Raw genomic sequence first — 144179 nt, 5'->3', positions numbered from 1 at the left:
GACATCTGCTGGTAGACAAATGAGCTGATCTCAACCCAGCTTTTTCTGGATACACAGATAAATTGGGACAGAGGAGAGATGAGGAGGAGAAGTGGCAAGGGAAGCACCAGGAAACGTACACAGCTAGAAAACTTCCAGCTCCTAGGAGAGAAGGCTAGAACTGCCCCATCTCTTGATCCTTAGTGGCCTGACAAGCAAAACACAAGAGGAATAACAGCAGCGCTTTACTGGGAATCTCAGTCTCCAAAACTATAAGCATTTTTACAAGCAACTCTATCTTTAAGAAAGGATTTTTAAAGTTACATAATAAATAACTTTCCTATATTAGAAGGGAAGCCAGAAAATTATTCTGTTTAAGTGCTCATGTTGCTTCACAACAAGACAGGCTTTCAGACACTTCATCAAGACTGTCATCACATATCATGGCACTGATTTACATTTAAAGGGGAAAAGGAAGGATTTTGCTCTCAAAATCTAGGCTCAACCATACACAGGCATGACTTAGTTGAGAGCCAGATTTCAACATTCATTGTTAGGCCAGTGAGCTACAAGCAAGAAAAAGGGCATGTGACATGGGGAAGAGGTACTCCTCAAGCAAGTTAGAATTAATAAGTGTTTCTTATAAGAGCCTTTTTCCTGGGAATGTGGATGAACACTTTCAGGCTTCACTGACAATGAAGTAATGCTCACACATACACAAGGATGCAGTAATACACAACTAACAGCAACAGATTTCACTGAGATCTAGTACCATGAACTATAAAATGAGAAAAGTCTATGGAGGAATGAGGTGGTCCATAGTATAAGCTCCTTTTCCTTTCTTTCACTTGTATTTCTATCAACCTTCATAAAATGATTACTAGGTTGCTAGACTATTTTTTAGTCTCAGAGAATAAAAAAAGAACACAATCTACAGTTAATATACAAATGCCTTTTCCCAGATAATAACATCCAGGTAGTCAAAGCCAGCCAACATGGCTGTAAAGTCCAGGCAGAGTGAAACTTATGAACAGCGAGAATAACAAAGACTTAACATCAGCCAATAACAACCATTATTCCATTTTAGGAATAATTATTTGAACTAAAAATTCAAGCAATTTCTAAAATGTAAAAAAAAAAAATCTGGTCAAGAACCTCAGTATAAATTAAGTCAACTCAATATATACAAAGAATTAATAAAATCACTCCACAAATAAGCCAAATACTCTATTGGTTACAAACATTTATTCAGTTCCATTCCAATTCTTATGCAAGGAAAACAGATCCAGAGCTTGGAAGAGAACTTATAAATATGTTTCAGGTCTCTTAAAAATACTGCTTTTACAGAGAGGATACAGGAACATTGGGATGAAAAGAATACAGGTAAGTAACATATAAACTAAATGAGATAATCAAAAGTTAAACAAAATAGATTTTTATTGCTGTATTCTTTGTCCCTCTGTTTTAATAAACTGCTGGTCATGTCCCACAGAGGTGCAGGGGTTCTCCAGGGATACAGCATAGGATACTTCTATTAAATAATGCCATCAACTTCTGGGGATATTTTTAAAGTAATAAAAAACCACCATTACTTCTATACCTGGAACAAGTTAGAAGAATGAACTATTTCTCCATTCCAGCATAAGGGAAAGCATTAGACATAATACATGTTGTGGTGGGTACTGTTATATTCTGTTACAAACTAAATCAAGTTTACAAACCACCGTTTAGACAATAGCTCAGTTGTCCCAGTATTAATAAGGCTCTTTCCTTTTAAACCAGATCTTATTCCATTTTCTGTTTGTTTGTTCCTTTGCTATGACAGTAAACACTCAAGTCTCAGTTCAGAGCACTCCTCTTAGTAATATTATGACCTATAACCGAAGTTGATGCTACACAAAACTTGTCAGATAGGAAGACTTGGTTGGTACGACAGGCTTTGCCTGCCATATGCTTTGTTTATTTGCATCAAAAGGAGCCAGTTCTTTTGGGTTCTTATTTTCCTTTTGCTGAACTGCAACATTCCTTGACACAGCACATTGCAAGATTTGGAAGGGTGAAACAGCACAGAATGGGGATTGAAGGGAAGACTGACTGCCCAATTCAAGTTCAATTTTCATTTCTTTCTTTAATCATCCTCAGCTGAAATGCACCCATCACTATTTTCAGCTGGTTTGGGCTGTTCTGTCAGCAGCTGATCTAGTAGAGAGGGAGCAGAATCTGAGAGTATGAGGACATCAGACTCACTGCCTGCTCCGCAGGAAAGCACTTGTAAAGAAAGCTCATTTCTGGCTTTTAACCTTTTACTGCTTTTTCTGCAGCTTTTTCTGCACAAACTCTAGTACATTCTCTTTCCCAAAGACATCTGCAGAGTATAGCCAAGAGGCCAGTTAGAGAGACCAGTACACCAGAGCAGTATGGGGAGCAGGTTTGGGAACAAGCATTCCCCAAAAGCAGCAGTGCCCTTCTCCTGCCCCTCTCCCTGCTGTCTGCATACACCCATTAGATCCCTTTAGGCCAGCACCAGTACTTGGGTGGGCCAGACCTGAGCTGGCAGAAGGAAAACTCCAGAGACCTATTATCAGTGTAGAAAGGCTGAAAACAAGAGCCAAAAAGCATGAAGGGGGAATGTAGGACCATGGCTTTCAGCAAGCACAGCCTTGATTCTGCCTTAAACCTCATCATTGGGTGGAATAGCCCAAGAATGTGTCTGGGATATAACCACAAGTAGGAGAGAGCACAGCCTTGGCCAGGATGCAGCAGTCATTTTGCTGTATGCCTCCATAAACAGGTCACAAAGACTGTGCCAGCTCCGGCTGCCAGATTCTATCAGCCCAGCCGGTCCCAGGGTGGGGAAGGTAAGCAGGCAGTGCCCAGTGAGCTGCAGATGCTTCCCGTGTTCCCCAGTATAAGTGGGCAGTTGAAGTGGCTAGGGTTTAAGCTATGAATCCCAACAGAGAGTTTGTCCCACCGATGCTGTGTTTCATAACCAGCTATGCCGCTTCTGCTGGCCAGTAACATCTCGCACAGCACAGGACAGGCGCTGCTCCCAAATAACTCGACTCCAGTTTCACATTCCTCACCTCCACGTTTGCGCTGCCCGGTGGTTTATTTTACAGATTCCCTGGCCTCAAGAGGCTGCTATCAAGTTCCTCCAGCCCAGCCACAGCCCTGCTTCCCTGTCCCCTCTTAATAGGGCCTTTGTTGGCTGCCACGTGGAGGTCAGCCATGACCCCTGGGAGCAGCTCTTGCCTGAAGACCTGCTGCCCACCTCCCCAAGCCCTCTCCGAGGGCCACCAGCCCTGATCTACTCCACACAGGGTCCTCAGCAATAGGAAAAACAAAACACCAGGCATTGCACAAGGCCAACAAAGCACAGCCCCAACTCCTCTCTTCACCTATGGTGTGTTTTCAACACAGCTTTGCACATTCCCAGGAGGAAATTAATCCTCCAGAACCATGCAGCATGTTCCTTCAGGGCAGTCTGGCTGGAGCAGAATTCCTGTTCTTCACTTTAATCCTAGACATCTCCCACTTCTGCTAAAAAAATAATACACAATTATTTTGGTTAATCTCACAAAACTGCAAACCCAAGATTACACTGAATTAATCCCATAAAATGGTTTACTGGGACCGAACTACATGACAGGCACAATGTGAAAGTGACAGTTATTTCTTAAGACCTTTCCTCGTTGTATCATAATTACAGGGCAGGTAACAGAAAGGCAGCTCTGCCAATAGGCGTTTCCAAAAGATGACACTTTCTATCCAGCAATTACTGTAACGAGGCCTTAATCCCCATTAGCATTACCACAGGCTCCCAGGATGTGAATCAATAACAGGAGCCCTGAGCTGATCCGAGGCCCAGTTCTGAGCTGTCCCCAGACCTAGGGACAACACACGGGATTTTGTCATTGCAGCACACACAACTTGCCATTGCCACCCTCCCAAAGTGCCTGGAGAACATTGTGTGGCCGCCTGGTTCAGTGATCACTGCTTGTGAATGCAGGTCACACGTCAGGACTCAGATCTGGGGAGGAGTGAATGTAACAGCAGAGTACAATAGCGTTGAACCCTTCATGAATAGAGACCTAATAGGTAAATATTTGTGTACCTGCACCTTTTTTTAAGGCTACATTCAGCTCACTCTTCAAAGAGCAGGTTGAAAGAGCACTGCCTACCCTCTATTTACTCCCATTAGAGGCTACTGTTACCCCTTTGGGCCAGAGTCTTTAGCTAATGTTCAGATTGTTTTTGTTGAGGAAACTGAAAATTGAATTGTGTATAAACACGGTAGCAACCCTCTTTATTTACTGAAAATGCATTTCTCTTAATACAATCATCAAACAGTAAGAAGGAATTTCTTTGCTCTTTATTCCAAGTCTTTCATTCACCAGCCAGCACTGCAGCCAAAAAAGCATGACCTTTTTTCTTGTTGTTTGTTTTCTCCTCTTAGGGCCCGATTACTGAAGCTCATTTGACCATTCTTGGCTTTCCCCAGTGGTCTCTGCCTCCTTTTGTGGTATCCCAGTTGCACAGCCTACACACAGCTTTACCCAGCCGCACCCAGACATACCCCATTCCTTGCATTTATCCCCTCTGAAACCCTTGCAGTGATACAGCTCATGTCCAAGATGACCTTTGATGTATTGTGGCCATCAGCCTCTATCATTTCAGGGGGTTTTTACATTTGTTCTAAGGCAAAGGTATCTTTTCCAACCATCAGTTTCCAGAGGACTTCAAACAGCTTCCATCCAAATGATACACCCATTTCTCCAAGGACTCTGGAGTACTCTGGGCACCCCAGGTCACTATAACAATCAGACTGAGTCAGTGTCCCTGCACACCGCAATTGGTAAGCCCCATGGTCCCACATGGAAAATGACAGTTTCCACCATTTTTTCACTGAATCCTAATTCCCAGAGGTTTAAATAAGGCACAGTAGTAGTGAAGGAAAAAGCTGTGTGTTTCCCTATTCCCTTCTGCCAGGTACCACATCACAGAGAGAAGCTGCTACACATGCTGTGTGACAGTCACTTAATACAAGGGGTGGCTTTGGCCAGCTGAAGCCAAGAACAGGCAGTAGAGCTCCTAGTTTCTGTGCACTGTTTGATCTTCCTTCCTGCTATAAGGGGGAATAAGAAGCTACAGCACTTGCAGAGCATGTTTCTGCCACTGCAACACCACGGAAGAAGGGGACTCTTGGGTGCTTCAGTCCCTCGGCTTCCCGAGGACCCCATAACTGTAATGGCCTTCCCATGGGATCCAAAATCAGCTATTAATATTAAACAACATTGATTTCTTACTTTAAAACTGCTCCAAGACTGTAAATAGTCTATTATAAACAAAATAAGGAATAAGAAACCAAATTTGGTTCAGAATAGCTAGACTATATTTCAAAGGGCTTCAATCATACCCAAATTTCATGCAGTTTAGTTGTAGATCTTTACTGTCAGTAAGAAAGCCTGAGAGGTGAAAAATATGCCAGTTTTCTTGCATCCTGAAGAGAGAGCTTCATTCAACTTCACCCCTCAGAAGCTACAGCAATAAATTATGCTTCTTATGAAGCCTGCAGAAAACCCTCCTCTCAGCAGAATCAAAATGACACATTTTTGTAGATGGAAGGGAAAGAAAAATGAAAGGATTTATCTAAACACAGCCAGATCTCTACTCCAGCTAGTTCATTATCCCCATGTAGTATCACAAATAAACACGTTAAGGATAAAAGATATGCAATCTGATGCTAAGATTCCATTGTAGTTATCCTAACCATGAAGAACAGCAAATTACTTCACAGCCTGAGGTTTTTTCAGCACTCATTACTACTATCTCTCAAGATACTGCTACATGGCAGCTGCCTACCTGAACTTTAACATCAATTGCTGAATCTTGCTATCCATTATTTTCTAAAACACACAACGGCAATGAGCTCAACTCTCTAATCACATGTTGTAAGAAGAAGTTGCTCCTTTGACTATCCATCCTGAACCTGGAAACTATATAGCTTATGATTAAAGGAGCTACAAGTATTCCTGCTCAGCCTCACTCAGCATATTGCTCTTTTAGGACAACATATAGGAAGAGTTCCATCAATTAAAGATATTCATTACAGCTACATTTCACTTCTGTATTTGTTTCCTTTTACACTTTGTCTTGTGATTTCTCAGGCTGCAGCACATCTGTTCAGACCCCAAACCACGCAGTGTGGAAAATACACCTAACAAAGGCAGAATTTCAGGGATTTTCCTGAGAAACAGTGAAACAAAGCACAGTACCTTGATAACCTCTATTATTGTTTGGACTTGATTTGAAAATCAAATTGGTAATCTTTTGATCATATACACTGTAAAATATTATTGTACAGCCATAAATACTATTTCCTGCCTTAAGAAAAAATCACGGGCTATTTTTTAGATGCATTGAAGCACAATGGGCACAGCATCAAAAGACAATATCTATGAGTACAGGAAAAAAACACCCATATATTATTCTTTTTTCTATTTTTTTTTATAAGTTATATCCCTTGACAAGTTTGAATAGGAATCCTACCACATCTAAGGTAAGGTTTTAATACAGAAGGAGTGGCCAGCACACTGCACAGGAATTTGTCCCTTTAACAGATGCACTATCAATCAAATACATGAAATACCTCAATTTTGTCAGAAAAGAATGGGCTAAATCCTCATCTCAGTTACTGACTGGCTTCAGTTCCCATGGGACGGAATTTGGTATGGTGAATTTAACAGGAAACAATAGCCCAAACAAACCCATTGCCTGTAAAAATTAAATGCCGTATTTTCATAACTTGGGAGTTATGTAAGGAATATCTCAGAGGCACACAGTTATAAGAGCTCCACATTCAGCAAGCACACTTTGAAGGATAAGGCCAAATGATAATTGCCTCCAGAACTTGGGAAGTAGAGAGAGATCTCAAATAATTACAGTCCCCAGAGCACGTTAGTCAGTTTAGAAGTTGTTTAATGCACTTTGGAGGGAAGATGTGGGGGAAGAAGGACCAGGGGAGGGAGGAGGCCTTCACGCAGCCAAGTTTAATCATTCTTGCTTTATGTGCACATCCTTGTCCTTAACTAGCTAAACACCTTGATCCACTGCAAGTCCCAAAGTGTATATGTAGGGAATATATATCTATACCATTCCCATGCACAAGGTTAAATACACCCCAGTGTCTTCAGGAGCAGAAACCAAGTCTCAACCACCTTCAACATCACTGGATTAGCTGCTTTTCCATCAGCAAAAATGTGTGCACTTCGGTCACGCAGGACAGTGAGAATCACATACACACCCTTCTGTGTGTATACTGGCTAACAGAGACCTCAGCACACAGTGCTGTACCCTATTTTTAACCTAGCTCCTTTTAAATTTAATAACATACACATATTTGAAAAACAAAATCATGAAAACATCCATCCAGCTGAAAGAGAGGATCTCAGGGCTGGTGGAGACTGGGAACGGGAGGGGGATAGAAAGTTCCTAAGAGCCCAGCCTCCATCTTTGTCTCACTTGTTAATTTTTCCCAGGCACAGCTACAGGTTGGGCAGAGAAGAGATTCAGAACAGCCCTGCGGGGAAGGACTTGGGGGTGCTGGTCAATGAGAAAATGAACATGAGCCGGCTTCAGTGTGCACTCGCAGCCCAGAAAGCCAACCGTATCCTGGGCTGCATCAAAAGGAGCGTGACCAGCAGGTCGAAGGAGGTGATCCTGCCCCTCTACTCTGCTCTCGTGAGACCTCACTTGGAGTATTGTGTGCAGTTCTTGTGTCCTCAACATAAAAAGGACATGGAACTGTTGGAACAAGTCCAGAGGAGGGCCATGAGAATGATCAGGGGACTGGAGCACCTCCCGTATGAAGACAGGCTGAGAAAGTTGGAACTGTTCAGCCTGGAGAAGAGAAGGCTGCATGGAGACCTCATAGCAGCCTTCCAGTATCTGAATGGGGCCTATAGGGATGCTGAGGATGGACTCTTCATTAGGGACTGTAGTGGTAGGACAAGGGGTAATGGGTTCAAACTTAAACAGGGGAAGTTTAGACTGGATGTAAGGAAGAAGTTCTTTCCTGTTAGGGTGGTGAGGCACTGGAATGGGTTGCTCAGGGAAGTTGTGAGTGCTCCATTCCTGGCAGTGTTCAAGGCCAGGTTGGACAGAGCCTGGGTGACATGGTTTAGTGTGAGGTGTTCCTGCCCATGGCAGGGGGGTTGGAACTTGATGATCTTAAGGTCCTTTCCAACCCTAACTATTCTATGATTCTAACTCATGCAGACCATGCAATCAATTGAGAAGAAACAGTTGTTTACTCTAATCAGCCATAGTACACAATTGAGACCAGGGGAAGAGTAGTTTTCTGGGTTCTCCTACCAACCAGAAGCAAAAGAACAACCCTGCCAGGCTATGTCCCACTATTAGTATTCAGTCCATCCTCTCACTGTTCCTATACACCATACTCTCTCAATGCAAGGGAACGTCTGGAGGTTACCATGGTTACAAACATGTTTTTGCTTTGGTCTCACAGAACCTTATATCACAGCTCTTTAAATGTACTTACAACCCAAATAAAGGTGCAAGTCTTCAGTGCAGGCACTAGATAACCCTCTAGGACTGAGTCTTCACACTGAACAGCTTTCCTGTACACTTCTGAGATTCATTGAGTACGCATAGTATAGTTGTCACATTTACCTATAAATACCCATTCAGGGAGGAGAAAAATCATGGAGCTGATTCTGTGTCTTGTCGATTAAAGTAATGCAAGAAGTCATTTGAGATATTACCCAGAGAAGTGTCCGTCCTCTTGTGCTGCACTCTGCAGGGCTGGCACTACAGTAAAAGCAAGTTTTGCTAGAATGTTTCACCCACCACTTTAAACACGGATTTTCTGACCCCTGATCTCAGAGGCAGAAGCCTGCTATTTGCAAGGTTTGCTCTAGAGCAGCCCTTTGCCATACACTGGGGAGAGGGCATCGTGATCCATCTCAACAACAGAGCACTATTGTTGGATTTCTGTAAGACCAAGGGCAACGGGGAATATCAGACAGTAAGGAGGGAGCTGCAAAATTAAGATAAGCCTTCTGCTTCCTCCCTGCATTCATCCTGTAATCAACATGGGACGTATGACATATAGCCTGTGTTTGGTAGCCACCATCAATGCCACACTCGTGGCCCACGTGTAGAGCAAAGCTCCAGCTCAGGAGCAGGCAGAGAGTACCTGATGGGACCTGCAGAACCCTCGTGTCTGCCAGGCTCAGAGTCAAGCACAGACAAATGCTCAAGAGAGACCAAAATGGCAGCAACTTATGTCCTCAAGGCCACTTTTGAAAAGCAATGTAGATATCTATGTAATAACTAATTAATATAATTGAGCTTTAAGAGTAAATTACTACATAATAATTCATTTCCTGAAAGAGATGTAGCCTCTGTTCTTCTTCCCCACTTAATTCATCTGTCTATCTGTTTTTCTGCCTAGGCTTAGCAACAATAGATTGCTGCTCAATTCCGCTGTATTAATGGGTATTTCCCAGTGGCTTTCAGGGAACTTGTGATCTCCCTGTCTTTATCAATGGAAATAAAATCCAAAGATGTAAGTAAGAGGTAAAGACATTAATTAGTCATAAAGCCAGGCTATTTACTAGTGTTAATAACTTGTGGTGCTGCAGATACAAATCCTTCCAGAATTATTCAGAGACGGTATCTGAGAACTCCCACCTCAGCAATGCCAATGGGCAGAGGTGCTGAAATTCAGCTCGTATTTGTGATCACAAATAAAGGAAGAAATACAACACAAGCTGCAACACGCAAACAGGCATGTCCAACACAGAGCATTGTATCAGAGCGCTCGTCCCACATGCATGGCAAAGTGACAGCCAGCTATCACCCTGCAGTGTCAAGCCTAAGGTGTGGCTCTTCCTGAATGAACATGAACAAAGCAGTGACCATATATAGTGGCAGGATCCTCCTTGGCTACCAAACACTGCTCTGTTCCCAAAAATATTCCACATTATTTCCTCCCCCTCCCCCCAAGCCTGCAGGCTCATTCATCACCATATTATTCGAGTTTCATGCTGTTATAACTCTGTTAACACCAGGTCCATAGAAACTCTGATTGCCTGCCGATACTACAAGAAAGCACACATCTTTCCAGTAACATAAAACCAAGGTTTGTTCTGCAGTTTCTTTCAAAACAAGCTGTTCCCCTTCATTCAAATGCATGACAGCTCTGTAAAGTAGGGGCTGCTTGGCAGCACAGATCTAGAAAAGTTAAACAAAATACATTATTAAAAGTTAAAACCTGCCTACATAAAGCAGCTTTTATTCCTTCCTTCTACATTATTTGACTCCTGAAGTTTTGACAGATGTGTGTTTGCTGTACATTTCTTTTGCAACCACCATAACAGGGAAAGAAGAAAAAAAGAAAGGTCAGTTTATTACACTATTTGTTTAACATTTTGATCCAGGATACTCTCTTACTACACTCAGGAAGAATGCACAGTAATACCCATCAATTTGAAAATCGGTAAAAGAAGAGTTGTCTTGTGGGCTTGCATTCAGTCATTGCAGCTGAAAGCAACAACCAAATAGCTAAGAACAGCTGAATCCAGTAGAATGTAAATAAGAGATTCTTGCCAAATCTTTCCTGGTTACAGAATGCCCTACCAGGTTTAAAGATCCCATTGCGATACCTTTGTACTTTATTTATAAGGCTTTGAGTAAGCCACTCCCTTTCCATATTTGTTTGAGTTTATGCCTGTATTCCCATGATTATTGCAGAACAAATCCAGGTAAAAGGTGGCTTTTGTTTCACACCAACATTTGTCTGAATTTTCCCCCCTTTCCTGATGATCTATTTTAAACCATCAGCTGAAATCTTAGAATTCAACCAAAATATTTGAAGTTCTGCTGCAGTTTTTTTTTTTCCTTCAGAAACAAGGCACCTTTCACAAAGCACTTTAACTGCACGGTGAGTCTCAAAGACCTCTATTCCAAGGAGCTTTTGTGAACTTTCCAAAGAAGGAAAACCTTTTCCTGCTTTTCTCATTTCTCCAGTGGACTGAGACCCCTTTGAATTGGAGCAAAGAGACCGTTTGGATATCTTTCACTTCATCAGTGGTGTCTGTGCAGTGCTGAACCCACTCCCAAGGTCCTGCCTGAACATATTCCAGGCTGAGCCGTGCAGGACTTAGGAGGGGTTCTCTGAACACCATCTCTCCTCTGCACCTTTGCTGGGAAAGCATTAACGCGTTCCCAGGGTGTTGCACAACTTCGCCGCAGGTAAAGCATGAGATACCGAGTGGGAATGGTAATGAGAAAAACCTGAAACCGAGTGACCTTCCCCCAGCGCTAACATGCCACATAGAACCAGCTTTGTCCTGACATGTGAAGCACTTCTGTATCTGATCCAGGAATCGCTTTGCGTTTCATGAACCTACACGCAGCGTGAGTCAGATATAAACAGAGTTGCCCAACCCTTTAAAAAATTCCATTACACTTACTCTTCCTGCCAATTCAAGTGAAAGTTTTAGGCAGAGCAGGTGGCCCACGACTCCCTAACTTTTTAACTCTGGCACCAAAGGCTGGCATGAGACAGTGGGTGACAGTGTAGATCACTACCTGCAAGCACACACCACCAGCCGTGTTTCATCAGCTCAGTCTCTGCCATACTCCATCTCTGCTTGGTATGGTCCTTTTCACGTGTCAGGCTCACTGAGCCTCACCAAGGATGCCTTCCAGGTGTCCTCTTCCACTCGTGGCACAGAGCTGACCATGCAGCTACAGCGCTCAGAGGCTTCCCTTGGTGGGTGACGCTACTCAACACAAATCCATGGTAGGGCTGCTTTCTCTTCACTAGTATGTTTTGTCTTTTTATCAAGTCTTGTGATATTTCCTGCTCCTCCCCTTCCCTCAGCACTCCTGAAACATAATCAAGTTATTTGATAGACATCTCCTCTTCTGCTACACAAAAGGGAAGTGTGGGGGATATCCACAGATGCAGCCTCGCAGGTACCTCACAGCCTCCCAGACAAAAAGCTGAGAGAAAACAAAAATGTTTTGGTTGCAAAAAATGGGAGAAAATGCATTGTTTTCAAGTTCTTGGTACTGAACTGCTAAAGTTACTTGCATTTGCTTACCCTTTGCTACACAAGAAGCCTGCACAAAGTGTAACTGTGGATTTCTACCCAGAACCTGAGAGAAGGCAGGCTGATATACCCCCGAGACATGAACTGAAAATGAAGGGAGTTCAGAAAAATTAAACTACAAAAAAAAATCTAAATTAAAATTAAAATGCATTTAGAAAAATAGGCTGAAGGGGTTAGAAAAATACCTCTTTGTTCTCCACCTAGTTCCTTCCTGAAACGCTGGCTGGCTGGCTGACTACTGCCCTCCTCCCCCAGTATAAAACAAAATAAGAAATCTTTATCTCCTACCTCACTCCAGTGACTCACACCAAAAACATACCCTTTTGCTTCCCTGAACTTCTAAGGAATTTAGAAGTGCAATCCTCAAAGCCCCAAGGGAAGTTTGGCATTTCATAATAGCCCAGAAGCCCCACCTGAGGTATGAAGAATGCTTTGAAACATGCCTGTGATTAATTAATTAACATATTGGCACCTAAGTAGCTCTTTAACGCTCCGCCTAATGTTTTAGTTTAGAGCTGCCTGTGCGTGTAACAGAGACTGTGTGGATTGATGCCATAATGATGTAAAGAATAATGCATTTTACATGTAAGTAAACATAACAATGTAACATAGATACAGAAACTTGAATTGAGGATTAATTACAATGATTCGTAGTGCTTAAAGAGCAGGCAGTTTACAAAAGGAGGAAGCAATTACTTTTAAAGATGGGGGGGTTTTGCTTCAACATTTCTGGGTAGTTGCATCATTCTCACTCCTGACAACAGAGTCAAAATCAACCCACTAAAAGAGCTCTACCCTTCCATCTGTTCTCCCAGGTGAAATGAAGGTTTGCTCTCCCCATGTAAGGCTGGAACCCTCTATGCTCAGAGCTCCATGGGTAGGCGGGTGCTAGTAGGTGCCCTAACTGTGGTCAGAGTGAACTCTGAAGTCCCCATTGGGCACCGATGGCAGGCAGCAGAGAGGTGATGGATCATTAATCCAGCAGACTCATTCACTGTGCTTCTTTGTGGATGACATAGTTCAGGTTAATCCTGAGATTTAGGCCCTGCACACAGCTTTCCTGTCAGCTGAGGAACTCAACTGCATCATTTAATTTGCAGAAAAAGATGGTTGTTCAAAAAAGGTGAGTTACATTAAACCTCCCTTGAAGCATCAACTAAATTACTTGATTAACCAGGGTATTTTGGAATATTTCTGGTTGTTTAGGTAAGCATAAACCCACACAACCATAATAACAAAGTACAAACAAAATACTTAAACAAACACAAATCCTCTTTCTCCCCTTCCAGCTACTGAATAAGTAACTTGTTTGTTGCATATAAGAGTCTTAGGCAAGCGCTAAATCAAAGGAAGGAGTTCTGCATTTAGCCCTTAGTGTAAGGGGGCTCATGGCCATCCATACATCTCATGGGATGTACATTCCACCACGCAGCTGTAACTGCAGGGAAAACTGTCTCCTGAGCTCGTGGCTTCCCTGTGTTGGTTAACAGCTTTATTGTTGTAGGAGGACTGACAACAGAAGAGTGCTTCATCAAAGGCGGTACTGGTACAACTGCTAGCAGTTATCCCAGGTGGGGTTTTTGTGTTGGTTTCTATCAGCGTGGAGGGGCAGGGTCAGCCTGCAAGTGGTGGCTCTAACCATCTCTATAAGGGTCTGTCACCCCCGGCCTGTTGAAGAGGAGCTCATGCAGAGTCAAGAGCAGTCACCCCTTTGCTTTCTTTCCTAATTTGCACACTGGTCTTCGCTTTGGTTTGACTAGACAGCAAACCTCTTGGAAGACCAACACTGCAAAGTTGTATACTGAATTTGGAGGTAGCTTGTGAATGTCCCACAGATCAGTGGAAAGCTCATTGGTATCTACTTTCCTACTTTAAAAACAGGGAAGAAAGTAGTAAGCAGAGCAGGATTTCACTTTTGAAATGATGCAAAATCAGGATCTTACAATTGTGTTCATCAAAGGAGGTTGCTTTTCCAGTGATGAGTGAGACACAAAACTAACATTAGAACCGGATCAGCGTTCACAAATAAAACCATGAAGTGAAAAATTCTGATGGAAAACAAGCAAGTGAGGTTCAGTTTAGAAGAAAAGGCATGTCGGAAATAATAACTTTAAGTCCTTTGAGAAAGAGCAGCCTTACTTAAAAAGAGTGAGTTGATACTGAGTGTCAAAATGTTTATAAGCCTAAAAATTTATAATTCAGTACTGCTGGTACAGAACTAGGGTATGCTGATCTTTTTGGTATGACTGTATACAGATCCGGATACCTCAATACCGGAATGACAGGCACAAATTGGAACACATTCAGCAAAGAGCAACAGTGGAGATAAAAGAGCTACAGAGACTAATGTGTGTTGAGAGTAAAGAGGTTAACACATAGCCTGAGGGTAAAAACAAAAAATGGTAACTCCTACAAAATATTGGAAAAGTGTGAACAACAAGGACTTAAACTGTTCAGTTTGCTACACTAAGAAGTAAGAACTGTGTAAGTAAGAATAGTAACTTACCCTACCCAGTGTGTTGCTAAAGACACACATTATGTACTGAGTAGTCTCATTTCTAGGTGAAAATTAGAACTTGTTTCAAACCTGTTGTTGCTACGTTTGGTTTCCACATTTTCACACGCTAGTGTATTTTTTTCCCCCAGAATAACATCACCAAAATATGCTGAATTGCTTCCCCAAAAGATTTTGCTCACTCTCTCTCTAAATATACATGTAACGTAGCCAAGAAACAAGAGTGGAGGTTTTGCTGGTTTACTGCTGATTGAGCATCTGTCATTTCCACTTTTCCCACATTTCCAAACTGTGTATTCTAGGAGTTATTGTGTTTCCTCTCAGCTACAAAAGCATTACAACCATTGCCAATGTCATGGGCGCTGAAGACTCAGGCATGTCCTACAGAGATGAGTCTAGACCCAGCACTTCATTATGGACCATGAGAACAACCCTTTGCCATTGCAGGTGGCCAAGTTTTGCTAATGATTACATGTCTGTTGCTAAGGGCTTGAAGGTACATTTGTAACCAGAACCCCACTGCCTTGACAGGGTTGTAATTCACAGGCTAATCAAAAATAGTTGATGACAGCATTTGTTATTCAAGGGAAGGAAACAGCCTTTGAAGGACATTTCCACCCATCGGATTTCGTTATGCAACACTGAAATACATCTTTCTGAGCATCTGGAGACTTCACATCCTGCACCTTTGTAAAGTGAAAACTCCACTCTTTCCCAAAGGGATGATGGGTGAGAAAAAGCTATCAGGTATAACTTCCAAAGCTTGCTTTTCTCTTCCTCCTTTAAAATCTTCACAGCCTGATGCAAACTCTCTAGTATGATCATATATTTATTCGACACCTTCACAACTTTTATTCTTACTACATGGTACAAAACACTGAATTCTCAATAAAAAACACCTGCATAAAATGTTACATTCATAATTTAGAATTATCAGTTCTGAAAAGGTTAGAGGCAGAATCTGAAGAAAAATTGTAATCACAGTTCTGTGAAATCTATAATACTCAAACCATGCTAATCACAAGCTGTATATACTGATTATATATTTCCACAACCATAAAGGATCATTGAAACACTATTCACACCGGATGCTACTGATTTCCTTCTTGGAAAAAAATACATTCTTACTTATCTAAAGAATAAGTTTTATTTTTGACAAAATTTGGATAACAAAGGCAGTGAAAAATTCCAGGCTCAATTACTCTTCTTCCAGACAGCTTCACTTTTCAAAAGTTAATCTAATACTATTATACTGCCTGTTATTGCTTAAATCCTGCATAAGCTTGGCTTTTTTATCAAGTTTTGTAGTTCTTAGTTGAGAAAAATGACTTTTGAAACCAAGAGGAATGTTGAAAATTCATAACTACAAGCTGCAATCGTGCAGTTCTAAGCTGCGCAGTTGTACGTTTGTGTATGAAAAGAGCAGCATAGATTAGTCCAAACACTAAATTAAGAGCCCTGATTCAGAAAGAGAATTTGTCTCAAAAGAGTCAAAGACTCAAGGACTTGTTTATTGTTTTAAATCTCTCAGATTCTTCTCTAAGTTCAGCTGTGGAACTGAGAAAAGCTGCTGTGTTTCCCCAGTGGTTTGGTGGCTGTAAGCAATGCAGGTCGGTGCTCTGAGCTGCACAGCCAGCCACAACCAGAAACTGACCCTGCAGCGGGCAGCAAGTTGTGCACGTCTTCAAATGCCACCTCTAAAGTGACTATGTCCTCCCCTGGGGCCTGGGCACACACTAGTGACCCTCCCATTGCCTCTGCCCAGGCTCACCTTCTCCCATGGTAACCTTGAGGATGCAAACCTGAATTCACAGAAGTCTGTGGCAAGTCTTGCCCTGATTTCTTACCCTGTGACTAAGTCATGCCCTTACTTCAGACACTAGAATTATCACCCTGATGTTTTCCACCACATCATCAGCAATTAAAAAGAGGAGACTGAAAAATGAAGTGCCATACGGAACAAAACATAAGGCAGAGTATGATGCTCTGTGAACACATCTTCCTTGGCATCCCATCCCTCTGGTGTTACAGGGACACCCGGCACTTTGCATCAGATAATACTTTGTCAGTATAAAAAGCGATTTGTCTGCAGCCAGAACTGACAGGACTGCCCTGTTGAGTTGTCCATGTCTTACCAGCAGGAGTATCAATCACTTCCTTGGGGATGTTAACCCCATAGCAAGGAAACTCATAGATGCCATTACTCTACAGACACCAAGGCAGGTGATAGGTTGCACGAGACTGTTTTGCCCAATAATCTGACCTTTGCAAAAGAGAAAGAGCCCATTAGAAATCAGTGTACTGCACATAGAAATGTCTGCTTGCATTCCTCTTTCACAGACATGTTTGGCGCCTGGGGTATTAACTTTCAGTCTTTGTTTCTTTTCATTGCATATTCGTCTGCAGTACTGCTGCCTGCAAATGGGGTGCAGTAGGAAAACAAGCTGTGTTGCCTTTGCCCTTTCCCAGTTCACTCAGATGAAAAGGTAGTTCACTCGTAAGACCAGAAGCAATCTTAATAATTTCTTAAGTGAGTGAGATGCCATAATCTGACGAGAGTTGATTTTCAATTTCAGTCAAAACTATAACCCATATTAAGTTTACATTTAGAAGTAAACTAAACTGTACTTAAAATTATGGAAGGGAGGTGAAGGGAGGTGTTCATGCTCCAGTTGCAATAAAATAAACAGCACTGTAATGAAGTGTCTCTGGAAAACAAGATGAAAACAGTAAATGCTTAGATGCAAAACTAAAAGCAAATAATTGTTGTTTAATAAACATAAAATTGCTTAAAGAAATATTACATCCTCATCTGGTTCAGAGCTACATTATGTGCTATTTTGATGAGGCTTCTTGCATAAGTAAAAAAACAGGAATGAAAAATATATTCAGCAGGATGTCACCCACAAACCATCCAAAAGATAGTTTTGCCCATAACACAAAGAAATCAGCCTGACATCAGTGAACTGTACAATTTACATTGTGAAAAATCCTTGTTCCATAAAACAAGAATTTGCTGAATTTCCTCAGAACTAATGTATTTCCCACTTTATATACAGGCATACAATTAAGCTCAATGCATTCAATTGTTTTTAATATAGCTGAAAATATGTTTTTATTAATATCTATCTTTGTGTTCTGCTGCATTTTTGGAAGGTCTGCTCCTGTGTCCTTATTTTCCAAGAATAACCACTCAGGTTTCTATTTTGACACTAGGAGGTTACAATGCTCAAGGAAGACATCAAGAGTTATATAACCTGATAAATCCTTGTTCATTTTTTGCTCGCTGTAAAACAGTAGCTCCCAACAAGCACTGGTACGTAGGTATAACCATTACCATATTAATGTGCCTAATGTATACTATACACATTCATTATTAAGCAAAAAATAACTTCAATAGCAGGATGAAACTGCTTATACATTATTAAATAAAGGAAATGGGAAAGAACATTTATGTAAATACACTCCAGGAAAGAGTAAATGGCAGGAGAATACTTGGGGCAGAAGTAATTTCACCATCTTCTAACATGACAACAACTGTGCGTTCACACACTCACAACTACCCAGTGCAGGAAAGCTGAGATTAAAGCCTCCTGGGCACGAAGACTTGTGGACAATGACGTTAACACTAGTCACTCAAAAAGGGATAAAGAGATAATGGGACAAAAAAAGGAAGTGATTTTTGTTAGCAGCATTATCCTCGTGGATTCATGGGCACCACCAGAGCTTTTAAGGCTTTGAGAGTAGAATTCGTTTTTCTGTATACATTGCCAAAAAAGGGTTCACACAGGCCATAATAAACAAGCATTTTCACACAGCGAACTTGTTACTGGAAATGATGTGCATTTGGAAAAACACTTATTTTCCCCTACTTGAAATACAAACAGGTTTTTATTACTAATGGGGTTTGCTCACTGTTTAGAGCTACCTCTAGGTATCTCTGGATTTCTAGCTTAAGATCCCCCATGGGGAATCCATTCTAGATGGAATTTCATGAGGATATTTCCAAAGGAGAAAATCTTTTCTTGGCATTTCCACAACTCTTTTTGGTGCTATAACATATCAGTAGCCATTGATCAACTGGTTGCTATGAAGCAGAGCAGCACCTGCTATTCTGCTCACAGATAGGTATGTTGATTTCAATATCATGCAATTAATTTAGTGATATTTTTATTTCATTTTTCAACATCAATTCTACTCATTTCAAACAGCCATACAGAACAGGGTGTTGCTATTATACAGGTAACAGTGCATGGTTACAGAAGAGTCTTTCTTCATTTGTAAAGAAAACCTCATCCAAACACTCTTATTTACAACTCATTATGTTTGCAAACTGAAATAGGCAAATTCAGAGACAAACTCTCATGTTCTTCCATTCTTAGTTTACCCAGTGAGAAATGAGCCTTTCTTCTGTGTCCCACCATGAATTAGCCCCTATTCCTTCGCATACACAGAAGGGGGAGCTCCCATGCGGGATTATACTCCTTGAACTGTCCCCTTGCCATCACCATGCCACTCTCACTCCTGATACCAAGAGGGCAGGGAAGAGACACACCTGTGAAGGGGCACAGCATACTGCTGCATTTCCTCAGAGAAATTAGCAACATCACATCAGTGTAATACACTTGATTACACAGATCTAGAAATGAGCTCCATCTGAAAGGTTTCCTTTGACAGCCACTACATGGGACCTCAGTGGGCAAGGGGACCAGCACCCATGCAGCTCCTGCTTCTGTCTTGACCTTCCCGAAGACCATCCTGTCCAGAAGTCAGTGTGACTTGCTCTGGCTGGAACAGCTCTGGATCATGAAACCACTAAATCACTAATCACATCAAACCATTATCCTCTTCTGAAGGAAATTAAGGTGAATTCTCTCTCCAACCCTTGCTGCGTTTACCTACAACAACAGGTGAGCAAAGTCTCAAATCAAGAAAACCCGACACATCCTTTCAGTAGTATCACTTCAGAACACTATTTTACCCTCACTAGTTCATTGTTACATTACAGGTACTTGTCCAGAAACTTGTCTTGCCTCACTAAGACATGAGTAGAAATTCCACAACAAACCCACAGCTGAATCTTCTGTTAACTGTGGGTATAAATCCCAACCTTAGTGTTCTGTTAATACACTTCTGAACTGATTATCTCTATTCCCGTTATTCCAGTTTTAATCATCTAGATTTTAAACCAGCTGTCCAGAAGTAAGGACGTGAAAGCTGACTGACTTCCTCTTCAAACAACAGACAGATAGCCTTTTGTGTTCACAAATGCTCAGAAGGAAAGACAAGTCACATAAAGTTATTCTCACTATGAAGCATCAATTCCTTCCTTTGTGTTCCTCACAAGGGATTTAGGTTTTTTTTTCACAGAATTAGAATAGAAAGCATAAGAATGGGGATCACAACTTCCCAAAAGATTTGAATAATTAAAAGAAAAAAAAGAAAAAATAAAAAGCTTTGGTGGCCAGTTATGATACTGGGATGCTCTACAATAGATCATAGCATCATAGAATCATAGAACAGTTTGGGCTGGAAAGGACCTTAAGATCATCTACTTCCAACTCCCCCTGCCACAGGCAGGGACACTTCACACTAGACCTGATTGCTCAAGGCCCTGTCAAAGACTTTCTGAGTGACCTTGGCTTAGGTAAGTCAAAATCCCTCTGGGCTCCAAGTCCACACATTAAGCAGGGATAACAGTAATACCATCTTTGTGAACCCAGTGAGATAGTTCCTCAGTGTAATAGCTGTTTCCCAGTAAGTCCACATCAGACACCTGGGGTATTATTGACCTCTTATCCAGGCTACCACTGCTGTATGATTTAGGCAACTATGATGATGCAATAGCTGCTCAATAACTTTCTGCACGATTTTTTAACACCTAACGCAGATCTACTTAACCTTGTGCATTTACTCAGTCCCAAATAAAATCCTATGATCCTATCTTTCCTGCTACCTAATCCTGTATGCACCTCTATTGTTATCAGCAGTTATTCAGTACACTACCTATTGTCAGCACATGACCCAAAGTCACCAACTGCTCTGTGACCTTCTGTCCTATGATATCTACAGTGCCGCTGTACACGCTTCCTACTGCTGCATGGCGCATGAGCACACTCCCTACACCTACAGGAGCAAGCACTGCTATTTCACTTAGAGGGAGGAAAGTCCTGTTACACAACAGCTTAGCAAGATAGAAGATAAGGAAAACCTGCTCCCAGATCCCGAGCAAGTGGAAACCCACCTCTGCCGTGTCTGAGATGTCCTGAAGCAGGAGGCAAGGCCATGCTGCAGTAAGGGTGCCCCTGAAGCAGCCACACTGCATGGCATAAGTGATGGTCCTATAATTTGAGTGTGAGAATGAGCCTGTGTGTGACTCTCCAGTCGAGGGGTCACATACTGGCCAGGAAGGCAGGACACCTGAGTTCCCAAACCTGCACCAGCTACAATGATATGTTAACAGCTTTGTGTCATCCATGGTAGAAGAGCAAGTGAAGCTAATCTCAAGTGTTCACATATACTCACTCACATGCATGCACATAAACGTGTCCTAAGAAAAATGAGTCACTACACATCATTTTTTAGGCTAATAGTGAAGGTACCTAACTCCAAGGAAGGCTCCATCTACAATCTGGAGTTAGCTCCAAAACTGAGTAAAGAAATGGGACTCAGAAGATACTTCAAAAGAAATAAAAAATAGAAAGGAACAAGGACAGGTGGTCAGAAGCCTGCAGTAGCTTTCACGTAAGGAAATCATCAAATAATTCAGGACTCTAGAGTCTTGAGAAGGAGATGACAGAGGTGTAAAATCACAAGTGTCATGGAGAGAGCAGTCTGGCACCAATTGTGTGCTGCATTTACCAGTTCCACAGTGAGTGATCTCAAATGAAGCACCACGTAAGAGTTCAAACTGAACTAAAAGGCGTAGTTCTCATGAATGGGTGGAATTCCTTGTAAGGAACATCAAAGATTCAGAAGTTGATAAAGGCTTAAGCAGCAATCAGATACCTTTTACCTATGTACTTTCCTAGGCATCCACTTAAGATTACTGACAGTTTGGAGGTAGGAATATGTTTTAATCCGAGAAAAAGAACAAAAGAGTCTCCCACATCATAAATTTCACAGTCAAGTCTGATCAGGGGACTGGAGCACCTCCTGTATGAAGATAGGCGAGAAAGTTTGGGCTGTTCAGCCTGGAGAAGGCTGCATGGAGACCTAGCAGCCTTCCAGTATCTGAAGGGGGCCTATAGGGATGCTGGGGATGGACTCGTCATTAGGGACTGTAGTGACAGGACAAGGGGTGATGGGTTAAAACTTCAACAAGGGAAGTTCAGATTGGATATAAGGAAGAAGTTCTTTACTGTTAGGGTGGTGAGGCACTGGAATGGGTTGCCCAGGGAACCTATGAATGCTCCATTTGTGGTGGTGTTCAAGGCCAGGTTGGACAGAGCCTTGGATGACATGGTTTAGTGTGAGGTGTCCCTGCCCATGGCAGGCGGATTGAAAATAGATGATCCTAAGGTCCTTTCTAACCCTAACTATTGTATGATTCTATGATTGCAAGTTCCCTGGATCTGGAGGGATTGCAGGAGCCAGCCTACCTGAAGTACCAGTGATGAGGCTCATTCTCAGAAGCTATCTTCATGATCAGATTGCCTCTCTGACAAATAAATGTCATAGTCGACCCCCTGGGCTAGGGGAATCTTTGCTTTCACCCAGCCCCACGTTCTTATGTTCACCCAGCCCCACAGTATCTCTCATCATTAACAGTCTACTGATATTGACTGTCAGTATCAACTCGTTTCAGTATCCAAATCCATGCACACCCCTGCTTCAGCATCTGCTTGATAGGTACTACTTACCTAGAAGATATATTGGCATCACAGGTTGGAGTGCTGAAAGGCTTTGCTTCTCTTTGGAGGTAACACTTAGAGCCAGCTTCACGTTGCTCCATAGGCAGTCCAGCATCTGAAAACTGGATGCTGTTAGCCTGTTAAGACACTAAGCTGTAAGCCTAGACATCATATAGGCTAGGGAACAGTGTTTCTGAGGAACAAGCTAAAAAGCCCTGCTGAGTGGGGAGCTACCAAGAGACAGCCAACAGAAAAAGGTTTTCTAAGGAATATACTAAGGGCTGTCATTTGTGGGGTTTAGATTCATTAAATACTTCCAGTGGGTCAAGATGCATAGGTGCTGAAATAAAAATTCATCATCGTACTCAACTGCTTATGGTCTTTGAAAGATACACAGGTTTTATAACTTCTCTCCATACCTAACTTCTATCTAGATTGCACAGGAAGTGGCAAAGGAGTATTTTGGATCTTGTTCTTAATACAAACATGTCTTGAGAGGAGAATATGTTAGTTAAATAGAAAGACTCTGATGAAAACTTAATTAAAGCAGATGGAAGTAACTCCATTGTACATCCTACTCTGGAATATATGAACCTTATGGAGTCTGAGTTTTTGTGAGCCCAAGGGACTTTTGAACTCTCCGAGGGCTTGCAAACTGAATTTAGTCTCTTTTTACTCTGTCATTTAAACTCATAGTTTGTTTTATTTCATATAAGAATAATTCAATTTTTTTAAAACCACAAAAAATGTTGTTCTAGCTACAGACAATCATGTGCAATGTATTAAGGACAGAACAGCCTCCAAGTCCAAGGTTTGGCACGGCCTCAGTCCTGAAAAGACATACTTACAAAAATGAGGATTTTTTTTCATTCCCTTTTCTCTGCTGTGTTCCCAGGGTGTCTCTTTCTTTTTCATACAGTTAGCTCTCTGCTCCTTTTCTCACCCTGTTTTTCACCAGATACACTTCTGTCTTCCTCCTTTTCCATAGTCACCCTTAAAGAGATAAGTAAGATGTGCTCCCATTAATGCGGCAGTTGACATCAAAACTTTTAATGAATAATATTTCAGCAGGTTTGAAAGCTGTCAGAATGTTTCAGCCCATGTCTAATGAGAACAGGATGTCCGTGGATAACTTCCAGCACTCTGCCTTGTAAGTTTACCACTTCTGATTCAGAAGCATTGCATTTTGAAGAGCACCAGGCTAAACCTTCAGAAAGTATTCACTCAAATCAAACTTGTTTGGGTGTCCTCACGGTCCCTTTTTTTCCTTCCCTCATCATGAATATGCCAATACACGAAATGATGACAGAACTGACCAGAGTAAGAAGTCAATTTTAACTAAATTCATTAAAAATTCAACAACCAGAGACCAGAAGGTATTTTTTTACAAATCTGAGATAACTGTAAACAGTTAATGGGGATTTCTTTAAGGAAAAAATAATCTTAAAATGTATATAGGTATGTATCCGTACAATACTCAGCACTAATATTGGACGTTCTCTTTATCAGAGACAGAGTTGAATTACTGGTTCATTCAGCTACTCCAAAGCAATAGCCCACCTCCAGGACCCCCAACCACCAGCACGAGGAGGAACTTTAAAACCTGCTTCTGTATTGTGGCACATCATTGTGTATCATCATCAGTAGTGGCACACACCTCAAACCTTACCTATCCTCCCACAGAAGCATCTTAAAGTCTAAGGGGTTTGATATGATTCATCCTGGGACACCGGAGTAACATCATAATATTTCTATGAGAAATGGAGCAAGAGCCACTGGTTTCTAACTAGCTTCCCACCTCACAGACAGATAATTGAATGTCCAACAGCATCTTCCAAGCTGAAGAAAGAAAACTGGAACATTCACAAAGCAAGGCAGCTTCCAAAGAACACTGAAAAACGTGGGCACTGAGGATGCAGTTTATTGGTTCTTTCTTGTGTCCCAAAATGAGGAGCAGTTCACAGGCTACAGTGCTTCAAATCTCCGTATTTTGAAAGACTGCAACTGCTTCTCCAGACTGCAAAATGAAATCCTCTTCTTGTGTTCCAGTGCAGAGCCTCATGCCTACCTGACTAGCAGAAGGTCAGAAGGACTGCAGTGCTGGCCACTCTGCACTGGCTTAAATATCCAGGTTAAAAAAAGAAAGGGAGGTGTGCATTGATTTGGGGCATACTTTATTTCACACACGTATACATTTAGAAACATTCATTGCATCAGAGCTAGTACCAGAAAACAAGTAGACTTTGGATCTGAATTTACCTTTTTCTTGCATTTTTAAGGAAAAATAGAGCAACACAGGTAAATCAGCCTACAGTCTTTTAAAGTACACTGATAAACCTGTTACTGACAGCAGCATTAGCATTAGCATTTGACTATTACTGCGTTGCCTGAAAGTCCTTGGCAGAAATCAGGGTTCTGCCTCTCTAGATGCTGCAAATGGAATGTTGTGAAGAAGGTTGGTATCAAGTGTGATTATTAAAGTTAGCTGTAACCTGAATCACCGCTTAAAGGAAAACTTTGGGAAGTCTTGGACTCTCATTCAAACTGGCTGCTCTGGCCACTCCTGTGGCAACTGCTTACTCTGCATTCTTGAAACCCTTAGTTGCTAATTCTGACAGGCTTTAAACTAGAGTCCCTTTTCCTGTCCAGATCCCAAGACACAGAATTAACAGAAACAATGGAGTACAAGAGGATGTTATTCTAATTCATGAAGTATTAAGTGAGCACAGAATAAGGATAGAGGCTGCACTGAAATGCAAGGAAGCTGCAGTTTCATATATCACAGGCAACAAACCGCCTGCAATATACAATTGAAAGGGTTTTTCTTTTTCTCTAGAAGCAAAGAGGAGGGTGTAAGTGCAAACAAATAGTAAAAATAATATGAACAAAACAGGAAGATCTAAAAAAAGACATCATGGAATAGCTAGGCTCTGTCTCTTCAATAGTTAATTACCATCTTGCACTGGTGTACTTGCATAATTTCAAAACACTAGGATTGAGAAATGAGCACAGATTAGTTCCTTTACAAGTAGGACAGCCAGAATATTTCTGTCTTACTTCATAGGAGGTTCCTTTCCCTTACAAAATGCCATGACTCCAGTCAGCAAACAATACAGTTTTGTTAACCAGTTACTCAGCCTCGCATACAAAGTAATAAACCTTGTGATAGGTTGTTCTCGCTCTATTAACTCTCCCAACAAATGTCTTTTGACAATAAAGAAATAATCGGTATCTACTGAGTGAATATTTATGTCTTAGTTTGCAGCTTTGTGTGCTACAATGAATCTACAGAAAAGACTTGAGGTAATGGCAAAGATTTCACAAAATATATGACAAAATGCTTCCATTGTAAGTTCCTCTGTACCCACAGTTACAAGGGACATGTAGCAGCTTGCTGCTTTACTGTAGGAAAACCTGCAATGCATATGCAAAATAGCAACAGAAACCAAACATTTTTACGGACCTGATCTTCCAAGCTGTTGAGTCACCACCAATGATTTCCATGGGAAAGTTTGTGCTTAAAGTTGAGAATGTGCTTACGAGCTTTGCAGGGTGAAAGCCAGAGAACTCAGCTTCTCACAGCATTTGTATTGTCCCCATTTGAAACTGCAAAGATGATCATGACACTTCCCTGAGCCGTTTTACTTAGATGTAAGAAAGTTAGAACAATATGCTATCCTTTTCACTTAAAACTGTGCATTTTTTTCCTGTGTGCATACTTTAAGAAAACTTCTCTGCCTAATCTGAAAAGAATTCATTCACACGTTACTATATTTCATGAGTAAAGTGAGTACTTTCAGTATGTTGTTTACTATGTACTTTATCTGATTGCATTTGTTCTCCTTGGCCTTCTAATCAAAGCGGGAAATAGATCTGTTTGTGGTGAAAACATGACACAATTACCACCTCTGCCTTACTTTCTCGAATTCATAAGAACTTTCTGTACCTAGATTCGACAACTGCATTGTGAGTCATCTTCCTAGCACAGAGATGTCATCACGTTTATGACACCATGTTTTCTTTTTCTTGCCCCAATTTCCGCTCTGGCTTTAACTGAACAGTTTAACCTTGAACTTTCCCCATTGCTTCCTGTGTTAAATCCATGCTACTGAGAACTCTTTGCTGATCTCTTCACCTCTTGCATTCATGTTTACCGTGTATTGCATAATCATTATTAAAATCAGTAACATTTTCTTGGAAACATTTTAAGGTCGTTGAAGTCTTGAGGACTGCTGCCTGGTTGTAATTTGCCTGCAAAGAATACCGTAAATCAGCGCTTGGCCAGTTGAACTATGATGATCGCTTGTGTTACTGGTGTTCTCAAACGTTCTCATCCTCAACTAGCTGTGACTCTATTGCAACAGGAGTTTCATAAACACAGCAAGAAACACAACAAAAGAACTTACTGTTGCCCTGATAATACAGGTTTTACAAATCTTTAACCAAAATGACACGAGTTTCATCAATGAACAGTGTTGTAATGGTTCTCACACTCTTGGCCAGGGTCAAAACAGCTTGGTTTTACGAGCAAGTTTTTTTACAGAAGCTAAAATATTAAGTCAATGCTTCAATTCTTATGCTCTTAACCAGAAAATTTCAAATGCAAGTGGTCATAATAATCAGATGTAACACATCATACCACAATGTACCCTGGATCTTAAAGCCAAAGACACAATTTTGATGCTCTTGTCTCATAATGGTGACAAACATAATAAACACGCACATTTTCAGACTGTTTGCCCTAAAAAAGTTGTGCCCAGTCACTTGCACAGCCTTCCAAATAATTTGTAGACCATTTTAACACATTTATCCTAGACAAAAATTGAGAAATTATTGTCTCAGCGGTTGCTTCTCTCATCACTGGCTTCAGCAGCAAAACCAGTTTAAGAAGCCTGGGCTTCTCCTTTCACCACAGCAGTTTGCTGCTTTCCCAGCAATACTCACAGAGCTGCTGGTGGGGCTCAGTGGGAAGGTGGATTACTGAAAGGATCTGGGTTATGAGCAACCCTGAGGAGGCTGATATATTTTGGTGTAGGGGTAGGAATGATAGATGAGCAGAAGAGGCACATGCAAGGAGGCAGAACTCCTTGAACTGACATTATCTTCGTAATGTAGACTGACATCCTGAGAAATATCCTCCTGTGGCTGGGGAGCAGCTATGGGGAGGTGTGAAGAACTCTGTGGCAAGTTCCTAATGCCTTCAGTGAAAGGGAGAAGGCACCAAGTCTTCAGCAGCAGCTGTGATTCCCAAAGGCAAGTTAATCACAGGCATTAAAGAGGTTACCAACTCAGGTCCCCACTCCAAAGCCTACAAACTACAGCTGAAAACTTCCTCCCTTTCTTGGGACTGCTTGCTCCATCAGATGTTGTGATGTTGCTATTTCACTGGTGCTGCTGTCACACGTTTTGTTCATAACTGAAACACTCACTGAAGGTGAGGCCAGATTTAAAGAAAGCCCATTCAGTCAGACTTCCCCAGCTGCGACAGATCTAGCACCACTGGTTACCCATGCAGACTTCCCCAAGCTGCTCATTCAGGCCTCACCACCCACCCTGGGTGAGATAGCTGCACCTCCCCATCTGCTGGCGTCACTGTGTGCATAGCCTCCTGTAACCCAGTTCTGTCAAAACTGATCCAGGTGGTTTTCTAAACATCCCTCACTATGAAGTATTTAAACTTACCCAAATCATTTTGACAGAACAATGTTAATGAGTAACCAGACATTCAATTCTGCTGAAGGCTGGCGCATAGGGAGGGGGAGGCAAAAGTCTTCCTCTGGAAGACAGTGACAGGAAGGTGACACTGAGTAAGCCTGAGCAGCAGTCCCTTCACCCAGCTGGCAGCCACCTTATGTAGGCTAGTCTCTTACTGGCTAACAAAGCTGGATCTAACCCTTCAGTTACTCCAAACTGATGCTTTTTCTATCAGACAACAGCATCTGTTACTCAAGAACAACTAAACAAGACAACTCAAGAGTGCCCTAATCCAGACAGTATCTGGCTTTTAGGGTAAAAGATAAAAAAGTAATAACAAAAGCAAGAAAGCAGTCTGAAATTTTGTTTACGCATCATAAAGTATTACAAAAATGAAAATATCCATTTAAGACCTTGAAATGCAAAATACGAGCTTTGAATGAGAGTTGCAAAATCATGGGGCAAGTTAGTCTCTTAGATTGCACATTTCCCAACTTTAATAAACTATGGAGAGACTACTGCCTTATCTTATTGTCTTGGATTACTCAAGTTCCTTTTTCCATCAAATAGGTTTCAGTTGTGGCCAGATGTCATTGATGTGGTAACTACATTTGCTATCTTCCGGACTAGTCTCGTACTGAGTTAAATCCAGGTCAGCTCACTGAAAATTTGGCTGTGCCAGAACTGGACCTTTTTGATGGCAAAAATTAGTTATAAATTATTCCAGTGTATGAGATAGTATGGATGTGACTCTGCTTTTATATTCCCGACACAATGCAGTGTCACTCAGTCAAGAGCAATATAAAGCATTACAAAGCAAAACATTGCATTGTATCAGGCTGTATTTTTGTTCACTGAATAACACTGCCACAAGAATCAGCCTCTCTGAATCATTTATATCTTAAGGGAAAATTACCTGCCTGACACATCATTCTTTAATGTAATTTTTCCACATCTTCCTCCTTCCAAAGGAAATACAGGGCTATACTTTGAAAACCATTTATACCATAGCAGGTGTGGTGTTTGGTAACTTTACTTGCACTAAATAAGCAAATAGTCCTAAAGAGCCCTTACAAAAATTTCAGTTGGGAATCTTAAGGAATCTCAAGAATCCTGCCTTACCATACTTAAAACAAACAATTATGTATAAGTGTGTGTTATTTTTGCAACTATTTTTAAGGTTGGGGAGCAGGCAAAACCTTTTTAAATGTTTGTATATCTCCACATTTTCACATGCTGAGCTAAGTGACAGAAAATATAAGTGCCAGTGCAGCCCAACCTGTTTATTTTCTTGTGCCTGACCTTGGAAAATAGTGCAATCACTGGTAGCAAGAACAGCAAATTCATCTTCATCAGGAGTTTAGATAAGGAGAGGTTTTACAGGAAGTTGTAAGAAAGAAAAGCACTTTCCACAGCAAAATATATTGTTAGAAGACCATTCTTGTAAAGTGTCTGGTCATTAGAAATTATCTGAAAAACAACCATAATAGAAACGTGATCTTAAAAACCATGAGTTTTTAAACAACTTGAGTGAAAACCAAATATCCTGGGTGGCTCTTTTTCATGGAGAAGCACTTCTGAAAATTACAAAATTAAACTACAATTTCCTAATGAAACGTGCCATTTATGGCACTTCAGTCAGAAAAACTTATTTTTTTTCTCAAAAATGAAAATTAAAAAGTTTTTCCATAGGTAGGAAAACATACACACCACAAGTGTGTATGTTTTGAGTAAACCTGAGTTTACTCAGTGCTCTATATCCTGACGGTTTGTTCCCTTCCAACAATACTTTTAGTTGCTGCTCATATTCCTATCTCCTTCTTTCTCCCCCTACTTAAGAACACCCTTTCTTTTTCTTAGAAAAACTAAGCTAAACTTCATTCAATTTTTCACAAAGCAATTTAAATTACAAAAATATTAGAACAAAGCTCTAGTATGATTATGTAGGGCTGATTTTTACATCCACAAAGAGGGAAGGACCATAGCAAATATAACTCCCCTGGCTGTGTGCAAGAGACACTGATGCTTCAGGCTATTTATTGTCTTTTCAGCTCTGGACCTCCTGAGGACTCTCATCAGCACTACTGCTGAAGAATCTCAGTGCTCCTCAGGCCCCAGTGGCTTGACACAACTTCAATTCTCTCAAGAAATGGCGCATTGGTAGAATAACACCCTGTTCACAGTACGCCTGTTTGCGAGCTTCACTAATGAAGAGACACTGATCAGGACATTATATGCCCATTACATTGGACAGTACTTATCCCAGATCTGGCACTTTTTCAGTATTTTCATTAATGATTTGTACAGTGGAATCAATAGCACTTGGATCAGCTTCGCAAACGATGAACTGCTTGGAGAAGCTGCTAGCCCTACACAGGCGGCAGGATTTGAATTCAGAAGGATGAACTGAAGAAACAGAATGAATTACAGAAATAAGATGTATGTAGTCATTTCACTAAGGACAAACCCAAAGCACAGAACTTGGGAATAATCAGCTGAACAAATATGAGATGAAGACGACTGGGCACCAGTTCCGCAAATGGGATCAGAGGTTGTAATGGGTCACAGAATAAACATGCGTCAGTGATGCTGCAAGGTTGTGAAAAAGCAAATATCATCCTGGAAAAGTGTCAGTAGGTAGGCTTTGTTCAGATGGAGTACTATCTTCAGCCTGAAGCATCATTTCCAAGAATGCCAGGAATCAAATGGAGAGAGTACAGAGGAAAGCAGGTAGAGGTCTCTGAGCCTGGGAAACACCGAAAGGACCACCTACAAGCGAGAAGACCACAGGGTGACATGATAACGGTCTTCAGATGTGTAAAAGGCTACTGCAGAGAGGCCAGGTGATAGTGGATTCACATGTGGTGGTGTTCAAGGCCAGGTTGGACAGAGCCTTGGGTGGCATGGTTTAGTGTGAGGTGCCCCCCCTGCCCATGGCAGGGGGGTTGGAACTATATGATCTTAAGGTCCTTTCCAACCCTAACTGTTCTGTGATCCTATTCTATGATTCTAAAAAAAAGTCAAAGATCAACACCTCTACAGCAACTGAGAGAAAACGGAGAAAGTAGGAAAATGGCTTCTTGGGAATGGATAGAAATATTTTCTAAATAAAAAGGAAAAAAAATCCAAAACCAGTAACAAGATGATTGCTTAAAACATTCATGACTGTGTAAATGCCTGACAATTGTATATGAATACTGAGGACTTCTATAAGAAATTGCTTCGTGACAAAATGAATAAACAAGCTTCCGCAAAATACACAATTTCTTGTGTAGACACAACATTTTAGAATAAAGCAGTCACCTCGTTCTTCAAAGTCATTTTTCTCCTGAAATGGTTTTTCCCACAGGAGAATTTTAGCTACAGAGTTAGACCAGATTAATTATTGCAACTATTTTACCACCACCCACAACAGGAAGGAGACTGGCTCCTCAGGCTTCCAATTAACCAGAACCTGCTCTTTGGACTCCAGGGTGGGCTCAGTGTTCCCTGGTTTTTATTCTTAATCTAGATAAATTCTAACTGGGGTTTTAATTGAATTATCCCTTTGCTTGGGAACATATTTCCTGGTATTGTTGAAGTTGGCAGGAGAAAAGAAAGTAATGCTTTGTGTCAAATACTTCTCTACAGACGGGAACATGTCTCTGTCATTGATTTCATTCACAACTGCGTGTACACAGAAAGGCATAATCTGTCTTTTTAAATTTAGAGAAAGGATTTCACAGGTAATTTGGAATAGATTTCAGAGAATCCCCCTCAATAACCCCCCTTGCACTGCTTGTATGGTAGTATTCGATGTTACTCAAAACCTGCACCTCATTTATATGATTGTTATTTTGCACCTATAAAAGTAAAATACCATGAGAGCAATTTTTGTATTTGACTATTTAACAGAAAGCAAAGGTTTAAATGTTCTACCCAGCACTGGGCATGAGAGACTACAAACTTGGGTCCTGATCTTAATGTCCGCATGCCTGTGAGGGACCCGCTGACTCCACCAATCTTAAGGACATAGATGCCCCACTGAATGAAGTCGAACCATTATCAGAGATAACAGCAGATTACACCATCCTCTGTCTCTTCTCCTCTTCCATTCATCTGCATCCCAGAGCACACCGTGTATCTCAACTCAGCCCAGCTGCAAGAACTATTACCAGTCACCAGATGTCTGTGATCACGAATTTAGCGAAAGATACAGCACCCAGAGCTGAGCTGAAGAAAGATGTGAGCTTTCCTTACGTACTTTATACAAAATATCTTTTGTTGCTTAAAATTACCCTGGAAAGCCACTGATTTTGCACTGAAACAAGTGAGGAAGCTTCACAGGCGGTTTGGATGTGGGAACAGTGACATCCCAACACAGCACAACCTTTCTGCAGCAAGTTTCTTATCATGGTATGAATGGGCGTTTGGAACCTGAGACCACGCTTGGCTCAGAAGGATTACAGATCCAAAGACAGTGGCTAGGAAGAACTGACTGAAGAAAATCCAACTGCCTACCCACTCAGGTTTACACTACCAATTATATTATCTGCACAGCATTCCTGTGTGCCTAGCTTCCACATGACTATCCACAGATAGATAAAAAGCTGAATTAGTCATACAAGTTCTGATAATGTTTAAAAGAATCACAGATTGGTTATTGCAGGCATTTTAGGGGTACATAATAACAACAATATTTGTAACTTCTACTGCTGAAATATTTGTTTAAATACTTATGTGGTCTTATACAGCAATGATTATATGGTAGTGTGTATGCATGCATTTTTATGTACAAACCATGAAACCTGGTAGGGCAATACTTTAAAGTTCTACAAGTGCTTTAAAACTAAAGTTCTACGTGTGCTTTAAAACTAAAGCTCTACATGTGCTTTAAAACTACAAGTATTTGCACAGTCCTCTTAATTTATAGAAGTGGAATTCTCCTTGTTCAATTAATTCAATAATAAGAAATATAAAACCTTAAGAGATGTTACAGTAAATGTACTAGCATATTTTGCACTCTATAAAATAATGTAAGCCCTCACTATTCTTCAGTACTTTTAGATTGTGAACATACATTGGATAGGAAAGAAGAACAGCTACACTTCGAAATGCAAAGGCTGTTCCCTGAATGGTGGGCTCAGGTGCTCACACAGAATCCTATTACCTAATGTATGCATTTAAAAATAGATCATCATAATCTAATACTGTCTTCAACATGATTTATAAACAGCTGGAGCTTCAGACTTGAACTAATTTGTTGGGTTTTTTTTTTAATGTAGCACTTTGTAAGAAAGCATTTTGTTTACCTACAAAAGCCTATAGTGATTACACAGACTGACTCCCACACCTGCCTTTTAATAACTGTGGGATTTGGGGCCAAATCCCCACAGAAGGTCTTCGATTACAAGCAATAAAATATTACATAAATATAAGATCCCTACAGCAGTAAAAGCTGTTTTGAAGGGCTATAACATTTTGGGAAAATATTTATTTAATGTAGGTCATGCTTGCCTAGAAAGGTTGGTCCAGATGATCCTTGAGGTCCCTTCCAACCTGGTATTCTATGATTCTATTTCCGCTGCATATAGAATAATAAAATAATAGAATAGTTGGAGTTGGAAAGAACCTTAAGATCACCAAGTTCCAACCCCCTGCCATTGGCAGGGACACCTCACACTAATAAACCATGTCACCCAAGGCTCTGTCCAACCTGGCCTTGAACACTGCCACGGATGGAGCATTCACAACTTCCTTGGGTAACCCATTCCAGTGCCTCACTACCCTCACAGTAAAGAACTTCTTCCTTATATCCAATCTAAACTTCCTCTGTTCAAGTTTGAACCCATTACCCCTTGTCCTACCACTACATATACTGAAAGTCACCAACAAACATACAGCTATGTAAGAACTACTTCTAAATTTGTATGTGTTTTTGGAATGACGGTACGGCCCGGCACAAGCAATCCAGGAGGTTCCTCGATTGTGTGGAAGACAACTTCCTTCTGCAAGTAATAGAGGAACCGACAAGGAGAGGTGCCATGCTTGACCTCCTGCTCACCAACAGGGAAGGGCTCGTTGGAAATATGGCGCTCCAGGGCAGCCTTGGATGCAGCGACCACGAGATGGTCGAATTTGAGATCCTCAGGACAGTGAGAAGAGCGTGCAGCAAGCTCACTGCCCTGGACTTCAAGAGAGAGGACTTTGGCCTCTTCAGGAACCTGCTTAGTAAGGTTCCATGGGATATAGCCCTAGAGGGCAGGGGGGCTCAAAACTCTTGGTTGGTCTTCAAGGATCACCTGCTACAAGCTCAGGAGTGTTGCATCCCAACTAGAAGGAAGTGCATCAGGAGGGCCAGGAGACCTCCTTGGATGGATACGGAGCTCCTGAGGAAAATTCAAATGAAAAAAGAGCTTTATAGAAAGTGGAAGCAAGGACAGGCGGCCCAGGAAGAGGACAGGAATGCTGTTCGGGAAGCTAGGGACCAGGTTAGGAAAGCTAAGGCCCAGTTAGAATTAAACTTGGCTAGGGATATTAAGGATAACAGGAAGGGATTCTACAGGTACATAGCAAATAAAAAACAGATTAGGGACAACGTAGGCCCCCTCAGGAAGCTCTTGGGTGAACTAGCTACACAGGATTTGGAGAAGGCTGAGGTTCTGAATGACTTCTTTGCCTCGGTCTTCACTGCCAAAGGCTCTGACCGCACCACCCAAGTCCTGGAAGGGAGACACAGGCACTGTGAGAATGAAGACCTTGGGCCCACTGTAGGAGAGGAATTGGTTCGAGACCATCTTAAAAATCTGAACATGCACAAGTCCATGGGACCTGATGAAATCCATCCGCGGGTCCTGAAGGAGCTGGCGAATGAAGTTGCTAAGCCACTGGCCATCATATTTGAAAAATCATGGCAGTCAGGTGAAGTTCCCTACGACTGGAAAAAGGGAAATACAACCCCATTTTCAAGAAGGGGAAAATGGATGACCCGAGGAATTACAGACCAGTCAGTCTCACCTCTGTGCCTGGCAAAATCTTCAAGCAGATTCTCCTGGAAGGCATGCTAAAGCACATGAAAAACAACAAGGTGCTTGGTGACAGCCAGCATGGCTTCACCAAGGGGAAATCCTGCCTGACCAATCTGGTGGCCTTCTATGATGGGGCTACAAAACTGATGGACAGGGGTAAAGCAGTTGATGTCATCTACCTGGACTTGTGTAAAGTGTTCGACACTGTCCCACACGACATCCTTGTCTCTAAATTGGAGAGACATCAATTTGATGAATAGACCACTCGGTGGATAAAGAACTGGCTGGATGGCCACACACAAAGAGTTGTGGTCAATGGCTCAATGTCCGGCTGGAGACCAGTAACGAGTGGTGTACCTCAGGGATCAGTGTTGGGACCGGTCTTGTTTAACATCTTCGTCGCTGACATGGACAGTGGGATTGAGTGCGCCCTCAGCAAGTTTGCCAATGACACCAAGCTGTGTGGTTCGGTTGATACGCTGGAGGGAAGGAATGCCATCCAGAGGGACCTTGACACGCTTGTGAGGTGGGCTGATGCCAACCTCATGAAGTTTAACCATGCCAAGTGCAAGGTCCTACACCTGGGTCGGAGCAATCCCAGACACAGCTACAGGCTGGGCAGAGAAGAGATTCAGAGCAGCCCTGTGGAGAAGGACTTGGGGGTGCTGGTCGATGAGAAAATGAACATGAGCCGGCTTCCGTGTGCGCTTGCAGCCCAGAAAGCCAACCGTATCCTGGGCTGCATCAAAAGGAGTGTTACCAGCAGGTCGAAGGAGGTGATCCTGCCCCTTTACTCTGCTCTCGTGAGACCTCACTTGGAGTATTGTGTACAGTTCTTGTGTCCTCAACATAAAAAGGACATGGAACTGTTGGAACAAGTCCAGAGGAGGGCCACGAGAATGATCAGGGGACTGGAGCACTTCCCATATGAAGATCGGCTGAGAAAGTTGGGGCTGTTCAGCCTGAAGAAGAGAAGGCTGCGTGGGGACCTCATAGCAGCCTTCCAGTATCTGAAGGGGGCATATAGGGATGCTGGGGTGGACTCTTCATTAGGGACTGTAGTGGTAGGACAAGGGGTAATGGGTTAATACTTAAACAGGGGAAGTTTAGATTGGATATAAGGAGGAAATTCTTTCCTGTTAGGGTGGTGAGGCACTGGAATGGGTTGTCCAGGGAGGTTGTGAATGCTCCATCCCTGGCAGTGCTCAAGGCCAGGTTGGACGAGGCCTTGGGTGATATGGTTTAGTGTGAGGTGTCCCTGCCCACAGCAGGGGGGTTGGAACTTGATGATCTTAAGGTCCTTTCCAGCCCTAACTATTCTATGATTCTATGATTCTATGTTTTCTAAGACCATTTTGGCAACAGTGAAGGTCTCTGAATTTCTATCTGACAACAGATGGTACTTGTTACATACTATCCCAACAATATTAAAATAAACAATATCTGTAAAAGTTGGGGGTTTGGGTCCAGGAAGGATGGGTATGTCCAGGACAAAATTAACCTTCATTCCCTTCATCTTACAGCAAAGTTTTCATTCATACTATTAGCTCAACTATTTTATTTCTTTGTGAGACTTTCTCATTTCAGAGTGTTTACTAGAAAATTACATCACATTAGGTCATGACCTTGAGGAGTGCTGTAAACTAACGTGATGTTAAAATAGCTTAGCAACCAGAACAGAAAGGACCTATTTCTGTTTAACGATAGCATTCACTAGCCATGATTAACTCTGAAGTCCCATTATGGCATGTTGCTCTTTTTAAATATATTACCTATGTTGACATTAATTCATAAATCTATTTAACAATATCTCATAAGATAGTGTTTTAAATTATGTTAAATTTCTAGTGAAGGGATTCCATTCCTTCCTGTAGCTTCCTTGTTCATTAACAGCAGCCAAGATCACCTGCTCATAAGTTTGCCTGCGTGTGCTTACCTGTGCATGTAAGAGTACTGTATGTGGAATAAATAGAAGAGTTTGGGATTTAGACTTTCTGCATTTCTTAATATGAGGTGGTTGTGAGTTATGTAGATTGTTCCACACAGAATTATAGAATAGTTAGGGTTGGAAAGGACCTTAAGATCATCAAGTTCCAACCCCCCTACTGTGGGCAGGGACACCTCACACTAAACCATGCCACCCATGTCACATATGTGTTAACTGAGTTAAACGACAAAACATCATGATGTATTCTACATGTTAGTTACTAACAGAACTGTCTGCTATTGTAAAATTCTTTAGATAATTGGTACAATTTACAGTTACTTGCTCCTCTCATACCACAACAAAAGCTTAAGGTTTCTTAGTACAGCATGACAAATTCCCATATCAAATTCCAGTGCCATTATTTCAATAAGGTATACCCTATCACAAATACTGCAACATGGAATCTCTCACATCCAGTCCTGCGAAAGTTTTAGTACATGCACAAAATCATGCACATGATGACCACATGACCCTATTTGATGAGTAAGCTTCCTACACATCGAAGTTTTAAGTCAGTATTATGGCAACTGAGCTACTCATGGGCTGTAACAAAATCCATATCACCCAAAGTTCATACCATCATCTTTTTTCAATCCAAAGGAAGCCATCAGAAGAATGGTGCAATAAGCACTTCCACAGCAACAACCAAATAAATGCAGTTGCTCTTTCCCTGCTGAATGCACTGACAAACCTTTTTATGGAGTACCATGTGCGTACAATAAATCTCAAGAAGATGTGTGTTTATATGGCAACTGACAGTAACATCTTTAATGGTCAAGGGTAAATTTCAGTCTCTGTTAAAAGATTATAGCTATACATTTAACAAAAAAAGCAACGGTTAAATGAAACATGAAGTACTGTGCTGTTTATTGAATAATTATGCTTCTAGCAGCAACACTAACCACTTAAAGGATTTTAAAGTAAGTAATACCTGCAAGTACTTCTGTAAATGTAAACTGGACTCTGCTTCTCACAATCCAAATACATAGTTACACATTCAAGGAAAAGAGAATTTAAAACATCATGTAGGAAAAAGAAATAATTATATTGGACATATTTATAGTTCCATAATAAAACCTTCCTACATTTATGAAGAGGAAGGCAATGTTTACAGCTTCCCATAACTTATTTTGGCCTCATAAACTATTCAATATATGTTATATATTGGTATCATAAAGTGTAGATTATCTAGGTTTAGACTTAACCACTCTAGTTATGTACATATTTTTCTTTCTTCAGGAAACTGCCAACAGAGAGCACCATGCCTCTCTCAGTTCTATTACTAGTCATATACTCAGGCAAAATTCCCTTTGAATAACTGCACTGCAAAACTGCTAGTTCAGCACATTGAAATGCACACTATTATATTATTTTCTTTAATAACAAATTGTTACTGCCAGTAAATAATTTAATGTGGATAGATTTTGATTTGCTTTACATGGCTGCATAAACACATTTCCATTCCTCTGCATAAGCATTTTCAACGAAGTCGGCTATAACGCTGTGTCATGCTTTCATTTCCTAAGTAAGGGGCGTAACACTGCTCACCTGATACACAGAAGAGAAGGTCTGCCAGTTCTTAGTATAAGCAAGGGTTCTCAGTCATTCAGTGAAAGCATGACTCAGCAGCTGCTTATTCCCCAAAAGCACTCTGCACCTAGGAGATAAACAGGAGGGGCGATGTCTTTTTACAAGCAAAGAAATTCTCTGGTATGTATATAAACAGAAATGTCCATTCCACAATACTGAATTAATGTATTAGTTTTTTTCACTAACTCATTTCAGTCTTCTCACTGCATATAAAGGAGACTGTATAAACGGCTTTATTTAACCATTCCTAATTTTCTTGCCAGGAGTTGATCCATGCAGATTTCTTCAACTAAATAAAATACGTCCTTTTTGTTCACTGAAAAAACAGCATACACATTCAGGTAGGAGAGTGATTTTTCTTCCCATAAGAAAAAGTTTACAAATGTTGCTGATAATTATTTAAAACTAAAAAACATCTTTTGAAAAAAAAAAGAAAAAGAAAAGTCTTATACACATGGACACCAGCCAATTTAGAATATCCAGACCTACAGCAAACACTCAATCTAAAGAGCTGGGGGAAAAGTCCTTCCTCTGAACACGCAGATGCACATACATCAGCCTGAACACAGAACAACAGTGTGTAAAGGAAATCTGCTTACTGCCACTTTATAAGAGATTACAGGTCTAAATTTTATTCTTTAACAAACAAGGACAGCTATAACATCTAACAGCCTTCATTTTCACTAGCATAGGAATCCAGGGGAGCTGAAGATATGAAACAGTTTCTATCAGACTGACTAGTGCTCCTCGGTTTTGAGATAGATAACCATGCAAAGTATAATAAAGGTACATAAAACCCAATTCTTACTGTTCAAAACCTGGGGATCTCGAATGAACTGATCAGGAAGAAGTCTGGGGGAAAAAAAATAACAAATGGAAGAAGTTTTGGTAAATGCCCAAGTCAGCTTTGCCACCACTTATGATACATATCAAATTAAGCGTGGGTTCAAAAGTGATTCAACAACTTCATGCAGATGAGCACCAGAAACTTCTAAATGCAAACACATGGAGGCAACCTTTGGCTCAGTAGCTCCTAGACACCAAACTGCTAGAACATACAACCACGCGGTCCTATGCTTTTACCTACCATCTTCTACTGGCCCCTGTCAGAGAAAATGTATCAGATTTTAGGGACCTTCTGTGATACTGTAAATAGCTATTCTTGTGCTCAAGATGAAAAGTGGAATTTCATGTTCAGTATGTCATCCACAAAGTAGGATCCAGTCCTCAAGTCATCCAGTCCTCAAAACATTCAGGGACACAATTTTACAGAAAAAAAAAAAAGGGATAATGCATACAAACTCACACACATTTACAGAATGGAGATCCAATTATAATGGGTTTATTGCTGTGTTTTCACTGTATTTTTTTTTGGCAAGAAAGTGAGGAGCTGATTTTGCTGGCTCACTGAGGCTTTATTTTCCATCAAAGTATAGTGCTTGCTGATCTCCTGCCCTAGTTCACCCTTTATTGGACCATTAGTGCCTCCACACTTACTCTAACTGGTAAAGCACAGAAACATCTTGCTAACTACACAATTATTCCAGTTCTGTTCCCTTACAAATACAGGTCTTCCACAGAGCCTTGCTGGAGAACTCCATCTAATGCCTTAAACTTACACTATTTTTAAGGGAACCACAAAAATGCAAGTGACATTTTCAAGATGTGAAGCATTAGACAGTCGACAAACAAGATCCTCAAAGATCTGCTGACATAACAAGTGATGCTGATGTACAGTCTGCTGTAATTACTGCAATAACATCTCTGGGAATTCAAATGTACATGTTAAATTGTACTCTGCCACCAGCAAATGGGAGAAGAACAAAAATAGTAGCTCCTATTCCTGTAAGGATCTAAACACAAATATGTGAGATAGCTTACAGAAAATGAAAGAGCTTCAAATTCATTTACCAGTTAATAAACAAATACCATTTCCAAAGCTTTTTTAGATCTGTACTAGACAAAAGATATAAACAAACAAAAATATATTCTTAAAAAAACAAACAAAAAGATATACTTAAAAACATACATCAGTTTCACACAGGAAATTAGAAATAACCAACAGTGTTTGAAGAGTGGAAAAGATGAATCAAGATTAATGGAGAAACGCTATTTTTAAAACCCCTAAAAATGTTAGAGAGTTAAAAATATAACACAAATAATATTTTTATAGCAACTGGCAATGTCCATTTAAGGCTGACAACTTCTTGCGGATGACTAGTACTGTAGATCTCATGCAGCACCCACTGTTTTTAAGTTTATTGAAGTGTAACAACATAATCAGACGGCTTGAAAACTCAAGACTCAGAATCTCTCCCTATTTTTGGCTTAAATCCACATTATAATTATAGTAAATGTACTATTTTTTAGAAGAATGCTGCTGCTTATGTTCTTAACATAGTGATTTTGTTGTTTTCGTATTGCAAAACTGAAACTAGACTAGGATAAACACAGAGGGAAAAAATTAAGGCTTAAACCGAGTTTAATATGTAACTCCAACTCACCATCATAAAGCCCCAAGAGGCAGGATATGCAATCCTGCATTCCTTATGCACTCGTAATACCTCTTGGCTTCAGTGGAAGTTTTGTTTGAGAAAGCATATAATCAGAACCTGTAATTTCATTAATTACACGCTACAGGCAGTCCATGTGAGGTAAGAATAATGAACCAAACTGTTTGGAAGGATGGTGGAACCCATAGCCCCACCTGCATCTTCATGGACCACTGAGTCCATGCAGCAAAACCATGAGTCCTTGTTTTCCCCACTCACTCACCCACACTTCCAGCTCTTCCTCATGACAGACCGTGGCTGTCATGTAGAGATCACTTTGCAGATGCTTCACTCAGGACGTAATGTAACTCTCAGGTCCCTGTCACCGTTGTGCATCACCATCCTTCCCCAGACTCTTGACGGTACCAAGGAGTTTACCCGATGCACATCCTTACTCTGTTGGGATTTTTATATTATTCATACTAGGCACAGGCAAAATGAATGTTATGTAGCTATTAGTACAGATTGCTTTGACATATTACATATTTCATTAGATATCCTTTGGGCAATTTAGAAAGCATCATCTAAAAACCATGTGGATGGACTTGACGTTTACATTATTACTGTACACATAACTTTTTGATGCATAGCATAAACACAAATGACTTTACTGGGCATGTCCTACAGAGAGTTTTGCAGTATTCCACAAAGTTTGTTTATATACATAGGAAGAAATAGCATGAAACAAGAACCTCCCATATTACAAAGGCCTTTTATTTGCTTAAACATGAGCAAAGAAAAACCACGGGCACTTGCCAGCTACTTCTTTTTCTAAACATAAAAACAACTAATACAATTCAAAAAGAAACCGTTCACAGGCCAGTTACTTGTAGGCCATGTTATGGCATGGGGTAAATCTACAGCACAGCCTGAGCTGCACACCAGCATTTAGAGGAGCATAGCAGACAGCTCTTCAGATGAAACCACCCCGTTATCTTCCTGTGTAATACTTTGAAAACTCCAGCTCATTTCTACCTATATAACTGAACACAACTCAATTTTTACACCACCTAGCAACTAACTTACCATTTCTTTTACAACATCCTTACAGTAACATGTTATCTTTGTCTGGTTTTGCTTTGTTTTGAAAGTGTAAGGCATCTCCCCATAAAAGACTATAAGGTCTTTCAGCATGGGAAACCTGACTAAGACACATCACCCACAGCTCTATTAAAGAAAATACAAAACCCTGGTTTTCAGTGTTTAAAAAACATAAATAATCCTCAGCAGTTTTTAGTCTCCAGAACTGTGCTGGGTTATCTTATGAATACAAAAAGTAGGAAGAGAATTTCCAGATTAAGAGATTCTCAACTATCCTAAAGGCTCAGATGTTGTAAGGAAGCTTGCAACGATTAGGTGCACACATCTATAATAAAAAACTATAAATAAAAGGCAAACAAAGTTAAGGTATAAAGATGAGGGTGACTGAGGGACAAGGAGAATAAAAAGAAAGGGGAGGAAAAAACAACATAAGAACACCAAAAAAAGGGAGAAAGAACAGCAGGACATGAAAACAAGTGAATCGTTGAAAGTGTGGTGGGAGGAACTGATGAACATTAACTTTTATTGTTCTGATTACAAAATATTTTTCAAAACTGGATGAAACACATTGTATGTATATTTTGCCAAGGACATTCTTGGCAATTACAAAGTCAGGAAAATTATAATTCAATCAGTGAGGCATTACTTAAAACCACTTGAAAAAGCAGACCATTTGAACCATCAAACAGGCTGCATGGGTAACAAGTTTAAAGACTCAATATTCCGGAGCAGTGCAGATTGCACTCGCATGTTGCACAGTGAACCTTCCAATAATGGGGCCATTAGAAAAAGAGCAATTTTTCTTCCTGTATGGATTTTACCATTTTTTCTTCTCATAATGAGCAAAGAAGCCTCATTTTTTTTCCTCCTCATAATATTATGGCAGTTGTAGTAAAAAAAAAAAAAAAAAAAGAAAAATCAAGCACTTGTACAGCAGAGCTTTTGTTTTGCTATTTTGTTTTGTACTGCTCATGGCAATCAGGCTACATCCATGAAGGCAACTTCTGTATTTACCAGGAGCACATGGGACACTTCAATGTGCACCAAATCTGTGCACTTGCCTTGAAAGAGATCCTGGAAACGTTAGAGCTACATCACTGCGCTTGTTGTTAACGCTCTCCAAACCCACAATAAACAGGTCACCTTGACCTCTCTCTCGTGTAAACTGTAATTTCACAGAACTGCTGACACCTGAAGAATGGGACTGACTGGAGGACCCATAAGGCATCCACGTTCCCATTCAAAGAGGCGTGTGACCCGCCTCTCCGGTAGCAATGCTTGTTTACCTATCACCGTGACGGCGCTTTCAAGCGGCGCTGTACGGTCCTTTCAGTTTAACCCATCAGGCCGCGGCAGCCTCTGCGGACCTCCTACCAAGGCTGCCACGTTTCCAGGAGGACTGAACGCGCTACGGCTGCAGCTCTGAAACACCACAGCACCCCAAGTGTCGCTTCCCTCGCCTGCAAGCGGGTGAGGCTCGGCCCCAAGGCGTCCTGAGCTGCAGGTGGCTCCGAGGGGCCGCGTCCATCCCTAAAGCACCCCGAGATGAGTGATCCCAAACCCCGCTACGAGACGCCTAGCACCCGACCCACACACACTAAGGACACATCGCCGGTGGCTCAGGCCCGGCCCGGCCCAGCCCAACCCATGAGCAACACGGGCCGCCACCGCCGCGCCCCTCTGCCCCGGGGGTGCGCGGGGAGCTGCGGAGCGGAACGCAACACCGAACACCGCACCCCGCACCGCACCGCCTCACACACCAGGGCTGGGCTGCGGGGGGGGGGATGGAAGGGGGAAATGGGAGGGGCGTGACGTCACGTGCCTGATGGCGCGGGGGGCGGGGGCAGAACTGCGGGGATGGAAAATTTTCGGCTCCGCATCTCCCGCGCGTGCCCCGCCCCCCGGCCCCGGCGCACATCCAGAACGTTCCGCAGCGGGAGCGGGTGCGCCCCGCCGCCTCCCGGCTTTCCCGCATGCCGCCGGGGGTCTCCAAGCAGGGCCCGGCCCTCCTGCGCTGTCTCAGCTCAGGGGAACCCCGCGTGTCCCCCTCCGCAAGGCCCGGGAGCGCGGGTGGCCGTGCGGCGGTCGCTGCCCCTCGACGGTGCGAGCAGCTCCCGGCCCCGCTGCGGCCTCCCCGGGCCGGTTTAGATGTGCCGTCAGGAGGGCCTCACACCGAGCTATGGGTGCTGCAAGGCGGAGAGGGAACACGGAGAGGACAAGCGAACACAAAGTCATTCTCCATACTAGCCACACTCCATACTCGAGGCTGGCAGCACCACCTACCTCAGACCCCCTCTGTCTGCAGAAACAGTGGCCAAGGGGTCCCCTGCAGCAGTGTCCAAGCCTCCTCTGGGGCTGCACTCCCGCAGCGTGTGTGAGAGGCTCAGGGGAAGACCAAAGCCTGGCTGCCCCCTTCTGCAGCCGGTAAAGCAGCGAAGCCCTCCAGAGTTTCTGATTGCTTGAGGAAAGGCAAGGGGGATGTTTCCCCCACCACCACTCTTTCTTCCCTCCATTGGGGTTTGTCCTGCCTGGCATCACTAGGGGGAGGCCGTCATTCTGGATGGCTTTCCCGGAGGAAACGCTCGAGGCTCGCACGTGCGTCGCTACTTGCTCGCACGTTAAAAATAGCGCTTGACGGCAGTGGGTGGCTATGAGCCGGTGGCACCGCATCCCGGCCGTGCACCGAGCCGCGGGGCAGCGCCAGCGTGGGAACTGGGAGGGAGCCCCCCCCCTCCCGATCAGTCCGTACCCGGTACTGCCGTCAAGCTGCGGGTACAGCACGGGGCAGGCGGAAACACCTTTCTCACCGTGTGCCCTCGACAAGCCCCGCGCCTCCCGTCTCCGCGGTGGAGCGCAGCCGCCCCGCCGTGTACACGGGAGAGCTGCCCGGCGCCACCACCGCTCCCATGCACCGGCGGTCCCGCTCCCGACCCCCCGCAGGGCACAGGCCGGTGAACCGGCTTCCACCCCTCGGTAGGGCGGCGGTGCTCCCCCTGTCCCCGCCCCGCACCCCTCGTTCGGCGGCGCAGGGGTCAGCCGGGCGGGCAGGGCGGGGGGCGGTGCGCGGGCGCCGCGCCCCTCCGCGATGACGCGCCCGCATTCCTGTCTGAAGAGCGGCGGCGCCCCGAGGGGGCCGTCAGACCGGGAGCGCCTCCGTCGGAGAGCCACGGACGAGAGATTTCCTTTGCCTTTGACACCGCTGGCTCTTTGAAGGGAATTTTCCCTGCCTTTATTTATTTAGGGGTCTGCTTTCGTTGACGTTTTACAGTCAAGGGTTTTCTTCCCTCGCAAGGAGCAGCAGCGGCCAGAGGAGCATCTCCTTACCCCGGGAGAAGAACCCGCTTTCCGGACCTTGCGAAGAAGGTACGGCGCGGGAGAAGGAACGAGGCGATTTTCGGGGCGCAGCCTTTCCCGGCGGCAGCCCCCCTTCGCCTTGCCGCTCAGCCCCGCCGGGCTCCTCGGGGACGCGCGGTGCCGGGTGCTCCCAGGGACACACCGCCGGGATGGAAAAAACCCCGAGCGGCTGCCGCGTGGGGCAGTCCCGCGACCGGTCCGCGTTTTCCCATTGAAAGCGCCGGGGATGCCCGGTGTCACCGGTGGGGAGGGGGGAGGTAAACAGAGGGGCGCCCGCGGGGCGGGAGGCGCAGTGTGACATCTCCCGCTGGTGTTGCATCAGTCTGCGCCCCGCTATCGGGGGGGGGGGGGGGCGGTGTCGGGAGGGCGCGGCGGTGCTGGTGCTGGTGCCGGTGCCGCTACCGGTACCTCCGACGTGCCCGTAGCGTTGGGAGCGGGTCCGGTAGCGCTCGGTCGTGCCCCCCCCCACCAGCCCCGCCGCGGGTCCCACCTTTGTCAGAGCGCGCGCGCGCGCCCCCCGCCCCACGCTCCTGGTACTTTTCCACTCGGCGGCGGGCGGGGGAGCGCGCCTGGGCCACGTGACGTGCCCGCGGCTGGGCTCGGCGCGGCGCCCGCTGCGGCAACTGACGTCGCCTCCCCACCTCCGCAGGCGCGGCGATCCCCCCGCCGCCAAGGACAAAAGAGCGGCCCCATCCCGGCAGGATGAGCAGCGCCGAGGTGGGCAAGTTCAACATCTCCCCGGACGAGGACAGCAGCAGCTACAGCTCCAACAGCAACGACTTCACCTACCCCTACCCCACCAAGCCCGCTGCCATGAAGAGGTGAGGGCGCGCCCCGCTGCCGGCACCGCGCACCCAGCCGCGGCCACCGGCGACACGCTGCAGCCTTTAGTTTCAAACGGCGCCTCGGGTCGGGAGGTGCCGCGTGTCTGGCACGCGTTACGGACGCACGGAAGTGACCGCGGATGTAAACAGCGCAGGGCTTTGTGTGCTGGCCGGATACGGGGGAATGAATGGGGGGGGGGGGGGTACACCTCTGGTCGTTCCGCTGGTTTTCTGGCTTCCCTTTGAAGTGTTTCGGAATGGCTGAATGGGAAGTTAATACGCAAGTTGCCCGTGACAGTCGCTAATGATGCAATGTTTTTTACAGCCACTATGCGGATATTGATCCAGAAAATCAGAATTTCCTGCTCGACTCCAATCTTGGAAAGAAGAAATATGAAACTCAGTATGTAAGTACATACCAGTGATGTTTCGAAACAGACCCTTTCTTGCCAATGTTATGTTTGTGATAATTCTAAAATAAGTGTTAATTTTCCACTAACTATTACCTGTCTTCCTTTTCTCAGCATCCGGGTACTACTTCCTTTGGAATGTCAGTATTTAATCTGAGCAATGCCATTGTGGGTAGTGGCATTCTTGGTCTTTCTTATGCCATGGCTAACACTGGAATTGCTCTTTTTGTGTAAGTATCTTTTGGTTCATAAACAAAAATACTCTTTCTGCTGTATAACTAATAATGGAAAACACTTGGTATAAGGATATGACCTTTCCAAAATACCCATCATTGCCGTAGGGTTCAGAATTGCATATTAAGATTTTATAGCTTGTAAGAGACTCTGATACATTCAGAAAGACTTGCAGAAATTAAACAGATTCATTACAAGTTCTGCAACCCACTAAACACTTTACAGTGAATTTTCCTTTACTTAGATGTATTTTCTTCATGAGTAGCTGATAGACTTCCCTTGAAAATTCCATTCTCCAATTGGGAAGGAGGTGCTACTTAAAATACTGAAGTCTGCATTAGCCGTTTCCTTTAGAGTTCACTGAAATTAACGACAACAGAAGTCTTTCAATTAGTGGAAGTGATAATTGCACAAAAAGTACAGGATCAAGCTGCAGACAGAAGAAAAAAGTAGGCAGAAAAGGATTATTTTGCTTGTCTCTTGCTGTTTCTACTCCTAAATATTTCTGTGACCCAATCCTACCAATTAGGGTCTCCTTTAAGCACAGCTAATTTCAGGAACAGAGATGCAATGTGCATCTTCACACCAGTAAAGAAATCTTTTTCATGGCAGTGCTTTTATTACTGAGCATTATTATGCTCAATTCAGGGACCTGGTTTCAGCTTCACCTATAAAAGTTGCAGTCTCCCTGCAAGGGAGGGGTGTAGGATAACCAGCATATCTTTATTGCGATGTCTGTATTGACAGAAGCTTTCAGGCATAAAATGAGAGTCGGATAATGTAATTGGAAATTACGTCAGGAAACAGTTATGCTCACTGCACCTAAATGTCTTGGGAAAGTATGTTTTTCATATATTGAAGGCAGTTCAGCTCACACAACATGTAGTATTAGTGAGTGCAAATGGGAATCCATGGATATGTTTAAAGGAACTGTGTATTTTTTATCATGGAAATAGATAAATGTGCTAAACGTTCAAGAACAAGTGAAGAGTAATGTTTAGCCTGAAATTTGCTTTACTCTCTTACCAGATTTCCAGAAGGTCGTAGGTCAGGTTTACTTCCATGCATTTCACAGTATGTCGGGGTGGCATTCAAGTTTCCTGAGGAAACTAGCAGCATGTAAAGTTCTGATCTAAAGGATTTTATTTTAAATACATGACAATTTGTTAAAGTTTTACTAAGACTTATTTAGATGATGCTAAACTGAATGGACAGCTTTGTAACATGAATTCAGAAGAGGTACTTAATTTCTCTGCACATCAGTTTCGTGCTCTAAAGGTGTTCTGCAATGCATACAATATAATGTAATTGGAACATCTCTGAGGAGAGAAAAATAAAGAATGTGAGGTTCAATATTTGAATAGATTTACATATAACAAGGATCCTGTTTTCTGAAGACAAAAATGTTCAAAACTGCCAATTTAACAATTGGGTGCTGAGGTCGTTTAGTTACCTTTGCATTTCCAGATACTGCGTTCAGATCTATTTGTGTTAGTACTGATGCGAAAGATAAACCTTGCAAAACTTGGTGCAGTTTGTACAGTTCCAAGGCAGCAAGGCAGTCAATCACTGATGATACTGAGGATTTATGATGACATTGAGGGCATTACAGACATCCTTTAATAACTAGATTACAGATTCAGATGCAGATGCAGTTGATTAAGGCAGTAAATTCTTTGAAGACTGCATGAAGTCACTTGTGTCAGTGCTGTGACTTGTCACTTGTGTCAGCACTAAATCAATGAATGATGCAGTATGGAAGCCAGAAACTGAGCTTCAAGATGAGTTTGCTGACTGATCTTGTCAACACCGTAGGCAGCAATTCAAGGTTAGGACTGAGGGGTCCAAGATCTGTGATGGTTTAATGAACCTTTCACATCTTGCTGTCCTGTTTTGATGTTTGAGTTACATCCTGGTTAATCTCTGCCTGTCAGAAATACAGGGGTTTATTTGTGTGCATGTGTTGGTGTTGAATTGGCACAGTAACACAAGTTTCCTGTATTCCTCATACATTCATCTGCAAAGATTTTCTCAGATGTTCTGGTTTCCAGTTCTCTGTGCAGGGTTTACTAATTTTGCCAACATCAAAAATTACCCAAAATGTAAAGAATATTGTGGGAACTCTAGATGGATTTTGCCATTTTTGGGGCAGCATTTTTCAGATTCTTAGCTTTCCTATAAAGCAGAATGCTTGTATAGGTGTAAGAAAGGCCAGGGTGTTGGGTTTTTTTTAACGTGTTGTAATTTTCCACTGTGTTCTTCAGCAGTTGAGAAGTCCCCCCTAGTGTGCCACTGCAGGAAGTGCATTTGTTGTGGGAGAGATGTGTTCTTGAGAGATCCGAGCTCTACATGTTGCAAATATGTATTGCATGTAAAAGCTGTGGGGAAGATAAACACGCTGCTAGCAATTCCTATGTAAGCACACATGAAGAGTAACTTGAGCAAAGAAAGGGTTGTTGTTTTTTTTATTAACGTTATTTTTTAATGTATTTCCATTGAAAACAGAGCTCTTGATATATCTGAATTTTGAGTCAGTTCTTTCAGGCTTTTGCAGTTTCATCTTTATATAAAAAAAGATAGCACAGGTTTAAGCTGTGAAAAGCTGATTTGTTTAAGACCAAGAGATAATCTTCACTGTAGCTGCAGTTAACTCACAATTGGATGGTCAATAGATGGGTAACTATGATGGATAATGGATGGTTACTTTTGAACAAGAACAGGAAGGCAGGAGAAATACAGTTTCTTACAATGATACAAAGACCATTCTCATTGACACTGTTACTTATGTCAAATGTAACCAGTTATAATGGTCTTTTGATGCTTAGGCCACTTAACCCTGAATGTAAACATTGTTTAATCCTACGCTACAACTGATCTCCATGCCTCTGAAAAGCAATTTCGGCATAAAATCCTTTCTAAATTAGTCATTAGTTGGGTTTTCAGAATGCTTTTAACTGGCCTTAGAATCTATAGGAGTTTAAAAGATAATATCTTAACATGATTAATTTTGTTGTTTGATACACCTTTATTTAATAGGGTTACAGTAAGTCATTTATGGCTAGTAAAATTTGCGTGTTTTCCTCCCCCAGGATACTTCTGCTGTTTGTCTCAATATTTTCTTTATATTCAGTGCATCTCCTTTTGAAGACTGCCAATGAAGGAGGTATGGCAAATCACTATTTTATAAGCATACAGTATTTGTTTCATATGATAGCATTGAAATATGATATCATTGAAACACACCCTTCCAATGGATTATCTTGTTTTCTTTCAGGATCTTTGTTGTATGAACAGTTGGGAATGAAGGCATTTGGTATGGCTGGAAAACTTGCTGCTTCTGGATCAATTACAATGCAGAACATTGGAGGTGAGGACAAGGTCTTAAAATGTTTGTACTGTCAATACTAATTGTTCCCTGCTTATTCTTGGAGACTTTTTTTCTTCACACAACATGTCTTCATTAACTGCTTGTGTTCAAGTGAAGTTATGAAACATGTTATGTGATTCTTGCATCCTGTGGCATATTCTATATTTGTAATGATCTATGATGTTATTCACCTACAGCTATGTCAAGCTACCTCTTCATAGTGAAATATGAGTTACCATTGGTCATCAAGACATTTATGAACATCGAAGAGACCACAGGGTAGGTGTTAGAACTCCTCATCAGAGAAGCCATTAGGAGAAACAAATACGGAGACTGTATTTATATTTACATGAAGACCACGTTCGGTACACCATAGGGTAGCTTCTTACTCAGACAGAGATACAGTAAGTTTTTCCTTCCCCTGAGTGCTCCACATCATTTAGAACCAGCTATCCTGGGGAAGGGGTAGAAAAATACAGGTATTGCATCATATTGCAGAAAGCTGTTCTGTAAAGAACATCAGGTAAGTGTTAATGTATGTACCAGTGGGTACATACTCTCAATAAGGGAATGTAAATGCAGTCATGGTTGGTTTTTTGTTTTGTTTTCCTTAATCGTATTCCAACTGTTTTGGACCGATTACTTGGGTTTTCTAGTGTTAATATTGTGGGTAGTGATTAAATATAAGGCTAAAGTGCAGTTATGTAATGAATGTATTAAGGGACAGCTCCCAGAAAGACATGGGGACTAAATGTTGAACTAAACCAGAGTTTATGTGCCCAAGATTAACATGGTGGACACATTGCCATCTAGCCTTGGAGACACCTTGACTCCATAGTGTCTTTCCTGCATAGCTTTAAAGCGGGTGCCTTGGGTAGGGTTCATTTTATCTAACCATACCATCTGAAAGTTAGATTTTTGAGCTTATTATTACTCTGGTCTTGGTATAATCAGTGGAGAAAGGTGATCCTCTGTAGTGGTTAGTTCAGTGCACCTGGCTTAGACACCTGTTTTGGGCATCTCCAAAGAACAATTTATCATATAGCTCTATATTGAGAGGGTGTGTAAAAACAGTTATCTAAAACAAGATGCCTGACTTCAGATGGATAGAGTTAAGTGCTATAAATCTCACTCTTCAGAGTTGTACTTCTGTGCCTTGTCCTGAAGTGTCCCAGTCTTGAGAGGGCTGAGCAGCTCAAGACTCCAACTTACACCTAAGCCTGAGTTCAGAAGGTAGGCATTTTTCTGCCTGTGTTCCCCAAGGGGTTCAAGCCATTTGGTGGTGTTCATACAGCTTGTGATAGATATTGTCATGACAACAGTGCTAGCCATCTTTTTTCTCTACTTTTTTTTCTTTCTTTTTTTCTTTTTTTTTTTTTTCCTTAATGTACTCTAAGAATGCACCCACCCCATTTGCTCAGTAATGTAACATTTACAAATTCCTTGCTGGGAAGGTTCATTTCCCCCCTTTGGCTGAATTCAAGTCCTTATTTTCCACTTTTTAAGGAAGTCCCTGGACTAGCCAGTACTTACAAGGGGACTTGGAGGCAAATAATTACAATTGCCCCCTCATCATAGAGTAATTCAGAATTGGTTGCAGTTCGAGGGGGAAATTGATGGCTGTGAATCAGGCTGGATACAGCTGCTGCTCTGCCAGTCTGGCAGGCAAAATTAAGAAGTTGAGATTTGTGTCTCAAGTGTTTTCTTGTTGGCTGGCACTAGGCAGCTGTACACTGATGTAAAGTAAATCTGTTCTCAGTGCTCTGCCCATTGTGGACCCCATTTAACTGACTGTCTCCATTCATTGCTTAGGGGAGTCTGGGTGGCTGCCATTGGCTTGGATTCCACTCTGGCAGCCTGCTGCCTAAAATGTAAGCACTTACCTGTTTAAATGTCCCAAAATAATGCTTACTGTAGAAGATGCTTTGGAATTCTGAGACAATATTGCAAATATTAACTCCATTGTTAAAATCTGTTTAGCAGTTTTTAAAGTGCTCAGCTGTGTCTTGAAGCTGCACAATCCCATTCCTTACTCTTGAGCACAGACAAACTTTTAAGTCCTCGGTCTGAAACTCCTGAGGGCCTCCATGTGGGGCTTGCACAGTAACAAGTGCATGTTCTTAAGGTTATATCAAATGCAAGGAGTCTTTGCGCTGTGGTTTCGTTGAAACTTACCACAAGACTATTACACTTTAAAAGAAAGCCAACAAAAGGTACGTGGTGTTAATGTCCTACATGTCTAAACTTCCAAAAATACATTTTTTACATTTAGCTATCCCACATAAAACTGGGGAAAGAGATGACCAAACTGGTTTTGCATTTACTACATAAATCCAGAGCAAGTCTGTAGAACTTATTCCATATTTCCACTGCCATACATAGGCTTCTAATTCAGCAATTGAATTTGAATTCACGGATTTCTAATTAGGTTTTCTTTGTTTATCTAGATAAAGTCCATTTTAAAATACATACTGTAAAGACAATAGCATAACAGAATATAAGGTATTAACATATTGGAATAGATGCTTAGTGGTACTTAAATTGCTTAAAGAATACAGGATGATTCTGTAGGACAGGTGGAGAAAGCAGTTACCCTGCCACAATTAAATACTCAAGATCAGTTTTTCTGTTAGTTCAGTGAAATTATATTTACACAGATCTGACTTTGTTTTTCTGTGTGTCAAAGGAAGATGTTACTCTCTTAACACACCAAAATGTTTTGTCAAAAGATAGCTATTACTTCTTGTGGAATAAATTGAATAAAATATCTGAGGTCCTTATCATAGTTTCCCTACGGAAAAGGGCTAAATGTGCCTCCAAGAGACTCCCAGTGCTGCTTGGAGTTTTCCCAGCCAGGGGGCTTGAGCTACTGTCTCAACTCCAGCCCTCACCTGTTTTGAACTCCCATAGGGAGCCCAACAGAATTTCATTTCCATTAAAAGTGGATCACCACCCTGCTGGGGCCCTGATGTTCCAACACATCTGGAGAGTTGGGAACCAGCATTTAAGCAAATTACTATTTTTTCCATGATTGATCCCAGTTGCCCCCTTTTTTTTTTTTTTTTTATGACCAGTCACTTATGTTCCTGTCTTCTGACTTCCAGATGCATATTAATTTTAGAAAAGGACACTAAAGGAAAGGCACAATGCAGGTTTGGGGTGAGATAAGAAGCGGTTGTAGGGCTTTAGGTCCATCTAGTAAGTTGAATAGTAATTCTTTGTGACATCAGGTACTACATTATACTTAAGAAGCCATATGTTGTAGAAGATATGAACGAACACTAATGTCATCATTTTTAGGTACTTTGATTATTTACAAATACTACTTTTTTTTCCTGCAGAGAATGGTATCTTAACGGCGACTATTTAGTGCTGCTGGTGTCTGTCATCCTCATTCTTCCTCTGTCCTTACTGAAAAACTTAGGTAAGTGGTAGAGTACCATCAAAACCACTTGAAAATACTGTGGAGAAATGGGTTTATCTAATGTTTGGGCCCTGAAGTACTATGTGAATCAACATCTGTGCCCAAACCTGTCTCTTGGGACTAATCAGTGTTCAGGTCATTGCTGTCAGTCTGCTTAAAGTAATAATAGTAATAAAAAATCAAGACATGTATTGGAAGTTACAGATGTGGGGAACAAAAAGTGAACAGATATGGTAGCTCTTTAGAACAAGGCTCAGCAGTGACTTTTGTGTTTTTACCAAAAAGTTTGACCTGTTTTGGTCAGTAGTGAAATCATATATAACGGTGTTACTAGCTAATAGTGTTATAAGCTATCCTATACTAGCCAGGGATGCTAGCCCAGGGCAGTTAAATTGTCTTTGCAACGTGAACAGAAGTCACATTTTCATTTTAGATCCCAAGCAGTAGCAGAATATTTATACCAGATACTTTATAGGAAACGTCTGTAATTCAGTGATATATAAAATAATTCAGTTGGAACAACTGAATTATGGGAATAATTCAGTTTGTTCAGAAAATCCTGTACTGGAGCCTTACTTGCTGAGAGCTTCAATGTGAATTACTTTCTCAAATTACTGCCTTCTACAAACTGAGTGAATCAGTAAAAACAGAAGGGAAAAGGCACAGTGCGTTCTGTTACAATTTACCCTTTCATCGTTCTTGGTATGTAACAAGCAGTTCACGTAGTTGTTGGTGTGGGAATTCTTTTGTTAGTTGTATAGTTCTGTATTACAGACTCCCTGTATGTATACACCCTAATATGCCTTTGATAATTTTTGTTTCTGGATTGAGATTAGCAGATGTTAATGAGTAATTAACTTGTTCTTTGTAACACTTAGAAAATGGCAGTCTAAAGAGACCACTGAAAATATGTTTTGTCATGATGTTGTGACTTGAATGGTGTTTCTGTTTACGTACCTTAGATTTCTTTATCTTTCTTTTAACACAGGATATTTGGGCTATACCAGTGGCTTTTCCTTACTTTGTATGGTCTTCTTTCTGATTGTTGTAAGTATAACCTTGTAGACTTACAGTGCTTCTAAAACTGCATTTTAAAGTGAGATGAGACAGTTTCTGAAAAGCTTCACATACTGTATTCATTAAAGTAACAATAAATACATAACTTTATTTCTAGGTAATTTGGAAGATGTTTCAGATCCCTTGTCCTATGGACAGCGATATCCTGAACATGACATTGGTAAATGCAACACTGGCACCTTTGGTGGATCAAAACATAACAAGTGATGATATGTGCAAGCCAAAATACTTCATCTTCAATTCACAGGTAACTGACTAAAACTCAGACCTTCTGTTGAAAATAACTGAGAGACTAAATACGTAGCAGATAAATTAGGTCATTTTTCCTTTGAATAATTGCCAAGTTGTAAGCTTAGGGATGTGCTAAGACTTTCTGTTCCAGTAGAGTAGGGCACTGTTTACCTCCTGTAGACTGAATGTCTCCACTCTCCAGATACAGAAATTAGAGGAGCTTGAGGTGCCTGCCTGAGATGAGTGGCAATAAATACATCTCTCATTTTTCAGTGCAGCATCTCTCAAGCTTCCTCAAGTTAGTAAAGCATTTTAAAAAGTAGATTGCAGAAGTAAATAGCAAAGCATTTGGGAAATGGATGCCAAGGTTTGGGATAGACTTTAACTTCCCAGTCACAATCTCTTGACTCTTATGAAATGCTCCCAATTACAGTGGCATCTTCGCACATGGGGAAGAAGCATGTGTAATAACCAGTACCATGATCAGGCTATAACGGCTTAAGCCAGTGAGATGCAGAACATAATTCTGCATGCAAATACATTCAGCTCACATTGGACTTCACTGAGATTTGAGAGGGTTTGGTACCTCAGGGTATGGGTTTAAGAAAATACGAACTTGTTTTAATTTTTGCCAAAGTTTCAGTTGTAGAGAATAGCCAGTCTTTATCAAAAACTGACTGGTGCCTAAGTCAAAACTGAAATATCTATGGATTAATTTTTTTTAAACTAAATTTCTAATGTCTGTTGAGATATTTAAGAAAGACACTTTTGTTTTCCAGACTGTCTATGCTGTCCCAATCCTAACATTTTCTTTTGTGTGCCATCCTGCAATTCTTCCCATCTATGAAGAACTGAAAAGGTAAATCTTAATATGTGTCTGTAATATCCCTACACTAACAAAAGTAATATAAAAGTATGTTCTCATTGCTAACAATGTTTCTTTTTCTCTTCCTCATAGCCGAAGCCGTAAAAGGATGATGAATGTGTCCTATGTATCTTTCTTTGCCATGTTCCTCATGTATTTATTGGCTGCTCTCTTTGGATACCTGACATTCTATGGTGAGTACTGCCTTCTTTGCTTTCCTTTAAATGAATTATGTTCTGCAGAGCCACAGTATTATTTTTAAGTTAGAACAAGCAAGCACTTAGATGAGTTTTAAATATATACTGTTTGTTGGGTGGTGGGGTTAATACTTTCATACGTGCACACCCAGAAAGAGACCAGTAGTAGAATTAGGCCCAAGGCACAGAACTAAAATTGGATTAAAACAGATGCAGTTCCTTCCGAGTTATCCCTGTGTAAAATGGAAACATGCTTACAGGAGCTGTTGAGGCTTTCAATTCCTATTGCTCTAACTGTAAAAGTTGCTTGGGATTTAGAGCAGAAGCAGTTTGTCTGAGAAGTGTGTTAACTACATCTAATTAAAGGACTGTTACTTCTTCATAGGAAAAGTTGAACCAGAACTGCTTCATACCTACTCTGCTTATCTGGGTGCTGATGTTCTTCTTCTGATTGTGCGTCTTGCTGTACTTATGGCTGTAACCCTTACTGTACCTGTAGTTATTTTCCCAGTAAGTAATTTACTTTTTTTACTCTTACTGCCATTTTTGGTTTTCATTCCTTGTCCTGCTGCAGTTATGTGATGATTTGGTAACTCCCATTTATTAATTTATGGAATGTTTCTCTTAACTGAAAAAGAAATTTATTCTAATAAGCTTGATGAAATAGCTCTATACTGTTAATTCACATAAATTAAATGAATAGGCAACACTTACAAAGCAGTAGATACAAATACATTCCATTATATTATTTTCATGGTATTGTTTGACTGGGGAAGTGGAACGGATTGTCCCTTTATGGAAGTACTTGGAATCATAGAATATCAGCTTACAAAATTCTTTGTGTTTATGTAAGTACATTGTGAATATGGAATTCTGGCCATTTAGGTGGATGTTGTTGAGCAGCATCCTTAGATGTTACAAAAATCCCTGGGGTTTCTTTTTGTCCAAGACAGATGTTTTTCCTCGTTTTTCAGTCCATTATTGGCTGTGCTTTGAAAATCTGAATCACTGAGAAGAGAAACAGAGCAGTAGACACAGAGCTGCCTCTCCATGCAGGACATAAATATTGAAAAAGAAAAAATACAAATGTCTTTCAAATTTTACTAAAGTCTGAAATATTCCGGAAAATTGTGTTAAAATACTTTCAGAAGGAAGGCCTGAGTCAGGTGACAGTCACTGGTTTCCACAGTGAACACTAAACTGACTGGGTTTTTTTTGTTCCTTCCCCTCTTCAACAGATTCGCAGTTCCATTACCCAGCTGTTGTGGGCAGGGAAGGAGTTTAGATGGTGGCGTCACTGTTCCATTACAGTTGCTCTTCTGGCCTTTACCAACATGCTTGTTATCTTTGTCCCTACTATTCGAGACATCTTTGGATTCATTGGTAAGCATTTTCACATCGGTTCAAGTAGTCTTAAAAATCTTGGAAAATGCCATTGCAGCAGTTATGAATATTTATTTCTGTGCTTTTTTAATACAGGTGCATCTGCGGCTGCTATGCTGATCTTTATACTTCCTTCTGCCTTCTATATCAAGTTAGTGAAGAAGGAACCAATGAAGTCAGTGCAAAAGATCGGGGTATGTATAGCCAAACATGAATAGTCACACTTGTTTACTAATTCAGAAGAAGAACTTCAGTTTCCTTCTTAACAGTTCAAGAATGTTGAGGTCCTGGTGAAGGCAGACATTGAACTGGGATTTAATGTTATCTTAGTTAACACGTGGGAGTTGCACAGGTACTCAAAACTGAGGAAATAAACATCACAAGGCTCAGTTCACTTCAGTGACTTTTCTCACCTATCATCCCCCCAATCTCAATAATAGTTGGGCCCTTCTGTTGCTGACAAGAACTGAATTTCAACAGGTTTCCCTTAAGAACTGTACTAAAAAAGTCTTGTTATTCTCCTTTAAATTTTCTTTCAAGACTTACTTACATAATTTACCCCATAAAAGCTGACCTCCACCAATTGTTTGGGTCATCCTGACTGATCTTGGTGCTCTTGCTTATCTTGGACATACTGACTCAGAATCAAGTCTTAGGTACACTGAGTCAGAATCAAGTCAGCACAGCGGCATATCCTGGCTGTTATCAGCAGCTACATTAACTTCCCTCAGTTGAGGATGAGGTCTGCTCTACCGGAGATAAATGCACTTTTTTATTTGAAAAAGGACCCCAAGTATGAAAAGGTTCCTAACTCCTTGCTGTTTACTATAATCTTGTGTCTCTTTTACTTTGTGCCATAAATGCACATGACTTCATGGGTGTAGCAGCAGGATCTGAAATACTTCCTTTATGTTTTCTTTCTTTCCAGGCTGCATTCTTCTTTCTAAGCGGTATACTTGTGATGACTGGGTGTATGACACTGATTATTCTAGACTGGACCCAGAATGTTGCATCTGATGGCCATTAACTGCCCTGGTTTAATCTCTGATACTCCACTTCAGATGCCAGTGTTCACTCAGATACCTACTGAGAACGAAAATGAGCTATTCAGCTTCCTTTAAAATGCAGATTCTTTGTTGATGGTTCTTCTGATTGTAGAATACCCGAACTCTTGTTTTTAAGAAACTATTCTGCATAGTGGAAGTGGATGCTAACATCAAACCAACGTGAGTGTCTGGCTGAAGGAAGTGACAACTTTATTCCATTCCAGAGAATGGACAGAAAACTCTGTAGACTTTTATCAAGCCATGTTTGGCTTTCGTCATTGTTACTTGGATATTTTGTTATTTTACTTGAATGTGCCTAATGGAACCATTTGATGTGAGAAATAACTCTTTAATTTACAGCGAAGTGTTTAACCAATGAGAGAGAGAGAGAGAGAAACACTATTATTTTTTGTACCAAAAATTCTTATGGACCTCAAAAGCACTATTTTGACTTTAAGAAACATTTTTCTAAAACGAATGAAAGAATAAAATAGAAGAGCTCATAAAAATATTAAATCAGTGTCCTAAATTAAATCTGGTTTGCCTTTCTGTAGAGGCATAACTAGAAGCAATTTTATTTAAGTACTTCTAATGACCAAAACAGAAAATGAACCAATTCAAGTCAAAATTCTCTAATAGAATCATAGAATAGTTAGGGTTGGAAAGGACCTTAAGATCATCGAGTTCCAACCCCCCTGCCATGGGCAGGGACACCTCGCTCTAATGATAACTGCTTCCCATGAAATTCCCTTAGTTTGAGGTAGAGTGAAAGGAATCCTGAAAATAATTTGTCAGCTTACTTAAATTAAGTAACTACAGTTACCTTAGTACCCCAAAATGGTGTGGAAATCCAAATTTTCAAGCTTTAAAATATCGCCCTTTAAAATGGGTGCGATTGAAGAAAAACATAGTTAATTTAGGAATTGTAAAGTTGGCATTGACATTTCCCTTCTTGAGGTACTCAATAGTGCAATTGAGTAAAACAGGGTTTGGGGGTTTTTGCTTTTTTTTTGTTGTTGTTTCTGTTTTGGGGTTGGGTTTTTTTCCTGTTGTAGATATAAACTGAATGGCACTGGAGCGTATGTTGCCATTAATATAAAACTCCCTCTGGGAGTTCTCATATTACTAAGGTCCATTGTCAGCTGTAGCAGTGTTTGTTGGGGTTTATTTTCTGTCCAATCTATCTTGAAACACTCTGTAGGAAAACAAAAAGGTCCTGATGTAGTTTACTAGTTGTATAATATTCAGAAACTGTACAGTATTTCTCAAATTACTCATCCGTTAATGGATTCTGAATTACTTGACTATTCTGTTTCTGAGTCAAATCCACAGAATAACTGCACCAGTATTTCATGCTTGGTACAAACTCTCTTCACATACACAACTGGGATTCCTCCTCCAATTTATACTGTATAGTAGTATTAAAGGTAACCTCATAGGCTGGATAGTCATCTCATACTTGTTTGCTTCAGAAATAGGTAAGTTTCTTATGAGCCCTAGCTAGCTAGCTGATGAAACAGGTGCTGTATGGTTGTGATTAGGTGTTTTGTTTTTAGTGCATGTTTACCCTTTCATTCTTATCCCAGGTTGAAGAGAAATAACACTTGTATAACAGCGTACTTGGCATATAAGAGGTTCTCAAACACAACAATATTGGGTACAAAAGCCTAGATAGAGATTATTAATGAAATAATCATGGCAATGTGGTCAACTGTCTTCATCTGACATGATGCTTTAAAAATCTGATTTACTAAGTTCCACTTGGTCATTGTGTCAGAGGGAACAAGGAAGGGCCTGTAATCCACTGATTACACAGTGCCTGAGACTTTTTTTGCTCTTGTAGAATTAATTGGGAACAAATCTAAATGACAGTCACCATTTGGCAGATAATGTCAATCTCTGCCCAGCCATTTAAAATCTATGAAAAGGAATTGTAGGTATTTTGTATTGATACTTCTGCATGACTGTAAGTACTGGTCACTAAGCCTGTAGTATGAAACTCTAATGAGAAGTTAGACTCCTCTTCTGTTGTCTGTATTATGAGTTCAGTGGTACCCAACTGGCCATTAACAATCCTGGAGTCAGCACTACCTAACGCTCCGTAGGTACTTCTCTGCCTCAGGTACTGTACATCCATGGCTGACTGACTGTCCCATGGTACCTGATCTCCACAGAAGTGCTGAGCACGTACCTCCTCAGTACTTTGGCAGCTTTTCTTCCTCCTCTGCAAACCACCTTCTGCAGAAAGGTGGAAGAGGATTAAAACATCTACCTTTGAGCAATTTGTAGCACATAAGGGATGAAGTGCTTCCCTTGCCAGTATTTAAAAAGAAAGAAACAGTCTCCTTTCTCTTCGTAACCACAGAAGAGCAAGGAGGTGTAAATGAGAAGTTACTACTCAGTCCTCTCAGCAGCCAAAGAGGAGGAAGATGTTTGAGATGGCACCTCATACCATACCATATACGTCACTTAATTCTCTGAATGTAGCAATTTCCAGATTTTACATGATGTGTTGTATTGTTTGGTGACTGGTTCTCCACCTGCAACAGTTGAGTTCCCCTTGGCTGGGTTGGTTTCCAACATATGATTTCTTTAATTACATATTTTTTTCCAAACCTGTCTGCTTACAAGTTACCTACATTACAAACCACCTAAAAAGAGCAGCTTCAGTATTAAACCACTGTTTTGTCACCTCAGACATTACTGTCTTCCATGATATTTCAGTCATAAATATGTTATTTATAAAACATTAATCCATTAAAACTAAGCCTATTTTTCAATATTTATGATAGTCTATGTACATAAAATTGTATGTGTGTATATACTGTAAGTAAAATGTATATAATGTAGGTTTGGAATCCAGGATTTATGTATATATTCCTCTCTCATTACTGATTGTTGCATCATTTCAAGGAGTTGTTCACGTTGTCCATCTGTATAACAACTGTCAAAGGAAAGATTCTTTTACAGCAAAATGTAATGCTTGCAAAAATGGCAGAGATGTGTTACGCCTACAGTGTGTAAGAAAACACTAAGATTGTATTTATTACAAATGTATATGTTGCAATAAACACGGGAGTTACTTGGGTCCATAAAAAGCATCGTTCAGGTTCATGTATGCTTTTCCGCTACAATTTACCATGGATGTGATGATTTCCTGAATGCAGCAACATAACAGCTTTTAGGATCTAACATATTTGTTAGGCCACTGAATTCAGGCATCCTGCGGTACATCCGTGTACATATGTAAATACCCACCGTCTTGTTAGAGGCCAGCAGTCTAGCTCCAGTTGTTGGCAGGGAGTGCAACACAGTTTCAATGAAACATTGTATGTTTGTTTTAACTGAAATAAATAAACAGATAATCCTAAACACTGTGGTGATGGGTTTGGTTTTTTTTGGTGGGGGTTAGGATGTGATCTAAACGATTTTCTTTAAAGCCTGTATTTAAAAGAAATGTATCTTCAATTTCATGCATGTTCAACTTCTTTGTGAGCACTTTTCAGGAAGGAAAAATAAAGCTTAGAACTAAGTCCATGATTTGCAACACTACACAAGTCTGGACATAAAAGAAAATGGGAGATTAAATGCTGCAGGGAACCTTGATGTTATTTTTTTGCAGTACAGGCATATCTGGAGACGAGACTCAATGTGTTAGATCTTGCGTGAGTAAGTCTTGCCAAAATCCTAAGCCATTTCCCTACGACTGAGTTTCTAGGGGAAGAATAACTGCTTCTGTTTAAATTTGCAAAACCAGTGTGTCTGTTTCACTTGTGTTTTAGCAATTGGATACAAACCAAGCGCAGCGCGTCAGTTCTTTGTTCTCCTGTATCAATTCGTATGAACCCTTTTCTTTCCCAAATATTAAGAATTGGGTGTAAGAGAGGCTCAAGGTGTAGCTGGGTGTGTTATGTACGCAACAAAACACCTTATGAAAGGAATAATGAAGGGCCATAGTCAAGTACTCTGAAATGCCTCCATTAAGGTTGCTTTAATTACATGATGGCACAGTATTTTTCGTTGGAACCCCCAGTGAGCGGCTATTCATTATTCCATTTTTCATCACATTTTCTGTGTTCTCAGTGTTTATGTATTTGGTCAAAGTCCAAAGCCCATCCCAGTGAGGAATGAACATCCTCATTTCTCTCTCATTTTAATGTCATCTTTGCGAAACACAAATGATCGCTTACTTTGACAATGTTGCAGGCCTTTAAGAAGGTGTTAATGAGGCTACATCCCTGGGGGCCCAAAGTATGGTGATGCAGCCATGCATCTGAGCCTGTAATTTAATGTCTCTCACTTGCTTATTTTGTATTTCAGCATTGAAGATAGGCTGAGAAAGTTGGGGCTGTTCAGCCTGGAGAAGAGAAGGCTGCATGGAGACCTCATAGCAGCCTTCCAGTATCTGAAGGGGGGCTATAGGGATGCCGGGGAGGGACTCTTCGTTAGGGACTGTAGTGATAGGACAAGGGGTAATGGGTTAAAACTTAAACAGGGGAAGTTTAGATTGGATATAAGGAGGAAATTCTTTACTGTTAGGGTGGTGAGGCACTGGAATAGGTTGCCCAGGGAGGTTGTGAATGCTCCATCCCTGGCAGTGTTCAAGGCCAGGTTGGACGAGGCCTTGGGTGATAGGGTTTAGAGTGAGGTGTCCCTGCCCATGGCAGGGGGGTTGGAACTTGATGATCTTGAGGTCCTTTCCAACCCTAACTATTCTATGATTTGTTTATATGCACCTACAGCATAAGCGCAAACAGGTTTTGAGTGATCACCATTCTTGAAACAAGAACCTTAAGTATCAAGTTAGCCACTTGGAAGGGGGGGATCATGTCTGGAAATGCTCATTCTCATAGCTTGCCTACCATCGCAGGAATTGCATAGCAGCAGAGAAGCCCTTTCCCTAGAATGCTGCTTGACCGGTTGAACAGTTAAGCCCACCTCTCTGCAATCGGGCATTTCCACCAACTCAAATAATGTGTGAAGTAGTCTTTCCTGCACACTTTGAATTCCTCTCAAGAGCTGGCTCACCCTGTCCGACAGCGAGGTGATGCAACAATGTAAAAAAAACCCAAAAACATAGAAACAGAAATTACATTGTGTGACAGTGTCCAAAATCTCGTGCATTATACCTCTTCACCCGCCCCAAGGCCTTTGCTCCAGAAGAGGGATAAGCTCTCATTTAGAATGTATTCACAATGCTGACATTCAGGAACCTTTTGAGGCCCCTACAGGTGAGAGATGTCATCTTTACTTACATCTGGTTCCCATGAAGTTTCTCTCTTTCTTCTCCCCTGGCTTTGACAAATCTGTCCCAGCCTCATGCCTATCTTCTCATCCCCAAACATTGCTGCAGTGGCTGGATTGCATCAGGTCGTGCCCTCAGGTCCCTGTGGCTTAGCTTGTATACCTGCCTGCAGGGCAGCACAGCTCCCACGCAGTCTCTGTGCCCAGATTTCCCTTCTGGAGACAGGTGTCTGCCCAAGTTTCAGCATCAGAAGGAGCTGAGCTGCCACAAGGGTGCCCAATCCTGTCCCTCTGGGAATACAGGCATGATCCCATCTCACATGCAGAGGTGCTCAGCGCTCACTTCCTCTGCCTTCCTGGTCTCTTGAGTGTAGCACTCTTGAGCGTGACAGTCTAAACCCCACCTGCTTTCACATGCATTTCCTCCATCTTCTTGCTTCACTGCTTTCAGCTGTCATAACGCGACTCCCTGTCATCTCTTTCACTCTTGCTCTGACCCCGGTCCCAGTTTCACAGCTCCCCAGTAACACCACCTCTCCCCCCAGCTCCTCCTGCGAGCCACCTTTCCTCATCTAACTGCCTTCCTGACTACATACCTGCCGAAGCCCACCTCCCACCCCTCCACATTCGCTTTACCCAGGCTCAGATAGAAACACCTTTTAGTTTTCCCAGTCTTTGCCCAACTGCTCTCCTTATGGCCTCAGTCAAACTACAAGCCTTGTTTTCCTGTTCTCTGTACCACCCCTCCAGGCCCAGCTCTCCAGCAGGCCTGCATGGTCTCCTTCAACAGCCGGTACAAGCTTACTTCCACACTCCATTAGGACATCTCTTGCCCCTCCAGCCTTTGGCCAAGCACAGAGCCCTGCTGGAGAGAATGGGAAGGGCAACTTTTCCCAGGAGAAAATGATTCATTGTTTTACTATGGAAAAACATCCTCTTTTCCCTGATTTTATTCTCAAATAGGCAAAATCATTTAGGCTGGTTTTTACCGAACACGGGCCATGTCACCAGCTGGGTCACACTAGACTATGAGCTGTGTTTCGAAACTAAGTCAGTATAATGTAAACCAAGTGGTTTTGGCTTTTTGCTGCCACAAATGTCCAGCCATCGTGGTAGGTCGAATGCAGCACTTCACTACTCATGCTCTTAACAGAGCCAGTTTCCATCTTGTGGTTAAATTTCTCAACCCGTTTAAACAATCCCTATCTTGGATCAACACACCGCTTATCTCCAAGTCCCAGTGGAGAAGTCCTGTGACGGTTATTATGTCTGAGTGTTATGGCTAACTGCTAGAATATCCATCTGTCCTCCCCTGCAAGTTTTAGTCTGGCAGGGAACAGAAGTCCTCTTCTGCATTTCCTAGCAGCAACTTGACCAAAACTAAACCTCTGAAGTATTTCCTTTCTTACATATGGGTAAGTGTGGGAAAGAATCAGATACGATCTCTGTCATCCAGAAACTCTGGAGAACCATGACCTTCTGAAAAAGGCATCAACAACTATTTGCAGTAATTACTTTGACTGTCTTCTTATTTTTATAAATACTGAGAAAATTTAAACACATGGAACCTAAAGTACTTTTACAGATTATTTTGCTTCTGTCGGTTCTGCTGTTATCTGAGCCCAGTTCCCGTGTTATTTAGGTTTTTCCCTTGCTGAAGTGACTAGACATGTTGCTTTCCGAGTCTGTGCACAATGAGTTATTACACATAATTCAACAACACAGAGATAAAACTATGGAAGTTCCTCTTTCCTGTTTCATTTCTTTCACTCTTCTTCAGACTAATGCATTGTAGTTTACCCTCCTCCCCTCCACCACAAGCACCTGAAACTAATTCTCCTCAGGTTTTGCAGGCTTCGTAGCACTTCTCTTTTCGCACGAATAAACGTATTTGCTTTTCATTTGCTTTGTAGAGTTTCCCATATGATTTTCTCACAGACAGTAAAGATGAATTGATTTTGAAGAGGAAGTACAAGGGTCCTTTTCACCCAGGCTAGAAAATTGACTACCATACTTTATAAAAAGGATACAGGATACTCTTTAGACTTGGAGATAAAGGAACAGTGAATGATATTGCCATATCATGGTAGTGAGTACGACAGCCAACTGATGCATTGGTGTTACCAAACTATGGTTCACCTTCAACACAGGGGAGTGTAACTGAAAATGTAGCTGCACAGAGCTTTCTCTGCATCCTCCCGCTGTAGCTCAGCCATACTTACCTGCTATCCTGTGCACTGATCCAGCTGGCAAATCTGCAGGGTTTATGGTTTTTCCTTTAGGCAGTGTTCTGTCTGTGAGCCCTTCAGCCTCACAGGGAGGGCCTACAATGCCCAAAAGAGAAAGGTGTGCAAGGCAAAAACTCTAGTGTGTGCCAGTGAAAGGGATGCTTGGCCATAGGTCCCTGCCTTGTGATGCCGGAAGGGTGGGAGCAAGTGCTGCCAGCAGCAAGTTATCCCACATAGGGAAAGGAGCCTCCACGTTCAGCCAAGTGCCCATCACAGTGGGGGCTGCTGATCCCTCAGGGTCTCCTCACCCTCCCCAGCGTGCTTGCAAGCAGGTCAGTGTCACTCAGGGCTCCTGCGAGCATGAGTGAAGACATAGGCACTGACTGCACTTTTGGAGTTGGCAATGGGGTTTGCTGAAGCTGCAAGCCATGGGGCAGAAAAGTGAGCCAGAAGAAACACAGGAGCAAAAAGAGGCCTGGAAAGGGACAGAAGAAGAGAATAATTCCGTGATAGTGAAGAAGAGTATATCCACTGACACAAGAAGGGAGATGAGAAGAACGTCTGTGTAAAGCACCCCAAGGTGATTTCATGGCTATTTGTTTGCCCCTTGCTTTTCCTGAACAGGAAGGGAGGAAGGACTTTGTGGAAGTAATCCTGGATGAGGTGCATATAACAGGATGTGTGAAGAACTGAACATCAGCCAGCTCAGCCTGTAAAGCAGGTCAGTTAACAAATATTCTTCATCATGTGAAATTAGTTTGAAATCATGTGAAAAAGGCTGGAGAGAAACGTGCATGTTGACAGTCTCCAAGGGAAACCTGAGCCATTACTTAACTCTTGTTACTTAGTGCCCACAAAGCTATCTTCTATCCCACCGGCACATTAACATAAGTAATAAAATAAATCACTATAAGCCAGAATCCTTTCCTGCTGACTGTGAGCAATTATTAGCATTATGTACTCAGTGAAATTAAGGAAATAGCTCATCCAAGTAGCACGGGGGTCCAGATCACCATCTGAACATGGATTTTCAGAGTGGATAACCATTAGAAACAAGCCAAAAAGAGATGAGTAGGTTTTTTCAGACTTCATTTGTTTCTGACTCTTTGCCAAGGATACATCCTGGAATACAAAGAAATGCTGGCTCCAGTCATGGCAAAGTGTTTCGGGGCAGCCACAAAGTGGTGGGCAGCAATAGCTGGTACAGCAGCCATGGCCCATGCAATGGCCATGTAGCACCCATGGCCCATGCAACAGCCAGTGTAGTCCTACAACAGCCCTCACAGGCGCACTGCAGGCAGGTCGTTCCTCCTTCTTCTGCACAGACACAGACCAAACACACACGCCTGCACATACCCCTTTCCAGAAAAGAAAACATTCTCCGTTATGGGAAGCTTTCGCAATGATGAGTTTTGGTGCTACGGATATAATATTTAAAGCATACACATTCCCTAGGGAAATGGTCAGCCTGGTCCACATCCACAGCCTGGAGGGACCCCGGGATTGTCACTCTGTTCCAAAACGTACCAGTGATGCTGTACACACACTCACAGTCACAGTATTCTGAATCACAAGGACCATGTAAAAATTGCCAAGTCACAAAAGAGGTTCTGCCCTCGCAGCTTCACCTCCTGAGAGTTAGCAACGTCCCTTCCCGAAAATAAACCATCAGAAAACAGGAGGCTTGATGCAATTTTCCAGGAAGCAGATAGGAAGGAATAGAAGGTAAGTATTATCTTCTGGCCAAGAGACTGATCATGATATTCACGTTTAAAGGAAGGAATTTTGTATTGACTCATAGGAAGCATCTTTATTCCTGTGGATTTAAAAACAGCCTTTGTGGAACAAAATAGATGGCCTGAGCTATGCCTGTGTTTCGAGGAAGGGCAACTTTGCCTTCTGAAAAAAAAGAACAAGGTTAAGTAGCATTTTATTGCAATGAGAAGGTGTTGTGTTTTGGTTTAAAGCTGGCTGCACCAGAGGCACATGACAATGGTGAAGTATTTCAAAGAGCATAGCAACACAGACATTGAAAGAGGTTTAGATTTGGAATAATTAATTTGAGTTATGTCGCTGTCGTCAAGCTGTTTGCTTAGCTAGAAGACACAAAAATGGGAAAATTCTTTGCTCTGGAATGATTTCAGTCTTAACAGCAGCAGTCTCGCATAACATTGGTGCTAGCTGCCACGTATTCACCCCAGCTCACTTTTGCTAAACCTACCACAAGTTAATAAGGATTAATTGAGGCAATAACAGAAACAGAGCTGTAAATCCCCTCCAAAACCAGTGAAGGTGCTTGCTCATCTTCTACGCCTTTTTCCTATGCAGAAAAGCATCTGAAGCTTGTTAAAACCATCTTCCAACCTGACAGCATTGTTATTACAGTCCCAGGCTTTCTTTGTTGCTTGAACATAAGCATTTGTACCCCAAGTGCAACAGTGGTGCTGAAGGAGACCAGCTGCACTCGGTCCAGCCTTGCAACATTTGCATTCACTGCACTGTGCTTGTGGCTCTGGGATCCAAATTAAGTATGTGCTTTAAGCAGCTTGAATGGCCCCACTAATTTTAACACTAGTTTTGGACTCAAGCCTAAAATAAGTTATTTCCATCCTCAGGTCCTCCTATACAGAATTAGTTCAGAAATTGAAGAGAGAAAATGGAGCTCAAACTTTGCACCAAAGCAAGTAACTTGGGCATGTGCTGAGAAAGGCAATGGGGTAAAGTCCTGTGGCACGAGAAGAGTTACCCCAACTCCCAGGCCTGCTGCTAATACCTAATCCTATTACAAATTGTGCCTGGATCATGACCAAAACTATTCTCGTGGTATTTTCCATTTCACAGCCAAAACGCTTGCCTGTGTTTCACAGCATCAGGCATGGAACTTGGAAAAGAAGGGATGGCATCAGTGTGTCCAGACAGGCCAATGGTGGTAAACCAAACTGTGCTTCTGGAGGGCATTTACCAGGTATTTGGCCTTTGAATGAGCCATCTTTTCAGTTTTATGGGCTCTTGAAACTATTCCCAGACATTGCTCCAGCCGTAGCAGTCCAAGGAATTTCTCATAGATGCCCTTTCACGGTAAACGTTTAAAGGAGCTTCCCAGATAGAGAACCTGGAGGCATTCCAGGGAGGATATGGCCATTTTTGGAAGGACACTTCTCAGCAGGGGAATTAGGGAGGCAAAGAGAACCCTCAATGTGGCTGCTGTACCTCACCTAAACACCGCTGTCACTCTGCAGCCACCACCATGCTGTACAGGCACTGTACATAACACGAGGCTGAGCAGTGCCCATGGCCCATGCTGGGGCTTCCCTGCACCCCTCACAAGTGCTGGCAAAGCCACTGTGATCCACTGGGAGAGGTCATATGACAGCACACACAACGGTATTGCCGTGTTTCCTTCCCGCTGACTAATTAGCCAACAATCTGATACCTCAGGGAAAATTAGGACAATTCCTGCCTGCTGCTGTTAAGTCATGGGGTTATGAAAAAGCAGCCGTTTCCTTCACATTCACTCATCATCCTCCTCTCGTTACAAGCGATTTTCATTCTGCTGTCATATAAGACATTTTAACATTGTTTTCCTGTGTAGGAAGCACCACCCTGGTGCACTGTATTAATCCTCAAAGAGGATCAAGCAAACAAAGATGAAAACATTCAAATTTTGGGGTTTTTAGGATCTTGTTTTCCATTTCCTGTCAACATCTGATTTTGCGAGTGAAGCGGACATACGCAAACCCTGATCACATCTCGCTATTAGTTTTATATTTAGACTTGTGAGTGCAATTGAGATTTAGCTTGGGATTATCAGAACTTCAGCTGCTCATTTCTTTAACTTTGTGCTCTGAAGAAAAGCTCTGCAGAGAAAGTGTACCTGAGGACACCACCACAATAGATCAATGAGGGCACTGTATGTCACAGCGCATTTCTATTAAAGGGAATGCACTTCCCACTTGCCTGAAAGGTGTACACCTATCTCCCAGAACAGCAAAAAGGAAAAGAGACAAAAGCATATATCCCATAACAAATGTATATCAAAACTGATGAGGGACACAGAAACAAACTTAAGAGTTTTTAGTCTGGATGCCAAAAGACTAATATTGAAATCTTTCTATACATCTTAAATAGGACTGTGGAAATAGTGCAGTTCAGCAGTCTTACTATAACACATATTCTCGGAATAGTCTGTTATGAAACCTAGACTGTCCCACAAGAATCACGATTTAATTTTGTTACTTCCCTCCATGAACTTCATCACAAGAACAGATTATGCCCTTCACATGCCGTAAAATGAAGGATGAGAATATGCTATCATCTGTATCAAAGTAAGTTGTATTCAATGCATATTTGTATCAAAAGATGTAGCATTACCACAGCCAAAAAGGCATAAAAACATAAGCATAAACAAGTTTTGTACATAGAGAATACATCTTCCATTAGATGAACCAGTCTAATTAAAAAATAAAAATTAAAATTAAAACCAGTAATAGTCAAATTAAAAAAAAATAGTAATAATAATAAAAAAAAGCTTGGAGCAGCACAAGCTCTTGAAAACTCCTAAAATAGAAGCAATAAACATAAGTTTGCTATGAATCTAAGTTTCATTGCACATCCCAGTCTGCTCCTTTCCCACCCTCACATCAGGCAGGTGATGCATTACCACTCCCCACACTTCAGGGAGTACATTTATCAAACCTCTCCACTTTGCTGCACCTTTCCCATTAGGTGGCCTCATTTATGCACGCCTGGCTTAGAGCAGATCCCCTCTGCTTCTGCCAAGGTCTGAAGTTTGCTTCTACCTCTTACCTGAAGAAGACCGTGCATGCTCATGTTTTACTCTGCATAGAAACCTCGGCTCAACAGCGTGTGTCAGTGCCCTCCCTCTGCATGAACCATGTCCCACATCATTGCCAAACCACACGATGTTCTAACACAGAATAAACCTAATAACTAGAAACCAGAGGGCAAGTTTTACTGCAGCAGGAATGACAACGATATGAACAGCTCAAGCATTAGCTTAATGACATTAATAGCCTCGTGTCACTGGCATAGGAGAAAATAAACACTTTCACAGTAAGAAATGATTTCTTAGTGAAAATTATAGATTTGCGAATAAAATACAAGTGAATTTTGTATGACCAGTGTTTTTAAGCTGGATAAATGCAGAGGGCAGTCATTTTTTGTTAGTAGCTGAATGTATTCCAAGAGCAGTTCAGCACTCGGTTGAAAAGGGGGTTTTAAAGTTTTATTTTGCTCTCCGTATGTGACGCATGGTCTCCAAAACTCTGAGAGGATGCAAATAAATACCCATACTGAAACAGCCCCAAATGGACCTCCTAGGTTTTTGCCTATTGTCACCAAGAGGAGGAAGGGTGCAGTGTGTGCTTGGTGTCCCTGTGTCGCAACAGTCACACAGGGACAAGGTCTGGATCAGCTCTGATGGAAGTGAGCTGGCAGTGGGGTGTTTTAATTAGCAAAGTGCTATGCCCTGAAGGTAAAGAGACAGTTTTGTCCACCTTTAGTGACATTGGCACTCCACCCTCCCCATGATGGAACAGATCATGCTACCTATGCTATAATCTAGTATTAATGAAGGAAAAAAGGTGAGGAAAAAGGCAGTGGGAAACATCAATTTTAATCTGGAATTTTTCCAAACACGAGGTTAAAATGATGAGGAAAAAAACCCTCCCTTTTCAGAACTCCCAATGCAACTCTGCTGCATGCAAAAGGCCTGAAGAAGGCGGCCTTTGGTTGTGTTACCATCCTCTTCGCATTACACAGCTCATCAACTCTGTTGTCACAGCGTTTTCAAGCAATTGATTACCTGGTTAGGAAACACAACTTAATGAGTCATGAGCAGCAGTGTTTGTTGTGAGTGGCACATGTTTGTTTAAACCACACCAGAAATTAAATGGAAAGCATCAGTAGCCGTTTCAAACTAGCTGCACGTCAGAGAAAAGCAAATACATACTACACACTGGCACCAGACCCACCTCCTGCGTAAAGACCAGAAGGCAAACAAGGAGCAAGTGAATCCTTGTGCCCATAGAGGCTGTGCATGTCGCCAGCAACAGCTAGGCATGAAATTGAAAGCAAATATTTGCTCTGCTTAAAAAAACGCTCACATTGTAATAATTGCATAGTGCTGTGAGCTTTGAGAGCTTCTTGTTCCTTTATGGACGCTGCCTCTATGCTTGCTGGATATTTACTGCGAGAGGGGTCAGGTTCCCAGCAATTTGTTATGTCACTGCTGGTTAAACCCAGAGCATATTCAAACAGAATTATGCAAGTGAAACAAGTTCTCATACACCGTATTTTTAGTTTCCCAGCTCCCTGTAGCACAGGCAGCTGGGTTTGTTTGGGTTTTTCTCCCTGCAGGTCATGGGCATGACCCAAAGTCTGATCGCTCCTGCACTTGAGGTTCTGATTTGGGTCTCTTAAAACCACAGTCAGAATCTCGTCATTTCCTAGGCCAAGTGTGTTCCTAGCATTACATGGTTCGAGAACAGTTGTGGGTCTGGATTTGTCCTATCTCAGCCAAGAAGAGAGGAGGGGAGCTTGTGGCCAAGCTTGGATTTTTGAGTGTCACTGCTGTGGATCTGCCACTCAACACCCAGGTTTTTCACACCTCTCACCGTTGCACTAAACCTCACACTTCAGTTAAAACACCAAAAAGTGCTGGAAAATTGCATAACTGTTCCATTTACCTGGGATGCAGGAATAAATGCAGTTTTATAACCTGGGCAGCTGCACAGATTTGGTAGCACTGTGTTCCTTGCTTCTGGAAGCTGGAACATATAAACTGGGCTGGCAGATAAAGCATCATCTCTCAGGCTTACTGGAGGTTTGCATTGCCAGTTCCTTCCCTTGTATTTTCAGGCAGCCCTCACAAATCTGTGACCCTTCTCTGATTCCAGTCATCCCAGTCCTGCCCTTGCCATCTCGTGTTGGTGTGCTCTCACTGATGCTGCCTACGTCCTGGAAAGGCACCTGCTCTGTAGAAGAGGAACAGCAGTATAGTGGGGACACTCGAGCACCCAGTTTGGGAAGGGGACATGAAAGGGTGGGAGAAAAAAGTGTCTTGCCCAGCAGCGGGGAGTTGGTCAGTCCCAGACAAGTCCTTGTAAGACAACTTCATGTGGGTTAAAAATGCTATCTCAGGCTTCAGAGAAGCAAAGCCAGTGCACTTCCTGCCTGTTTGGGCCTCTGCACTGGCCCTCCTGTGAACTGACCTGAGCTCAAGGCTTGGCCAAGCCAAGGTGCTGTTCTTAACCTGGATGTGTGGCCTGGCTCAAAGCAAAGGATATACCTGTGCAACCACAGCCCTGTGAGGGAGGTATGCTCCACCCCAGGCTGCTCCTTCCCCAAGGACCTTTGTAACTTCTGCGCCATTATTTACATCATTACATCCTGGACATCCCATTGTGGATCATGTTTGGGAAAGGGCTTCAGCACAGGCTGTGTTTTATGTACCTCCATTGACTTCAAGGAATTTCCAGTCAGCCTCAACAGTGCCTGACAATGCCAAAGACATGACATCCCACAGCCCCTCCACACACAGGGAGTGAAGCAGAGTGATGGATTCTGTGCAACCAGCACCAGGACTCATTCTGAAAACATCATCTGTAGATTCCGATCTTTTACAGATGCATCTACAACCTGCACCAGGTAGCATCTGCAGTAAACATGAATATTTCAGAACACATTTACAAAATGTACTTACTCTTTCCTTTTAAAATGGCATTATGCCACGATGGCAATGCTAAAAACATATTGGATCAAGCAGCTTCACATACACTAGTCCTAACAACATTTCCAATGCATCTTCAGTACCTGAATGCAAAAAATTTGCAGGATCAGGCTACAATTTGCTGCCAAGGCAAGGCTTTAGGAAGACAGCATTTTCTAATGGCCATTTTGGAGTAAGAACACTAACAAACTACAAGCAAGTTCATGAGTCAGTTCAAAGTTCTAAATCCATTTGCAGGATTATTTATTATTTATTGTAATAGTAATATTGTGTAGACATCTACCAACATATAATATGCACGATATGTATCTATAAATTTTAGCTGTAAAATAGAAATGCATACAAACATATATATATTACATATTGTAATATATCTATATATATAATTATATACTATTATATTGTTATATAGTATTATCATTATATTATATATTGTAATATGTCTAAATATAGATAAAAACCAACAAAGTGATTGGTGACAGCCAGCATGGCTTCACTAACGGCAAATCCTGCCTGACCAATTTGGTGGCCTTCTATGATGGGGCTACAGAACTGATGGACAGGGGTAGAGCAGTTGATGTCATCTACCTGGATTTGTGCAAAGCGTTTGACACTGTCCCACAAGACATCCTTGTCTCTAAATTGGAGAGACATCAATTTGATGGATGGACCACTCGGTGGGTAAAGAACTGGCTGGATGGCCTCACACAAAGAGTTGTGGTCAGTGGCTCAATGTCCGTCTGGAGACCAGTAACGAGTGGTGTCCCTCAGGGATCGGTGTTGGGACCGGTCTTGTCCAACATCTTCGTCACTGACATGGACAGTGGGATTGAGTGCGCCCTCAGCAAGTTTGCCGATGACACCAAGCTGTGTGGTTCGGTTGATACGCTGGAGGGAAGGAATGCCATCCAGAGGGACCTTGACACGCTTGTGAGGTGGGCTGATGCCAACCTTATGAAGTTTAACCATGCCAGGTGCAAGGTCCTACACCTGGGTCGGAGCAATCCCAGACACAGCTACAGGCTGGGCAGAGAAGAGATTCAGAGCAGCTCTGTGGAGAAGGACTTGGGGGTGCTGGTCAATGAGAAAATGAACATGAGCCGGCTTCATTGTGCGCTTGCAGCCCAGAAAGCCAACCGTATCCTGGGCTGCATCAAAAGGAGCGTGATCAGCAGGGCGAAGGAGGTGATCCTGCCCCTTTATTCTGCTCTTGTGAGACCTCACCTGGAGTACTGTGTGCAGTTCTGGTGTCCTCAACATAAAAAGGACATGGAACTGTTGGAACAAGTCCAGAGAAGGGATACGAGGATGATCAGGGGACTGGAGCACCTCCCATATGAAGATCGGCTGAGAAAGTTGGGGCTGTTGAGCCTGGAGAAGAGAAGGCTGCGTGGAGACCTCATAGCAGCCTTCCAGTATCTGAAGGGGGCCTATAGGGATGCTAGGGAGGGACTCTTCATTAGGGACTGTAGTGATAGGACAAGGGGTAATGGGTTAAAACTTAAACAGGGGATGTTTAAATTGGATATAAGGAAGAAGCTCTTTACTGTTAGGGTGGTGAAGCACTGGAATGGGTTGTCCAGGGAGGTTGTGAATGCTCCATCCCTGGCAGTGTTCAAGGCTGGTTTGGACAGAGCCTTGGGTGATATGTTTTAGTTTGAGGTGTCCCTGCCCATGGCAGGAGGGTTGGAACTAGGTGATCTTAAGGTCCTTTCCATCCCTAACTATTCTATGATTCTATGATCTTCTGCCTTCTGGTTACCCATAGATTTATACACCAGGTCTATTGGTAAAACATATGTTGCATTCCAGTCTTGTAAGAATGTCTTCCACTATCTCTTGCTTCAGGATAATTCCTTTCAAACCAACTTTCAAACTTTTACATGGGTCTCAGAAATTTTAATATACTTTTCTCTGACACAGTTTTGTTAAAATGTTACCTGTTTTCTTCATCTTCTGACTAAGCATTGTGAAACAAATGGAAAAACAGGAGGTCCTTGTAGATGAGAGCAAGCAGTGGCAATTAAAACTACCGAATCCCTTTTCCGGTGTAAGGGACTGTATCAGTGTTTGATTTGTACATGTTCCACTGATAATCATTATCTTGTTTGCTGTAAGAATGTACACAGTTAGTTGTATGCACTGCTAAATGAGCAGCATCTCCTGCTAACCTCTGATTATCACAAGAGGCTGTAGGACAAGGCAGGTGTTGCTCACTTGGATGTTCAACTTCTGTTCACACAAATATAGGGAATGCTATAGAGATGTAAGCTCAGGCAGGAGAGTGCTGTAATGCCCTCTGCAACCCATTTTAGGTGAGCAAACATACAGCTGCAGCAAGACAGTAAAACAGATGCTGTTAGGGAGCAGGTTCAGCTTTCCATCTCCAAAGATGTCAGGAGCTGGCATGAAGGCAGACCTACCCCCATAGGGGCATATACTGACAGTAAGGGCAGACCCATAAAGTCTTTTAAGGTGTCTTTTCTAATATTGTGCTCATATCATTAATGTGACCACACAGAACATTCTGGTTATTGTACAAAGAGAGGGCAGCTGCTCTGGGAAAGAAAACTTGCAGGTGCTGCATCCAACTGGAGGCTGGGTCTTGTTTTGTACTCAAAATCTGTAGTACTATGGCCTGCATGGAAGACTCTTCCATCCTAAAGGAATGCAACAAAAGGTCTTTGCTTGTAGTATCCCCCCCAAGGACATTAAAGGAAAGGACTGACTTGAACTAACTAGTCTTGTTCAACCATTTGATGGGAATCCCAAATAAATAATGTATTCTCTGATTTTTCCTCCAAGTTTGCAATCTGTAGTGGGACTAATAATATCCCTTGCAGCAAAATACTGGGAGATTCTGAGGTGAAAAACACTGTGTAAGTTCAAAGTGCTTATACAATCAATAATTCTGTAATGATAGACTCCTTACTTCAATCAAGTGCACGTTAAAAAATAATTAAGTTCTCTAAGGATAATTTCCCAGAGACTATCCTTGAAATCAGAGGATTCAGATATAGAGTACTTAACTAGATTGCAGGAACGCATGCCATTTCTAGTCCTGTAATTAGGCAACAGAGCAGATCTAATCACTTCATCACTGTAATGAGAGCTGCTCTATGAAGCCCAAAATCATAGAAAGAAATAGGTTACTGCACTAGTACCTCAGAATACTTTGAAGCATGACTGCTGGTAGAGCTGTATACTTTGACTTTTTTGTCTGCTATTTAGCTTTTTCCCTTATTTGCAGCTTGAGCTCAATAACATGTCAAGGAGGTGTGACTGCTGTTGGCCAGACCCGTGCTGGGAGGGGAAAGCAGCCACACCAGCAGTGCTGGAGACTTCCTTGTCTCAAGCAGATTGGGAAGCTTTGCTATATTTACAACATGAGGTTCCAGTTAGCTTAATTTTATCAGTTCAATGGTTTTTCTACAGAACTTGACTCCTCCATAAACACATTATTAAATGCATGCACATTTAATAACCATGGAACATGCAGGCACAGAGCATTGCTTTGGCCTACAGCACTGTCACGGTCTCTAGGGAAGGACTTCCACAGAACACACAATACCCACAGCCTTGTAAATTATGGATTAAATTTTGCTTTCACTGATTTCATTTAGGTTTAATGAAACTGGAATTTGTTTGCATTTTAAAGAATGGCAAAAGCTAATGTAAATACCAGAGGAACAATGGGATGGGTACCGGGCCCCACGTGAGGCACCTGCCCAGCCTTACAGATCTGTTAACAACCTCAGCTTTTAAATAAGCTTATTATTTCTGCTGTATTTCAGCCATGCTTCCTGACGTGCCCTTGGGCATGTCAAGAGCTTTACTTTGGTTTATTCTGTCAAAAAATATTAACCATCAAGATGTCCTTAAAGGAATTCGTTTTAACCCAGTCCTCTGGCTCTTGAGTATGAACTTCTTGTGTACAAAGCTAATCTTTACTGGTTGGTTGTTTCCTGTGGTGATCTACAGAGTTCATAATTTTACCACCATCCTGACAAGCTTGTGCCAACTTATTAGATGGGAGTTGTCAAAAATAAGGATTCACTCATTTTTTAGAACTCACTCATTTCATGATGTTTTATAGAATCATAGAATAGTTAGGGTTGGAAAGGACCTTAAGATCACCCAGTTCCAACCCCCCTGCCATGGGCAGGGACACCTCACACTAAGCTGTGTCACCCAAGGCTCTGTCCAACCTGGCCTTGAACGCTGCCAGGGATACATTATTGTTGGATTACAATAAGGTCAGTATGTGTAACCTGAATACTTGCAGGTTAGCATCTAATTTCATATACAGTCAGGTGAATGAGCACATTGATTTTTAGAGGTACTGAGTTTCCTCATCTCCCATGGATTTAAGCAGCAATGAGAGATGCTCATCTCAACTTTGAATGCTTCTAATTAATGATATGGATTTAGATATGTAATATTTGGAACCCAAACTGTGAATTAAGCTTTCATATTATTTTCTTTTATATATGTATCTTCCAATCTATCTGTTTTAACAGAGGAGAATTCAATTACTGGGCTCTGCACTAGCAGGCCAGTCCAGGATCAAATAAATTATCTTCAGTATAATTCAATTCACAAAACTTATCAATTATTTCATGTTCCTAGACACTTCCTATGTTTCATAGCTATACCTTCTGGTGGGAGTAGGAGTTGCAAGTTGCCAGGACAGTTTCTGGCAACCTGACGTAACAGGTACTGTCCTTCAAAACACTGAGCAAGCCTCTAAAGTTACTCTATACAAATGGAAGGGCAAAAAAATATCCTTTTCTGGGGAGAAGAAGAGAGGATCTTCTCTGTGTTGCAACACAACTCCGCACCATGGTTAAGACAAAGTCTGAATTTACTCATTTCAGAGAAATTAAAGATTTATGATCTCCTCAGGCCAAATAAATTGATCTATAACACTATAAACTGATGGTAACAGCAACGCCTTAAAAGCAATTAAACAAAAGAGCACTTTGTTACACATACTTCTAAAGTGTGTTAAATGAAGCTTTTACAATCACTACAGGCATCTATCATACTTGCAAATCATCTTGGTTTAGTCACTGCTATTTCCTTAGCCTCATGCAAGAAGTCTGAAACCTTTGTATTCCAGTAAACCAGTTGTTCTGATTGAAGAAAAGAGTTAGAGCAGATGATCAGAAGGCAAGGAGAAAAGGCACAGCTACCTGGTTCATTGCATGAATTCTGAATGTAAAGAGGAAGAGCAGAGGAGAACTCCTCCTAGTAAACCAGTATTAGTCATCGTAGTTGTGCACCACACTTTGGCCAGGAAACTAAGATCTCATGATCACAGAGTTACAGACATGCACGCAGGATTTCACAGCCCTCAAGAACCGATTGTCTCAACATGCAGAGTTGGAGGCAGCCGAACACATGTTTAAACACAGTTACTGCTATCAGTGTTCACGAAATCTGTGACAAGTGTGGGCAGTTCTATTCAGAGTATCGTGCAAGACCAGTCATGTGCACATCATACATTATGCATCGTACTCAGTGATGTTTCTTCTTGCTCAGCTGCTAGGCAAAATATCCTCAGCTAGTGTCACAGAATGAACATCAGGACTCTGCTAGCAGTAGATTTCCAATAAGCCTTTATTATTGTCTGATAGCAAATGCTGGCATGGCAGGCTAGAGAAACCACAGATACTTGTTGAAAGGTTTATTTCAACAAAGAAAGTTGCACTGGGCAGTGCAATAGCTCATTGCACCACCCTGGAAGAGTCCATCCACCTCTGTGTGGCCCATGGTATGTTTGGGTTTGAACCACCCTCAACCCAAGTAGGCACCAGCACTGTCTTCCTGCTTGCGAATCAAGTGCAATGCTTCTTGAGCCCGCAGTCTCTGAGAAGCCTTGGTGGGAAGGGAAATTCACTGCCTGCTTCCTAAAAAAGGGCCGGTACTGCCCCCTCCTGTGAGCACTCCCATAGGTTAGGCACTGCCCCATCAACACTAAGCTAGCGGCCTTATGCAGCAAAGGGAGACAAAGTCTTTTTTGCAAAAAACAAAACCAGGGAAAAAAAAACAGCCCCAAAGTCTATGTGCATTTGTCCTGGCATTGTAGTTCAACTAGGACAAGATTTAGATGTAGTACTGAGGTGCAAAAATAGCCATTGCCTGCACCCAGTGCTTTCTCATCACTCCTGGCCATTCTTGAAGGGCTGTCAGAGACTTCAAAGATGCTCAAGGTCACTCTCTGGCACCAAAAATCTTCTCTGCAAAACACACGTTTTCTCTCCTTCAGCTGGCTTTCCTCTCCTGCTCTCTTTTATTCTCCTCTCTTCACACAAGCACTGACACGTAAGTTCAAACATGCCACTGACGAATGTACTAAAATAGAGGTGAAGAGAACTCTGAGCACCTCCAGCTCCTGTTGTCAGGCTTGTCACGTCAGCCATGAATCCCCCCACCGCAGGCACAGCTACCTCTGACTGCAGAGACTGCTTTCCCCTGGGCAGTAGCCACATATTTGCCCAAGGGTAAAATATCTGAGCGGGTAATCATCCAAATTTAATGACCCTGTCATCAGCTTCGTGCCAGGTGCAAGACTTGTGCTTGGAATCTCTCATAGGCTTCACTGAGATTTGGAAGCAAAAGACAACAGTCAAGCCAACCAAGCCCCACTTCCAATAAAGTGCCCCCCGAACCGAACAGCATTCAGAAACTGTGCATGCAGGAGCTTGCCAAACGATCGTGCACGTGATAATTTAGTCCAACAAAGAAGTATTTGGTATCTTTTTGATTGAAGCTCATTTTTATCATGTAGGTACATTTTTTTTGTAGCATACCTCCAGTTTCCATCAGACAGTGTAAGTTAGTCAATAAACATGACATTTTGAAGGGCAGTTGAAAAGGAAATTTTACAGACGCTGGAAGAACATTGCACTTCAGAGTGCAGTTCTGAAAATGAATGTGGCTGTGGACACATTTTCAGCAGCTGGAATATAAGCTAAAGAACATTTGGAAGCTGCAAGTCCAAACAAAAGAAGGATGGGAATGGTGTTACCACAAGCAGAAAAAGGCACAGGGCTGTTTCAGAGGAAAGAGGATCCATTTTGACTAGATAAAACTACATTGAAAGGCATCCAAGAAGAGAACTTGCCAGTTCTAGATAGACAAGAGGAAGAAAATTGATGGATCTGAATGCAAAAGCAAATTCCTGAATCTTTGTTATATCTGAAACTAGATAAAGGAATAGGATTGTAAGTGAAAAGGATAAAGAGTAAGGCCTAGGAGGAGTAAATATGGTAAACTTATGAGAAATCATAAAAACTAGAAGATGCTGGCCACAAGCATTAAAGGTTTCACAGCATAACACGGCAAACAGAACCAACTGTGCTAAAAAATCAGACAGATACTGAGACGGAGAGTGGAGAAAGCTGAAACACTGAAAATGCAAACTAAAATATTTCCGAGAGGTGCTATTCTTTTTGTGGAACTGTGTTAACATATGCTAATTTATTTATTTTTTTACACCAAATTCTATAAAAATAATTACCTTACTTTTAAGAATGTGCATGACAAGTTCAAAATCAAATTCTCTGTACAGTAGGAAAGGCCTGTCTTTGCAGAGGTAAAATGAATGGTGGTAACAGAATGTGTTGAATCCATGACCATTAACTGTCAGTCAGCCTGACATGTTTTGTCTTAAAGAGACAAAATAGTTTCTTGTTATTTCCTACAACAGTATCATCTGACCACATGCACTACATAGCACACCTTATTTAGTAATTTCAGGGAAGGTTGATAGTTTAAGACAAATCATAGAATCATAGAATAGTTAGGGTTGGAAAGGACCTTAAGATCATCAAGTTCCAATCCCCTGCCATGGGCAGGGACACCTCACACTAAACCATGTCACCCAAGGCTCTGTCCAACCTGGCCTTGAGCACTGCCAGGGATGGAGCATTCACAGCTTGCCTGGGCAACCCATACCAGTGCCTCACCACCCTAACAGGAAATAATTTCCTCCTTATATGCAATCTAAACTTCCCCTGTTTAAGTTTTAACCCATTACCCCTTGTCCTGTCACTACAGTCCCTAATGAAGAGTCCCTCCCCAGCATCCCTATAGGCCCCCTTCAGACACTGGAAGGCTGCTATGAGGTCTCCACGCAGCCTTCTCTTCTCCAGGCTCAACAGCCCCAACTTTCTCAGCCTATCTATCTTCATACAGAAGGTTCTCCAGCCCCTGATCATCCTTGTGGCCCTCCTCTGGACTTGTTCCAACAGATCCATGTCCTTTTTATGTTGAGGACACCAGAACTGCACACAATACTCCAGGTGAGGTCTCACGATAGCAGAGTAAAGGGGCAGGATCACCTCCTTCAACCTGCTGGTCACACTCCTCTTGTTGCAGCCCAGGATACGGTTGGCTTTCTGGGCTGCAAGTGCACAATGAAGCCGGCTCATGTTCATTTTCTCATTGACCAGCACCCCCAATTCCATCTCCACAGGGCTGCTCTGAATCTCTTCTCTGCCCAACCTGTAGCTGTGCCTGGGATTGCTCCGACCCAGGTGTAGGACCTTGCACTTGGTATGGTTAAACTTCATGAGGTTGGCATCAGCCCACCTCACAAGCGTGTCAAGGTCCCTCTGGATGGCATTCCTTCCCTCCAGCGTATCAACCGAACCACACAGCTTGGTGTCATCGGCAAACTTGCTGAGGGCGCACTCAATCCCACTGTCCATGTCAGCGACGAAGATGTTGAACAAGACCGGTCCCAACACCGATCCCTGAGGGACACCACTCGTTACTGGTCTCCAGCCGGACATTGAGCCATTGACCACAACTCTTTGTGTGCGGCCATCCAGCCAGTTCTTTATCCACCGAGTGGTCCATCCATCAAATTGATGTCTCTCCAATTTAGAGACAAGGATGTCGTGTGGGACAGTGTCGAACGCTTTACACAAGTCCAGGTAGATGACATCAACTGCTCTACCCCTGTCCATCAGTTCTGTAGCCCCATCATAGAAGGCCACCAAATTGGTCAGGCAGGATTTCCCCTTAGTGAAGCCATGCTGGCTGTCACCAAGCACCTTGTTGTTTTTCATGTGCCTTAGCATGCCTTCCAGGAGAATCTGCTCCAAGATTTTGCCAGGCACAGAGGTGAGACTGACTGGTCTGTAATTCCCCGGGTCATCCATTTTCCCCTTCTTGAAAATGGGGGTTATATTTCCCTTTTTCCAGTCATCGGGAACTTCACCTGACTGCCATGATTTTTCAAATATGATGGCCAGCGGCTTAGCAACTTCATTTGCCAGCTCCTTCAGGACCCGCGGATGGATTTCATCAGGACCCATGGACTTGTGCACATTCAGATTTTTAAGATGGTCTCGAACCAAATCCTCTCCTACAGTGGGCCCAAGGTCTTCATTCTCACAGTCCCTGCATCTGCCTTCCAAGACTTGGGTGGTGCGGTCAGAGCCTTTGCCAGTGAAGACCGAGGCAAAGAAGTCATTCAGAACCTCAGCCTTCTCCAAATCCTGTGTAGCTAGTTCACCCGAGAGCTTCCTGAGGGGGCCTACGTTCTCCCTAATCTGTTTTTTATTTGCTATGTACCTGTAGAATCCCTTCCTGTTATCCTTAATATCCCTAGCCAAGTTTAATTCTAACTGGGCCTTAGCTTTCCTAACCTGGTCCCTAGCTTCCCGGACAACATCCCTGTACTCTTCCCAGGCCGCCTGTCCTTGCTTCCACTTTCTATAAGACTCTTTTTTCATTTGAATTTTCCTCAGCAGCTCCTTATCCATCCAAGGAGGTCTCCTGGCCCTCCTGCTGCACTTCCTTCTAGTTGGGATGCAACACTCCTGAGCTTGTAGCAGGTGATCCTTGAAGACCAACCAAGAGTCTTGGGCCCCCCTGCCCTCTAGGGCTATATCCCATGGAACCTTACTAAGCAGGTTCCTGAAGAGGCCAAAGTCTGCTCTCTTGAAGTCCAGGGCAGTGAGCTTGCTGCACGCTCTTCTCACTGTCCTGAGGATCTCAAATTCGACCATCTCATGATCGCTGCATCCAAGGCTGCCCTGCAGCGCCACATTTCCAATGAGCCCTTCCCTGTTGGTGAGCACAGGGTCAAGCATGGCACCTCTCCTTGTCGGTTCCTCTGTTACTTGCAGAAGGAAGTTGTCTTCCACACAATCGACGAACCTCCTGGATTGCTTGTGCCGGGCCGTACCGTCATTCCAACAGATATCAGGGTGGTTGAAGTCACCCATGAGAACGAGGGCCTGTGAGCGTGAGGCTTTTCTTATCTGCCTATAGAGTGCTTCATCCGCAGGTTCTCCTTGATCAGGTGGTCTATAGCATATCGCCACAGTAATGTCTCCCATCACTGTTTTCCCTTTAACCCTGACCCACAAACACTCTATTAACTGCTCACCTGTCCCCAGACAGAGTTCCATACCCTTCTGATGCAGCCCAGGGTGCGGTTGGCTTTCCAGGCTGCGAGAGCACACTGAAGCTGGCTCATGTTCATTTTCTCATCAACCAGCACCCCCTGGGATTGTCCAACCCAGGTGTAGGACCTTGCACGTAGCCTTGCTGAACTTCATAAGGTTGGCATTGGCCCACCTCACAAGCGTGTCAAGTCCCTCTGGATGACATCCCTTCCCTACAGCATGTTGACTGTACCACACAGCTTGGCATCATCAGCAAAGTCACTGAGCGCATGTTCCCTCCCACAGATAAGTCTAACTGAGTAGAAGTGAATTGCAAATACCTGTTTTTTTGCTTTGGGGCATGATGCCTTGCACATGGGGCTGGATGGGGAGTCAAGCTCCTGACTTGGAATCCAACCCCACATCCTGTGTCCATCTGAAATGTCTGTGGGGCTGCACATGCCACTGGCGTGGGGCCCTGCAAGGTTTATTCACAGGCGGAAGTGTTGAAAGAGCAGCCCTTGGCTTAATGACCTTGGGCAGCTAGCTCTTCCCATGGCTTCACTCTCATACTGGGATGATATGGCTCTCACCCTAGCAGGGTGTGAGGGTGTAATTAAATTACTGCTTGCGCAGTGCTTCACATTAGAAGAACAACTCTAATGAAAAGGAACAGACAGTACAAGCACCAAAATAGGAATCTTGTGCACGCAAAGATGGTAATTTGAAAACCACAGTTCTTCACCTGTGTCATCTGCCTTTTTGGCCTGACATCTAGGAGACCCAGTAGGGGAACTTAGCACAAACACCTCAAGAGTTACTACGACAGCTTCCCAGCAGCCATTCCCACTCAGTGGATGGCCAGGCAAACTGCCCCCAGGCCTGCACGCTTCAGCATCCTCACTCTTGTGATACCCCATGCTAGTTGTGCATTGTGTGGGGTGGAACCAAGGACTGCGGCCTCCAATTGTCAGCTGCAATGCCACCTTGCTTCTGGTTTGCTCTTAACAAGCTGGGGTCTTTTCCAAGCCAATAAGCTCATACAATGCTTTCTAGAGCATGGAAACAACAAGCTGCAGCAAACCACCTGTGCATCAAACTCCCTTTTGTATCTGAAAAGCGTGTCTTGCCCCAGCTGGAAACGCTGTGACCTCCCGCATGAACGGCAGCATTTTCAGCATATACATTCTGAATGACGAAACAGGAAATTGGGTAACATGATGATGCCAGACTTTCCGTGGCCATTTCTGGGGAAACGTCACCAAAATGCGGCCCGTCTGCCAGGATGGGTTCTCCCATGGGCAAGCCGCGGCATAAAGAGAGACAGAAAAATGGTGGGTTCGTTGTAAAACGAGTAAACCCCTGGTTGCGATAAAATAAAAGGTGCTGAACCGGGCAGGGACGGGAGCCGGGGGCCCCCTGCCCGGGCCACATCCGTCCGGGCGCCCGTACGGAGGCGGCTCCGTGGGGCTCTGCGCCCCGGGGGGCACCGGGCGGCCTCAGCCCCAGCCGCGGCCCCGCCACGGCGGCGCGCCCCGCATGCTCCCGCCTGCCCGCCTGCCCACCTCCACATGCACACACCCGCGGCGGGAGGAGGAGCCGCATCCTCCTCGCTGTCTCCGTTTCGCCAGTTTAATTCCCCCTCGTCCTCGCCCCTTTTTCTTTAATTTTTACCTGTATTTCCTTTTATTTCACTTTATTCTCATCACTTAAATTATTTGCCGGGCTCTCCGGCCGACTCCTCCCGAGAGGGTGGATTATTCCTCGGGGGATCCCCGCTGCTCCAGAGGAAGGTAAGAAACAGCTGATGCAATCGGAGGGGGGAAACGGTGCCGCGGTTCCCCGCGCAGCCTTTGTCTGCGCGCCGCTGCCGCGCAGCGCCGACCGAGCCCGCCGCGGCCGCGCTTTGTCTCCGCCGTGTGCGCAGTTCCGTGTGTCCACCGGCCCCCTAGAACGTGCTTCCGAGCCCCTGGGCGCGGCCAGTTTCAACCCTAAAAAATGCGCGCAGCGGGACGGGGAGGGGACGGGACGAGACGGGGAGCGCAGCGGCCGCGCTGCGGCGGGGCGGGAGCGGGCGGTGGGACGGCGCCGGCCATGCGGCATCTCGCCGCGGCGGCGGATTTGGGGGCCCGCCGGGATGCTGCCGTAACCAGGCGCTGCGGCTGGAAAACCCAACGGCAAAGCCCAAGCCACGGCACCCGGCAGCTGCGGGCTTTCGGTGGCAGCGCCGAGGTACACTGATAGTAATACACGCGGTGCAAGCGCCGGGCCGCGTGTGCCGCAGCCTCTGCAAGATGTGCGGCCGCGGGCGCAGCCCTGGCTCGCTGGGAAACGATCCTGCCTCCCGCTGCAATCGAGCGTTGCTATAGGGGCAGGGGAAGTTCTACGGTATTCAGAAAATGCAGGCTGGGCCCACGGCGCGCAGGCGTGTGTGTGTGTCTGTCTGTCTGTCTCGTGTGTCTGCGTGTGTGTGCGTTTGCCCGTAAACGCATAGTAGCATCAGAGCCGCCCGGTTTTGGTGAGCCGAAGGCGAGAACAAAAAGGCGCAGGTTCGGGTGCCTGGGGAGGCATTCGCACACGTGTACACGCTCCCAGCTTGCTCTGTGGCCCGGGGCTTGGCCCGCTGTGTTGCAGAGTTTGTAGTACAACCTGTAGCAAGGATGTACGTCCTTGTGAGAGGAGGACATGTGTAAACCCGTGCTTTGTTGACGTGACATTGGGAGGGCCCAAATAAACCCCGTGTTTGGCAGCTGGTTTTATGGAAGGCGAAGCTACGGTCTGCTTGTGTCTACATGCGCATGTCCTTCAGCTATTCATGGACTGCTTTGAGGCATTTCTACTAACCTGTGTTCCTAATGGTAGTAACCTGTGCTTTGTGGTGCTTCATTCACTGTTAGGTTTGTTTGGGTTTTACATGTGCTTGAAAGGCTAAATAACGCATAGCAGCTGTTCTAAAAGTAAAGTATTAGAAAAAGATCCCTGTTGATAGAGAAAATACATTCTGGAAAGGAAATAAAAAAAAAAAGACATTCTAAGTGTCTTAAATCAGAAGTAAAAAAAGCTACAGGGGGAGAAAGAAAGCATCCTTCCATCTAACTTACTTCACTTGCCATCAAAGCACGAACTTTGTTTAAAAAGCCTATAAAAGGGAATTCCATCTGTTGCTGAAGGACACAGAGCATCAATAACTGCCCTTTCCATGGTTGGAGCCCCCCTGAATTTGTGCTGAAATCCACTGGCAAAACCTGCCTGAAATGTGGGAATTGCCATATTGCTGGTGAGCAGAGGCCTTCTGCCACGGCTCGGTGGAAATTCACTGACTAAAATGGGATCTGCTTCACTGTCGTGCAGAATGACTCCTATTTGACTTTGCCTTTCTGGAAGGCTTTTTTTCTCTTTGAGAGGCACCATAGGGAGACCACTTCACTGAAGCACGCTGCAGCATACTCTGCCTTGTCACTTCAGAGTCTTTGTGCTGTGGTTGGACCAACGGGGCTCTCTGGCCCAGGTGAGGACAGGAGACGTGTTGGCAGCGAGCACCATGCTCCACATACTCCTGTGCAGAGGATTATGCTCCAAGTTGTTCGATGTTTTCCGCAGGCTGCTGTAGAACATGGAGGATCCATTGTCCTTCCTATCCAAATCCTGCTTTTTACAAGGGTTTTAAAGGATGGAAGGGGAGTCAGGGTTCTCTCAGCTGCTCTGCTTGCAGGATGCTCATCCTGGGTCTCTGTTCTACAGTTCCTTGGTGTTTTCTGGTTTTGGGGTTTGTTCGTTACCAGGGGAAGAGTGGTGACTGAGCAGAGCTAGGACTGTCCTTCCTCTCGTGCTCTCCCCCATCTTCTTCTCAGCTTGCCCATTCCTGTAGAAACATGCTTAGCACATAGTCTGACAATAACTACTGCCTTAAAAGTGAGTATTGTGAAGGCAGAAGAGATTTTGTGGGAATATTTAAATAATCTAAGCCAGAATTCCGTTTCCTTTCAGGTAGGTATTTATTGCTGTGACCAGTCCAAGAAGGTTGAGCAGCCAGTCTTTGGAAAAATGGCAGCTTTTCCATGTTGAAAGTGTTTCAGGGCCCTTTTGCAGTTAACTCTCATAATATTTGTGTAAGCTTATCAAGTAAATATCACTCTGAGTCTCTTACAGTCAAGAAAACTGAAGCAAAGAAATTACTTGTAAACTGGGGCAGAAGAAGTGAGTTACATATGAACTTGTGCAAAAGGTTCTTCCTCCTGTAGTACAAACTTTGTTTTAAATAAGGGTTTCAGAGCTGCTATTTAGCCCATACACATCTGTTCCATTGCTGTAACCCATATGCCCGACTCATGGCACTTCTACTTTCTCTGGAAGACAAGAGTTCGTTCATTTGTGGCTCTGAGTTCCAGGATCTCTTCAGCAAAACCAAGACTGTTGAGAGGATTTAACAGAGAAACATAATTAGGAAAAAATGTGACTATATTCCTGTGCCAAATGCCTTCCCTAAATTGACTGGGATGGGCTCAAAACAAAAATGTACTTAAAACCATTTTCCTTTATGGCTCATCTTTAAGTGTTTTGCCTAAAGTAATGAATCACTGGGTGAATCAGGCTGGGATTTTATGGTTTCTTATTTGCCTGCCTTTGATCAGCTGAGTAGCCTGTCGAGACTTAATTTGGGACTGTCTTCCCTTTCTTTATGGCAGCATGGAAGGGCAGTGTGGATGGAGAGCAATGGGACAGAGCATTTTTCCTGTTGCAGCGCAAGGTCACGCAGTACCTAGAGAAAGGTTGAGGGTTTGTGCTTATGGCTTATTTTTCACAGCATCCTTTTCTAAGCTTCCTTCTCAAGACTTGTGCCACTTGGTTGTTCCCCCCTTCCCTTATCCCTTAACTGTTTCCATCCCATGGGGGCTATGTGTGAGGAGCCTGGAAATGAACAGTAATGGCTTGCAGCCACCAAGCACACAGCTGCAGCAGCTGGAAGGCTCACATTGCCAGTGGGCAGCATGGGCACATGGCAGCACCTTGGTGGTTCCCCATGATCCCCTCGAGCCCACCGGTGGCCGTGGGGCCAGGGTGAATCCGCTTCCTTCCACCACTTCCTTCCACCATCAGTCGGCTGCAGCCTGCTGCAGAGGGACAGCACCGAGGAGCCGGAGGCAATGACATTTCAAACACTGCAGATGTTTGCTCAGGGGATGTGAGTCAGTCTTTAATTTCCAAGCTTTTTGTTATCTCAGTGGCTCCTCTCTAATCTCTCCATTTTGTCCTTCCTGTAGATGGGGAGTAAATGTTCTAGATGTCAGGTGTCACTAAATGCTGAACAAAAAGGAGGTAGTTGCTTCCCCGCCTCCGACGTGATGCTGTTACGTATAAAGCCTGTTATTGCTTTTTATCATTTAAGTGAATAGCCTGTACACAGAGTTTCAGGCTCAGTGTTTCATTATTTATATCCATAGTCTCTTACTGGTCATACTGCTCTTCTTTGGAAGAACTTTCAAAAGTACGAGCAAAGAAAGGCTTTGCAGGAATAAAATCAGCTTGTGTGAAACTCAAGCGCTGGATTCTGATGACTCGTAACAGACCTGGAGGAATTCTTGGCAAAACTCCCTTGGAGATAAAGGTTGAATCATATTTCAACTTTTAAGCAAATTATCTTGAATTCCATACTTAAAATTGCATAGTGTGTCTTGGATATTTGCCATCCCCGCCACTGTTTGACTGCAGGAAGCACCTAGTGAATGAAATGCCTGGTGAGTGTGCAAGGGCACATGACAGAAAACATACCCAGAGACAGGCGAGATGGTGTCCAACCCAATTGCTTATCCAGTTGCCTTTCACATACTGGGTCAGCTTTTGGGAGGCCGTGTGTCTTCATATGGCACATTTTTAACAATGTCATTTACAGGATATGCAAAAAGCTGGCCTGTGAATTAAGCCATCACCATTACCACCAGGAGTGATGATGTTACTATTAAAGACACAACTTCTAGCAAAGTGTTTGCTGAGATTACACCTCTTCTGGGTACTGCCCAGAAAGGATTTGTGCTTGAGCCAGCAGAAAACATGAAGTTAGATTGTCTGTATTGACATGTTTTCTTGAATACAAACTTTTTGAGCCCCTTGAACTGCTGGTGTAGGATTTTAACAGTCCAGAAAACTGGAGTTGCAGAGATTTATTGGTTTTGTTGATGTTTCAGTCAGCAACAGAGAAAATTACCCCAGTTCTTGGAATGTGTTTTAATGGCTTGTGAAGGTCTCAATGTCCTTGAGAAAAATAAACTCTTTTTATCTTCTTGTGTCATCTCACAGTCCTCCTTCTGAAGTCTGTGACCAGCTGTGATCTTTCCCATATTCTGTAAGGAGCACACAATGAATAAATTATCCATAATGGGTTTTACAAGACATGTCATGGGATGTTTAAAGCCAAGCTCCTAGGCCAGAGCAGTGATTTTTTTACTAAACAGAGGGGCTGGATCAGCCACCAAACACAGACCTTTGAGGTTCCTTTAGAAGGATCACTAGCACTTTCCTGGTTTTCTCTCAGGGTGATCCCTGCTTCAGGAAGGAATGTTTGCCCATCCAAGTAGAAATGTTTGAAGTACGAGCAAAATTCTTGTTCATTTACTGTTTATGTGTCTGGAGGGAAAGGTTTGATGGCATTTCAGGAGGCTTAAGGCTGGGCAGAGTAGCAGGCACAGTGACTGGGAGTGATTGGGGTTGTTGCAGTAATTCCTCAGATGATTATTTACTTGTCAACGTGAATTAGGAATAAAGCTCAGCCTGGGAACTTTTGCCAACATAGCATTTTTATTTTCGTTTATTTCGTGACATTTCTTGAATGAAAAGGCCTTAAAAGTGCAAGTATTACCTTGCTGCTTCCAATACAGCTCAGCATCAGCATATGGTGAATCTTTATCAGTGGAAGCAATTTGTTTTCCTTCCCACAGTATTAGTGGTGCCTACACTTGATATGGTGACTTCCTTAGCTTGGTTATCCCAGTATGGAAGCTCCCTTTCGGGAGCAAGGCCAGGACGGATTGCCCTCTGGCAGCACCATGCTCCTCTGTAAAGGCCAGATGATGAGCTTGAAGTGGATACTGCACTTGTAGGGGGTAAAGCTGGTTGACGTGAACCTTACCCTTTTGGACCATGAATTTTATGTAGATGCTGAGATTTGTCACACCTGGGAACTTGAAATTTAAAACAAGGTAATTTGGTATGAAATTTGTGTGACCACCTGTATTCCACTGCCTATGGAGGGGGCCTGGTGTGATCAGCCATGACAAGGGGTTTGCTTTCTGTATATCTAAGGTAAAGTTACCTTTGCAAAAATAAGAGACTTGCATAGTGGGTTTTTTCCCAGGTATCACACTTCTATCACCCTTTCCTTCTGAATCTGCAAGCACTTCACAAACTGAGTGTTATTGTCACTATTTAATCTTAATTTTACAGACAGAGGTGCTAAGGACAAGTTGGTTATCTTCTGCCAAAGATTTGCAATGAGTTCGTGCCATGACAATAAAAGCTTCAGTCCCAAGCCCCACCGCTCTCTCTGTTCGCCCTACTCATGTTTTGGGGCTGAGATCAGCTTTACTTATGCTTGGAAATGCAGTGCCTTATTTCACTCAACAATTTTTTTGTTGTTGTTTCAGGGTTTTGGTTGGTGTTTTTTTAGTAAATCACGTAACCTGAGGCAGATTCAAAGATGTGTTTGCTTCAGGAGGAATGTGTCTGCCTGAAACCCAGAATTTGATGGAATGATGCTGATGCTTCAGCTGACACTGCTAGCACCAACATTTCACTCTGTCTTATACAATCATAGACTGGGTTGGATTGGAAGAGACCTTAAACATCATGTAGTTCCAACCATCTGCCAAGGGCAGGGACACCTTCCACTAGACCAGGTTGCTCAGACCCCCATCCAGCCTGGCCTTGAGCACTGCCAGGGATGGAGCAGCCAGAACTTCTCTGGGTAATGTCTTCCAGTGTTCCACCATCCTCACAGTAACGAATTTCTTCCTAATATCTAATGTAAATCTACCCTCTTCCAGTATAAAGCTGCTCCCCAATCCTGTCACTACTTGCCCTTGTAAAAAGTCTCCATTCAGTCAGTTTTCTGTGGGATCGGAGTTTGGGTTAAAACAAAAGAAGGTTGTCACTTTTGTACTGCAAAGATTCCTGGTGAACAAAGCAGCGAGCCGCTTTCCTGCCAGTCCGGCCTTGCAGCATTTCAGCTTCAGAGGGGCAGAATGGCAGAGCAGGATCTGCACGTCAGTGAGCTGTGAAGTTTGCTCTCCAGCACGCTCACAAGAGGGCTCATTTCAGCACCTGCTTTTGGAACACTTAACAGGGAATTTATTAAGCACAGGCAATGTCAGGGCAGTTCTGAAAACGCTCCTGGGAGACCAAAGGGGAAGCTTCTCTGCTTGGATCTTAGACGAACCTTTACTTGGATGTTTAAGTGCCGGGGAATACAGATCTCGGAGCACAGATTGTCAGGTCTGCTAAGGAATTGTTTATTTTAGGAACTCATGGTCACAAAAACCTTAAGGATTCAGCAGGCTGGGTTCTTGCCACCTCAGCAGTCGCCATCTCCCGTGGCTTTATCCTTTCATAAGAAGATCGTGCTTCTCTTCCAAAATAGGTAGACTATTTTATCCCTGCAGCCTCTGGGAAGACTGTTCCAGAATGTCACTGCTAAGGCCACCCTCTGCTTGCCAGTCTGCTTTTATGTATCAGCAGCCTGGATCCTTTTTGTTTCTGTTGTGCTGACATTTTAATACCCGAGCGCTTGCTCCCCTGGTATCTGTAGTGGAAATCTCTTCCATAGAGCAGTTGAAAAGGTCCCAGCTCACATCCCCCCAAACCATCCTCTCACCAGGCTAAACCAGACCCCGTCTGCTGCTGTAACCATGTGCTTACCTGCTCCTTCAGTAGAAAAGAGCAGGTCCTGCCTTACTCTAAGCCTCAAGGCTAGCTTTTAAACCTGAAATTTGGCCAGTTTGGGCTCTTGAGGGGATGTTAAGAGTGCATGTAAACTTTAAAACTGCATTTCTGAGACAATGTTTGAGGGAAGAAGCTGCTCATTTGCAAAGCCCTTTTCTGTGCGGTGAGCATGTGGTATAAACCAGAAGTATTGGGTCCTGTAAACTTCATTTGAAACAGGCCGATAGCATAACTGACCAAGTGAGCTACTTCCCTCTGCCTTAAGACCTGCAAGAGCCAGGGATGCTCCTGCTTCTCTGGTTGCATGTGAGCAGTTTGATGCGTTTGAGGTAGCCCTGAGAATTGAAAGATATTCCCAGATTAATCTAGCATCTGAGCGCTCACCATGTACCCCAGGGTGAATAGTATTGCAGGAATTCATTCACGGCATGGGAAGCGGGAGAGCTGTGGTGCAGGAGCTGGGTTGTGAATAACAGCCTGTTGCCTCAGCACCACACTGGAGTTGTAGCTCAGCTGAGAGTGGTCGGGCTCTGGAAAATACTGGTCTTTCAGTCGATTTGCATTGGTGATGAGCAAGTATGTCACTGTAGCAGGCTTGCCTGGATTTCCCTTTGGTGGTGTTCCTGGTGATTTATGAAACACATCGATCAGAGGAGAGCTCCCCTGATCTCCAGATAATAACTGCTGGACACTAGATACACATTACTCTCTGTGATACACAAGCTTAGGGATTTAGTTTGGTTTGTTTCTGCCCTTGTTCAGAATAAGCTTGACCATATGCAAAGGATCCTACGCACATCCTCTTTACCAAAACCCTTAACTTATTCAAATGCCTGGAATACAGGTATTAGTAGAACAGAGTACTGGGACAGCTCTCTCGCTCTGTTCCATCCACTTAGCAACATCATGGACACAATATGTTTGATATTTTTAAGTAAGAATGGAGAACATATGGAAGACAAATACCAATACCAAAATGGGACTTAGACAATTAAATCAGTTTTATTCCTTAATTTGTAGGTGGTTGATCTTTTTTTCCTGAAACAAAGAAGACTCGTTTGCTCATTAGTTTATAAATACAAGTACCCCCTTCAGCAGCAGGTTGTGGGACCATGTGAATTTGTAAGGTTAGTGAAGTTGATCTCATTAAGGAGTATAAGGTTACTACTGTTCCACAATGCATTTAGGTTATAAGCTGAAGTCCATCTAACAATAAAAATTGGTTGGTGAGGATGGTCCCTCTTGTCCAGATTTCACTTGGTTTATTCTGGTAACACTGCCTGGTGGTGGTGGTGTACATCTCGTGGGTTTTCTTCTTGTGTTTTATATAGGTTGTTGACACTGTGGCTGCAGTTTACTCACCAGATACCAACCAAACACTAATATTTGGAGAAACACTTGGATCGGTACAGTTACTCACTCAGGATGCCTTTCAAAGCTGGATTAGAGCTGACTGAATTGCAGAATATGACTGTCCCCGAAGATGATAACATCAGCAACGATTCAAATGATTTCACAGAGGTGGAAAATGGCCAGATAAATAGGTGAGTATTTTTCCATGGACACTGCCTGTGCTAAGAAACACAGTGTTTAAAACAGTATTCTAATATATATGTCTTGAATTATTCATTACCGAGTCATGCTCTGTTTGAAGATGTAATTTGAATTTCATATGTGACATCTGTTGGGCATAGGCTGCAAGAGCAGATAAAGCAAACAGAGTGGCAATTTATTCATCGTTTTGAATCTCTCAAATTAGTCTTAATAAAATGCACAAACATATAGTGTAGCAAAAAGCCAACGTTTTGAAATGTCTGCTTGCCCACAGCAAAGGCCTGATAATAATGAATACAATTAGACCCATGGCACAATCTGGGGCAAATCTCTTTTGTTACCTTTGATCTCTGATATGACAGTTTTGACCTGCCTGGCCACCTCCATGCATCCAAGCTCCTGTAGATTTTACAAGCTCCTGGCTGGCAGCACATGTAGTCCTGGTCCATGTTTGCAGTTCGGCAAGTTAAACTGGGCAGTGGCTGCCTCCCCCTGGGGCAGGGATGGCAAGAAGATGGTAAGAGAGATTTGCACCTAACTCATGTCAAGTTTAAAAAACACACCTATTTGTCAGTATCAGTGAAAATCACTAGGTTTGTTTAAATCATTGGGATGTTGACTTTTCCTATAAGCTGTACAGTCATTTCCAACAATAGCCTGTTCCACCTATGGGTCGCTCTTCAGGCTTTCCTACCAGCCTCCAGCAGATGCTGAGCTGTCCTGTTTACAGCAGAGACCTGCTGGCAGACCCTGTTTGGGTTTTGCAAGCTGTAAAATGAGAAGCTGTTTTTCGATCAAACTTCTTGTTCAATTATTGCAAACCAAGGTGGAGCCTGTGTCTGCACGGGGACCCAGCCATGCCCACTACTGGTGCTGCTGAGAAGCCTCTGCTGGCACATCCCCCTGCTCCTTTGCTGCTGGGCTGCCACTGCCTGGCTTTATGGTCTTTAAAAATCTCTTCTTTGGCCCTTTGTTCCTTTTGGCAGCAGCTCTTCTGGACAAACTCACTTTATGATGTAAGAACAAAGTTAAGAGCTGTTTTTTCCCAAGTGAGGGTAGAGTCATAAGACTCTTGCAGCCATATGGGTGGATAGGGGGCAGCAATAAGTACCTGCTTATTCCTTATGTCCATACCATGCATGCAGCAAAACCAGTTGGCCATACACTGGGAGCAAGTGGGGGGCCCTGGCTGGTGACATGGGTGACCCCCCCCAGCAAGAGGGTGCCAGCCTGTGTTCCCCATTGCCTGCTATGGGGAAGTGCTGGGGCGGCCGCCAGCTGTGTGGTATAGCAGTGGGACCACAGTGCAGCTGCACTAGTGCAGATTAGAGCTGGTCAGGAATTTTCTGATGCAACTGCTTTGATGGAAAGTGCCAAAGTGAAACGCGAACCACTTCTATTGAAGGAAAAAATACCCTGCAACTTTGCCAAAACAAAACAGTTCCAGTATGAACCTGCTCGCTTCCCTGCTGGCTCCCTTTGCAAAGCGAGATGCTCAGGGGCTGACAGTGGTGAATTCTCTCCCTGGAGCCTGCTGAGGATTTATATCCTCGAGAGAAGGAGTGGCTGCAGCGGGCTGCCTGCGCCTCGCCTCCCCAGCTTGTTGGCCGGTGCCACCAGTAACTGTTCTGGGGAAAAACCCTGCTAACACTTCATCTCCCAGTGAATGTTTATGGAGGGTGGGGAGGGAGCCTGCCGTATGTGCCTGATCCTCTGCGGTCACAGTGAACTTTGTGGAGTTAGGGCGTAGTAAGCGTGGCAAGGTCTGGGTTTTGTCCGCACTGCCTACAAAGGGAAGAAGAAAAGTGGGTGAGGAAAGGGTGTCAGAAACTCAGATGGAGAATTTCTGACTACTGCTGTGGCTATTAGGGCAGATGAACATATTCCAGAGTTCTCCATTCATTTCTGGGTAACTTTTTTCCTCTGCAGAGCATCATTTGGTTATAGGATGTAGCCCATTAAGGTTGCCTGTTATCCCTCTATCAGGGTGCTCACTGCACCCCGTGCTTAGTATTTTGCTCTATGTACATTCTGGTGTGTCCATATTCCCCTCCATGTCTAAACCAAGAGTTTCAAGGCAGTTCACACTGACCACAGCTTCCAGCACAGCAGCACATTGGCACTGGAGCAGCCCCATCAGCATTCCCTGGGTCTGAGCCACTCATGGCAACTGCCCTGTGCCAGCACCAGTATGGGTGATGAGCAGGCAGACAGACCCTGCTCTGTACTCCATGCCAGATGCATCCTGAAAGGGTGTGGTTATTCCCTTTCCATAACTACTTTGGCAAACACCTTATCTCCATGGAATAAGAGGTTAATGGATGTATGGAAGAACACATTTTGGCATATGGTGCTTGTCTTGTGAAACTCCGAAGTCCATCAGAATCCATGGGAATTTTTCCGTTGATTTCACTTGAGCTTTAGATTAGATCTGTAATTTTCAACCAACTTGTTGTTTCGACCTGTTTTATTTTAGACTCCCTATTCCATTTTAAACATTCTTTCTTTCCTCCCAGTGCATCATTTTTCAAGATCAATATAGAGCAGAGTTTTTAAAGATCTTTTGGAGAGGAAACATCAAGTAGAGGCTGATTCCAGGTCTGGTTGTAAATTCCAAATATTTCTTCATTTTGGAAAAGAATTCTCTATATTTGTTTGGATTTACATCCTTTTCTGGGCCTAAATATGCAGTTATATATGCAGTTCTATGTAGGAAGGGGATGTAGATTGGAAGGGGCTATACTGGGGGGAAGGGGGGTTCTTTGTATGAAGATGCTAATTTTCTTCTGAGGATGTCAATAAAGAGACTTGCAACAAATCCAGACATGGACTTGGTGACTTTTAACCATGTATCCTGTCTATAAGACTTTGCCATCTTTGCACACAACTGTAAACCAGCATTTAGATGACCTGCTCCTCATCCGTTACTATGCTGATGGCTTTCAGGAAGCTGATGGCTGAATGCCTGTCTTGGTTTACAGCTGCTAGTAAGTTTTCAGCCCTCCTTGTTCAGTTAACAAAGTTGTTAGACCAGATGTGGTCCAAATTTCATGGTGTAAATCAGGCCAAGGTTTCTTCTGCATTTCTTGTTCCTGCCTGCCCCGGAAATCTTTGCTGTTGCTCAGGTTAGCGCTCAGTTTAAGAAGCTGCCTAAGGGTGAAGTCCTGTCATCTTGGCAAAACGAGCTTTCCCTGACAAACCTTTAAGGCATTGTCAAATATCACTCTAATTTAATTATGTTTAAACACATCTGAGATGGCTGAATGGTTTTTTGCTAACTCTGCTTTGCTGAAATGGCTAGCTTGGGGATATCCCCTTAAATGAAACATTTCTCATTTAAGTCCTCTAATACGTTAATCTTGGAAACCATAGTTAAGCATGCTCCTTTTAAAACCGCTTTATCAGTAAGACTAAGTTTCTGCTTTGCACTAAATCAAGCCAGGAGAAGAATTAGATGAAGAAATTCTTTCCAAGCCAGCCATGAGGCTTCCTGCATCGTGAGGATGAGCTAATTATGTTTTGGCCAGGGTGTTCTATTAATGACTCTGTAAAGTTTTGTGTAAGTTGTTCATACTCAGCTGTGATGGGGGAAACACAACAGGAAAACAGAAACATACAAGAACAGGTTATATCTTACAATGATGATGAGTAAAGTGTGTGAAATGAAGACAACAAACAGCACAAATGGATTTCATGCTTGTCGGGGAGTCACAAGGCTTTGATGGCACAGACAGTCCTACTGTGCATTTCCACAGCACCTGTCACAGTGGCCTCTGGTCTTCGGGAAGGTCAGGAGAGGCTGGAGTAAACAGTCATTTCACTTCATTTGTGTTGTATTTATAAAGATCAAATGTACAACGTTCTGTGACAGTGACTAGCTTGTTTCCTAAGCGCATCTATTGAGCAGAGAAGGTGCATGTCACGGTTTAAGTAGAAATTCCAGCATTCCAACGTGTTACTTTTCATATGCTATAGGGGGGAAAAACCCACCCTCAAATGAACAAAAAAAATTATAAAAAAGCAAAATCTTGGGAAAATTGTCTCAGGTGAATCCATTGGATTACCTTTGCACTTTTTTATTTAACTTCAGTAATACATTCTGTTTATGGAAAACTTAATCTGTCACTCGCTGCATCTGTGCCACCTACCAATTATAGTCATAGAATCATAGAATAGTTAGGGTTGGAAAGGACCTTAAGATCATCAAGTTCCAACCCCCCTGCCATGGGCAGGGACACCTCGCTCTAAACCGTATCACCCAAGGCCTCGTCCAACCTGGCCTTGAACACTGCCAGGGATGGAGCATTCACAACCTCCCTGGACAACCTATTCCAGTGCCTCACCACCCTAACAGGAAAGAATTTCCTCCTTATATCCAATCTAAACTTCCCCTGTTTAAGTTTTAACCCATTACCCCTTGTCCTATCACTACAGTCCCTAATGAAGAGTCCCTCCCCAGCATCCCTATAGGCCCCCTTCAGATACTGGAAGGCTGCTATGAGGTCTCCATACAGCCTTCTCTTCTCCAGGCTGAACAGCCCCAACTTTCTCAGCCTAAAAGTCCCAAGGCAACCTTCTTGTCCGGACTTGCAGGTTAAGTTGCCTGCAGTAGCAAATGCAGCACAGACTCCGGAGCAGGCAGACCCCACATCCTGCACCTCTGCAGCACTCCAGCAATCAAGCACCCTGGGGCTGGGAAACAAACCATACAACAGCTGGGTGCAGTGCTATGTACCTCATGATTTAGGAGCACAGTAGCCACATTTGTTTGTCTGACTGTGTCCTCCCATACGCATCACACAGCATAGATGGAGAAAAATGTGCAGTGTGACATGGTAAATATGGGGTGGATGGAGAGCCCAGCTTGGAATAGAGGATGAGATGCTGGACAACAAGCCTGGTCTATTTTAATGTAGGACTAACACCAAAGAAGGTACTTTGGATCGATCCATCAAATCAAACTAGTTTCCTTAAAATCCCATCCAGAAGGTAAAAATGTGTTTGCTGGCCACAGTAGGTACCAGTTCTGCAGAAGCTGTTTATTTGGTCAAAAGTCTTCTAATGGAAAGTCCCACGGTTGCTTTATATTCAGGCAGTATTACTCAATTGTTGTCTTGTATCATGTGTTAACAATAATTGTCATCAAACTGTAATACCAGGAGGCAATAATAATAGTATTTACAAATGTGTTATTTCTGTAATTATTAAGGGGGCTGGAGAGGGATGAGGACAAGGGGGAGAGGGAGGCAGACAAGTTACTTCTATCTGAAGTCTGACAAAATCTAAAGTGACACATGGTCTCTGGAAATGACAGAAGAAGAAGTCCACAGATGTTCCCAGCAGCCCTTACAAATCCAAAAGAGACAAAACTCTTCTCTGTGCTCCTGCCTGTACAAATTGCCTGCGGGGTGTTTCGAGAGAGTTGGAATGTCTGTTCCAAACCTTTCACACTCTGCTGCCCGCATTCAAGAGATGGGCTTTAAACAGACATGAAACAGAAAAGCACATGCTCTGAATCAGGTTGAGATTTTATTCTGTGAGGATGAAATACCTACACAGTGAGCTTTGGAAAGTTAATTTTGGATCAGTCTGTGTTAGAAGTAGTTGGTTTTCACTTCTTAAAACCCTGGGAGAGGTTCACCCATCTATTCCAACTGCGTTAGGGCTGGTAAATGTGGCACAGTGTCTACATTTTGTAGCAAGTTAGTTGCTGAATTTAGTGGGTTAAAAAATACAGGGGAAGCCTGTAGTTGTTTTTGTTGCTAGTGAGGAAGTCAAAGCAGAGCAGTGGCCAGGAGTCAAAGCTGCAACCAACCCATCAGAAATAGTCCATACATTTTGCCATCTATGCCTGGATTTAAGGGATGAACTCAAAATGCGTATGGAGTATACAAAATGGTGAAGACACAGAGCCCAGTGTGTCAGCTGAGGAAGCTTAAGTCAGCAGCATTATAACTGCACGATCTTGGCATACACTTGGAAGCTGTGCTAGTGTTCATCACTCGTAACTAGGTCACAGCTGGGGTAGTAGGGAAACTTGGTAGAGCTCTGCCTGTATGAGTTTGCAGTTACATTACGAGGCTGAGTACTGCTGGATGTACTCGGTGATGCAGTCTTGAGTCACAGTTTGAACTGTTCACCCCTAGCCAGTATATATTCCCAGCGGAGGGAAAGGACCAGTGGAGCTGCTCGTTGTGTTCAGCATATAGTTTGTCTGTTTTAATTTAAGAGCCACCTGAATTCACCTACAGCAAGAAAGATCTCTGACACTTGGTGACAGCCCCTGGTTAGGTATGAAACATGTACAATGGCTGACGCATTAGCCAGTGCAGCCTAAAACCATCTGTGGATTAGCAAAGATGCCAGGGACTTAATTGTACATAAACATTCAAAAGATGAAAAGCTGAAAGAATGCTTTATACAAACTAAAATACTTGCTGAGAAAAGATCTGTGAGAAAGTAACAGCTCATCCAAACCAGTATTGTCATAAATCCCAAAGATACCAATAGAGCTGCAGGAGGCAAATCTTATTCTGGTGACGGTAAGTTCCTAAATGTGGATAAATCAAGGACACAGAACAAGTAAAGGGTGCAGAGAAAAATAATACCTGTTTATTCCATGTTTCCATGCACAGAAGTGTGTCATTTTGCAGTATGGTGAATTCAATCAAGTAGCCCTGAGCTGTGCACCAACAGAGCACATTGCCTGGTTCAGGATGCAGCACCTCTTCCTGCTCTTAACTCCAGCCACACTGACCCTGCGGTGGCAATTTAGCTATTCGCAAGGTGCTGCAGTGCCACCCAATACAGAGGGAACAGATAGGGTCTGTCAAGGATCCTTGGCAGAATGATGACAGCACTAAATAGTATTTACAGTTATAGCTTTATTTCCTCAGGATATTATGATTACTGTAGCTCAGAAATTATTATTAGAATGGCACAGGATTCTACAAGCAGAATCAATTAACTTAATGATTTCTAGTCACCTGGATTCTATGCAGATCAGATCAAATCTTAATATATGGTTTGCTGTATCACTGTAACAACCATAACCGAGACTTGTAAATCATATAGAAGGATACAAGTCACTCCCTCAGTCCTCTTGAGTAGCCAGAGGACGGTGGTGGTGTACCTGACCACTGCGGGTCCTGGGTGTCACCGCCCAGCAGCAGCTCCCATCCCAGTTCCCCATGCAGGACTTGTACCTGCTTGGTTTTACAGACAATATAGCATCTGGGTGCTGTTACAGTCCCCTGTTCTGTGAGGGGGTCATCACCACTGCCCAGCAGGCTGGTTGCCTTGGGACATTCAAGGCTGGCTAGGAAAGGAGTAATCAGACTGGAGCCCAGGAGTTTTGAGGCTGATAGGGAGGGGAAGAAGACATCTGTGTGGTTTGTCTGCTTGGTTCACAGGACCTTCAGGGCCTGATTATGAGGGAAAGGGAATGAATACATGACCCACTCAGTCAGAGAATGGCTGTTTGCCTTATGAAATGGCTTTAGTAATGCTAATCACATGAGCAGGTGTTGGGAGCAAGGGATACCTGTCACGCACAGCTCTGCAGGACACTTGGAGAAGTATCTCCTCTTAATGTCTCTGCAAATAGATTTCTTTCCCATCCACAAAGCTGGTGCTGTTGCTTTACTGAACCTTCTAAAAGACTTACTCTGTATATATACATTTATTCTGATTATGCTCATGTTACCTTTATTGATGCCCAGCATACACTGGTATCAGTGAAGCCTAATCTGGCTCATTAAATAATTATGAGTCTGACCTCTTTTCACATACAGTTTTTATATGTTGCGTATTTTGTAATCACATGCTGCTCACAGAATTAATGTGTTCACATTTCCTAAACACTTGCTGGAAATAAATCCTCTGGCTTCTTTCAGCAAGTTTATTTCGGATCGTGAAAGCAGAAGAAGTCTCACAAACAGCCACTTGGAGAAGAAGAAATGTGATGAATATGTAAGTCTCTCTTGCTGTTCTTTTCCCTGTCAAAATGAACTCTATGTTGTGTATATGAAGGGCCTTTAGACACAGTCTTCAGAAGCTCTGGGCACACACAATTATAACTTAAATTCAAGTTCCTGTAGGAGCTGTCTATGCTCAGCACTTTTAAATAGATAAATAAATAAGTAAAAATAACCCAAACAAACATTTTGGTCAAGTTGAGGCAAGGGAATCCCTCTGGCCTGTGTTAGGCAGAAATCCTAGTGGGTCCTTATGGCCTTACAATATATAAATCGAGCATCTAAGATGTTTCACAGGCATAGCAAAAGAGATGGGGTTTAAAACAGAAACTGTAGTATGAGTTGTATATTGCCTCCACCATCTATGTCAGTTTTCAGCAGTCAGAGTGCAGCTGTGACAGTGTTCAGAGATGCTTTTTCCTCTTTCAGACCAATTTTTATTAAGTCATTTCCATAGCAGTAGTTACTTATATCTGATACACTGCAATATATGTGGAGTTTGGAGCACAGATGCATTTCCCTGCTCCATTCCAAGCTGTTGCTGACACGTCGGTCTTTACTTCTCCAGATTCCAGGAACTACTTCTCTGGGAATGTCTGTCTTCAACCTCAGCAATGCGATTATGGGCAGTGGGATTTTGGGTCTCTCTTTTGCCTTGGCCAACACAGGAATTCTCCTTTTTCTGTAAGTATTTGCGTGGTGAGTAGCTGATCTCTGGGCAGTTTCACTGCATTCAGAGAACATGTGTGCTGCCATCAAGTGGAGGGATTTACACTCCATCCGTAATCAAGTACAACATTCAAGCCTGAAAGTGTTAGCTACAAGTTTTGGACTTTTTTTTAGTCAGATCTTTTTTGGGGAAAAGCTACTACTTGTAATGCTAGAGCAAATCGAGTCCATGTTATTTTCTACCTGAGCCTAGCCAGGGATTTTTCCTATGGTCCATAAGCTACACATACATCAGAAGTATTCAGTAGCAATAGTTGCAATTGGATAGTACCTAGTTCTCAGTCATGTCACGGGATCTCCAGAGCTTTCATCAAAGCATGATGCAATAACTACTTTTTGAAACCAAGAAAAAGAATGAAAGAATATTTATATTTGTTTATATGTTCCATATAATATTTTCATCTCAATCCCACAGTTTCTCCAGTTTCTTATGTGAGAGTCTTTGAGAGCAAGCATAAATAGCCAAAATTTTAGTATAAAAAAGAATTGAGGTAGAATACTTAACTCCAGCAAAAAAGAGGCATTCTGTAAAGGAGAATTGTATAGTTTAGGAATGAAGTGTTGCCAGTGGATGAGTAAGACGGTGTTGTTCTGTGTTATTCTGGATCACAGTATGATACGTTTCATTGTGAAAAGCGATTGTTAAGAAATCGGTTGGGAATTGTGTGCAGGTTTCAATGATAAATGTTCATTGAGGGAAAAAATGCGGTTATTTACAATCTTTGAGAAGTGTTCAACACAGTTATTGAGTTTACAGATTACTTTTACAAGGTGTCATTTCTTGAATGTCCAATCTAAAAACCTAGAACTTCTGTTTGCTGCAGCGTTTGGGAAATATGAGCCCTGTCTGTAGCAGAGTAGATGGCCAAAGTGGTACATATAGCCATCTGCTCTGGGGTTTTGTGCCCGGACAGCTACATCCATGCTGCTAGCTTACAGTTTGCTGTGGCTGGGTAACATCCAGGAATAATCCAAGGCCTTAATCCATTTACATTAAGAATGTGCAAAGTCTCATAATCGTGGTGCCACTAAGCTAGGCTGTAAGGTAGCTGGACTCGAATTGAGGTCTTTCTTATGCAAAGCAGCTGAGTTGATTTTATTTTTGCTGCTTTTTCTTACCCAGTGCACTAACCTGTATGTGATATTCCCTATGATGCTCTGACAAGCACACACAGACCAATGGTGGCAAAAACTGCTGTAGCCAGGAAAGGAAAGTTCTCTCTTTTCAGCCATGTTACCTCTTCTGTGATAATAGTGTCTCAGCCAGGGAGCAACCTCAGCTTCTCCTTCCTGCTTCAGTTTTCTGTAATCTCACCCTCATCTCATTCTTCCAGCAGTTTTTCATGAGAGTGAAGGGAAATGTGAAATGTGTTTGCTCTAAAGGATGTAAAAGGCAGTTTCTTTCAAGTGAAATAGATCAGACCAGTGATGCGAACACCAGAGGAACTTCTGACATTGTGTGGTGGTGACTGGGGCTCTTCTTGGGCTGAGTAGTGAGTGTGTAGATCTGTACCACCACATTGTTCAAAAAACTGCCAACCCTGAATGTAGAGATTTTATATGGTAAATAACAGCATTATTCTCTACAGAATTAATTGTGTGTATTTAAAAATGGATAATTGTTTCTGTTAGCTTTGTAATGCCTTTAGATCTGTTGGCCTGGAGGTAGACCAGCCCGCTGAGATCAAAGGTGAGGAAGCTAGCAGGACCTAACTGACCATGCTAGCAGAGCTTTCCCCTTTGAAGCCTGGGGATACAAGATCCCAGTGTGGTGTCTGCAGTTACACATGAAAGTTGGGCTCCTTTAAATGTTCTTTTATCATGTGACAATCTCAAGAGTTAAAACTAGTCCATTAGTGGTAGATTTTTTCTCACACTCATTTAGTGTATCTTTCTCATAAATGTATAGTTCTGTTGTCGCTATCACAGGTAGATCTTAGAACCATTTCTGCATTACAAGTGATTAGAGTCCTAGCAATACGTTCATTTCTGCACATTAGAAAGCACTTAAATTCATTGTTCGTGAGTAGCACAGATGGGGAAGGTTTCTGTGTTGCTTTGTCTAGTATCGGTTTGCACCATCCCTGAGAAGCAGAGGTGGAAAAGTTAAAGGAGCATTTTCAACACTAACAAAGCATACCCAGCCTGATTTCCTCTCACACCTTTTAGGCTCCTGCAGTGTGAAGTATGTGCTGCCATGCATGTCTGGATCGGTTCAGATCCTATACTCATGGCATAAGACATGCAAGATAAATATGGCAATGAGTATATACTCTCATATCCTATTTGCATAAGTTGGTGCCATAGCAAAGTGTCATGATTTCTAGGCAAAACAAATGTGGTAGGAACTTAATCCCAGTACTGTTGATATCTACACCCTATCCAAAGAAGAGCATTGTTTCCCGTATGCAAAAGGAGACAGAACTTTGCTGTAGAACAATGGCACGAAAGGCTTGGGAAGTTGGGGATAGGCCAGGACAGGCAGGGATGGCAGGAGCACTCCTTGCTGCCTGTGGTTTCATCTTGGAGAGCCAGGACCAGAGTGATGGATTGTGCTGCAGAGACATACGGGCCAGCTGAGTGCAAGATCAGCCTGCCATGCCATGGCACTGCACATGGTCTGAAAAAGCCCTGCTGAGGCACAGGACCTTGTTAGATGAGGTGCAGTATGAGACTACAACCAAAGTTTCACACTGCATTCTGCAGCTGCTTCTGCTAGGGTTGGCTGGAAGCAGCCATAAAGCCGCAGCCAACTCCTCCAGAGGTGTAGGGCAGACCAGACCCTCTGGGAGGATGTACAGTGGCAAACGCCATGCTCTTCCGCGCTGTTGTGCACCCCATACCTTGTGTGGTTCAGAGCTGTTCTGTGCAATAGGGCAGGTGACTGCCCAAGCCTCACAGGTCTTCTACCTCTAAAGCCTGGGACTGGACAGGAAGGCTGGGGACAGCACAGCCAGTTTCAGCTGAGCTGGTAATACAGCAGCTGGGAGCAAACAACAGTGCCACTGCAGAACACTTTGTTCTTCACAGCACTGTATGAATCCCCTGCCCTAAACTGTTTATTCTGGATCTGCTGGGAGGAGGTGAGTTTTGTATGTGCTGTTCTCTTGCATAGCTGCCAGCACTCCTTTAAAAGCGGGCAGAATGAAAAGTACAGGAGTGCTTTTGGGCCTGCAGTGCGAGCTCCCCTGCTTCTGTTTTGAATTTGTGCAGAGCGAGTGGCATGGACATTATCCTTCCTTTCCAAGGGGCGGTTCTGGCGCGAATATTCCTGTCCATACCACAGCCCTAACACAAACAAGTTTTTTATACAGCGCTAATGGAAATGCCAAGTGTCCCTGCAAGAACCCTATGGGGAGCTAAGGACAACAGATCAGATAAATACCTGGCTGCTTGGGAGTGTTATTTTTACCGCTGCAGAGGCTCTGTGAGCTCAGTGCCTGAAAAACGGGAGCTTTCAATATTGAAGTAAAATCAGTGCTGGCATGCTTAGTAGGAGCCATTTGGGGCTGGAGTGAGTCAGCCCAGCACAGAGCATAGGGGAGCTGTGAGCACCGTGCCTGCAGGCGGGCAGGGGTGTAACAGCTCTGCAGGGAACACGAAAAATGAAGCAGAGTGACCTCAGCCAGTGCAATCTCCCTTCCCTTCTCCACCTTCTGGAGGAGAAACACCCTTTGGGCTGTACAAAGAGTCTGTTGTTGCTGTCAACCATCGCTCTTTGTTGGCAAAAGAGCAGTTCCTCCTATCACCTCTTTATGTTTCTCCCTTCTCTGGCCCCATGAAACTTGTGGGTCATTATTTGGCTCTAAAATATTTCTAGTCTAAGATAATAAAAAAGTGGGGGGAGGAGGCTTTTTATCCTGTTCTTTCCTATGAAAAAGCTGTGTTGCTGCCTACCTATAGCAGCAGCTTGTTTTCTGTTAAACCTTGGGCTTGTTTTTCTTGGTGTCCTGAGAGTAGTTGTCATAATAAAGAGAGGAATTGCCAGCAGATTGTCTGAATGCTCTTCACACACATCATGAAAACATCATCAGGTCTTTGTGTGTCAGAGTGTTGGAGAGGAAAGCACACATGGTGCTTGGCTCCAAGACACAGAGCAATGAGCAAATGTGGTTTTATGCACTTAGCCCCCGGCCCTGACTAATTATCATTTGTGCCAGCAAGTTCCCTACACAAACAATTTGGTCATTACTTCCTCCAGTTCTTCTACATGAAGTCAGTTTGTGTATCGCAGCAGACCAGGAGTGGCATCAGTGAGGGAACCCCAGTTGCCACCTGGACAAAGGATAAGCCTTTGGTTTCTGCCTTTATTCCCAAGGGAAGCCAGATGAGCCTTATCTCCCCTCCTCTTCCCCCTGCTTGTGCATTGGGAGGCACATAAAAAGCACCCTTTTGATAGCACATGAAACATGCCCTGGGAACAGATGCTTCCATTTGGTATGGAAGTTCTTAAATAGACAACTTTCCTTCTCAGTTTTTACCTGCTTCCAGAAAAAAAAAGCTTTAGGTGGTGAGGGCCATGCCTGGTTCATCCCTGCTCTGACTGAATCATAATTCCTATCTGACCAGACATCTTTATTCCTGAGTCTTTCAGTATGGGGAGATACAACTCACTGACAGGCTGCTCTGCTGGCTGACATGGTTGAATCCCTCTGTGTGCAGGGCTTTCTGCCTGCACTGTGGTGTGGTCAAACTGCAAACAGTATGTGGATCACATGTATTTTTAGGGCTTTTTGCATTGTCAAGAGTGAAAAAGAACATCTTGGAATCGACAGGAGTATGACCTGATGTGAAATACTGCAGTGTTAGAGCTCAGCTCTTACAGTAAGCTTTATTTTCTGTTCTTTTGTAGGCTGCTCTTGGTTTCAGTGACACTGCTGTCTATTTATTCAATACATCTTCTGTTGGTGTGTTCAAAGGAAACAGGTAATTTAAGATGTTATTATACTCTTTCAGTAGACTTGTAAAGAACAAGAGATAAAAAGTGCTCATATAAGGCCAGGTGCTTTGTGTAAGATGGAATTCCATCGCTTTGCTCACACAATGGAAAGGCCTAACACATTTTGGGTCAGAAGTCCAGAATTAACAAGAATTCATGATATGTCAATGGAGAACAGCATGTGACCGTCACTACAGAGGGAAAAACTTACTACAACGAGTGAATTTTGCTACCATGAAATGTTGTCTTCAGTGAGCTGGAAAGAACAGCTCACGGTTTCTTTGCATTACAAAACCAATTGCAAATGAAATGTTATGAATCTTTGCCTATGGTGAAGCTTACCTGGAAATACAGTTTGTCCTTAAATGGTTAGCGTGAAATTCCTGATAAGCCTTTGTGGTATAGTGAGAGGTTTCCTACAACATAAAAGGGAACTGTTCCTCCAGAGAGAAGTGCAGCTGTAGGCAAAATATATTCTAAACACAGAAATAGGAAGTAACCTACATTGTTACGTGTCACTGTGCTCAGAAATCTGGGAGACTCTTCCCTTGGGAAACAGTATCTGAAGCTAGACTGCTAAAATGATCTGTGCACGAGAGCACTGTAATATTTTACTATGTAATCTGGACACACGAGTTACTGTAATAGGAGGTATTACGCAGCATAGGTTGCAACAGCCTGTTTAAATTAGGTACATATGCCTAATTGTGGACATGAGTGCCCTCTTAGTTCTCAGAATCTAAGCCCTGTTTCTATGCTGCTGTTACATTTAAACTCGAACCTTCTGTTTATACAAGTTTCAAAGCAGAAATGTCAGCTATAAGGAAATATGGAGAAAAACCAAACAATGGGATGCACTTTAGAGATCATCGTTACAGCGCAGCATGTGCAATATTTCTCTCTGTTCTCATCTTCACAGTATCCAGTCTTTTTCTCAGCCTAAATCACAGCGAAGCAGAAAAACACTTAAGGCAAACTAATTGAGTGGTTTCTCAAGCTTGACAGATATTGAAAAGTTTTAGTTATAATTTACACCTCTCCCTGCTCTTACCAAAAACATACCACACTGAGAATTTGCAAGTTAAGGCTTCCTCATTAGAAGTTGTAAATCATCCTGTAAACAGTGACTGCCCTCATTTGGATCATTTAGTCAAAGCAAGCAAATTGCAGTTACTGTGTCTGCTTTGGCCAGGCTGCCAGTGCTGTCTTGTGGATCCTACCGTACCAAGTTCTGTCTGGAGAGGAGGCTTTCTGCGTCACTGTCACTGGGGGCACAAACCTAATATCCCCACATGGGGATACCAGGACTTAACATGTTACTGAGGTATAGACAAACTCATTAAAGGAGTGTAAAAGCTTCACTAAGAGCTTCAGTTTCAGAAGTGCCTGGTAGCCAATGATAACATTTACAGACGTCAAGACAACATTCCTACATAAGTTTCAGCCCTAGTAATTACAAGAGAGCTCTCTATTTACTTGCAAAAGGCAGACATGGCTGCACAGATGGGTGGTTTGCTGAAAAGGAAGCATAAGAGTTTCAACCGAGCATTTGTCACCAGTGTATTTGTTACCTTTCTCCTTCATTCTTTAAATGCAGGCTGCATGGTGTATGAAAAGCTGGGTGAGCAAGTCTTCGGTACCCCAGGGAAAATGCTTGTCTTTGGATCTACATCTCTCCAGAACATTGGAGGTAAAGGAGATGAGGGACACTGAAAAACAAAACCCAGAAATGTCTTAATTTTACAGCTATCAACCAGTCAGGTTCCTCCTTCTCTCGGTGACGTCTTGGGATCATCATGCTCCTCAATACTGCTGTGGCTAGCGCTTTGCATGCAGCCTTTTCAACATGCTGTATTAGTGGATGATCAGTAGTTTATGGTCAATTATAGTTTGGGGTCTTCTGTCATCAGACACTGATGTGGGAAAAGGTTCAGGATGCTTCTCTGTACTTGCTCCACGAATATCTTACGTGTTTTCTAAACTGACTTTCTTCCTTCCTCCAGCAATGTTGAGCTATCTCTTCATAGTCAAAAATGAGCTGTCTTCTGCCATAAACTTCCTAATGGGAAAAGAAGAAAATTTTTCGTAAGTTGAATTAATTTTGGTGGTTAGATTATAGGATTTAATGCTGTGTAGATAAGTTGAAGTATATGTTTATAAAAGCTTTTAAGTGTGGGATACTCTTTAGATTTGTCCAAGTAGATTTTCACAGGAATATCTCAGGGGGTTAATAAAAACCAAAACAACTCTGGGAAGGGAAAGAGGATGAATAGGAAATGAAACGTGAAGTTATCAGTAGTCACTCTCTTTGCACACCAAATATCGTGTAGCATTGTGGTCTATACAATCCTGTTATCGTAGGATCCTGTTATAGTAGGATTCAGTCTTTCAGAGTTAGGCATCACCTTAAGATATTGGAAACGATGCATGTTTAAGATAATCTTGCATTTCCCTGTGTCCTTAGTATCTTACAGAATTTTGCCTCTGAAGCACTGTCTGTAGTATGAAATTCTCAGTACTAGCATATGACAACGGTAGAATGTTATACATAGATTTCTGGCACTTACCACTCCATGACATTTACCAGCTTCTTTGATAAGAGGGGTGGTAAATATTCTTTGCACTGGGTTATATGGTGTGCTGTAGTACACAAGAAGAAAGCAGAGATCCCATTCCTCAGGCTTCCATACTAAATTGGACCAAGCAGTGGAAATAGGTCATACAGAATGTCACTGACACTGTCTCTTATCCACTTTCTTGCTTCCCAGCAGGATTCAAAGCACTTGGCTAGAAGGAGATACATGCTTGGGCTGGCTAGTGCATGCCAGCCTGAAGGAGCCTGGTTTGCTGCTCCAAGCACATGCCCAGGTGGTTTAGCAAACAAATCTGGTGGCCCCCCCTGCCCCACTGAGCTGTATGTGTTGCCCTTCGCATGATCTTTCCTCGTCCTGGCAGGGGGCTTGTATCAGGTTAGGGAGGGTGGTGTTCTGCCTCTCAGTCCCACTCGCTGGTCTCATCAGTAGGGTCACATTTTCCTTGATGACTATGAAAATCTGCCATACCTGAGTCAGAGCAGTGCCATGCTTTAAGGCCTGGATACTTAATGAGTCTACAAAGCTTAGATGTGGCCCCCCCATCTCTCCTTTTGTAGGAGCTTGTAGGGTAAGGAGACCAGAGGTAGTTCTGTAACTGCAGCAAAGAGGTTGACTGAGTGTGAGAAGAACTGAAGAGGATTTAAGGTGTGCTCATGGGTTCTTTCAATTCTTTTATACAGGGCATGGTATGTGGATGGGCGGTTTCTTGTTGTCACAGTGACGTTTGGTATAATCCTCCCTTTATGTCTGCTTAAGAACTTAGGTAAGATGAAAATGTCATTGTGGGAATAAAATAAAGGAGCCCATGCCACTGGCAGCCACACTGGCAACTCAACTGTAATGAAAAATAAACACTCTCACTGTAACCTTAGCAGCCACCCTGGTCCAGGAATAAGCTGTGTTTAAGCATCTTGGAACAAGTAAGCCTAAATTGTCACAGTGGTTGAACTCGGTATAAACCAGCTTCTTCCATACAGCTGTGGAAATTTATTTCTAAAGTTACAGTTAAGAGGGTCTTCATTTTATAAAGCAATTCTGTTTTATGTGTGCCCTGGGAAAATAAGTTCACAAATTGTGAGATTACAAAAAGTAACTTAGTTTTCTATCAGCATTGGAATTTTTAGTGGTGAGGTTAATTGGAGGCACTGGGCTTTGAAGATCATAGAATCATAGAATAGTTAGGGTTGGAAAGGACCTCAAGATCATCAAGTTCCAACCCCCCTGCCATGGGCAGGGACACCTCACTCGAAACCATATTACCCAACCTCATTCAACCTGGCCTTGAACACCGCCAGGGATGGAGCATTCACAACCTCCCTGGGCAACCTATTCCAGTGCCTCACCACCCTAACAGGAAAGAATTTCCTCCTTATTTCCAATCTAAACTTCCCCTGTTTAACTTTGAAACCGTTACCCCGTGTCTTATCACTACAGTCCCTATTGAAGAGTCCGTCCCCAGCATCCCTACAGGCCTCCTTCAGATACAGGATTGCATTTTCAGATGTGTTTGAGTCCACAGAGATGCCAGGAGGTACACAATGTACTTTTTAAGGCCATGTAACAAGTTTCGGCACTGGAGTCCTGTTGGGATCTTCCTCCCCAGAAAATAACCCACATTCAGCTGACGTGGCTCAGAATCTGGGTCACATTCTGATTGCAGTTGTGCATTTTCGGATTTCTTTCAGTTATCACAGGCCCTTTCAAAAGTAAAAGTAGTTAAACTGACATAAAGGTGACCCTCGGGAGGTCAAACCAGTCAGAGAAAAGCTCGGATCTGTCTGAAAGCCACAAGGCTTGAGATACGGGAGACTCCCCCCCTGACAGGACATGGGTTAGTCCTGCCCAGAAGGGCATGATACATACTAAATGTATACCAGATTCAGACTTCGTGAAGCAATAAAAAGAATTAAAACCCAAGATATGGGTAAAGAAAATAATTTTGATCATATATCCTTTTAATTTCTTTCAGGGTATCTTGGCTATACCAGTGGGTTTTCATTAAGCTGCATGGTATTTTTCCTGGTAGTGGTAAGTTCAGCTTGATTTCTTCATTGGATGACGGTCACTTGATAGGGTACTCACAATTTGCCTCATGTTTTGATTTTAGTTTGCTTTTTATTAGTTTTTTTTAGCAATTAACTGTCTTCCACTCTTATTCTAGGTTATTTACAAGAAGTTTCAAATTCCCTGTGGTGGAGTGGAGCTAAATGCAACATCATCTATCCTATCAAATAGCTCAGCATATGACAATATGTGTAAGCCAAAGTATGTTATCTTTAATTCCAAGGTATGTTTCTTTTTATAATACTTATTCTTAATTCACATAACATACACACCTATACCTCGTGTTCTTAGTCTGCTCAGCATCACGCTGGGCCTGATTCTCCATGCTTCCACTCGTGCTTCTTGCCCAGTCTTAAGGAGATGCCATGTTGAACGTCCCTCCTTGCCGTCTAACTCTCCTCCTGTAGTAGATGTGCCAAGGCTGTGAGCCCAAGCTACCATCAGACAACTAATGCTTTCTCTGGGAGAGTTTTCCTTTCCACTGCTTCTCACTCTCCCTGCTGGAATTGCGCCTTTAGGCTGTAGTAGAGCAGAGGCTGAGTAAGCCATTCCTGCGTCCAAAGCCCAGAAGTAATCCCTCTGTCCTTCTGCAGACAAACCGCTCCTTTGTGACAGGGTACATGTTTCTGTAGACATCCAGTGAACTGGGTTGCAAAAAGGATATAGCTGAAAGCTAATCCAGCAGAAATTCGATTGCCTTTCAGCTGGATGCTTTCCTCCATCGCCACACAGCTGCAGGAAACGCTGTGCCAAGAGAATGTGAAACAGCAACTGGCTGTAGCTGTGGGAGCAGGAGGATTGCTCCTGCCAGCTGTGCCAGGGTGCAGTGCTCATTAAACAGCACCTTATCCAGCAGGGCAGGTCCCCAAGGTGCTGTAGGCACATCCATAGGGAATGAACACATATAGCATATGCATGCAAAGTTTAATGTTTCCTAAATTAAGCCTGCCAGCTTCAGTTGAAGAAGCCAACCCAAGCACTTTTCTTTAGTTAGGGGTAGCAATGAGCCCAGATGCAGTGTGATGGACTAGGAATTAGTTAACCTGGAGTGCAATAGCAGCTTAGGTGTAGGTATATACCTACATTGCCTACATATGTATATACAGTCTATACTATATATGTATACATAGTCTTCTCCTACAGTGTCAGCATTTGATTTGGAGTCAGTGGAGGCACATGGGAAGTACCAGTTCACCTGAACTGGGCGTGCGTGAGCTGAACTCTAGAGATTTGCCCCTGGGGCCAACAATCTGCCAATCATTTGAGCGACTTTGGTGTGTGAAAGGAGACAGTTTCACAGAATCAGAGGGTGGCTGATGTTAGCAGGGACCTCTGGAGGGCCATCATCTGGTCCAGACTCCCTGCTCAAGCAGTACTGCCTTGGGCCAGTACCACATCCAGGCAACTGCAGAGCATCCTCACGGAGCATGCAATGAGTGAAGGAGAGGAGACAGCACAGGCCTGGATGAGGCAGGATGGCTGGAAAGCGACCAGCGTATTTACTGGATGTGTCAGGCCTGAGGCATACCCCAGGATGACTTCTGTGGGAAGGGGATGCCTGTGACCAGCACGAGTAGATCTGAGAGGGCTGGGTGGAGCTGCATGTAGGGATGGACTCATTTTGTCCTTGCAGGAGGACCTGTTTTTCATGCGATCTGTGTTCGTACCCATTCCCAGGGGAGAATGGAAGTGCTTGGGCACTGAGATCATTTGTGAAACTTGGCTGTGTGCTGAGGACTGAAACCCACTCAGGTTTTTGGTGGAGAAGGGGGTGAGGTCCCCCCCCAGAGGCCTCCTGCACTTCCTGGTGACGTAACGGTCTCTCTCTTTCCCCAAGGAAAAGCATGCTCCCTCCACAGCCCTCCTAGCCCTTTTGTTGGCCTGGGAAATGAAGGGACTCAGTCTGGTACCTTGAAATATCCATTTATTTGTAAGTTCTGCATTCCTGTTCTCTTTTTTTGCAGTCTGGATATGGGCTTCCTCTTCAGGACTTCAGCCTTAGCACCACGGGTGCGCGCCCCTCTCCATGCCAAGGCAGGGTAGCGTGGCGGTGACCCGCCATACGTCCCTTGGACGCGTGACACTGTTCTAGTAGCGCTGGCAGTAGCTGGGCAGGGAAACCCATCCCAGGGAGCAAAGCCAGCGGCTGCGTGGCATCCAGCGCTGCGCTCTGCAAGCAGACTCAGCACTGTGCTGGCGCGACCAAGGAGAAGGCTTTGTCCTCCCGTTGAGAGCACGCTGCTTTCCATGCTTCATTAAACACGCGCCAATTGACAGGTCTTCTGCCTCCTCTGAAGGCTCTCAGCGTTGGGTTGAAGAGTCCAGAGAGGCGGGAGCTGAGGTAGTTGAACACGGATTGTGTCTTCACGCCACTGGGGGAAATGCTTCTTAACTTGTTCTCTGAAATTCTCTCTGAACAGACCGTGTACGCTTTGCCCACCATTGCTTTTGCGTTTGTGTGCCACCCGTCAGTCCTCCCGATTTACAGCGAGCTTAAAGAGTAAGCCTTCCTCTTCTTTCATTTCCCCCACTTAATTGTTTTGAACTGCTTTACATGGAAAACTTCAGCGCAGAGGTGCTCTGAGTCACTCCTGCCATTCACGGGAGACGAGCTTTAATAACACCCGACAAGCCAACAAGCGTGGCTGTCAGATAGGAAATCTGGCCCCCAGGCGTGCTGCTGGGGCGGCAGGGAGGGAGCCTGGGGATAATGCAATACTTTGGGAGTTTTCTCTGGAAGTACATGGGATAGCCAAGTCGTGCCGGTTGTTATTTGGCACTGGAGAGAGGTGTGTGTTCAGATGATGGTGTTTGTTCCAGTGCAACTAAAAATGTGTTGTGGTAGCAGGAAAAACAAACTGCTTTCAGCCTCCCCTGTACTAAAAGACCTTTGCCAGTACGGCTGTCTCACTGACACCTGCACTAGGCAGGGCTATGGGGACCTGGAGGTTGGCCCTGCTGTGACGCTGCTGGTGGCACCAGGGGAGAGGTTGGGTCAGTCAGACCCATGGATAGCCTCAGGTCCCAGCCACTTGCTGGGTGCTTGGGGTATCGGGTGTCTTCAGCAGGTTCCCAGGTGCCTATTTAGGGCATCTCTGTGTGAATTTAAGTCAAGTTTAGGTACTGGATGTGAATATTTCAGAACAAATACCTAAAAATGAAATGGGTGCATTTAACCTATTTTTGGGATGTACAGTGGTCTGTATACATTCATAATTTGCTACCCACAGGGACACAGATGTTGCTCTGCAAACATTCCGAGTATGTTTCAGTCCCCTGTGTATAATTTTACTTCTACTTGATTTTGACCTGTTTATTTAATTACTGAAGTGTTAAGGGCCATCCCTCTCTAATCAGCTTCACTCTTCACTGTTTAAGTGGGTATGGCCTGGGAGCAGAGCCACAGGGTGGACTCGCCATCTCTTGACTTAAGCCCCAGGGAGGGTCCATTTCCCCAGTCCTTCTCTTTCTTGTGTCAGTGAATTCCTGTTTTAAATGAAAATGCATTCATAAGTCTCTCCAGAATTACTAGGTCTATGCAGAGGCTTAATAAATTTTTAAACAGCTATCAAAAAATCCAGCCCAGCCATTTTTATGTGTTCTCTTTCTTTTCTTCTTTCTCCAGCCGTTCGCAGAAAAAAATGCAGTTGGTTTCAAATATCTCATTTTTTGCCATGTTTGTGATGTACTTTATGACTGCCATATTTGGCTATTTGACTTTCTATGGTAAGTATGCAGTTCTTTACTGATCAAAGTAGAAAGGGAATACATGTGAAATCAATAGCGTATCCCAGCTGGAAAGAAAAGTCCCATCTACTTGCATTAAAATACTCACTCAAATAGTTTTTCTTCAGGTTTTCATATTGGAGGTACAAATCTTTTCCTCCTTTTTCCCTATAGATGAAAAGCACAAGTGAAAGTATTATTTGCAAAAGGCATATTCAGAACACGAGGGAGAGATTGATTTGACAGCATTGGGGATTAGCTGGGCCCCACTAAGATTTTCATTCTGAGGTCCTCACCTGAATGTTGTGTACACTGGAAGTGATTGAAGCGTGGCATATCTGCGTAAAATGAGACAGATCTGAGAGCAGGTCCTAGGAAATGAGCATCAAATCAGCCATCACAGCTTTTTTATGTCCTTATTGATGCTTTTATCATAGAGGTGAAGGACCAATGTTTTCCCTGCGTCCCTAGAGCTGACCCCTCCGAGCCTTGATTAAATAAACTGGCAGTGAAGATGAGGAAGCTTTGAGAGTTGTCCCAGCTCAGCTGCCGTAGGATGGTTATTTCAGTGTCTGAGATCTGCACCCTGTCTCTTTTCATGAATATCAAGTCATAAACAAATTATGTTGTATCAGTAAAGGATACAACATATATGCCCTAAAGGCAAAAGTATTAAGTAAAGCAGGATAAAATGTGCGTGTTGCCCAGGAAGCTACTCCCATGTCCCAGTATAACAGGGATGTTGAAAAGGAATGTCTTTTTTCCATGAGCCATTAGGGTTTTACAAGACAGATGATGACAAAGCTGATGTTTGCCTTTTACCTCAGAGTCACCAATAGGTCATCAGTCTTCTCCACCCTATTCCAAGTAACCTTTTTGTTACGATCTCCTCATTCATGATACCCTTCCTTGTGAGCCACGTATTGCAGGAGAAAGAAAATAAGCAAATATGGAATGTGGCGTTTTTTTCTCCCCAAAGTTGTATCTACCTTATCTTTGTTTTCTCTCATTCTGATGATGTGGCCTTGAGTCTGCATGCATTGGAAGTAACTCGAGGTCCCCTGTTCTAACTTCCCCAATACAACCGCAAACCCTCTGCAAGTGACAACCACAACAGCCGTTCTCATCCAACTGCTCCCATCTAACACGTTCTTGTAGAACCGCATCAAATTAGCAGCCCCGGGGAGCAAGTGGGTGTAAATCAGCACGGACCCCTTCGCTTTGGCAGGGAGGAGATTCTGATGTGATTGCCCCAGGGATCTGAGGAGGCAGATCCGTGGCGCTCCTCTCTGGGAATCTCCCACACCCCTCAAGGACGAGGGTCTGGAGTCCATGGAGGAGGTAGGGGCTGCGTCCTTCTGGCCCTCCCGAGGGGGAATGGCGGAGGAATCCCTGGGTGTCTCGTGTGCCTCTCCCCATGTCAGGCGTCCCCGCTTCCCAGCACCGAGAGCCTGCGGGTGGAAGCTGTGCGGCTCTGCTGCGGCTTCTGCAATGGTCAGTGCCATGGCAGGCAGCAAAGAGCACACTGAGGGAATACAGAATTCCTCTGCTTTGATCCTTCTTCCCCTTTAGACTGACGAGACCTTACCTTTCATATGTTCACTTACAGTTTTCTAACCCTCTTCTCTACCCTTACCTGGGTAAGAACATTTTTTATTGTGGCCATTTATTCTTTACACCAATAGTACTTGTCTGTTTGCTGTGTTCTCCAAAGTGTTGCAGTGATGACTATATTTACATTGCAGAATTACAGAAAAGAGGTGTTTTTCTTCCCCTAAAAGGTCACAGTGTGGTTGGGCTCTGTGGTGTATCTAGCTGAAAGGAAAACAGACCTTCAACTGTAAGCCTTGCCCTTCACTTCCTACCTGGCTGCAGTCCGTGAGCGGTACAGAAGTTGCAGTCTGTGCTTACAGGAGCAGAGTAAGCTCTGTGTTGCAGAAGCTGTGCATGTGCCCGGCTTGAAAACCCCACTCCTAATCTGCAGGGAGGTGGGAGAGTGTTTTCTTTCTCCTGGTGGGGATTCAAGCACTGTGTAGGTGGTGTTGACCTGTGTAGGTGGTGTTGACCTCCCACCAGAAGGGTGTCCTGGGGGGAGTGCAGGCATTTCACCGCAGGACAGATCCCTCTGCCTCCAGGAATACATGAGGTTTGCCAAGTGCCAAAGATGTTAAATCAGACGTGGCTGCCGAGTTCACTTTAAGGACTTTGCTTTGAGAGCTGTTGCGTTTTACCATCAGCTTTCTAAGATTAGCAGTCAGAAACAAAACATGAGCCTAAAACGGGGCAGCGAGTATGTTTTGTGGTGTGCTTAACAGCCGCCCCCTTAGGTTATTGCTCCTAGATATCTGAAAGTTGCAAAGCAAACACATAGGTCCCTCAGCAACTTGGTTTTCCTGTTGGTTAGCACACACAGAACCATTCTGTGCTATTTACCGCAGCTGCAAGGAACCATTTTTGCAGGAGGCTGTGTTAAAACACTGCCAGTGCCTGCACATTAGGCACCCCCTGTGATTTGTCTTGGTTGCTGGGGCCGAGCTGCAGGCACTGCTGGGGGGTGGCAGGTTCAAGAGAAGGAGACATCAGGGCAGCCCTCAGAGGAGCTGCTGAGGGATTTGAGTGCAGATGTCAGAGCATCCCACTGAGAGCTGACCCCAGATAGGCTTTGTTCTTGGCTGAGAACAGGGGCACTGCTTTTCACTGGAGGTTTATTTGCTGTTTAGATTAATTTAGCTCAAAACCTTGTGGTTTATATTAAGTTCAGCAGTTGCAATGCATGTGGTTATTTTTTATATCATTTGAAACTTGAAAAAAGCCCATAGAACTAATTAGAAATAGCCTATTTCACTTATTTCTTCATATATGTATATATGTAAGCAAGCTTTTGTGTATGTCTCACTGTTGTCTTTCCTACAGTGAAAATTACCTTAGACTTAGGCATGTGCTGTCTTGAATTAAGATGCATTCCTAAATCAGGCCTCCAAAGGATTAATCTGGAATAATGGGATCATTGGGATTTGGTTCAAAGCGCTGTTTTAACTCAAGAATGTTTCATTCCATACTCTTTTTGTTCGCAGATAAATCACTTGTTTTTCAAGAAGGCTGTTGTTAAGCAATGATTTTTGTGAGCAGATTGCCCGTTTGCTATCACACACTTACCTTACTGTCTTTCCCATAGACACTGTGCAGTCAGATCTGCTTCACAAGTACCAGAGCAAAGACGACATCCTCATCCTGACCGTGCGCTTGGCTGTGATCGTTGCGGTGATACTCACGGTGCCGGTGCTGTTTTTCACTGTGAGTACAGAAGCTCCGCACGGTTTGGCAGTCAGTAACAGCTGTGTGCGGTGCGTTACTTCAAACCACACATCAGCAGTTGCTGAGACAGTGATGTGACAGCTGCAGAAGGAGCTTGAGCCTGGATCAGTCTTTTCCCACACCAGACTCCCACCAGCTTCTGGAGAAGTTCTCCCTGCAGGAAACAAATTAATCGCTTTTTGGTCTTAAATCTGTTTTAAATTGAATCCACAAGTGCCTGCTTTTACTCCACATGACTTCACTGGAGAAGGCTCAGAGGTGAAGTTCATTTTTAAGAGCAGAAGGATCCAAAGGCATGTTGGAAAGAGAGGAATACCCTGCTGCAGATGCATGTATACCTATAGTTTGAAATACCAGATTGATCTTAAGGATCTTTTCAAAGGATGTTACATCAGAGACCCCAGAATTTCTGACAGGTCTATGCAGCCCTTGTTGGCACATGAGGAACCTGTTAAACTAAACATGGCAAGCTTTGAATTGGCTTATAGAATATTCCTGACAGAGAACTGTTTTCTCTCTCTCTCTTCCTACAGGTGCGTTCATCATTATTTGAGCTGGCTAGAAAAACAAAATTTGACTTATGCCACCATGTTCTGGTTACTGTGGTTCTTTTGGTTATCATCAACCTGCTAGTCATTTTTATCCCAACGATGAAGGATATTTTCGGAGTTGTAGGTACAGTATCCTGGTTTTGTACTACTACTGAAAGTCTGTTGCTGATCAGCAACACAATAATTAGCTGTGGCTGACAGCTAACAGGACTCATGTATTTGAATTTTGCAGGGGTCACTTCGGCCAACATGCTGATTTTCATTCTTCCTTCATCGTTGTATTTAAAAATTAAACAGCAGGATGGATCAAAGCTGACTCAGAGGATTTGGGTATGCATTCCTTTCCCATCAGCGCAACTCCTTCATCTTGTCATTGCTTGTAACATGCTAGATGCAAAGCGTACCTAATCTGAACACACGTATGAGCTGGTTGATGTTACTTTCCCTCCTTCCTTCAGTCAGTTGGCACGTGTGCCTCCTGCCCTTCCCCTTTGCTCACCCTGCAGGTCTCCTTGTGAAGGGGCTATACCACACCATGCACCTTGTGTTCTGGGGTACCCTTCCCTGGGGGCAAGGGGCTGTCTCCCTAGCTGGCAAGCAGCAGCTGTAGCTGTCAGCAGGGTGCAGATACCCTTCCAGCCCGCTTCAGCAGACCTTTCAGCCCAGCAAGCTTCCTCCTTTTGTGTGTGCTGATCCAGAAAGCGTGCAAAGCGCTCTGTGGTATTCCACATGGTTTTAATGGACCTCAGTCAGACCTGCGGTGCTTCCAGCAAGAAGCAGCCAGCTGAAATGCTAGCCCTCTGGCATGCATGAGCAAATGGGAATGGCCTTGGAAAGATTTCTTATGAGTCCCGGAAGGAGCTGTAGCTGAAAAGATGCAACACTCGTGTGTATTCCCAGTCTAACAGTGTGCACTGGAAGCACCTGCTCTGAGCAGACAGTCATGTCTCACTTGTGGATCCATCCACAGACTCCAAGACAAAAGGGCTGAACTTCAGTGGACACATACTGGACACGTATTGGACTCTTCCAATGGGAAGAGTATACGTATTTCTGTGAGGCCTTGCAAAGAGGAGAACAATCTCACTTAATTCTCTTCAGGGATGATCAGTGTTAAAGAAGTGAATTGAAGGGAGAAAAAAATTGGGTTTAGTGTCCAGTGAGTAATTATTAATGAGGCTGATCTCTTTAATTATCTATGGGTCTTGTCTCTACCAGAAGTGCTATCCCATTTTAGCTGATAGCTTTGATACCACACCTTGTAAATCTCCTTAAGCTAGTATGGTTGAATTAATTGTCTTTTCTTGTAATTCATTAATTTTCTCTCCTTTTTGTTGCAGGCTTCTCTTTTCTTGGCACTGGGGATATTGTTTTCCCTAGTGAGCATTCCTTTGGTCATCTATGACTGGGTACAATCACGAGGCAATGAAGGCCACTGAAGTTCACCTGCTGAAGACCCCCCTGTTTGCTACACACCAAAATCGCAACCACCCGTTCTGTTATCTATCCCATCTTTTGTGAGTTCACTCAAATCAAATCCAAATAATGATTATCCAGTACTGAAAATACTGTTAGAAAACAGACCCGTTTTCCTATCACTCTGTCCCCTAGTACTGCATTATCAGATCAGCACTGAGTCTGTGTTAATTGTCTGTAAGACTGTACCAGAGCATTGCTTATAGGAATTCATCACAATTAATTTGTTTCCCCTGTTCCACCCATGAACTGCATTGTTCCTTGATTATCCTTAGCCCTTCAGCCATAAGCTCTGCTCTTTTTAGAGCAGCAGTGCCTGTTGTTATCAATCCCAACTGGAGTGATGTCCGTTCACACCCTTTCCCTCCTGTCTTTTAGCCAGAGCTCTGCTCTCCAACTGTACCCATCCAGTTTTTCAGTTTGTTGGTTTGTTCTGTTGCTGTTTCATGCACCATTTGCCTCACTGGATAAAGTGTAGCATTCTGGATATGTGCACAAAAAGCATTATGAGAGCATAAATGAGCGTTTTATAAGCATAGGTCCTAAATTTGGTGCTTCTCTCTGATGTTCTGATGGGGAAACCAGCCCCAGGGCTTGGCCCTTTTGTGGTTTTGGGGAACAGACCTGTACATGTGTATGTGTCTTGTAATGTGGTGCAGGGAGCAGAAGAAAGATGGCCAGCAAGATGTGCCCTTGGCACACTTCAGTTGAAGCCTGACCAGAACTAGACTTTACCCCAAACCAGGAGTATTTGAGCCTTATGAGAAGCAGATGCTCGGATATTTCCATAGGAAGTCTGTGCTTTCTTCAGCAATAAGCTGTTTACTGATGCCCCACATCCCTCAGAAAAGAAGAGACAAGCTCCAGTTTTATCAAAACCTACGCATTTAATCATACCTCATGTCTTTTCCATTCTGGGATTCATGTGTACATACCTTACTGAGATAGGCTCCTCCATTGTGTCTTACCCTCCTCCCACTGAAGTCGCAGGGGGGTTTGACAGCAGTGGGAGCAGGTTTTGACTCACCCTGCCAAACTGATGGATTTCTAATGGAAATTGAAATCTGTAACATTTCTTTAAAAACAAACACTTTTTATACTTAAACTGTTTCATTTACGTTTCTCATTGGTTCTCCATAACAGTTAAAGACAAGACATTCAATTACTACTAGCAGGAGCACTGTAACTTGCATCTGTTGTCCACAAAATAAGCGTTTGCCTAATGCCTTATAGCTGGTGTAGAGAACTACTTGTAGAGACTCAAATGCTAAGCAGGTGATTGTTACCCATCCTGAGCAGACATCTTCTGTTAGTGCACTGCCAGCAGCATAAACGTGTTCATTTTGTGTCATTCACCACGTGAGCTAAAAAGCGTCTCAAAATACGAACCCAGCTCCCACTGAAAGAACTGATGGCTAAAGGGAGCCCTGCTTCATGCCTGAAGGCAGAGTGATGCCCTTGGAATGCTCGAGCCATACCTGCCAGTATGCAGTGACCCTCTTGTTCCCAGTAGCTGGTTCATTGCTGACTCCCGTTGTTCACTGTGGAAGGAGACTGTCATCAGGTGTGGGGATCCTGTCATTGCAGCTTGCTCTTTTTAAGGTTAGGGATGAAGAATCTGGGATCTTGGGATTTCTGTGAGCTGTTGAATTGCCTCAGTTGCCATGCCTTGTTCTGCATGGCCTGAAGCCACTGAGAGACCACAGAGCACTTCTCAGGACCTTGAAAGTTGGCTTCTAAGGGTAACATCCAGAGAGGTTAGTTTGGGGCCTTCTTTGGAATTTGGCATTGAGATGCAGGGTGTTCATGCTGCAGAAACTAAGCCTAATAAACCCAACTTGTAGATCTGTACCTCAGCTTAGGCAGCGAGGTGCCCAGCTCTGCCAGTGTGATCCAGAAATAAAGTAGAGTGGACTCCACAGGCTGGCCAAGTCCTCTGGAGTACCCCAGCAGCAAGAACAAAACTGGAATCCTCCTTCCTTGGAGCAAAGTGACCTGGTAGACTGCAGAGTGCAGGTTCTCCCTCCTGGCGCTCAGACCTTCACTGGCAGGCTCCCAGCAAGGTCTCCAGTCAGTGCAGCATCCCTCCTCCCAGGTATCCCACAGCCCAGCATTTAACACACAAACCACTGGGCTACCTGGGACCCCTGAGCTAAGGTCCTGAGCTTTCCTGCAGCTGGTTTCCAATTGCCTGTGATGGTGCATGTCATCAGTTCTCAATGTGCTGACTCTTAATGAGACTGCCCTTATTCACAGAGAGATCCATGCCACAGCCTATGAGGCCAGGTATTCAAGCTCTGGAGAGAAGAACCTGTGCTTGGTTCCCATCTCCTTGCAGCTCATTCCAGACATCTTCCTAGCTCAGGATGTAAGTTTGTGGCTCCCCTCCTGCAGGCATCCAACACTCTCTGGTCACTGCAGCAGGAGCCCATCATCTCACTCTGTTCTCTGACTCAGCTTGCTGGGGTCGCATTTCAGGTCTTGAGGTGCCTTATAATCTCTCTGGATCTTACCCTGAAAAACCTAACTCAGACCTGAGAAGGCTTTACAGTGTTCTCCTCAAGATGCTCCAGGCTTTCCTGCTTTCCTCCCCTCTTCATCCTTCTACTGCTGACCTATGAGCAGAACAGCTCTGTGCATCAGGGGCTTGTGAGAGAAAAGATCCTGGGAGGAACTTTCAAGTAGCTGGGTGTGAGCTAGAGGTCTGATCTGCTGCACAGGGTCCCAGCAAGGTCACAACTGCAACATCTCCCTCCCACAATCCCCCAGGTGGTCCACAGACCCTGTTTAAAATACCAACCATTGAGTTTTGGCATCCAGCTTCCTTGGAATGGAAGGGCTGTTTGGTGACCGATTGATCCTTGCATCTTCCCAAATTTTCTCCATCACTATCCCTCTCTCTGCTATTCTGCCTTCTCCTTTTTCCCTGTTTATTTGTATATGGGAGTTTTACTGGATAAATAGGGAGACGAATGAGCTGGGTGTGTGCATAGAGTGAAATTACCCAAGTTACTGGACTATCAAAGTATATCTTAGATACTGAAAAATAGACACCCAAAACACTGAGTCTTTAAACAGACTTTGTTTCTGGGTCTCTGAAAAAAAACAAACAAAAAGAAAAAAGTGGGAATTTTGCTGAGACTGATTTACTGGCATCATATTTATAGATATTTATGGAAAAGAATCATGTGTTTATTGATGTCTGTGGTAATGAACGTGAAATAACGTGCTTTTTGTTTTCTCATCAGGTTTATACATTCTTAACAGAATGCAATAGACCCTGCTGTAACTGTCAACATCAGTGATGGATGACAATATTTGTATGAGGTTATCTGTAAAATGTACTGCTGTTATTCAGTTCATTTGGAATAGTGAACTTGTAGCCAACGATGTACGAGTCCCACATTTTAGCTAGGATTTTAAGAGCACAGTGAAATGCTGTAGGAGTTTCTCTGTTGTTAAATTAATAGGATCCAGAGTACCGTATCTACTTAGTAGGTGGTAGCATGCTTTCTTTTCATAGGGAGTTTATCACTATTGTGAGCACTGCAAATGTCATAGACTGGATGGAAAATTGCTCCTAATAACTACAGCAAAATAGTTTTTAATTCTCGTTTGCGTAATGGCAGCAATTCAGTGGTAAGGAACTACTGAGGGAGCACTAATTAGAAGCAGGGGCTCCTAATAAGACCACAGGTGTTAATCCTACACTTAAAAGACAGCCTTGCTGCCTCTCCTAGTCCACAGCACATTGCAAAGAAAATAGTCATGAGCTTAAAGCACCTTGACGGTTGCAGAATACAGCTGCCCTTCTCTGTCCAATGACAAACACACCTAGCAAGTAAAACACAGTAAATGGTTATTTGGGAACATCTCAGGAGCAGTGACCTCTCTGGGTGGTGCTTGCTCTTGGTCAGAGGGGCCAGTGCCAAATCCATGTGCTGGCACAGACCTGTTAGGGCTGAGATGGCCTAAGCGGTGCCCACCACAGGGCAGAGAGGCCGGTCTCACCCTGCAAGGTCAGGGATTGGGATGCCCATCCACTCCTGAGGGCTGCTTTCCTGAGCCACATACCAACCCACAGCTTCTGCTCCGTTTGCAACAGGTCATGTGCAAATGCAGGTCGGATGATACATAGGTTGAGTCTGTACATCTGCCTTACAGTGCATAAGCACCACAGCTCTCTCTGATATCAAGTATTAACAGTAACAATTAATGGTATTTGTAGCTTATCTTTAAATGAATAAATTTCTTTGCTTGAACCTTACATTAAGGCTAAAGAGCATCTTGGTCAAAACAAAACTCTTCCCATGTGGTGGTGTCCCACCTCCAGTCCTACCGTCCCACGCCAGTGCCTGGATGAGAGGCACAGCAGAATGTACTCAGCTCTATCAGCAGCTCCACAAGATGCTTTATTGCCTGGCACCAAGGTGCTTTCTTAACCAATTCCCCAGAGCCCTTGGCATCAGGAAGATCCTTATTTCCTATAACTTACATAAAGAATGTTTTATTTGTATCTAATGTAAGGATTTCTGTAACAAACTGTGAAAAAAAAAAAAAAAGAAAATGAATTAATAAAAAGTACAGGGCTGGAAAGGTCTAGAATTCACAAATTGTACACATGCCTGTGTTACTGAAGACAAATCTATGCAGTTGTGTTGTATTGTAGGAAATTTCATTTTTATGTACATATATATATTGTAAATAAATAGGATGCTGTATATTTTTGCAGTTGTTTATCCCCTATGATATACAAGTGTTGAGATAGGCTCTGCATATTACAAATAATTTTAATAGAAATACAAATACTTTAGCTTCTGAATTAGCAAAATGTGTATCCTTTCCTTTTTCCCAAGAGATCACATGTTAAAGCCTAAACTTGAAGTTACAATTACATCGCTAATGTAACAAGAAAAGAGGAATAAAAGCTCCAATGAAATTGTTAGGATTAATTCCAGGGCACAACTCCCTGTTTTCTCAACAGCAAGTTAGCCAGTCTTCCTGCTGGGTAAAATATCTCCCTTGTAAAGGGCCCCTTTGGTACCCAGGTACCTTTTACCTCCTCAGCTGAGGTTAATTGGTAGTAAAGTACTGAAAAGGCTTTATGAAGAAGCCAGACCAAACTGCAGCCAGCAGTTTGACCCAGCATTATGCCATGTTGCATCCAAGCATGTATTTAACCGACTCGTACAAACAGAAGTCAGGTCAGGACTTCTGCATTTCCATTTTCAGCCACCAGAAATGCCTGTAGTCCAGGAAAAAGTACTACAAGCCAGGGGTGGACAGCGGCTGGGGAAGTTTGTGCCATTTCTAGTACACTCCCTTCCTGCAGAGTCCTGGGGCTGCTCCTCTGCTGTAGACCCAGGCACGTGGCTATCATACAACCACAACACCAGCACCTGAGGATGACAAGAGCATCCCCAGCCAGAGACTGCTGGAGCATCCTACCCTATGAACAGGCAGAGGGTTAGCTGTGGGATAGCTGCATGTCCAGGGATGAGTATGATGGGAGGGGATGGTTGTGTATGTCCTGAGAGTGCCTCTGTCAAGAGCCTTGCATAGACTTTCTCGATGGTAAAGCACAGAAACATGTTTTTTTCAGGATTGCTGAAATATGGAGGTTGAGAAATGCATCTTAAAATAATTCTATGTTTTTTCCATGTTTATATTATGGTCTTTGATGAAAATGAAACTTGAAATACTGTTTGCTTTTACTGTGAGCACAAATTTGAGGAAAAAAAGCCCCTATATGGTCACTTCTACAGAGCTTTTCAAATGAATACAAGTGTACGTTTTGTTTTCAGTGTTATAGCCAACAAAATATAAACTGTAAAGGTATTTTTCCACAAGACTTGAACTTTGACTTGTTTATAGAAATCTGTTTTTAGTGTCCCAAGGTATATTAAGGCTCACCCAGATTCAATATAAACAGTACTGTTTGAATGATGTATGCTTGATGCGAGCTCATCTCTAATAGATTGTTGAAGTGAGTCATTGGTAATATTTTGCTCCTGCTAACATCACCATACTTTGTGCTGCTCATATCCAAATAAACAACGCAGTTTTTCAGTTTCTGTGTGTAAATAAAAAAATAAAATAATAAAAAAAAAATATTCAGGTCTGAGATCTCTCTGTTACCTCTATAGTTTTAAGCATTAAAACTGATCTAAACTAATGTTGGGGCCATACTCATTCTTTCAAAGGGATGACTGTATATTATAATGCCTTAAACAGCATGAGCTCCCTGCTGTTGTGCAAGTATTGAGAGCACGCAGCTCTTGCAGAGGCAAATAATAGACCTGGTGCAGTATATAGTGTAAATCATCCATAGGTGGCTATGAAGCATTAATGTAGAGTTTCTGAAACAGTTTTAGAGGGACCTGAAGCTGGCGTGCTTGGTCACCACACACGGGATGCTGAAGATGACAGCGTTTCTCAAACCCAGCACTTGTTTCTGCCTGCTCCTTTAAGACTGTCCAAATGCTTGCCAGTCTGTTTCAGGGTCAAGACAGACAGTTTAGCTTGTTTAGCTTTAAGGGCCCCTGTTAGAGTTGGGTTTGAATTCAGATGCCAAACTGGTACCTGGAGCAGCTAAACCTCTGCCACACTTTCTCAGCTACAGAAGCAGAAGCTGTTAGCAGATGGATGAGAAGGATAATCTTAAGCATTCCCAGCTAGACCTGCCAAAGTGCCTGTATGAAAGCCTTAGGGGATCTGGAAAATGCATACTTTTTGCCTTTGACTGCTAGTTTTGCTAGTGTTCAGGTTGAGGTGACATAGAAGAAGACCCCTTGGCTAGAGTCCTGGCCATACAACTGAAGAGCTTAGTTGGCTGAACAGGATGACAGCAGCCAACACCTCTGGCACAGCTCCCTGGGCCCCTCTGCAGGAGAAGCGATGGGAGGATTTATGTACCAGAGGATCCTTGGTAACCCTAAGGCCAGGGAAATGTCTCAAAGCCATAATGCTGGGGAGCACACAGATACAAGCTTCTGCACTGACCTGGTCTAACAGCCTTTCCTGTTTGATGTACCATGTGCACCCACTTCTCTACACAGCCAAGCTTATATCTACATAGCCATATCTCACAGCCAACCTCCTTTCCAGCCACACACTTCTACCTTTGTTTTGGTATGATCCTGTATCCCTAAAACCAGCCAGATTTCTGAGTTCATCTGACCAGTCCTTACTTAGGGGTGGGGAGAAAAAAAGGAAAATTGCTATTTCCTAAGGCAAGGGATAAAGCTCTGTCTGGAGGAAGAGATCCCTCCATATGGTTCAAGTGGAGTCTTAGACTTCAGTTCATGTGAAACTGCAGTTAGCCTTCAGGCTGAAGCCCAAATACAGGCCACTGTTAAAATGTCTCATTCTCCGCTATGCTAAGAGCTGGAAGCAAGCACTCACACCACTTTAAGAAGAAAGTGGAGATGGTAGAAGCAGGAACAAGTGATAAGTACATTTCCTAGCCTTTCTAACCACAAACCCACGATAAACTGAACATGGGCTTTACTTCTTTCACCCTGTAGTTCTCAAATGTCCCCATGCAGGACAGCAGCACCATTTGTAGTTGGTTGTGTTAGCAACCTCTGACTGACATAATGACTCCTTAACACAGATCCCAGTGAGGTTAGACAGATTTTAGGCAACCTGGCATCAGCATTTTTGCAAATACTGAGTGCCATGCATTTCTCTTTCAAGTTATGGGAAAGTGAGACTTCTAAAGCTGTAGGTGTTACACTGCTAAATGCCACAGCAGGGGCAAGGGACAGTGCTGCTGGATTGGTGTGCCTCAGCCTTACCACTGCTTACTGCTTGAAAAACATGGGGTTACTGGGATTCCTGGAAAAAGGTGCAGTTCAGCCGAGGCTTAGACAATAGGCCTAGGAAAGTAAACTGCAATGAACTGGGTTGGCACAGGCCAGCCCTGTCTGAGGGCCAATCTGCAGAGCAAAGCCTCCTTTATGAGGCTGATGATGGTGCCTGGCCGACTGCCACCCTCATTGAGATCCCTGTGCTGCGGGCCCATAGAGGCTGCTGCCCTGGAGGGAAGTGTATTATCACAGGAGTCAGAACAGACAATAACCACATCCCCTCCTTGGAAAATGCCACCTGGCTTAAAGTGTCCGGTCTTTCCCTCAGATCCTCCTCCTCCTGCCTACTATGACCCCTTGGGAGAGTGTTTGTCCAGTGGTCAGCAAAAGTTGAGCTCTGCCCTCTTGCCAGTCATGAAAAGCTGGTGACATTCACCTAGTTTTTGGTGGTGATCATTACTTCAGGCTACACACTTTGAATGCATCAGCCACGGACCATGCCATTGACATGCTCCTATGAGCATTTCCTTCCTGAACACCTTCTGGGACCCATGCTCAAGTAAGTTCCCAAAAGCGATTCTTTCCAAACCTCATTGTTTTTCTAGCAGTGCTCACTTCACATGAGCTTTGCAACAGCTGGACCATCCCCTTTACTGCCTGTTATAGACCTGCCCCACAGCTCAGGCAAAGCTGCCAGCTTCCCTCATCTCACTTATGAGGGGTTCGCTCAACCTTGCTCAGCACTGGATGGCAACAGCCCTTGTTCAGAGGTGTCTGACAGTGATTAGAGGGGTGAAAACCAAATATTAGATGCAGGAGCGTCCTCAGCTGCCATTTCCCCTCTTCAGGCTGGTGCCATGAGCTCATGCTGGTGAGCAGTTGATGGGGATGAGAGGAGAAGGTCTGTTGGCCAAATGTTCCCCCAGCCACTGGGACCAGCCCTACAGAGCTGCCACAGAGATGCGGCAAGCGTGGAGCTCGGCAGCCCTGCCATAGGAGCTAAGCATATTGAGCATAGAAAAGCAGTTGTTCTACCCCAGGTAATTATAAGGGAATGTAGCAGAGTTAAGTGCCAAGGTATTGGGAAGTGTTATGATAACAAAGAAACTCATGAAGAGGGTGGGGAAATTTTTACAATGTGAAATCAGATTAATGACCTGTACCACGGCTGCAGTAAAAACAGCAGCATACAGATGCTACAACATTTGCAGAACACATTTCTTCAAACCATAACCAAAGCCTGCAATTTACTAGGATGTTAAAAAAAAAAAAAAAAGAAGAAAAAAAAAAAAAGAAAATTATACGTTCACTGACAGAGCCAGCTCTTGCAGACTCTGAAGTCTGCTTGGGCTTGGTGCAGGCAACAGTTCCCAATTGTATTTCCTACAGGGAAGCTGGATCTCCTGGTAATTTTTAGATATCGTTTTAGATAATCAGAGGAGTACCAGATGCTGGAGAAGCAACTTCCCTGACATAACAAGGAATTATATATCTCCTGCAATTAAATCATCATAAAATGAAAGGAAAACAGGCATCATTCTGTCATTCTCACATCCAGTGGCATCTAAACAATGAGCACAGTCTCCGTTACTGCTGCTGGCAGGCCTCCAGCAGCACTTTGGAAAGGCAGCGTGGCCTCCCTGTAAATTGATAAACAATCTTGTTGAGCAACAGGCACAGGAACATTCAAGCCTTTGTTACATTTTGACTCGAGTAGAGCTCTAATTGGCATCTTTCTGGGCAGAACAAACAGGGTCAACTTCTCCGCTTTCCAGAGGCACATTATTTGAACCAAAACCCACAGTCCCTGCAGCCAGTGGAATAAAACCCAGGAATGTGGGTACTGAGCAATGCAGAAATTGTTTTATTAAAGAATTCTGGTAGTGAAACAATCAAATTTAGTTGACAAAAAAGCCCAAAAAACTGAGTCCTAGCTGTGCTGACGGCTTCAATACACACTCAGTATGAGAAAAGCAGACGTGTCCACTTCACATGGCATGCTGATTTCCTAAGAGTAGGATGTGATCACTGGCCATACCATTCAGGACCAATGTAATCCAGAGAGGGGATGATATTCTCACCTCTGCACTGGGCCGAGGAATGAAGACTCACCTGATATCCCTTTTCCAGGGCTGCCAGTGCCCATCAAGATGCAGAGTACTCTCTAGGGAGTGGGAAGTGTGCTCAGACACACACATGCTCCCTAATGATCTTCTTTTGCCCAGTGCTCTGGCATGTCCCTGCCCTCTCCAGATTGCACTGGGGCAAAGTCAGCTCTTGGTGGGACTCATGCTGTTGCCAGACACATGGAGGAAGATGGGCATCTTGCAGAGGGCATGCAGGCACCTAAAGCACTGAACAAATGGGGTGGCACTTCAAACACATCACCAGCACCTTGTCTGCTTTGGGGACAATCGCACTATCCTAAAAAAGGATGATTATAAATCAGTTCATTCAAGTAAAAACATGTCTATATTTACATTACAACCCTCTACCAAGCACAAGAGACCATTAGTCCTGTTTACTGCAGAACTAACCCATGCTTCCTCTGAGGGTGTCTGAACACCACTCTGAGAGCTCAGCACTAAAATTGGAAAGCTTCTTTTCATTTTGGTATTCACAAACAGTCCAGATGCCAGTAAACAAAATAGGTCAAAACCAATAGCTAGAAAACACCTCTTGCAACACACTCTTTACCTACCCACCTACCTCTGAGGAAACACAGAGGTTAGCACAGCTGAGCAATGAAAACAGCACCCACAAAGAGCAGGATTCATTGAAGCCAGCTCTGAGAGGTGTACTTTTCACAAGGGGACAGACAGGATGAGGGCATTTACCCACAAGAAGAGCAACCCCACTACTTTATAGGTGCTGTCTCAGTGGGCCTCCATAATTGGTCCACCAAAAGTAGTACTGTCCCCAGCATGTATCTGGCAACACCTCTGCTACCTTTCTGGGGAAGTATTAACTTTGGGATATCTTACAGGAGATTTCATGTGTCCTTGCCATGGATCTCCTGAGCAAGTTTTCAATCCTTGGGATCTTCCAGGAAGATCTGGATGAGGAAACGCAGGAAACCAACAGCCTAGCTACAACAGACCAGATTAACTATACAGCATCCATATATAAATGCTATACAGTTTTGATTAATTAATTAATAGCTCAAAAGGATGCCATTTAGAGTGCCAAGTTCTATGAACAAGGAAATTTAGCCACAAAGAATCTGGGTCAGTACAGAACTTATTCCACACAGGTCACTAGCAGCCACCACTAAGTGGTAGGAACATGACTGAAAAGGGCCGGATTAATATACTTACTAGATACATAGAGCCATACCCAAGCATTACTTCCTCAGACTTTCCAAGGGTCACTGGCTGTTGTGAAATGGTTGAGGTCTACTGTGGTCAGTGGAATTAGCCTTAGATTTATATATCTGAAGAACTGTCTTAATGGGTTTCTACTAAGTTGACGTTAATTACTCTGGGGCAATGGAGGAGCCAAGAGAAATGCTACTTAGGGTTCAAGCCTTTGTATCTTTAATTGCTGATTCAGTTTTTTATATTTGCTTGGTTCCAACCTTGATAAGAAATTAAAAATTAGCTAAACCAGCTCTGTGACAGATTTGGCGAATCACCAAAAACCCAGGAAAATAAACACCGAAGGATGCCAGTGTTGCCCTGCAAGGAAAACATTTTAAGGAATTAAAACCACCACAATGGAGTTGTAGGAGCTCCAGGTCTTTTAGGGCAACACCATTGCAAAATTCAACTAAGAATAAAAAAATCAAAGGCAAGTGCAAGTGTAGGTGTAAAGCTCAGTGAAACCCTATCTAATATGTGAGGCTCAAGCTGTGAGAAGGTAGCCAACATGGCTAGTGATGGCTACTGAGAATTGCACAACAGGGCACCAGAATCTCCTCTGTTCTTGTAGCAACATTACTGCGCACACGCACTCATCTTTCTAAGCGTGTCTTTAGCTGTTGCTGCTCTTTTTCCTCACTTCCACAGTGTGTTAAGCAAAAACATCATTAGCTGTATGATTTCTACTTCTGGGCAACAAATGCAGACTAATCCGTAACACAATTATCATTGTTACCCAAGTCAAGAGGTAAATCAGCAAAGACATCAGGAGTTTAGCTCTAAACCAACAGGCTTTGCAGCAGTACTGCATGCTATGGAATATACATCTGCACTCAACTTCAGTGAAACTGGGTCACCAAAAGTGTTTCCTCCTGCACTGTTGTTTTATACCTGAATACACAGGAACTGAAGTGTTACTCCAGAATACAAGCTCCTGGTGACCCATGGAACAAATCCACCTCATGCAGCAAGGGAACAAAGGCCAATCACAAGCTTCTCTGGGACTCACAGCATTTTTCACAGGGTTAGGTCTGGAATAAGACAGATACATCATGCACTGCATCAGCATCCGAACAAAAGACAGTCATAGCACAACACTAAAGTGTGCCTGCCATTTAGCAGCACAGCTCATGATGCTTGCGATGGCCTCACCCTATCTGCGACAGTGGGTGCCTGCTGCTTTTTCTGTTTCAAGTCAGCAGATGGTGCTTTTAGAAGAACTGCCTTCTTACTGAGCTGCTTTACAGCCAAAGGAGTCTGGTAGACCCTTTAAAGAGATGCTCCACCAAGCTGCACATCACCTGGGAAGCCTCGAAGGAGGGAATTTGGAAAAGAGGAAAAGGTTGCACACATAATCTAATGCTGATTGAAGTCAAGTAAGACTGACAGGGGTCAGAAAGCTTTGTGTGAAAATACAGTCCCTTGGTAAGCAATGCTTCCATTTTCGGTAATGTGCTACTCTCTCATCTCAGCATTTTACGCTGTTGTTTCTCAGAAGAGAGTCTCAAACTGCCCCAGTGCACAACCAGTCAAGGCGGTGAAGTCTCTGCTCAGTGTGTTCTGCCGAGAGACACACAACAAGCTGTAAAGGAAGAAAGCTACCCCAAGAGACCCAACGCCTCCTCAGAGCTGGTCAGGCGAGGAGTGTTGTGTTCAGTTGCCATCCCTCATTTGAGGGCCTTGAAGAGGACAGGGGAGGAGAGGAAGGCAGCTGAGTTTATTTGTAACTCTCTTTTTGACGGTCCTGTGCTTTCTGTCTGACTCAGCCTCTGCCCTGTGGCTGGAATTTCAGTGCCAAAACAAGAGCAATTTGAATGCACTTTAATAATATTAGTAATAGTAATAATAGTAATGTTATTCATAATATTTTTCATAATATTGTTACATTATTGCAATAACAATAATTCAGAAAATGTGCTGTTTATATTCTTAAAATGTGCATCCACTCTGCCTTTCTATTGAAAATTATCTTTTCCTTGAGTTGTTTATAGAGTCCCTGACATTTTCAAGCACCTCTGCTCTCCGCCTGCCCGGGCAGTGCAGCCTCAGCTGGATTTTCATGGGGACAGCTTGGACCTGAGGCTCTCCTTCCCCATGCCCCAGCACAACCCAGGGTCACTCTCTTTCTACCTGCCTGGTCTCAGGGGCTGGGCAGGAAGGGTAGAGCCAGCTTCTTGGGCCCCAGGCGAGTTCCCAAACCATGTGAGAGCAAAGGTAACTCACTACATGTGCCAGGCAGGCTCACTGAACCATTCCTAAACTCATCCGGTCAGGGCTAGGACTGACTGCCCCGCCTGTCATTCTTTTCTTGCCATGACAAACCTTAGTTTTTCAATCATTGCCTTTTGCTTTTGAGGGACCACCAGCAGCCTGGCTCCTGTAACACTGAACTGAGCAAAGCACAAGGAGAATGTGCTCACACCTACACTGCCCTTGTGCTGGTACTGAGCTACCGGCTCCCTGCAGAGCCAGCAATGCATTTAAGGGGTCATGCTGCTGTGCCGTAACCCAAGTGGCATCAGTGATGCTATCATTTGGCACTTGTATACATGGCATCCTGATATTACAATAACAATAATAAAAACCATATCTCTGCAGGTTTCACTGCTCCTTTGCAGTAACAGAGAACTAATACAAACATCATTCTAACATCATCCAAGCAAATCCATTGTATTTCAGTCCTGTGTGGCAAACATTTCATAAATGAGACGTTCTGCATCAGTTTTCTTGCTGTTTCACAGAATGAACCTTGTCAGAAGCATTTTAGCTGTAGCCCATTTGATTGGTGATACTTAATGTGTTTCATAAACCTAGCAAAACTCAATTCAAATCAAATTAAGAGGTGTTCACTGCATAGTCATATGCAGGGGAAACCACAGAGGGTTGTTAGTCCCAAGCATGTAGAAGTTAGCCAACATGGCTTTCCTGGTGCACTGCCACAGCAAATGACAATACAAAATTGATACTAGGCAGAAGACCAGCAGAAAATCTGCAAACACCACAAAGGGGCTGGCTCTCTACAGTTGTCTTAGCTGTGCCTCCTGCAGTTGGTTACAACATCAGTTGCACATGGAAGCAGATGGTATGCTACGTATAAATTTACTATGCTGCTCTTTCACAGATTTTTTTTCAGCTCCGTCTGTGCATTTTTATTCAAAAGGGGACCATATGGTCCCTGTGAGGTAGTTTATAAATAATAGTATATTTACAGTAGCAATCGAAACCAGAGTCACATGCTTACCTTCAGGAAGGCAGCTGAAAGTAGCTGGGCACTATAGGGTTTGGAATGATTTCCTCAGTACAGCATAGAGATATGTAATGAATAATTAAACAGAAATCGATTTCACGTGGCCCTCCTGATTGCATTTGTTCCGCTACTGTTGCGAAACACAAGGTTCCTAACCAGAGCGGGTCAAAGAGAAACGGGGCCATGCACACTCCAGCAGCATTGCCTCCATCCGTCATTGCAGGCTGGAGCAATTGTCTCATGCCCCTACTCTGCCAGGGCTTGGATCAAGCTCTCCATGAAGGATGGCCTAGGAAAGATGGTGCTGTCTCACCAGTTTACCCTCCTTTACTTCACCCTTGCAGTCTGCAGGGGCTAGTTTGAACACCTACCTCAGCCCTTACCCAGGAGAGCAGTTTCCCAGGTGCAGATGGCTGTAGGACAGCAGGTATCTGTCCTCCTGACAGCTAGCACCACTTCCACAGCACTCCAAGGAATAAAGGCTCCTGCAAATGACTGCCATGCTTTGCATCCTTCTGCTTGCCCTCCCCCTACCTCCCCGTGCACTAACTGACCCTACTTTATTTCAATCTCAGCAAAGAGCAAATTTACTTTAGGACAAAACCCAACTGTGTCAAGAAACGACACCAAAGTTATTCATGTAAAACCCCAACCTTTTGCAAGGGGATGACCCCACCCCCCTGAATATTTTCAGCCCTTCCTTTGTTTTTGCACATAAAGAATGAAAGACAAAACTGTACCTCCCTGTACCAAGGGAGGTACCAAGGGAGGGTGTGCAAGGTCAGATGTCTCCCCACTGGGGATAAACTGAAGAGCTCAGCTCCTGCTTAGGTCAATAAATAAGAGCATATTTTTAAGAAGTGCTTCACATTGCTATTACTGGCCAGGATATGTCAGTGAGAGCACTCTTCCAGAGAGGTCAATATCTCTTTGTAAATCCTGACTACTCATTTGAAGGCTTAACTGGAGACGCTGGAATAAACATGACCCCTGACTCTCTAATCCCATACCTTCAGCACAAGATCCAGGCTCCTCTGGTCACAGACAACCCCTGTACTCCAGTTCCTACCTCACTCCCAGCACCCTGGCACAATGTGTTTTGTGTGTCTAAGAATTAATACTGGATGAAAATGAAGATCAAAATTCTTCCATCTAGGAGGCAACATTATAATTCTCTTTACTTTCTGTTCTCTATCGCTTGCACTGCTGATGGGTAATGAGATTTGCTTTTCATTATGATCCTCTGGGTTGATGCCTAAGAAGAGGGCTGTGAGCTGTGATTTACCAAGCAGGGAGGCAGGATTAGGTGAGTTACATAAGCAGGACAGCAGTATCAATCACAAACAAAATTTAGGCTCATTCCAGTGTTGTGTTGAACCCTACCCTCTCCCCTTCAGCTTGAGGAGAAAAACTGCAATGGTTTGAGAAGCGGCTTTCAGGCACTGTCCCTCCTTTCCAGCTTGGCTGTTCACACTGCCAGATGCTGCCAGCATCTTTTGCTTCAGTTATCCAGCACATTCATCAGTACCACATGCAGCAACATGTGCCAATGCATTTCTCTTACACAAATACGGAATAAAAGTATAACATATACTTGCAACCTCTGCCAATTAAGCCTATTTGTGGTGCCTGGGCTCAGGCAAGGCAATGGTTTGCCCACTGAGCACACAGTGATCATGAGGACGAGCACAGCCGGCCCTGAGCTCTGCCATCGGGATGGCACCTAGTGGGACAGGGAGCAGGCTGGATTCACAGCATCACCCTTCAGAGATGTTGGGCTTTGGTGGTGCTCCAGTTGCTTGCTTCAAGAAAGCGAGAAGCAGCATTGCCTGGAATTGTCGTTGTGTCACCACTTCATGAGGTGGTTACAGCATGGTTCTCTGGCTGAAGAGGGCTGCTCACCTGAGCCCCCACTGCAGCCGCTGGCCATCCTGCATTCCCCATGCCCTGGGTAGGTCACCCTGTGAAAGCATCTGCAGCAGTGTGAGCTGCCCCAGTGAAAGCCACCCACTGGGGACTCAGCTGGTATCTTTCCCAGTGCCGTATATAAGCTTTCTGCCTGCTTTCCTTATGTAAGGAGTGAGAGGGGAGCTTTGTTTTCCATTGTTTTTCTTTCTGAGCTTGACAACCAGACTGTTCACAGTAACAAGAGTTAGGTACAGATTAATGTGTTTCCATTATCAGGTCTAATGTCTGACTTCACAAAGTTATTTTGGCTCCTAATAATAAACACAAGCACCAGCTTGCCCTAGATTTCCAAACTGAAATGCCTCTAAAGATCTGGGTCTAAGTGGCTGTAAAACCATGAAAGTAATTATACACAGAGGGCTATCAAGTGCATAGACTAAACAGCTAAAAAATTGAGATTGCTTTTTGTTAATTGTTTTCATTAATAGTTATTTTGCTGCTATTGGTGATAATAGTTCAAACTCCTTTTCTCCTGATGGTATTCCCTTCAGTGTTCCAATGCAATGCTCAATACAAATACAGTGCACCAGTTCTGTGCTCCTGCAAAAGCTCCAGAGGGTAAAACTGCCATAAAAATGAGAAACACAATTTTTTGCCTGAGTTCACTGTGATAAAACAATCAAGCAGAATACCTAAAAATACTGGATTTTTAAAAGTGTTATTGCTTCATATAATTTACAGTATTATTGGTTTAGCCACCCTACCTCTAAAGGTACAGACACCTTTTAAATACACAGGACCAGATAATACACTGATGCAAATAATAATTTTGCTGATTTCATCACAATGACTTTGATTTTTGCTAAGGGACAGCAGATCCAATAGTATCTGTCATCTATTTTTAGCTTTACTCCAGAACGGCCACATTGTCCCTGGCACAGTAAAATGACACCTTCCACAAAGAGAAGAAATTCATTGACTTCACATTCTAAACAAGCCATTGTTAAAATAAATGGAAGTCTCTTAACTCTTAACAATAGTGAGCCAGATGGATCTGACCTCTGTGGGTGGGGCTTTAATGAGGTCCGTTGTGTTTAAGAGAGTACAGTATTGTAATAATATTATTCATTGCATACCAAGAGTTCCATTAAAAGCTTGACAATCCCAGGAAACGATGCACATCCTCACTTACAGTACTGCTAAAATGCTAAATATGTCCGGTCATATAAAGCCTGATCCTGTGGAGTTTTGGCATTGCCACTTAATAGGAACTAAAACCATCTCCGGCCGTTCCCTTTCCCTAAGGGACAGTCATTGTGCTCAATCACAGCTTGCTGCCTTCTCAAAAAAAAAGGATAACTGGGATAAAACCACAGCAAAAACAAGTGGTATTGCTGCTGTACAATGAAGTGTTTGTGAGGGGTGGGAAGGAAGGGAGTGTATAAGTGGTCATCTGGTGAGGAAAGCCAGGAATAGGTAATTTATAGCCTGTAGAAGACAGAAGGACTGCTGGAAGGACCGATATTGTAACATGACATAAAAGCAGTGTCCCTGCAGAGCCTGCTATTTCTCTTAGCCAGTCTGGTTGTGACTGGCCACCAAACCATCATCTCAAAGGGTGATGTGCTGCCACCTCTTCAGGGTGCAGCACAAAGCAGGGGACAGTTCACCAGGCCCTCCTGCCCTGCTGGTGGAAACACCCGTTGTGAGAGAGCGTCTCCTCCAAATGATGAGGCTAACTGATACTTGCCTGATCAATACTTTTGAATCTATTTCATTGCAGTGAACAGAAACCTTGACTGAACTGAGTTACTGCAGCAAGCCTTCGTTGTTTTTTTTCTGGAAGTACAGGATGCTGTCATATAATCATAGAATAGTTAGGGTTGGAAAGGACCTTAAGATCATCTAGTTTCAACCCCCCTGCCATGGGCAGGGACACCTCACACTAAACCATCTCACCCAAGGCTCTGTCCAACCTGGCCTTGAACACCACCAGGGATGGAGCATTCACAACTTCTCTGAGCAACCCAATCCAGTGCCTCACCACCCTCATAGTAAAGAACTTCCTCATCCAATCTAAAAGTCACTCAGTTATACTTCTCATTCACAGCGAGTAGCATCTGCACAAATAATCACAGCCTTATTCTGAGCCACAGGCTGTGTTTTACATCCTGACAAAATACTTTTTCATGTAGAAACAAGACACAATGTTCAAGCCTCTAGAAAAGCAAACTTTTCCCCTAATCTTACGTTTTCATTGCAGCAGTTAGGTCTGCATCTGGGGTCCTGTGCCCGCTGGTATTAGATCCTGCTATTTAGCTTTGCTGAAACCACTTGCTAAATCTCTTCCCTGTTGAGAACTGCTTTTTTGTTTATGTTTTGTCTCTATTTGCAGGCCTACTGATCACGTAGGTCTGGGAGATACCAAGCAGGAAGCCTGCCAGCAGTTTGGGAGGCAGCATCTCTTGTCCCAAAGCCAGGAGCACCACCTCCTGTTTTGACCTTAGCTCCACCATGTGGCTGGTTGAGTTAACTTCGCATCTTCTGCAACTCCAATTGTGTAATAGTCGCTTGGTGGCTGGTTTGGAGAAGCTGCCGCAGAAAGGGGCTTTCCAGCTGATCAGTCTGGCTCTCGTTTGAAGAAGAAGCCCTATTCAAAGAGCATTTTGTACTGTTTCCCACACGTACCTTACTAAGTATTTGAACCCCGATAAAATAAGGGCACTTGTAGCCAGCATGCACAGAGTTTTTCTTTCCATTTAAAATTTTCAAGAATTATTAGCCACAGTAAACTGAAAATGCACATTTTTTCCTCTAAAAAATATAGAAATCTGATTTACTAAAATCACTGTGAAAATCCACACAAACTACCACAGCAGGCAGTGCTCCCAGGAGCCGTGGGGCCCATGGACAAGCCGGATGACAGCAGTTATCCCCCTGCCACATGCAAGTCCAAGGGCCCAGTTAGTCCCAGTGACAGTCAGGGATGGGAGCAAGCTGCACAGCTCCAAAGAGCAGCATGTGGAGGCTGCCCACCTCTCCCACCACAAAAGCGGGAGCACCCAGAAGCTGGCAGCTGCTACCTGATAAATTCATCACACCCATAAAACAGTTCCCTACCCATCCTTGAAGTCCTTTTGGTCAGCAAGCTGGGGGGAGCAAAGTAATTGCTCATGGGCAGCAGTGCCCTCCAGGCCACCACACCACCCGGTATGTTGATACTGTGATAAGGAAGGCCAAGGAAACACATAACTGCAGGGCTACAGAATGTTCAGCCTATCCAACTTATTCCAGAGGGGCTGGCTGAACATGGAGCACCCATCACGTCTCTGCTGGAGAGGTGCAGTCTCAGATCTTATTTCTGTTTAAAAGGTACAAAGTTTTATTTGGAGTCTCTTTAACGCTTCTATTATAGACTTTAAAGCAGCTGGAAGAGGCTGGTAGGCAAAAATACACACTTTTATATTATGTGCTTAAAATGTTCTGTTTGAGCAGCGTACCGCAATATGTGAAACATAAGGTTTGTCACACCTCAGGGATGGACTCAGTCATGCTCTTAATGTCTAATTGAGCAGGTCATTACTGGCTCCCCATAACAGCTTAATGTTATTAATAGCTATAAAATATCTAATGTGCTCCCTCGGCAGAAATGTGGCTTTCTGCTTTATTAAAACTTTATAACATTTCCACCTCGCTAACCTGGGAGGATGACATTTATATGATCAACTTAGCTCTCCAGCCTACCAATCTGGGGATTTATAAAGCAGCTCATCTAACTTGATAGCATTTTCTTTTCTTCTTTTCCCACACTTGCTGAAAACCAGCTTAGCAGAAAAGGTCCTGGGGGTCTCTGGTGGACACCCAGTTGAACATGAGCCAGCAAGGTGCCCTTGCCACAAAGAAGGCAGGCTGAGGGAGGCAATCCTTCACCTCTGCTCAGCACTAGGGAGGCCCGTCCTAGAGTGATGGGTGAAGTTCTGGGCTCCCCAGTACAAAAGAGAGATGATAGAGCTACTGAAGAGAGCCCAGCAAAGGGCCACATGGATATTGAAGGGACTGGAACGCTTCACGTATGAGGAGAGTGTGAGAGAGCTGGGGCTATTCAGCCTGGAGGAGGCTCAGGGGGATCTCATCAGTGTGTACAAGTATTTGAAGGGAGGGTGCAAGGAGGACAGAGGCAGGCTCTTTTCATTCGTGCCCAAAGACACGACCCAAGGCAATAGGCACAACCTGAAACACAGGTTCCCTCTGAATGTCAGGAAATACTTTTTCCACTGTGAGAGGCAACTGAGCACTGACACAGGTTGCCCAGGTGTGGTTTCCATCCTTGGAAACATTCAAAAGCCTTCTGAACATGGTCCTGGGCAACTGGCTGTGGGTGGCCTTGCCTGAGCAAGGCAGGGCTGGACCAGATGACCTCCAGAGGTGACTCCCAACCCCAACCATTCTGTGATTCTGTGAAATCTGACAAACAAATCGATACACAATGGGTCACAAAGACATATCCAGTGTGACAAGCACATGCAGACTATGAAGTGCAGTGGTTCACTAAGGAGCTGCTGTGGGCAACAATGGCAGTTAGCTGCAGTCACTCCACCTAAATAGATCTGCAGTAACAGCAAGCTGTTAGGGGAAGAAGATAACTATGACAGCGTTGGTTCCTTTGATAGCTGGTCAATTGGGTTTGACAGCTCAGATCCCTTCTTATGTCTGACATTACATGATAGTCACAACCCAGACACTCTTTTTATCTCCCGAGTCCATCGAAGAGATAATGAACAGCTTTTCCTTTCAGACACTACTCCAACGTTTGTCTTTCACCTCTGTGTCCCACGAGCCTTGCTTGGGTGACATGTTCATACCATGGCAGTCCTGCTGTTCCCACACACAGAGCTGAGAGCAGCAGGGATGGAGACCCCACAGCACCCAGTGTGCCCCACGGCTCGGGGGCCTTGAGACTGCAGTCAGAAGGTGTCCAACTCACTGACTTCCTATTGGGGAGGTTACTTCACTCTTTTTCATTATTATTTACAGATGTGCAGGTGCTTACAGCTTTGGTTAGATTTTCTTTTAGCATTTAAATTCAAAGGACTAAAAAACTTTGGGTGGAAAAAGCCCTGCTGGAAAAAAAAAATCCTATCTTAACTGTTGAAACGTAACCATAGGAGAAAAAAAAAGAAATCAAAACAGCCAAAGACAAACCCGAGGTATGTGATAATGGACCTAGGAAACAATTACATTTGTGCTTAATTTGATATCCCTCGAGTAATCTCAGCGACTCAACAGAACTCTTCAAAGTGCATGAAGCTCAGCACCTCCTCCAGTCCAGCCCTGACAGAGGCTGCATTAGCTTGAGCACCATAACATTAGCAACTCCTCCACCTAGCTGCCTTTTCTATAATGTCAACCCGAGCAGCTGCAGACAGGCAGTTATTTTGGGGGAAGTGCCAGAAATTATTTATTTCAACAGACTTTTGAACATGCTATACTATTATTCTTAGAGTGTATTAAATGAGGTGTACTTTTAGTAGAGTGGCTGCTTAATTTTTGCTTTGGGTAAAAAGATTGTTTATTATGCACTAAAAATATACCAGCAGT

At 43.5% G+C, this 144179-nt stretch overlaps 2 protein-coding genes across 6 annotated transcripts; both read left to right on the top strand.

The window, feature by feature from the left end:
• The first annotated feature begins 46356 nt into the window (after positions 1 to 46356).
• On the top strand, positions 46357 to 59285 carry SLC38A2 (solute carrier family 38 member 2). Of its 2 annotated transcripts, XM_061361205.1 has the most exons (15): positions 46357 to 46536; positions 46865 to 46946; positions 47064 to 47179; positions 50273 to 50346; positions 50458 to 50550; positions 50748 to 50829; positions 53892 to 53974; positions 54963 to 55021; positions 55149 to 55298; positions 56062 to 56141; positions 56241 to 56341; positions 56730 to 56854; positions 57583 to 57727; positions 57824 to 57921; positions 58656 to 59285. In XM_061361205.1, the coding sequence occupies exons 1-15, from the start codon at positions 46418 to 46420 to the stop codon at positions 58752 to 58754; spliced, it is 1506 nt and encodes a 501-aa protein (XP_061217189.1). In that variant the 5' UTR covers positions 46357 to 46417; the 3' UTR covers positions 58755 to 59285. The 2 variants fall into 2 exon arrangements, with proteins under 2 accessions (XP_061217189.1, XP_061217187.1); XM_061361203.1 differs by having other exon boundaries at positions 57583 to 57921.
• A 26322-nt stretch (positions 59286 to 85607) lies between these two features.
• SLC38A1 (solute carrier family 38 member 1) lies at positions 85608 to 127508 on the top strand. Of its 4 annotated transcripts, XR_009726644.1 has the most exons (17): positions 86065 to 86194; positions 94664 to 94876; positions 102782 to 102857; positions 103431 to 103546; positions 108444 to 108517; positions 110128 to 110220; positions 110534 to 110615; positions 111805 to 111887; positions 113094 to 113152; positions 113286 to 113411; positions 115609 to 115688; positions 116814 to 116914; positions 120090 to 120208; positions 120763 to 120904; positions 121013 to 121110; positions 122121 to 122297; positions 125505 to 127508. XR_009726644.1 is itself a non-coding variant. In XM_061361212.1 (16 exons), exons 2-16 carry the CDS (start codon positions 94758 to 94760, stop codon positions 122217 to 122219), a joined length of 1467 nt encoding a protein of 488 aa, XP_061217196.1. In that variant the 5' UTR covers positions 85608 to 85735; positions 94686 to 94757; the 3' UTR covers positions 122220 to 127508. The 4 variants fall into 4 exon arrangements, 3 of the variants coding, with proteins under 3 accessions (XP_061217196.1, XP_061217195.1, XP_061217194.1); XM_061361212.1 differs by lacking the exon at positions 86065 to 86194 and adding an exon at positions 85608 to 85735 and having other exon boundaries at positions 94686 to 94876; positions 122121 to 127508; XM_061361211.1 differs by lacking the exon at positions 86065 to 86194 and adding an exon at positions 85715 to 85735 and having other exon boundaries at positions 122121 to 127508.
• Positions 127509 to 144179: the final 16671 nt, after the last annotated feature.

This window comes from Neopsephotus bourkii, unplaced genomic scaffold, assembly GCF_033783945.1.
Source record: "Neopsephotus bourkii isolate Nb327-2 ecotype Australia unplaced genomic scaffold, CSIRO-AGI_Nbou_v1 NB_1053, whole genome shotgun sequence".
Lineage (NCBI taxonomy): Eukaryota > Metazoa > Chordata > Aves > Psittaciformes > Psittacidae > Neopsephotus > Neopsephotus bourkii.
This window is presented reverse-complemented; position numbering and strand designations above follow the sequence as displayed.

What these genes read in the sequence shown, in the direction of transcription:
- SLC38A2 (XM_061361203.1), top strand. Translation starts at nt 46,418, where the DNA reads ATGAGCAGCGCCGAGGTGGGCAAGTTCAACATCTCCCCGGACGAGGAC. An exon ending in ACTTCATCTTCAATTCACAG is followed by an intron (nt 55,299 to 56,061) that starts GTAACTGACTAA and finishes TTTGTTTTCCAG; the next exon opens with ACTGTCTATGCTGTCCCAAT. An exon ending in AGTCAGTGCAAAAGATCGGG is followed by an intron (nt 57,922 to 58,655) that starts GTATGTATAGCC and finishes CTTTCTTTCCAG; the next exon opens with GCTGCATTCTTCTTTCTAAG.
- SLC38A1 (XM_061361212.1), top strand. Translation starts at nt 94,758, where the DNA reads ATGCCTTTCAAAGCTGGATTAGAGCTGACTGAATTGCAGAATATGACT. An exon ending in ATCTCTCCAGAACATTGGAG is followed by an intron (nt 110,221 to 110,533) that starts GTAAAGGAGATG and finishes TCCTTCCTCCAG; the next exon opens with CAATGTTGAGCTATCTCTTC. An exon ending in ATTTACAGCGAGCTTAAAGA is followed by an intron (nt 115,689 to 116,813) that starts GTAAGCCTTCCT and finishes TTCTTTCTCCAG; the next exon opens with CCGTTCGCAGAAAAAAATGC.